This window comes from Sarcophilus harrisii, chromosome 3, assembly GCF_902635505.1.
Source record: "Sarcophilus harrisii chromosome 3, mSarHar1.11, whole genome shotgun sequence".
NCBI lineage: Eukaryota > Metazoa > Chordata > Mammalia > Dasyuromorphia > Dasyuridae > Sarcophilus > Sarcophilus harrisii.
In genome coordinates this window covers 598,117,126-598,239,021 of record NC_045428.1, presented here as the reverse complement: position 1 = coordinate 598,239,021, position 121,896 = coordinate 598,117,126, and the positions used below count along the sequence as shown (strand labels likewise).

Here is a 121,896-nt window from a genome sequence, read left to right as displayed (position 1 = left end):
AAAAAAAGCTAATTGAAGAAAATACTTCATTAAAAATTAGAATTGGATTAGGAAACTGATATAAAAAGATCCAACACTGTGCAGAAGCTGAGATTGTACTCCCAGCTCTTGACTAGATAAGATGTTCACCTATGACAGTTCAGGAATGCATCCCTCTGAGTAACTTGTGGCACTTTTTTCAAAAAAGTCAAACTGACTTAATGATCTATCAGGCAATCATATCTAAATTTAAAACTCAAAAGAATGTCAGTTACAGTCCCAAGAGATTTTATCTCTAATAGCAAATTGTACTAAACATAGCTAAAGGCTAGATTCATTATTTTTACTCTCATAAATTGGAATAAGCAATAAAAGTTTACCGGGATTCATATGGTTTTTAAAGGCTAGATTCATTATTTTTACTCTCATAAATTGCAATAAGCAATAAAAGTTTACCGGGATTCATATGGTTTTTAGGTGATCTGCTTTTTGCTAGCTCTCTACAGCACAAAAGAACTCTTACAGTAGAGGGAAAGAAGTGGGATGAGTATTATTTGAATCTTAATCTTATAAAGATGGCTCAAAGAGAAAACAATATGAACACTTGGGGAGGTATTGAAATTTATCTTAACCTATATGGAAGGAAGAGAGAAAAGGGTAAAGAAAAGGAAAAGAGGAAGCCTTATAGATGGGAGGACAGGAGTATAAGAGGAAAAGAATAAGAAAAGGAGAGACCTCATAGAAGAAGGGCAGATTGAGGGAGGTGAATCTCAGAAGAAAAACACTGGTGAGGAGGCAAAGAGTGAAAGGAGAGAGAAAAGTATAAGCAGGAAAAATAGGATGGAGAGAGATACAGTTAGTAATCATAACTGTGAACTATGAATGGGATTAATATTTCCAATAAAGCAGAAGTAGGTAGCGGAATGAATTAAAAGCCAGAAAACTATAATATATTGTCTATAAGAAACACCTTTGAAGCAGAGAGATTCATACAGAATAAAAGTAAAGTACAGAAGCAGAATATATTATGTTTCAGCTATACTATTAAAAAAAACCAGGGGTAGCTATCCTGATCTCAGACAAAGCAAAAGCAGATCTAATTAAAAGATATAAGGAAGAAAATAACATCTTGCTAAAGGGAATCATTGATAATGAATTAATAGCAGAACTAAACATACACATAACAAGTGATATAGCAGCCAAATTCTTAGAGAAGTGAAGTGAGTTGCCAGAAGAAATAAAGAGAAAAACTATATTACTGAGGTATCTCAAAATATTTTATTTGGAAATGGCCATTGGAAATATTGGTTATCCTTCACTACTCATACTTTTTCTAAGAGTTTTATTTTTGTTTCTTTTCCAATAGAAACTTTTCATTAATTGAAAAAATAAAATTTAAATTAAAAGGAAGATGAAAATGCAAGAAACCATTGCAACTCTATTGAGAATGTATAAAAAACTGAACTTATTTTCTCTCTTGAAAAAGTTACTAAATAGATATGTACTGACTAATCAATCAAATTTATTCTGTATCAGACACTCCAATAAGTATTGAATGTACCAAAATAAAATGAAAAGAGTCATTTCTTTGAAGGACATTATACTGTCATCATATATTGTAATTAATTTGAATATTGCAAAGAGCTTTTTTAAACAAAAGAATCAGAAAATCTTACATAGAAATAGAAATATTACTCTTTATCAGTTATGAAGACATAACTACTCTATTTCATAAATGATGCACAGTTCCAAAGAATTCATCATGAAAAGTATTTTTCACTTCCAGAGAGAGAACGATGTAATTCAAAGAGAAAAGTAAAGCAGATTTGTTTCTTTTTCTTCTTTTTAAAAACATGAGAAATATGGAAATATATTTTTCATTCTTTCATATGTATAACTAATATTGTATTGGTTATTTCCTAAATAGATGGGAAAGGGCTAGAAAAAGGGACAGAATTTAGAACTGAAAATAATTTTTTTAAAATGTCAGTAGTAAAAAATTAACAAGGTGTTGGAAAAATTATATAATGTTATTATTGTGTAAAAGATGTTGATATGTGGGCAATAATATGCTTTAAGGAGACAGAACTGAAAGTGGTTGAAGTGGGATTCAAAAAGAAATCATTTATAATTTGAATCAACTGGAAAAGATTTCCAGTGTATCTGTGTTTTATCCTATATGTTTAATGTATTATTAATAAATTGGAAGACATAGTTAACAATCTTGCCAAATTTGTAAAGAAGCTTAAAGCAAGTAAGATCACTAAAGGTGGTCACACTGATGTCAATCCAAGAAGATAGAATTCAATAAAGATATATGTAAACTTTTATGTAAGTTCAAAAATGTCATTTCACAAATATAAATTGGAGTAGGACAAAGAAGTATTCTTAAATCCCTGGGGGAAATACTGGAATGTATAATTAGAAAATTAATTCTGAATATCTAGAAAAACAAGGGATTCCTCCAAAAGGACTTGTGATGAAACATGCCTTCACGGTTTTCTGACAGAGAGGTGAGGGAACAAGAAGAAATACTCAGACACATTATGTTTGGAAATGGCAAGTGAATAACTTTGTTTTTCTTTACACACAGACTTGATGCAAAAGTTTTGTTTTTCTCTCTTTTCCATTGGAGAGAAACAAACTTCAGCCATCTGAGTGAAAGAGTTAGGTATTCCAATGGTTTGCAGTTCATTATGGGTCAACAGAGTGACATGACAGGCCATATTATTTTCTGAATCATAGTAAAAGGTGCATTATAGAAAAATAAAGTGATAAACTAATGTTTTAATCACTGTGATAATCAGAGAAATTGTGTAGCATTGAATTCATTCTTAATGCCATAGTTGAGATTGAATATAGATGTTAAAAAAAAAAGTCAACAAGAGTCCATGTAGAAAACTGCAGTGTCCTGAGTTTAAGTCAAAGAATGATGCAAAGACATAGATAAATATTTTAATAAGACATGGGTTCTAAGAAAATATTGACCTATGCTCTTTAAAAGCATGAAAATGAAGATATTGATAACTGAAATTCTCCCATTAAGTATTTCCCCCTGTTGATGCATCCAAAATAGTAGAACAACAGCCTATCAATTCAGTTCTCTCAGGATGGAAGTTAAAGTCTATTGGTTTCAGGAATTTTCACTGGGAATGAAATATAACTAAATATTTCAGGAATGATACACAATTTCCCACAGAAGGGTAACTAAAGCAAGTTGTGCTTCTTCAGAGTATTTCAAAGATGGTAATTAAAACTAAGGTATCTGCAATCATATTTATTCTTTGAATTGATTAAATATGAACTCTTTTTAGAATGCTCCAACTAGCTGAGGGACCTGATTGAAAGACAATATGGTATGCTGGCAGAAATAATGAACTTGTCATCTAGACATCAAAATTGATAATCTACCCCTGGGTACAGGGTGTATTCAAGGAAGATTAGTACCCCTGGTATGAAGGCTGCGGAGCCCTTTACAGAGCTGCTTTCCATCTTTTGTCTGATCCACCTGACTTTCACCTTTGAGAGCATACACAGTGGCCACACCCTGGTAAGCCATTTCAGCAGGTGGGCTAATCCAGGTGGAGGGTAACGCAAGGGTCTCAAACCCTACAGTGATTTAGGGGAGTGTCTACCCCAGACATGTAAAGACTTCTCCTGGCAGAATTGGTGGATGAGAACAGTTTGTTCCAGTAGCCATGAAGGCAGGTGAAGCAGGTGTTGTGGAGCACTTCAACTTGCTTAGACATTGAAGACACCAAGGTCATCCACTCTATCCTGAGTCATCATCACCAGTCATTGTGACTTTTTCTGCCAATGAACGATGGTGGCTTAAGAAAAGGGAGAGAGAGAGAGAGGCTGATGACATCATGCAACTCTACCTCACTTAAATCCACTTTATGCACAAATCAAAAGACGTCATCCATGCCCTTTTATCATTTTTACTGCTCATCTCCATACATGAGGAAAGGGCTAGAAAAGGTGCCCTAAAATTATCTGACCTAATTACCCTGGCAGGCAGGAATCCCACTCTGCAGTTGAGACACTAAAGGATGTACAAAAGCTTCTGGAAGCTGACTCCTCTCCCAACTGGTACATGGAATGTGCATACACTTACAGATAACACAAAATCTAAGACCTAAAAGAAGAACACCTCTTGTGAGAGAACTTCACAGATATCACACCCAAATAGCAGCCCTGAGTGAAACAAGACTGGAAAAGAAAGGCTACCTTACTGAAGTAAGAACTGGATGTATGTTTTTCTTTCTTTTTAAAAAAAAATTTTTATTAAAGCTTTTTATTTACAAAGCATATGCATGGGTAATTTTTCCAACATTGACCCTTGCATAATCTTTTGTTGCAAATTTCCCCTCCTTCCCCCCCATTCCCTCCCCTATCTGGCAGGTAGTCCAATACATGTTAAATATGTCAAAATACATGTTAGATACAATATAAGGATGCACGTTTTCCTAGAGTGGCTGCAGTGAAAGGGAGCACCATATAGTTGGTGCAGATTTTGTGACCAAAACTAAGCTAGTAAAAAAGCTTGCGTGCTTGCCAAAAAGAGTGAACTACAAGCTGATGACAATGCAATTGCCACCTGAAAAAAAAAAACAACATACCACCAATAATCTGTGCCTATGTCCCTGCCATGATGAACTCTGATGAGGTCAAAGAAAATTTTTATAAACTTCTGGAGACCTATTTTGTCTCCTGCAGCTCTGCTAAGGTTGTGAATTGTTTTGAGAAGTTTTTTTGACTGGTTCTCTAAGTATACCATCATATCATCTGCAAAGAGTGATAATTTGGTTTCCTTATTACCTACTCTAATCCCTTTAATCTTTTTTTTTTCTCTTATTGCCAAAGCTAACATTTCTAATATAATATTGAATAGCAATGGTGATAGTGGGCAACCTTGTTTCACTCCTGATCTTACTGGGAATGGTTCCAATTTGTCCCCATTACATATGATGCTTACTGATGATTTTAAATAGATGCTTTTGATCATTTTAAGAAAAAGTCCATTTATTCCTATACTCTCTAGTATTTTTAATAGGCATGGGTATTGGATTTTATCAAATACTTTTTTCTGAATCTATTGAGATAATCACATGAATTTTGTTAATTTGGTTGATAATATAGTCAATTATGCTAATAGTTTTCCCAATATTGAACCAGCCCTGGTATAAATCTTACTTAGTCATAGTATATTTTCCTGGGGATAACTTGCTGTAATCTCTTTGCTAATATTTTATTTAAGGTTTTTGCATCAATATTCATTAGGGAAATTGGTCTATAATTTTCTTTCTGGTTCCACCCTATCTGGTTTAGGTATCATAATCATATCTGTTATAAAATCGAATTTGTTAGGAGTCCTTCTTTCCCTATTTTTTCAAATAGTTTATATAAAATTGGAATATATAGAATTGGAACATGTGAATACATCTGACCCTGGAGATTTTTTTCTTAGGGAGTTGATTAATAGCCTGTTCTATTACATCCCAAAGATATCTTAAAGGAGAGAAAGGGACCCATATGTGCCAAAATATCTGTGGCATCCCTTTTTGTAGTGGCAAGACACTGGAAACTGAATGGATTGCTCATCAGTTGGAGAATGACTGAATAAATTATGGAATATGAATGTTATGGAATATTATTGTTCTATAAGAAATGATCAGCAGGATGATTTTAAAGAAGCCCGGAGAAACTTATATGAACTGATGCTAAGTGAAATGAGCAGAACCAGGGGATCATTGTATACGTCAACAACAATATTATACAATGATCAGTTCTGATGGACGTGACTCTTTCCAACAATGAGATGATTGAAGTCAGTTTCAGTGATATTGTGATGAAGAGAGCCATCTACACCCAGAGAGAGGACTGTGGGAACTGAATATGGATCACAATGTAACATTTTCACTCACTTTGTTGTGGTTCACTTGCATTTTGTTTTCTTACTTATTTTCTTTCCTTTTTGATTTGATTTTTCTTATGCAGCAAGATTGTTGTATAAATATATTTACATATATTGGATTTAGCATATATTTTAACATGTATAAAATATATTGGATTGCTTGCCATCTGGAGAGGGGTGGGGAGAAGGAGGGGAAAATTTGGAATATAAGGCTATGCAAGGATCAATGTTAAAAAATTATCTGTCCACATGTTTTGGAAATAAAAAGCTTTAAGAAAAAAAAGAAAAAAGAGAGAAAGCAATCAGTTAAAAATAGCTGGAGATCCTTATCATCAATGTGCCAAAAGAGGACAAGCTTATAATTCTGGGTGATTTTAATGCTAGGGTAAGCTCAGACTATCAGACATGGCAGGGAATCCTTGGGAGGAATGGAGTTGGAAACGGCAACAGCAATGCTCATTTACTATTGAAGATGTGCATCTCATGACCTTTTCATCATGAATACTGTATTCCATTTATCTAAATACAATACAACTTTGTGGATGCACCTTCACAGATATTTAATAGATGATATGATTATAAGAAGAATCAGACAGGATGTGAGAGTGACCAAGGCAATATGTGGTGCAGAGTGCTGGACTGATCATAGACTTATCTTCTCCAAGCTGAATATTCACATTTAACCAAAATGTGGCACCAAGACAAAAAGACAACCAGAAGAATTAATGTCAACATATTAGAGTGCTTCTCTGAGAAGGAACAAGTTGTTGTCAACTTGAAGAGTAAATTGAGCTTTCACACAGTGGGCAACAATGGAGCAGAAAACAAATTGGTAGCTTTCAGAGATTTGATGAACAGCACCGCATTTGTTCATCTGAGTCAGAACACTCGCAAATATCGACTGGTTTGATGAAAATGATGAGGAAATTCAGAAGCTGCTAAATGAAAAACGAGAATTCCATAGGCTATAATAGCAGGATAGTTCATCCATCTCTAAGAAGGTAGTATTCAATTCTATCAAAAATAAAATATACACAAAGCTTAGGGAGAGTCAGGATTCTTGATTCAGAAAAAAAGGAAGATGAAATTCAGCTTTACACTGATAGCAACCATCCAAAGCACTGAAGACTATTTATAGGTCAAAGACTTATGGAGAACACTTTCATAGTGTTTTCAAGAGACCATCATCAGTCAATGCTGAAGTATTGACCATTTACTTCAAGTTGAAGTCAATCACCCCCAGCTGAAGTTCCAACTGAAGAAAAGGCTTTGAATGCCATTAGACTACTTTCTTGTGGTAAAGCACCAGTTACTGATACTGTTCCAGTTGAGATTTACAAGGTGTATGTGTGGGGGCATTGCTCATACAAAAACTGACTGAAAATTTTCAGATTAAATAGCAAAAGGAAGTTGTGCTCCAGGAGTTTAAGGTTGTTTTCATTGTCTATTTTTATAAAGATAAAGGAAATAGATAGTCCTTTGACAAATACAGAGAGGTCTCTCTTAGTCATTGCTATAAGACTCTTAACAAAGTCCTCCTAAACAGGCTGATCCTACACCTAGAAAACTATCCCCTACCTGAGGGCCAATATGGTTTCATAAGGGGCTGAGAAACAGTTGATATGGTGTTTACTGCCTAATAACTCACTCCAAGAGAAATTCCAGTAGCAGAATAGAAGTCTCTATACAATATCTACAGATTTGCAAAGAATTTTCCTACTGTCATTCATGAGGAATTATGGACAATTATGTCAAAATTCGGTTGTTCACAGAAGTTCATCAGTATAGCAGGTCAGTGTCATGATGGCATGATTGCTTGGGTTGTAGACACTGGACAATGCTCTCAACTTTTCCCAGTCACAAGGCCATGTGCTCATTCCTGTGCTTTTTAGCATGATGTTTTCAGCCATGCTGTCAAGTGCCTTCAATGAAGACAAACATGGAATTAAAGTCAGATATTGCCCTGAGGGCAAATTCTTCAACTTGAAAATCTACAAGCCAAAACTAAACTGAAGGGAATGTTGGTGCTTAATTTTGTGTTTGCAGATGATTGGGCACTCAATGCAGTTCCTGAAGCAGAGATGCAACAAAGTATGAATCAATTCTCTTCTTGTGCTAATTTTTGCCTAACAATTAAGACAAAGAAAATGTAGGCCCTCCCTCAGCCAGCACTGCAACATCCATATGTGGAATCATCAGTTACAGTAAATGGGGAAGTTTGAATGCTGTAGATGACTTCTCTTCCCTTGGCAGTATATTTTTCAGGGAAGTCCACATTGATAATGAGATTGAGACATGCATTGCCAATTGCCAAGAGCTAGCTCAGTGTTTGGGAGGCTCCAAAGGAAAGTGTGGGAGAGGAAAGCATTTAGACTGGCTACCAAACGGAAGATCTACAGAGGTGATGTGCTGACTTCATTGTTATATACTTAAGAAACTTGGGGAATTTAAGGAAACTGAGTTCCTTCCATTTGAATTGTCTTAGAAAGATTGTGAAGATCACTGGCAGGATAAGATACCAGATACTGAGGTCCTTTCTCAAACTGAACTTCCCACCATTCCAACTCTACTGCTCAATTCCATTAGGCTGGCCACATTGTTCAAATACCAAATGCACGCTTACCAAAAAGATTATTTTATAGAGAACTCACACAAGGCAAGTGCTCACAAGGTAGTCAGCAAAAAGGTATACAAAGACACTCTCAAGGTTTCTCATAGAATCTATGCTATGACATGGGAGATATTAGTAAAAGACTACCCAGCATGGAGGGCCTTCAGAGAAGGTGCTATGTTCTATGAGCAAAGCAGAACTGAATTATCCCAAAAGAGACATGAGATGCACAAAATTAGAGAAACCACACAGAGTGTTCATGGGGACTCTTTGTGTCTGACCTGTGGCAGAGCTTTCTGAGCTCATATTGGTCTGATCAGCCACAGTCAGACACACTGTAACTTGACTCTAACATAGTGTTGTCATTTTGGTTCTCTTCAAGTGTGAAGGACAACAACCAACTAACTGAAAACATGGACAAGTTCTTTCCTGCTTTTGTGCCTTAGTTATTTTGTCTTTTAAATAAAAATGATGATAGCCAAATTAAGTTACTGGATTCTTATGGAATAAACCCAATACAAAAGAACTGCTGTAGAAATATAAATCATTTCATCTTTACTTTTTCCTTCCTGTTTCTCTTTTTAAGCTCCTCCTTCTCCCCTTTCTTCTATATCTTTATTCTCAACATTAGTGTCATCATCACAATCATTATTCTGTTACTTTCCTACTTTCTTCTATTCCTTCTCATTTTCTTTCTAATTTTCTGTCCTTTCTTCCCTTTTTTGCTCTCCCCTTTTTCCACTTTGCACAGATTTTTCTCCTGTCCATTTGATTTATCATTATATTAGTTATTCCATCTTGCTTTGTAAAAAAAGGTACGTTCGGCTACAAGGAGTACAAGATTCCTCATCAAAACTATGCAGTCACATGACTCCTGAGACTAAATATTGTGAGCACTTCCACAGCTTTAGTGGAAGAGAATTCCCACTCAGTGTAGTTGGAAAATATATGAAACAACTTGGTGTGGCCTTCCTAGCCATTGGCATGAAACTTCAAGCCTGAGCATGGATCCAAGTGGGAAAAGTATCTGCTTTTTTCTTACAGCTTTGTTCACAGTAAAATGAAAACTCCTTTGGGGAAGGAAATATTGGAATTTTCATTTTTGGATTCTCAGGGCTATTCAATTTAGGATTAGACACTATTCCTAATGTAATTTCATTGGTATGAAGTCTTCTCCATAGAAAACAATCCATCTGCCGTTACCGTAATAAGTTGTTAATAAATTATCACAAGTTCAATTGAGTCATTTCATTGTATCACTGATCTTCAAAGAGCTATATTTTTATGGCTCTTATATAACTGGAATGACATCATATGGACTTGTGTTTTAAGGACAGAATTAAGAAATGATGCTTGGTTCAAAAGTAGGCAGGCATTGACTTGAGGGACTGAATATTAAGTGACTACTGGAATAAAAGATGAATTCTTCTGTAGCAGAACTTGTTAGAAATCACCCTCCAAGGCACCAAGTGGAGAGAATTGTGAGACAATAAGTGCCAAAAACAATTTTCTATGTGCTGCTAGAAAAACTAGTGAAAAAATACTTGGTCCAGGACATATGTCAGAACGTTATATAGAGAATAATCCCAGGCTGCATGGCTTCCTGATTTAAAGATATGGGGGAAAGAAGTTGAAATCACCTAAAGCTTGGTCACTCAGTCAGGACCACTTTCTGACCTTGTCACCTGTCATGGACACTACTCTGATGCACCAGAGCAGTTATCCAAGTTCCTACATAGGTTCTGACATGTTATGAAATTCTCTTGCTTCTGGAGATGTTACTGGGGCTACTACTCGCTTGATACCAATTGTCAGTGCTGAGAACAGAGAAGATGGGAAGGAGGACTGAGAAAAACAAATTTTTCGCTCAAACACAGGGACACAGGTGCAGAGTTGCAAGCAGCAATGGTCCCAAGAGTCCATCATAGACTAAGTTTTCTCTCCTGGGTAGAGAGATGCAAACAGAGGATCCTAGCCACATAGATCAGCAAGGACATTTCAATGATCCTTTAGCCAAGACTAATGATCCCTATAAATACTCTCTGGCCTGGTCAGCAATGTCTCTCTCTTAGATATGCGCCAGAGCCATATTACATTCTGTCTCAAAACTATGAGGGTCAGAGCAAAGCTTGAACAGTTGCTCAAGAAAGAAACTGTTCTTCTGCAGGAAAATTTTCTCTTCCCAAGACACCTGAAGCTCCTGCAGCTGCTATTGCCCTGCTTCCAAAATAGCACATCAGAAACTTGTCTAAAAAGCAGGTGCACCTTGGTTAGGAGTTGGAGAACAGTCTCCCTGATGTTCTTCAGGCTTTTCTTCCTGCTTTTGCAGCTGCCATTGTCTGTGGGCACGGAGCAAGGGATTCCATGCCGCCTAGAAAGGTCTTTTAGCCCCACATACTTCAGAGATGGGGATCTTGTTGTTGGAGGATTTTTTCCTTTACTCATAAATAAAATGCACGAACTTAATTATTGGAAAATGTTCTGGTTTCATCCTCAATACAATAATGAAGACTATCAGTAAGTGTTTGTTTGATTTTTAAAAAAATAACTTTTTCAATTATCAAGCATTTTTTCTCTATATCACTTTCTATTGAAAAAAAGAAAATTCCTTGTAATAATTAAGCATAATCAAGAAAAAAAAATTCCCAGAATGGCCAAATCTCAAATGAATGTGTTATTTTGTACATCATGTCCATCAGCTTTCTATAATGATATCAGTACCTTCTACATAATCAGTCTTTTGCAATCATTGTTCTTAAGTGTTCTGGAGATTTTTGTTTTTACATTATTTCTGTTAAAGTATAAAATGTCCTTTTTATTTTTCTATCTCTTACACATTACGTGATGTTTCCATGAAATTATATTGCTTCATTTTCAGCAGAATAATGGTTAAATTAGATCTACATATCATCATATACTTAGCCATTCCATAATGAAAAGGCAGCTCTTTCATGTCCAGATCTTTGCCATTACAGAAAGAAATGCCATTGTTTTCTTTCTCGCTTTATTTTTTAAATTCTTTGAAGAACTACTTATATAAAACTCAAAAATATTTTGACCATAGATAGAAATTGCTTTCCAGAATGATAAAACAATTAATAGTTCCATCAACAGTACAATAATGTGATTTTTTTTCCCTTTTCAGATTTCACTATTTCTCTCTTTTCTGGTAATTATTTGTAATCTGGTAATAATTTGATAGGTGTGAAGTTGAGATTCAGAATTTGTTTTCTTTTTATTACCATAATTATTTGTTATTTGGAACATTTTTTCATAAATTCAAGATACCTTGAATTTCTTACCTTGATAACTATTTAAATTCTTTGACAGTTCTTCAAATGGATAATGGCACTAGTTTTTAAAACATGAAACAATTCCTTTTATATTTTGGTAATTAGAGCTTTTTAAAAAGAAGTATAATAAAAAACAATTTTCCACTTAATTCTTTGGCTTCTAATCCTAATTTCATGGGATTTGTGTGGGGCAAAAAAAGATTTATTTTAAATTTTAAATAAGCTAAAATTTCTATATTAACTTCTTTTCTATATGCCCTCTTTGGTCATAAATTCTTTTCAAAATTCAAAAGTAATTTCTTCCTTAGGCCCTCGATTTTTATAATGGTTTTGATATCTTAATTACATATCTATTTAATTGTATAAATATGTATGCATATATTGGATTTAACATATATTTTAACATATTTAACATGTATTGGACTATCTGCCATTTAGGGGAGATGGTGGGGGGAAGGAGGGGAAAATTTGAAACAGAAGGTTTTGCAAGGGTCAATGTTGAAAAATTATCCATGCATATGTTTTGTAAATAAAAAACTATGATAATAAAAATAAATTAAAAATTATGTATCTATTTTTAGATATCAAAACATTAATATTAATTCTAATAATTAATAAAATCAGGTGAAGGATCTATTTCTATCAAATTGATGTCCAGTTTTCCCAAAATTGCTTGTCTTATTTTTTGATTTTTTTATTGCTCCATTTTTTTTTGAGAATTTATGTAATTTTGTCTCATTTATCTAAAGAATTTGGTAGTTCTTAGAAGAATTGCTTATGATATTTGGAAAAGAACTAGGGGCTGATAGCTTCTGTGGTGGTTTAAATGTGGTGACAATTCTGAATGGAAGTGGAAGGAAATCTCTGGTATAGATCCTGATACCCTCAGGCCCAGATACAACAAAGCTGGTAAAACCTTTGGTAACTGAGATATTGCTAGCAAAAGAATGAAATATTCAGAATATAATAATATGATTACAAAGAAAATAAAAAGATAGTTTGACTTAAAAATAGACCTTCATAAAATGAGGAAATTCTTTTTTTGGAAAATTTCCAAATTCTTTTCAGGGTTGGCAGAACTGTACATATTCCTTGTCCCTGATAATCTCCCTCTTACTGCAGCTGGCTGCTCAAACACTATTATCAAGTCCTGGCTTTTATGTTTGCCATAGAAGAAATCAACAGCAACCCAAATCTCTTGCCCAACATTTCTTTGGGATTTCACATCTACAATGCTTATCACAATGATGAGAGGACCTTGGAGAGTTCCCTCATGTGGCTGTCAGGCCAGGGACAGACCGTTCCAAATTACAGCTGTGAGAGGCAGAGAAAGTCTGTAGTGGTCATTGGAGGAGCCACTTCTGAAACAACTTTCTCCATGGGAACTCTTCTGGAGCTCTATAAGCTCCCACAGGTAGGAAATCAGAGGCTTAATTTAGCTTATGCTTGTTGGAGGGCAGAGGCAGGCCTGGGAGGGTCTGCCACTTGAAATACAAATATCAAATATCCTTGGGGAATTCTGGTATCTATTTTACATTTTTATTGACTCTCAGAGATGAAAAAAAAATACAGATTTTGAGGACATCAGATTTATTAGCTTCATCATGTAGGATGTAGCACAATTTGACCAACAGACTTTAAAAAATCATGAAATTAAATCTTGGAAATATTTATTAAGAATCTAATATTTGCTAGTGCCTAGGTTCAATGGTGGAGATACAAGCAAGTAAAAAGACAGAACAGGCTTCAGCTAGGGCAGGTTTGATGAAGGAGATGATTCTTAAGTGGAGTTCTATATGATCAAAAATACTTTACCAGGAAGAGATGAACAATGAGTCTATTCTAGATAGATGAAGATGAGGAGACAAGATTCACATGGAGTGGGGAGGGAGAATATTTTTTACAGTAAATGCACCAAACTGAAAAATACCCCTGTTTGGTTCCTTTTCAGATCAGCTATGGTCTCTTTGATCCACTCATAAGTGACTCACTTCAGTTTCCTTCTGTTTATCAAATGGCCCCCAGTGACACTTCTCTTCCCCTTGGCATGGTCAAGTTAATGCTGCATTTCAAATGGACCTGGGTGGGCCTTGTTGCCTCGGATGATTCAAGAAGTGAGAAATTCCTCAGGGACCTTCAAGAAGAAATGGCCAGAAATGATGTCTGTGTGGCCTTTATAGAAAAGATCTCTACTAGTCAGTCATTAAAAAAAGAATTGTATGAAGATTTTGTATTCAGGATACTTCTTAATGCAGCAAATGTGCTTGTCATTTATGGAGATACAAATTCATTTCTGAGCCTGATATTTACGATACATCCTTATATCCTTGTAAGAAAAGTGTGGATCACTACCAGTCACTGGGATATTTCCAAAAATCCTGGTTATATCTATTTTAATAATTTCCATGGGGCTCTGATATTTTCAGCTCAGACAAGTAGGATTCTTGGGTTCAAACATTTTCTGAAAACTGTTAACCCTGCCAGATACCCAGAGGATAATTTCCTTAAGAACTTTTGGAACACAGCTTTTGGGTGTCCAAATAAACATGGAAAGGAAGGTGAAAGGGTCTGTTCACCAAATGCTTCTTTAGACACACTGCATTTGAGCTATTTAGACATCACTATGTCTGACCAGAGTTACACTGTCTACACTGCTGTGTATGCTGTGGCCTGGGCCCTTCATGAAATGTTCTTGATGAGATCAGAAATGGAATCCAGTACAGATGGAGACAACAGGATTGTTTCCCCCCAGAAGGTAAGGTTCCCGCCTTCATAACAGTGACACCCAAGTCTCTGATTCTGGACCTGCAATATTTAGAAAAGAGATAAGGGATTAGACCTCTTTTGTCAGTGGGTTAGATCTTCACAACAGACTCAGAATATTTCATCTCATTTCTAGTCATTTCAGAATTAGGATCATCAATTCCGATGGACATAGTTTTTTTCAACAATGAGGTAATACAGGTCACTTCCAATAGACCCCTGATGGAGAGAGCCATTTGCATTCAGAGAGAGAACTATGGGGACTGAGTGTGGATCACAACATAATATTTTTATCCTTTTTTGTTGTTCGTTTGCTTTTGTTTTCCCTCATTTTTTCATTAATTTTTCTTGTATAGCATGATAATGTGGAAATATGTGTAGAATTGATATGTTTAACATATACTGGATTACTTACTGTCTAGAGGAGAGGGACAGGGAGAAGAGAGGGAGAAAAAGTTTTTTTACTACAAGGCTTTGCAAGGGTGAATGTTGAAAGCTAGTTTTGCATGTATTTTTTTAAATAAAAAGATATTATTTAAAAAATTAGGATCAGTTCAGATCCCGTGACAGGATGCAGGAGTGAGAATCCAGATCAACCGGTTCCTGAGGTCTTTGACAAAGAAATGTAAGGGAAGGAGCATCAACAGTACAGGTGATATTCCTCCACCAATGGCTGAGGAAATCAGAACCAGGCTTTTATGTTACCCTGGAAGTTTTAGTTATTTCATGGCAGCCTAGTACAATGGAGAGAACTCTTGTTCTAATCAGACATGCTGAATTCAAATCCTGCCTCTGAAACTTATTCCTCAGTTGCCATTGAACCTCAAGTGAAAATCAAGTGAATTGACTTTCTTAGGAAATAAAATCAAATAACATAGCCTTTGAGGTCTTTTCCAGCTTTAGAGCTAACATGTTTCTTTTTTTTTTCTTTTGCAAGACAACCAGAATTAAGTGACTTGCCCAGGGTGACAGCTAGTAAGTGTCAACTGTCTGAGGCTGATTTAAACTCAGGTTTTCCAGATTCCAGTCCAGTCTCTAGCTACTGCACCATCTGGTTGATCCTTTCAATGTAAATTTTAACATGGAATGTTAAATCTCAAAACAAGGATTTATATATTGACTTTTCTAAAATACAAGCTCCTTCAGAAAAGGGATTGTATTTATTTTGTCTTTAGTTTCCAGCACTATCATGATGTCTAGGCTACTTGGGAGGCACTTAATAGGTGCTTCTTGAATGAAAAGCATCTTAACTGTGCTCTTAGATTTTTGTTTCTTCTATCTCCAACTTATCATTTATTGAGCTGCCAACCAATCTACTAATAGGCATTTAGAATGGTTCTACCAAAAGAAAAGTATTATCATATACGTTAGAGATAGGAACTCAAAGATTAAAAATCTCATTAGTCTAAAAAACTTGACATTAGAAGAGGCAACATAAAAGTATGTGTGTGTATATATATATATATATATATGCATATTTTATACAGACATATATAATTATATATATTTACAGAATAAATGCTTCATATATTATATACATACACATATTTTACCTATATATACAAAATAAATATAAAAATATATAAAACAAAATATAAATACAAGAAAGTTAGGGAAAGAAGCCAAATATCAGCAAAATAATGTCCTAAAGAACAACACATTTTGTCAATATGTTTAAAGAACTGCATATATTTAACTTATAAAAACCTGATTGCCGTTTTGGGGACAAGGGAGATCAGTGAGAGAGAAATTTGAAACACAAGATTTGCAAAGGTAAATAACTATTTTTGCATCTATTTGGAAAAAATAAAATACTTATTAAAAAATTTTAAATGTCCCTCTCCTAATCCAATATGATAATATATTCATAGTGAGGAACCAATAAACAGATTCTTATGTCTTCTAAAAATTATCCTCAGCTTGGAATTAAAAGTCTTGTACTCTATGATTCAGATTTCCAAGCTAATTTCACACTCTATCTCTTTAACAGTTTATGTTTCAACAAAACTGCCCAAATGGATGTACTCTGAATTAAGATCATATCATCCAGCTCCATAATTTTATACAGGCACTTAAGCCCAAACCACATTGCTACCTCACTTATGGCTCACAGAATCTTTAGCTTGCCTGTAGGTTCAGATTCTGTGCTCTCACTTAAACATCCTTTTTCAATACTCTTCTTATATCAGATAATATTGGTAAAAAAAAAAAGTATATATGAAAAATGCATTGATATAGAGAATAGCTACAGTAATACTTATTCTTTCCCTTCTAATTTGTTAGTATTTTTTTCATGGAATCATATTATATTTATTTTTCTGATTCAATGATGTATTGTCCAGAGGATTGTAAGCACCTTGAGGGCAAGGAGTTATTATTTTCATTTTATACCTTGAGCACTCAGTTCAATGCCTTGAATAGAGTGGAGACTTAATGGTTATAAAGGCTTGTAGGATTGTATTGGAAGCAGTCTAATTAATTATATGGGTGAACTCTGTAGTACCCTACCTACTCTAAACAATACTATCTGCTCTCTCTTTGTACCTTTCTTCCTAAACCCACTCTCATCAAACAGAGAAAAAGCTTTTCTGGGGTTTTTTAGCAGGTTGAAAAATTCCTACTTCTAGCTTGAGATTTGGCTCAATCTTCTACCCTGGAGAGAACAGCTGAGTTCTTGGTTCGGTTATCCAATTTATTAGCAATCCGTCCCAATTCTGTGACAATTGAAAAATCTTAGGAGTATACCATCCCTCCTCATTCCAAGACATTGAAGAAAATGTAAGCAGCACAGAACTAGGAAACAACCCTGAGAGAATATATGGCTAACTTTCAACTAATTTTCTTCACTTTCAGTTCCATTCTTTTTTGAAGAACGTCCAGTTTAACACTAGTGCTGGGAAACTGGTGGTCTTGGATAAGAAGAGGAACTCTGTGGCAAACTATGATATTCTCAACTATGTGACCTTTAGAAATGATACTGAAGTCCTAATAAAAGTGGGAGAGTTTAGTCCTCAAGCTCCACTTGGCCAAGATTTCACCATCCAAGAGAAGGCCATAATGTGGCCCTCAAAGAATAAAAATGTAAAGAATGATTAAAATATTGGTTTTATGAAATCTGTAAACATAAGAAAATAGCCCATCAGAAATGTAACTAGCATTTTCAAACCTGAGGCATATGCTACAAAATTTGCTTGAAGGAAACAGCTTGCAAATTGAGGTGTTTTTTTGGGTGATGAATTTATTCAAACTATGGTAAAGAAAAAGGCCCCAGGACACATACACCTTTGGGTGAAGAGTCCATGAAATAGTTAAGTGCATAGGTGGGGAAGCAGGAGAATCATCTGGTTCATATCATCCAAGGGAGAATGAAGCATGAACATTCTGGGACTTCCTTTAGATTAATTGACTAGTTAGTCAATTTTATTAGATTAGATTAAAGCTTCTTGGTCATTTGGTGCTAAACTCAAGTAAGGTTTCTAAGCTATGGCAATGGCCTGATTGACATCTGGGCTCTAAAGACTTTGGAACTCTAGAACAAAATTCTAGCTTTAGACCCCACTAATGGGGAACGATTTTCTTATTTCTATGTTATATCATGTTACACATTCATATATATATATATATATATATATATATATATATACCAACTCCTTCTGCTAGCTGGATTCTTTACCTTGTATAGGCAATGACACAATTAAAAGAAAATACAGAGTCAACAAAGGAAGTTTGAGAAATCTAAAATTTTAGTATCATGAAATAGGCCAAAATACCTGATCAAATTAGTATTAACAGCTTAGTTTTATAGTGATGAGGGTAAACAAGTTAGGGAATGTAAGTTTTATCAAAATTAGAAGTCTAGGGCTGATGGAGATTTATCTTTTTTCTTATAAAATACAATTCCTTTCTCATTCATTTATTCTTGTATACATTCAAAAAAGAATTTGTTAGGTACTTGGTTCAATGTTTGTGGACATAAAAAATAACATCAATATCCTTCTCATATGGCCTCTTTTTCTTGGTTTTAGACAAAAAATTATAAACTAAAATATAATTTCTCTGAATGTGTGGCTAGGAAAAAATTTCAAATTTAGGCTTAGTGGGACCCTCTCCCAACTTTATTTTATATCACTAGTCTCTTTGGGATTGAATTCTTAAAAGGTTCTTGGAAAATATTTGGATAACCAAAAAGTATTTATACTTTCTGTTAATAAGGAGGTAGTGGAATTTGGAGAAGGAGCTGACATTTTCCCAGGACTTCCCTCACACTAGGGTTTTTCCTCCAAAATTGTATAGAACTGATGATCCTCCTGACTTCTCCCTTCTCTGCAACAATGCAGTCTTGACTTTTCTCGTGACAGGCATGTTGGAATATCAAGCTTGCTCCAGCTTCTCCACTACTATTCACTCAAAATTTTTATTTCTGCAATAATTCCTAAATTCCTAAAAACAATGTGGAGAGCCACAGACAGTAGGGGAACTCTTGGTGAGGTATAAGCCCCTTCAGTCTAGAGGAAACCTGGTGACAATGTCTGGTTCAGCTTTCATCTTCTCTTGGGGCATCTCACCCTTCCTGAGAAGTGTGTGTGTGACAACCTTGAAACAGAGATACTTGCAGTAAAAGAGGCATTTACAAATTAATAGCAAGGTGCTTATAGTTAGCACATGAGCTGTGTACTATGATGATGTAATGGTACTATAGTTAGCAATGCTAAGTGTGCTGTAGTGATGCAATTGTACTAAGGTGTTTAAGGCTGAGAGAACTTGAAATAAAGGGACTCCGTGCTTAACCATCCATGTGGGTCCCTGCCTCATCACTCAACCACTAAGATCAAGGACTTGGATTGGTCCCAAGATCCTCCAGAGAGCTAGTCCGGATGGTATATTTTGACACCCCAATGTGGGAGCTATAGAAAGCTCACTACAACAAGGGATGTAAGAGAATCAAGAAAACAGATAAATACTGTCCATACTCAGTCCATACATCGAATCAATGTCATAATGTTTTTATTTAATAAAGGTGATCACTTTTAAGTGGGAGGAATATTAAGTGAAACATAACTTTACACTTTCCATCCACACAACACACATGGAAGGAATTTCAGTATTTGTTGTCCTGAGGAAATCCACTGGAGTGTGTTTCACAAAGTCTCCAGTTTTAAAACTCAAATAAATTCTTTAGTGACTTTGGAAATGGCTCCATCATCTTTTTTTTAATACTTCTCAAATACATTGTACTAAAGGGTCTTAGGTAAAGTCTCTGTTGGTAAAGAATTGTGATCATTAGCATTTTTCCCTCCCCAGAAGATTTTTAAATCTTGTAATGAACAGATCATAACTCCAAACTCTGTGGTTCAATCACTCAGTCTTATCCAAGCATTTGTGAGCCCATGGAATGTAGAACACCAAGCCCTTCTATTCTCCCCTATCTCTCAAGTTGAACCAATTTTAGAATTTTTTCCATGACATTATTCATCCATCTCATCCTCTGCAATCCCTTTCTCCTTTTTGACTTAATATTTCATGATGTCAGGAATGCTTTTAATGAATCTCTCAGTATGTAGCTTCCCTTCATTATTTGAAATTCCAAGTAAATAACTGCAATTAAGTTTTTAAGTATTGACCAATTTGATGTTTTTGTTGTCCCAAGGACTTCCAAAAATCTTCTTTGCATCATGATTAAAAATGTCTTTTTTGTAGTGTTGTTTTCTTTATAGTTCCGTTCTCATGTCATACATTGTTTCTGGGGGAAAAATACAACCGTATGTATACAGACTTTTGCTAAGAAGGTAATATCTCTGCTTGTTAAATACTATCTAGATTTTTCTTTCCAAGCAGGAAGCCTCTTTTAAGGTCATCATAATGGTTATCATCTATAGCAATTTTTGAGCCAAGGCACATGAAATATGTTCCATTTTTATCTCCCTATTTGAAAAGAAATGAACTAGTTATAAAGATCTTGAGTTTTAGTTAGTTGTTTGATAACTTATTGAGCTTCAAGGCAGTTTTCTCACTCTAATGAAGAGGTCTTTTTTTTAAAATCTGTTAAAGTATATGCTAAATATGATATATGTATACATATTTATACAATTATCTTGCTGCATAAGAAAAACCGGATTTAGAAAGAAGGTAAAAATAATCTGAGAAGGCAAACTAGAATGAAAGCAGACAATAATAGAAAGAGTGGAAGTGCTATGTTGTGGTCCACACTCATTTCTCATAGTTCTTTTGCTGGGTATAGCTGACCCTCTTCATTACTGCACAATTGGAACTGATTTGGATCATCTCATTGTTGAAGAGAGCCACGCGCATCAGAATTGATCATCGTATAGTCTTGTTGTTGCCATGTATAATGATCTCCTGGTTCTGTTCATTTCACATAGCATCAGTTCATGTAAGTCTCTCCAGGATTTTCTGAAATCATCCTACTGGTTGTTTCTTACATAACAATAATATTCCATAGCATTCCTATACTACAACTTATTCAGCCATTCTCCAATTGATGGGCATCCATTCAGTTTCCAGTTTCTGGCCACTACAAAGAGGGTTGCCATAAACATTTTTGCACATACAGGTTCCTTTCCCTTCTTTAAGATCTCTTTGGGATATAAGCCCAGTGGAACCACTGCTGGATCAAAGGGTATACACAGTTTGATAACTTTTTGAGCATAGTTCCAAAGTCCCCACAATGGTTGGATTTGTTCACAATTCCACCAACTATGAATCAGTGTTCCAGTTTTCCCACATCCCCTCCAACATTCATCATTATCTTTTCCTGTCATCTTAGCCAATCTGAGAGGTGTGTAGTAGTATCTCAGAGTTGTCTTAATTTGCATTTCTCTGATCAATAATGGTTTGGAGCAGTTTTTCATATGATTAGAAATAGTTTCAATTTTTTCATTTGAAAATTGTCTGTTCCTATCCTTTGACTGTTTATCAATTGGAGAGTGACTTGATTTCTTATAGAGTCAATTCTCTATATAGTTTGGAAATGAGGCTTTCATCAGAACCCCTGAATGTAAAAATGTTTCCCAGCTTATTGCTTCATTTCTAATCTTGTCTGCATTAGTTTTGTTTGCACAAAAACTTTTTAAACTTAATATAATCAACATTTTCTATTTTGTGATCAATAATGATCTCTAGTTCTTCTTTGGTCTCAAATTCCTTCCTTCTCCACAAGTCTGAGAGGTAAACTATGCTATGTTCCTCTACTTTGTTTATAATCTCGTTCTTTATGCCTCAATCATGAACCCATTTTGATCTTATCTTGGTGTACGTCATTAAGTGTGAGTCAATGCCTAGTTTCTGCCATATAAATTTCTAATTTTCCCAGCAGTTTTTGTCAAATAATGAATTCTTATCCCAAAAGCTGGGGTCTTTGGGTTTGTCAAACACTAGATTGCTATAGTTATTGACTATTTTGTCCTGTGAGCCTAACCTATTCTACTGATCAACTAGTCTATTTCTTAGCCAAAACCAAATGGTTTTGGTGACTGCTGCTGTATAATATAGTTTTAGATTTGGTACATCTAGGCCACCTTCATTTGATCTTTTTCATTAGTTCCTTTGAAATTCTTGATCTTTTGTTCTTCCAGATGAATTTAGTTGTTATTTTTTCTAGGTCATTAAAATAGTTTCTTGGGAGTTTGATATAGCGCTAAATAAATAGATTAGTTTAGGGAGTATTGTCATCTTTATTATATTCACTCAACCTATCCAAGAGCACTTAATATTTTTCCAGTTGTTTAGATCTGACTTTATTTGGGTGGAAAGTGTTTTGTAGTTTTACTTATATAGTTCCTTGGCAGATAAATCCCCAAATATTTTATACTATTGGCAGTTATTTTAAATGGACTTTCTCTTTTTATCGCTTGCTGTTGGATTTTGTTAGTGAGGTATAAAATGCTGATAATTTATGTGGATTTATTTTGTATCCTGCAAATTTGCTAAAGTTGTGGTCTATTTCTAGCAGCCTTTTAGTAGAATATCTGGAGTTTTCTAAGTACACCATCATATCATCTGCAAAGAGTGATAATTTGGTTTCCTCATTACCTACTCTAATTCTTTTAATCTCTTTTTCATCTCTTATTGCCTAAATAGTAATGGTGGCAGTGGACAACCTTGCTTCACTCCTGATCTTACTGGGAAAGTTTCCAGTTTTTCCTCATTATATATGATGCTTACTGATGGTTTTAAACATATGCTCCTGACTATTTTAAGGAAAAGTCATTTATTCCTACCTTCTCAAGTGTTTTTTATTAGGAATGGATGCTGGATTTTATCAAATGCTTTTTCTGCATCTATTGAGATGATCATATGGTTTTTGTTAATTTGGTTATTGATATAGTCAATTACGCTAATAGTTTTCCTAATACTGAACCAGCCCTGCATTCCTGGTATAAATCCTACTTGGTCATGGTGTATTATCCTGGGGATGATTTTCTGTAATCTTTTTGCTAATATTCTATTTAAGATTTTTGCATCAATATTCATTAGAGAGATTGGTCTATAATTTTCTTTCTCTGTTTTTGTCCTACTTGGTTTAGGTATCAGTACCATGGCTGTGTCATAAAAGGAATTTGGTAGGACTCTTTCATTCCCTATTTTTCAAATAGCTTGTATAGCATTGGAGTTAATTGTTCTTTAAATGTTTGGTAGAATTCACATGTAAATACATTTGGTCCTGGGGTTTTTCCTTAGGGAATTGATTAATAGCTTGTTCTATTTTTTTTTCTAAAATGGGACTATGTAAGCAATTTACTTCCTCCTCTGTTAACCTGGGCAACCTTTATTTTTGAAGTTATTCATCCATTTCACTTAGGCTATCACATTTATTGGTATAAAGTTGGGCAAAGTAACTCCTAATTATTTCTCTAATTTCCTCTTCATTGGTGGAAAGTTCTCCCTTTTCATTTTTAAGACTAATAATTTGATTTTCCTTGAAGAAGTTTCTTAATTCTTTTTCCCTTTCTTTCATCAGAAAGGCATTGTCTGCATAACTGAGACCTTTGAAATTTCTCCTGAAAAACTTGATTCCAGCTTTTCTTTTGTCCAGTCAGGCTATTTTCATAACTTATTCTACATATAAATTAAATAAAGAGGAAGTATACAATCTGATCATAATCTTTTTTCCAATCTGAAACCAATCAGCTGTTGCATGTTTAATTGTATCTTTCTTGGTCCACATTCATGTTCCTGGGTTGCAGTAGGATGATCTGGTACTTCCATCTCTTTGAGGACTTGCCACACATGTTATGAGTAACATGGTCAATGTAAATGAAGCAGTGCGCATTTAGTTGGTTTTTTGAAACCTTCTTCTATTATCCATAGCCTATGAATGTTGGCAATTTGATCTCTAATTCCTCGATTTCTTTTGAAAACCAGGTTGCTGTTGCAACCTTACTTGAAAGGTCTTAATTATAACCTTGCCAACATGTGAAATGAATGCAGTTGCTCAGTGACTTGAATTGTCTGGGAATTGTCCATCTTTAGAACTGACATGTAAACTGATCTTTTCAATCCTATGTCCATTATTGTGATTTTCAAATTGATTGTCCTACAGTGTCCAGAATTGTAAGAGTCGCATCTTTCAGAGTTTTAAATAGCTTGGCTAGAATTCTATTATTTCTACTAGACTTATTATTATCAATGCTTACTAAGGAACATATTATTTCATTCTCCAGGTTATCTGACTCTTTAGAGCAGCCACAACATTATGGTTATTGTTTATGATAGTACCTTATATAGTTCCATTGTGTTCTGCTTCTATGAAATATGTAACATTTTGTTTTTTTTATAATGTCCATATTGGCATGAAACTATTCCTTTGTAGCTCCAATTTTCTTAGTGAAATCTTTTATCTTTCCTATTCTATTGGGTTTTTTTGTCTATTTCTTTGCATTGGTTTTAATAAAGAACCTCACCCAGGTTGCTTTGACCCTAATAGCATCCTGTCTTCTATAGTTGAGAAGAAATCCAACTCCTCAGGCCTTTAGTTATGTGGGTCCCTTTTGCAAAGAAATTGATCCAAACTTTGTCAGGATGACTATCTCAAAAGCTTTTGGCTATTTCCCTGTGCAGCCTCCTCAGTCCAGATGTGGTAAAGTCTGTGGTCCTGGATTCCAGAAGAAAGCCCAGGAGGGAAGGCCTGTCTGCTGTTTTAACTGTGATCCCTGCCCAGAGAGGCACATTTCCAACCAGACAGGTAAGCCTGTGAGGACATGTTCACCTTCAGCAAACATGGACTTAGGGCAACCAACTGAAGCTGAATGGGTGTCCTACTTACAGTCAGGCACAGGAAATTTATTATCTTTGGAATATGATACCCAGAGGCCAAGAGAAGTCTAGAAGAAAGGTCAGAATGATCAAGAATATTGGAGGTCCAAAGTGATCAACATTAGAGAGATATGAGGGTTTGAGATCCACAAAGTAGGAATTTCTTGCCAAGTTCCTCTATACTCAATTGCTCAGGGAGAGATTTCTGAAAAGTGTGCCTATGTACACAGATTTCTTACACCTATATAGGAATAAAGTGTTTCAAATGAGTCTTTTCCATCAAGACAGCAGTGATGTAATATAAATGCTTCCCTACTAATTTAAGAGAAGAGAAAAATGAAGTGACCAACACATGGTTATTGATAAGGGCTGGGACTCCAGCCAGGGTATTGAGTTGCAATTCCGTGAATTTTTCAATTTAGCTCAGCTGTTTCTGCTGGATGTTTATCTCATATGGTATGCAATGGTTGCCAAGGAAGCATCAATCTACCTATCCCAAACCCTTCTGTTACTCAGAAAACTTCCTGCCTTTCTAGTAGACATTTGTTTCACATAACAATGATCTGTTTCAAGCCCAGATCTAAACTTATTCAACACAAAATGGAAGTACGCAAGTAAAATTTTAAAATCTTTAACCTGTCAAACCTGGACATGTAGGCAAAAATTTGGGGAATTACTTCTGACAAAGAGAAAAGGATAACAATGGATAAAATTAAAATAGAACTAGAGCAATGTCTACAAGAACAATATCTCTGTGAAGAAAGATCTTGCAGTCATCTTTAATCTGTAGAGTTTTCTCAATTCTCAGCTTGTTTTGGGGTTTGCCCTCTGGTATCAAACAGAGAAATTTTGGTCCCTCTTCCAGATACCATAGATTTCTATAGATCACACCAGCTGTCAGGTCCCTTCAGAAGATTCTCTTCTCCAGGTTAAACATGTTCAGTTTCTTTGATTCCTGTCATTACACCATTTATAACTGATGCCTAAAAAAAACTCAAGGGTCATCTAAGGAAAACCCAGAAAACTTTATGTCACAAATAGATCATCAATATGCTAAGCATCAACAGGAAAGACACTCAACTAAAATGTTTAAAAATTGTGGGGGGGGCATATCTCCACACATTGCAGAAGAAGGCTAGAAGAACTAATGCATTCAGGACAACAGAATCATTTTATTGTAAGAAGGAACCACACAGCCCTCTTTGTAGTGGCTAGAAACTGGAAACTGAATGGATGCCCATCAGTTGGAGAATGGCTGAATAAATTGTGGTATATGAATATTATGGAATATTATTGTTCTGTAAGAAATGACCAACAGGATGATTTCAGAAAGGCCTGGAGAGACTTACACGAACTGATGCTGAGTGAAATGAGCAGGCCCAGGAGATCATTATATACTTCAACTTCAACAATACTATATGATGACCAGTTCTGATGGACCTGGCCATCCTCAGCAAGGAGATCAACCAAATCATTTCCAATGGAGCAGTAATGAACTGAACCAGCTACGCCCAGAGAAAGAACTCTGGGTGATGACTAAAAACCATTACATTGAACTCCCAATCCCTATATTTATGCCCACCTGCATTTTTGATTTCCTTCACAAGCTAATTGTACAATATTTCAGAGTCTGATTCTTTTTGTACAGCAAAATAACGGTTTGGTCATGTATACTTATTGTGTATCTAATTTATATTTTAATATATTTAACATCTACTGGTCATCCTGCCATCTGGGGGAGGGGGTGGGGGGTAAAAGGTGAAAAATTGGAACAAGAGGTTTGGCAATTGTTAATGCTGTAAAGTTACCCATGCATATAACCTGTAAATAAAAGGCTATTAAATAAATAAATTTAAAAAAAAAAAGAAGGAACCACAAAACAGAGAGCTACAAGTTCTCTAACGGAGATCCTTTAAAAAGATTATTGTCCAAGTCCAAGAAATGAATTCAGCAATAAATTGATTACCTTACTTTGTGACATGGAGCCATCACATTTATAATTCTTGTTGTTGTTGATACTAAGAATAATATGTCGTGTTTAAAAGGCACTCTGTGAATATTATATATATATATATACATGCTAGCATGTATCTAGTGGCTATCTAGTAGATGAAGTAGAGGATGAAGCACCAAGCTTGCAATAGGGAAGGCATCTTCTTGAGTCCAATTTTGGCTTCAACACCTACTAGCTTTGTGACTAAGGGCAAGTCAAATAACCTTGTTTACTTCAGCTTCCTCATCAGGAAAAAAATAGGTTGGAAGAAGAAATACCAAATAAAACCATTATCTTTGCCAAGAAAACCTCAAATGTGATCACAAAGAGTCAGTCACAACTCACAATTACTCAAATTTACTTACTATTTTAAGATTTGCCAAACTCTTTCCATTTATGTGAAGTAGGTGCAATTATTATCCCTATTTTCAGATTATGATCTTAAAGTATAAAGAAGGTAATTTACTAATCCTTAATCAAAAGCCACAAAGCTATGTGAGCCAGAATTCAAACTCAGGTCTTCCAAGTCTTTTGTTCTATCCACTGATATGAGATTCTAATCTCCATGGAACCAGATGGAGCCATTTGTATTTTCCTACAAATATTATTGGCCCACTGAAAGGGAAGTTTTGCTGTAGCTGAAATATTGAGACTTGGTTTGTTCTCTTCAGATGCAGATCAGTGTGTGAAATGCCCTGAAGATCAATATCCCAATCAGGAGAGGAATCAGTGCCTCCCCAAAGTAGTGACCTTCCTGGCCTATGAAGATCCCATGGGAATCACCTTGGCTTCTCTAGCTGCTTGTTTCTCTTTCCTCACAACTCTGGTTCTCTGGGTCTTTGTGAGGCACAAAAACACCCCCATAGTCAGAGCCAATAACCGGGATCTCAGCTACATCCTCCTCATCTCCCTTTTCTTCTGCTTCCTCTGCTCTCTGCTCTTCATTGGCCGCCCAACTGCAATGAATTGTCTCCTTCAACAAACAACCTTTGGAATCATGTTCACGGTGGCGATCTCGTCTATTTTGGCCAAAACCATCATTGTGGTTCTGGCCTTCAGAGCCACCAGACCAGGCAGCAGGAGCAGGAAATGGGTGGGAACCAGAGCACCCATTTATTTTGTTCTCTTTTGCACCTTGATACAAGGTATGCTCTGTGCAATCTGGCTGCTGCTCTCTCCCCCATTCCCAGAGGCAGATACACACTCTGACCATGAGTACATCATCCTGGGGTGCAATGAGGGCTCCCTCATTGCCTTCTATTTTGTCCTGAGTTACATGGGAGTCTTGGCCCTGGCAAGCTTCGCCGTGGCCTTTTTTGCCAGAAATCTCCCTGACACTTTCAACGAAGCCAAGTTCATCACCTTCAGCATGCTCGTGTTCTGCAGTGTCTGGGTCTCCTTCCTCCCCACGTACCAGAGCACCAAGGGGAAGATGATGGTGGCCGTGGAGATCTTCTGCATCTTAAGCTCCAGTACTGGCTTGCTAGCCTGCATCTTTATTCCCAAATGCTTTGTGATCCTTGTGCAGCCCCACAGGAACACCAAGAAAACTTTAAAGAGGAAGTTTTAATACAAAGTATTATGCTTTGTATTAAATACCTCTAATACAAGCTATTTAAATTTTCATTTTATAAGATTACTCTTACTCATCAGCTTCTAGAACAAATATTTCTACTCATATTATAGACTATTCTGAATGGAAAGAAGAACCCTTTATCACTCTACTTTTCACGATTCTTATATTTCATTTTCTCAGAACAACTATCATTTGACTTATGCAGCTGTTGGCATCCGACTTAACAATTCAGATGATGGTTTTTGGAATTCACAAAAACTTCTTGGGCACGATTCACTGTGGTAGTTTTTTCAAAATTGCAAAACAATGCTGGGGAAGATTAGGGGAAGATGGTGCAATAGGTTGGTACCTTTCAAGCTTTCCTATTTCCCCATTTTCCCCACAAAAAGAACAAATTTGCACCTCCTGAACAATTGGGAAGAGTTGGGGCAGAACAGGAATCCTCATGACACAATTAGAGAAGATCTGAAGAAAGACCTGAGGCCAGGATTAACCTGTGTGATGTGCAAACACTTCCAGGCTGGCTTGGCAGAAATGCCAAATGGGGACCCCTCTGGCTAGTTAGATATGGCTGAGCCTCAGCAGGAACCACAGAAACTTTCATCTCCTGGACTGCTTGAGGTGTCAGGGTTTGAGTCCAGGAAGACTGAGCAAAACTTGGCTGATTAGGAATGCCAGACCCAGCTCTACTGCAGAGCCTATAACCCTGGGCATGAAGGTACCAGCACATTTGAAGTGCAGTGGCAGAGAGGCCTGGGATACTGTTGGCTACAAACACTTACAGAAGGGAGGAGCTCTTGGTTTGGGGTTCCAGGTCAGAGGGAGGAGCTGAAATGAACCTTGAGGCACCATCCCATGATTAGAGGTACTTATACTAATACCGCTTATTAAAAAAAAAAAAAAAAGAACCAGCAAAGATGAAAGAACCATAGAAACTTACTATGGGAACAGAGAAGACCATAAAAAGGGTTCTATCCCCAAATAGTTAAATGAAATGGTTTTCTGAGCAGAAAGAAATGAAAAAATAAATTATGGAAATGAAAAAAGGAATCTAAAAATCAAATGAGAGATATTGGGGAAAAACTTTTTTTAAAAAAACCATCCAAGAAAAACAAGAAGATTATGGGGGAAAGTTATCCAACTAAAAAGAAGATACAGAGTCTCAAAGATGAAAATAACTCTTCAAAAATTAAAATTGGGCAAGGGGAAGCTAGTGAAGCTAGGAGAGACTAAGACATAACAAAACAGATCATAAAGAATGAAAACATAGAACAGAATATGAAACATTTTAAGCAAAAATAACAGATCAAGAAGAGAAAATATAAGAATAATTGGACTCCCTGAAAGTTGTTACCAAAAAAAAGAATCTCAGTACAATAATGGAAGAAATAATTCAAGAAAATTGTCTTGGAGTGATAGAATCTAAGAGGAAAGTAGAAATAGGAAAAATTCATTGATCACCACTTCAACAAGATCCTTTGTGGAAAGCACATAGGAATATTATTGATAAATTTTGAAACATACAGATCATAGAGAATATTTTGCAAGAAACAAAAAAAAAAGACAATTCAAATACACTGGAGCTACAATTAGACTTTGTAACAGGAGCAACCTGCTAGTGGCTGCTGGGGATCTAATTCTGACCAGCAGAATAGATCTCTTCATGTGAGAAGATAACAATGCAAGGAGACAGAGAGGCAGTTGCATTCTCTGATCTCTCTCCTCTTCCCTCTTGCCTCTGATTTATTTCATTCCCAATTCATAAGCAATATATTCACCAGTAAATGCTGATTTGCAATTCCTTCAAGTTTGTTATGATTCATAGTTGTGGGGGCTTTCAGAGAGTTGACCTGCCCCTTCACGCTTAGGCACGGTCCTTAACAACTCCCCATTTTTTGCTTTATGTGAACACAATTATTCCTCCCTCCCCTGCCCCCAACCTCATGGTCAGTAAATTTGTGCAGTGGTTGTAAATCTGAGTCTGCATGCTAAGGAATGAGAACAGAACTGTGAAAGTCTTTTCAGTACTATTCCTCGATGGTTTCAGAGTGAGATGCTGTAGCAAGTGTTAAATCTTGTGAGATGTCATGGAGGCAAGCTTTCTGACAAGCAGAGAAGTAGAATTGTAGTCAGAGTAGGTGTTTTTCATTTATTCCATCATCAGTCTCCTAGCTTGACCCTTTGATGTGCTGGCCCATTTTAATTACCCTGACTGAAAAAATCTTATTGGGTCTCTTCTCCCTTTCCTTCCCCATGAGTTACTGGAAAAACTGTCCAGGGAAGATCCTACAGCTATCCAGCACTGCTGCTTCTTTGTTTATTGTTCCCCACATTGGGCGCCATTTGTTATGGCATTTCCTTTATGAAATCTGCATATGTAAAGTCCCATTTGGCACCAAGGTAGGAAAAGACAGGACTCAATGGATATAATATTTGGAGGCATTGATAGAGAGTAGGAATTACTATTTCAATATTAATACTGTTACTTACAAGTTCAGTGCCTTAGAGCTGCTTCAAAACCATATTATACTTCAAAAAATTGAAATCATAATATAGCTGGGAAATCATGAGAGAATTCTGGTAAAATACTTTGAAACTGAGTAAGAGTAAGAACATTTCCCAGCAAGCTACGAAGACAATATTATGCTGGCCTGCACAACACTACAAGAAATAGCCATTAGACATTTGCAGGATCTCAGGTCAGCTCAGAGCTTTCTGATTATATTTGTTTAAAATCAGTTTCAGGCCTTAGTTCTTGTGGGTTTACTCCAAGACAGGTCCAGTGACTCCTGGATCAAGATGAAGGTTGCTGTTAAGAAAACTAAAATGACTAGCTTTATGCAGAGTATTAAATTTTCCCCTATTCCTATCTATATAGAAAGTTTTTGAGAGATCCTGGTCTGGCCTTGTCAATGTGTTAATTTATACCCAGAGGTATGAAAATTGGTGGAAAGGATAGATTTGTTCTAAGGACTTCATTCAATTAGAATCCTTTGCTTTGTCTGTAGGTCATGTTGCCTCTCCTTACAAATGATCACTTTCCATCAGAGCATTCCCAATGGAAATAAAGTGTCTCATTGAGTTCAATGGGACATGCTTTTTTCTAGAAGAGGGTGATCAATAAACATTAGGACATTTGTGCTGAAGGCTGAGTTCAGAAAAGCCCAGACATACTTACATGAACAGATGGTAAGTGAACTGCGCAGAACCAAGAGAACACTGTATACAGTAACAACAAGATTATGTGATGATCAACTGGGATGGACTTGGCTCTTTTCAACAATGAAGCGATTCAGGACAATTCTAATGAACTTGTATTGGAAAGTGAAATCAGGATCCAGCATTATATACTTCAACAACAATACTAGATGATGACCAGTTCTGATGGATCAGGCCATCCTCAGCAACGAGATCAACCAAATCATTTCTAATGGAGCAGTAATGAACTGAACTAGCTATACCCAGAAAAAGAACTCTGGGAGATGACTAAAAACCATTACATTGAATTCCCAATCCCTATATTTATGCACACCTGCATTTTTGATTTCCTTCACAAGCTAATTGTACAATAATTCAGAGTCTGATTCTTTTTGTACAGCAAAATAATGTTTTGGTCATGTATACTTATTGTGTATCTAAGTTATATTTTAATATATTTAACATCTACTGGTCATCCCGCCATCTAGGGGAGGGGGTGGGGGGGTAAGAGGTGAAAAAGGAACAAGAGGTTTGGCAATTGTTAATGCTGTAAAGTTACCCATGTATATATCCTGTAAATAAAAGGCTATTAAAAAAAAAAAAAAAAAAAAAAAAGAAATCAGGATCCAGAGGAAAAACTGTGGAGAATGAGTATGTATCAAGCCATAGTGTTTTCACTGTTGTTTTTTTCTGTTGCTTTTTATTTGCTTGTTTTTTCTTTCTCATACTTTTCCCCCTTTTATCTGATATTTCTTGCATAGCATGATAAATATGAAAATATTTTAGAAGAATTGCACATGTTTAACCTGAATTGCATTTCTTGCTGTCTTGAAGAGGGAGGCAATGTGTGGGAAAAAGAAAAAAAAATTGAAACACGATATTTTGCAAAGGTGAATGTTGAAAACTATCACGAAAGGTGGTAAAACTGATGTCACTCTAAGAAGATGGAATTCAATAGAGATATATCTAAACTCTTCTACAAGTTCAAAGATGCAATTTACAAATACAACATTAGGGCAGTATATAGGAATGATTGAAATTTACTCGGATTTCTGGAGGAAAATCTGGAATGAATAAGTAGAAAACTTGTTCTGGACATATAGAAAAGCAAGAGATTATCCAAAAGGACTTGTGATGAAACATGTAGCACATTTTTCTGACTGAGAGGTAATAGAACAAGAATGAAAATTTGTAAACACTTTGTTTAGAAAGGGCATATGGAAAACTTTGTTTTTCTTAAATATACAGATTTGATACAAAAGTTTCTCTCTCTTTTCCTTTGGGGAGAAACAAATTTCAGCCATCTGAAAGAAAGATTTAGGTATTCCAATGGATTGTGGTTCAACATTAGCCAGCATTTTCTGGGACATAGTTAAGAAGTGCATTTCTAAGGGGAAAAGTGATAATCTTATAATATGCTGTGCTCATCAGACAAATTTTGTAGCATTGTGTTCATTCTTAATTCTGCAATGGAGACTGGATATTGATAAGCTGGAGAAAGTCAATAAGATATTATATGGGGTATTAAAGCTTTCTATATCCAGACCAAAGAAAGGGACAAAGACATAGATAAATATTTCAAAAAAGGCATTAGTTATAAGAAAAGATTGATCCTATGCTCTTCAAAAGCAGGAATATGAATATGTTGGGAACTGAAATTCTCCTATTAAGAATGAGCATTCTGGATGCCCAACAGTTGGAGAATGGCTGAATAAGTTGTGGTATATGAATGTTATGGAATGTTATTGTTCTGTAAGAAAGGACCAGCAGGATGATTTCAGAGAGTCCTGGAGAGACTTACATGAACTGATGCAAAGTGAAGTGAGTAGAACCAGGAGTTCATTGTACACAGCCACAAAAAGATTAAATGATGATCAATTCTGATGAACGTGGTTCCTTTCAACAATGAGATGTTTGTGATGGAGAGAGCCATCTGCACCCAGAGAGAGGACTGTGAGGACTGAGTATGGATCACAACATAACATTTTCACTCTTTTTGTTGTTTGCTTGAATTGTTTTCTTCCTCATTTTTTCCCTTTTTTATCTGATTTTTCTTAAGCAGCATGATAAATGTGGAAATAAGTTTAGAAAAATTTCACATGTTTAACATATATTAAATTACTTGCCATCTAGGGTAGTGTGAAGTGAAAGGGAAGGAGAACAATTTAGAACAAAGGTTTTGCAATGGTAAATGCTGAAAACTATGCATATATTTTGAAAATAAAAAATTAAAAAACCTATCAATTAAAGTGTTTTCTATGATCTTGGGATCTTGGCGGGGGCGGGATGTGTGTGTGTGAGAAATATTTCTCCATGTTCCAATTATAGCCTACAAGTTTTTTCTTGCTGGCTGCATTTCAAATCTTTCCAGGTAAAAAAATCTAGCTCACAGAACAAATATGACACAGATATTTTGCACTGAGACAGACACAAACAAAATGATTGGTTGTATCATTATCTTAATTAGAGGACTGTCCCATTTTGTCAAAACTCATAAAATTTCTATTGTTATAGGGCTTCACCATTTCCAGTGTTGCAGGGAGGGTGAAAAAGGTGGCAAAAAAAAAGGTTCTTTGTCAAAAGCCACGATGTACCTTTTGCTTCCTCCAGCATTCTAGGGAGAATGAAAAAATGGCAGATGCCCTCTAGGAGGCATCTATGTAGTAGTAGGAGGAGGGAACTATGTTGAGAATCGCAAGAACTTCCAAGTTTGGGTGTTCCCAGTCAAGGAAAATTTGCTGAGTGTGGAGCTCCACATGACCCAGACAAGCCTTTCCTAGTGCTTGGGGTGTTCCAACTACAGGATGAAATGAGAAAAGAATGGGGTTTTTACCTTGACAAGGAGAGGGTGAAGATAGGAAAGACCAGATTCTCCCTGTAGGGGCCACCAAATTTTGCAGTTTAAAGGAGACCCCAAAGATTTGGGATTTCAGACCAGTGTCACTAGGTGTCTCAAAAGAAAGTGCAGGCTCAAATTCATCTCCAAGTCCAGGGGTAAATTTTATTATAATTGTAACACCATTTAAAGTGGGCTTAGTTCCAAAAGAATTTAGCAAAGAACAGGAGTAAGAAGATAAATTTACAGGAAAGAGAGATCAGGAGCTTTATGTCACTGACATGCTAATTTTATGGCTTAGAGGTGGAACTGAGGAGTGGTCTTAGAGGTGTTGTTGAGAAGTGGTCTGCTTATTATTGTCTCAGAAACTTAATCTTTTCTGACCAACAGATTGTTATCAGACAGCCATCATTGTTCGTGGAACTACAATACTCCAAAGGCCAAGTGGCTTTAGGGTTACTGCCACTTTTTCCCTAGAAGCTGCACCCCATCAAGAAGGCTTCATATCACCTTTTTAATTGTTGTTATTGTTGAAAAGGGTTCTAAGAATAAAATATTTAGAAACTATTGCTCAAGAGCCATGGTTGTTCATTTCATTGATCAATGTTGTGAAAATAGAAACTATTCTACAAGTTTTTCCCATTTCTGTTTCAGTTCAGACAAAATAATAATGTTCCATTATATTTTTAGACCACGATTTATTCGGTCATTCCCCCAATTTATGGGTGCCACCATTATTTCCAAATCTTTTCAGCTCTAAAAAGCAGCAACTATAATTTTATATTGCATGAATAAGTTTTTTCCCCCCTCTTTAATCTCTCTAGTTTATTGTGAGAATATGCAGTTGAGTCTCTTTAGGCATACAGTTTGAATTGTAACACAAAATGATACCTCTTCATTTTAATGCTGTACAAATCCTCATTTTACAGAATAGATTGCCAATTTCTGTTTTCTAATATATTGTTACCCTATTATTTTGATAAGTAAAGCCATACAATTAATATTTATTTTTGACAATTTATTATTTTTATCATACCTTCTAATACTTCTTTGTGCCTCCTGTATCATTAAAAATAAGGCAAAGGTGAGGGAAGGGAATGAAATGAATACTAGCAATCTATAGTTGAAATGGCAAGATCTCTACTCCTTATGCCCCCTCATCTTCTATCCATTTTAGTCCCAGATGACTGGTTGTATCATTATCTTAAGTGTCTCTTATATTTTAAACCTCTCATTTAAACTGATCAAATGAGGAAAAAACTCACAGAGATCTGGATAAATAAATATATTTCACAACACAAGGAAACAGAAGGGGAAGATAAAAATGCAGAAGTTGGAAGAAAAGTAAATATGAAAGGGATTAGTTCTAATCAATGCAAAATAAAGGATGCAAAAAGATATTTATTTTTTTTTTTACAGAAGTGAAGAATTAGAAAATGAGTGTATGCTTATCAAATGGGGAGGCGAAACAAGTGATAATATATCAAATTTGCTGAAATACAATTGTGTTGTAAGAAAATATGAAGGGGATGGTTTCAGATAAATCTGGGAAGATTCTATGAACAGAAGCAAAGTGAACAGAATGAGTTAAAAAATTTATACTTGACAAAAATATTGTAAAGAAAAAGAACTCTGATGAATGAAATGACCTATCACTATACCAGAGTACAAATGACAAAATGTTATGCATCTCCTGATACAGATGAAAAAGTCATAATGTAGAATGACTTTTTTTCATATAAATAATCCACTAACCTTAGAATTTTTCTGTTTGTGATTTATATTAATTTTTATAGATGGGAAATTTAAGTATCATGAATGATCAGTTTGTATTTCTTGCTCTGAAAATTGAATATTTGTGGTTTTTTAAACATTATTCCATAGGACCCATTTTTCATAAACATGAATATAATTTATATCTGTTCTTCATATACTTTGTATGTGAAGCCTTTATCGCAAACTGCAAAGGTTTTTTCCCCAGTTAATTGCTTCATTTACATTTTAGCATTTGAGTATTTTTTGATGTAATGTACCTTCTGTAATCCTTCTATCTTCCATTTAATGATGGACATACCCTGTTATTGGCCAGAATTCTGAAACAAGCATTCTTACAAGATGTTAAATCAGTGGAATTGATGAGACAATGGTTATCTAGTTTAGCATGGTGATTAATGTTCTCTAAGTTCAGTATGATTGATTTAATCTTACAACAAATAATGGTTTCCTAGTGATATAATGATTGATTTATACTCAGGGTAGAGCATATAAGCTGGGAGCCTCAGCCAGAGTGAGGGCAGAGAAGACAGAGGACTGAGAGGCGGGAGCTCAAGCTCTTGGGGGAAGGAGAGAGAGTTTCAATTCCATCTTGGGTCAGGCTCCTCGTGGCCTGGCCTCCTACACTTTTCCACTGAAACCAATTCTCCTGAAGGATCTCAAGAAAGCTAGCTGGGTCCTAGGCAAGGAGACAGGATTTTGAAGGAGACAATAATGAATTTGGACTTTAACACCTGAGTACTCTTGTGGTGATTATTAAGCTGAAACGAAGGCTGGTCCAGAGACCTCCAGAAAACCGAACTAAGAACATTACAATGGCCCATATCCAAAACTGAAAAATACATCTTTGCTGGCCTATGAATATATTTCAAGGGATTTTTACATCTAAGACATGTATCCTTAAAAGCTAATATTGATATAGGGTAAGGTATTGGTCTATACCTATTTTCTGCCAGGCTGCTTTTCAATTTTTGTATTATGTTGCTGTGACTAGGAAATCCTTGCCCTATAATTGGGGCCTTTGGATTGTTTCAATCTGCATTTACTGTACCCACTTTTTAAAAATATATTATGCACATGATCTATTCAATTTCTCAAACTTCAAGATGTTGTTCCTCTCTTAGAAATACAGAGTTAGTGAGCATTTGAGGCAGAATTTGAATCTGTCTTCCTGATCTTAAAACTAGTTTCCTGTCACATTTAGTGCCTTCCTCTAGCCTATTCCAAATATAAATTTGAATGAAAAATGACTAAACTGGGGCAGTTAGTTGGTGCAGTAGATAGAGCCCCAGCCCTGAAGTCAGGAGGACCTGAGTTCAAATCTGGCCTTAGACACTTAATACTTCCTAGCTGTGTGATCCGGCAAGTCACTTAACCCCAACTGCCTCAGCGAAAGAAAGAAAGAAAGAAAGAAAGAAAGAAAGAAAGAAAGAAAGAAAGAAAGAAATGAAGGAGGGAAGGAAGGAAGGAAGGAAGGAAGGAAGGAAGGAAGGAAGGAAGGAAGGAAGAAAGAAGGAAGAAAGAAAGGAGGGAAGGAGGGAAAGGAAGGAAAGGAAGGAAAGGAAGGAAGGAAGAAAGGAAGGAAGGAAAGGAAGGAAAGAGAAAAAAAAGAAAAGTGACAAAATTGTGCACATATTTTAGTTTACTAACTCTACTATGACTTTTAGAATCCATGAAATATATACCATCTAGATTTTCCATTGCAATTTAATACTTGCAAAGCTTTTACAAATATTTTCTCATTTGTTCTTCCTGTTAACTTTAAGAGATAGTTATCACTATCCTCATTCTATAGATGTGGAAAATTAGGCAGGATTAGGTTAAGGAACTTGCCCAGGGTCACACAGCTAGGTAGTATTAAAAACTGAACTGGAACTCTGGACTTGTGGTTCCAGGGACAGCAAACTATCCACTGTGTCACTTTGATGATGAAAGATCATTGCAGAAACAGTGATGTAGAAATTATTGACATTTTGTGTCATCAAAAGACCAGAGAGAAAAAAGGAAGTACCAATCAATTAGTAAAAGGCCAAAGAAATTGTGGCATATAAATGCGATGGAATAGCATCAAAGAGGAATGCCAAACAGAATTACCAAGAAAAATTTATTGTATTTATAGCACTTTTTGAACAGTATGAAATCTGAGATGTCTACCAAAGACTATATTGCCACAAGCGGCTATTACTCATTATTTAGATCCATAAGTTTTATCTCCAGCATGATTTCTCTCCAGTTTATGAACTTTACATAAAGACTTTGACATTGAAAAAAGGCATTTCTTTTATCGGCCTTCTTTTTTCTACCTTGATATCTAGTAATCTCCATCTACCAGAGAAATATATATCCCCATTGAGCAAATTTATAAGGCTTTCCAATAGGAATCCTTTGATGGAAAGTAAGAGATGGCTTCCCCTATTGAATCCATATAACCCATCTCTGTAGAATGAATGATCTGCTATTAAATGAGCTCTGTACTCCATTTGAATCTCCTTCCTCATTCATTACAGTGATATAATTTCTATCTACTAGCAATTTTCTGATGGGAAAATAAGGGATGTTTGCTCCTTGAAGACTTTACCCACCTGATTAAACTCCTAAGCTTTCTTGCCAATATGACATCTCTGACATACAAAAAGACTGAATTTCTTTTTGGAAAGTCTATTCATTGATTACATTCAAAAAGTTTTTTTTCCTAGTGTGGATTCTCTGATGTCTAGGAAGAGTAGACTTTTTTGTGAAAAACTTTTCACATTGATCACAATCATATTTTTTCATTCAGTGTGGATTCTCTGGTGTAAATAAGGAGTGGACTTCTGTCTGAAAGTCTTTCCACATTGACTGCATTCATAAAGTTTTATCTAGTGTGAATTCTTAAATGGCTAGCAAGAGTGGACCTTTTTGTGAAAGTCTTTCCACACTGATTACATTTATAAGGTTTCTCTCCAGTATGAATCCTGTGATGTTCATGGAGACTATATTTCACACTGAAAGTCTTTCCACATTGATTACACTTATAAGGTTTCTCTCCATTGTGGATTTTCTTATGTGTTAAAAGATTGGCATTCTGGGTGAAAACTTTACCACACAGATTACATTCATAAGGCTTCTCGCCAGTGTGGATTCTCTGATGTATCAAAAGATTGGAATTTTGGGTGAAAGCCTTTCCACATTGATTACATACATAAGGTTTCTCTCCAGTGTGGATTCTCTGATGTACAGCAAGACCAGAGTTCTGTCGGAAAGCCTTTCCACACTGATTACATTTATAAGGTTTCTCTCTAGTATGGATCCTCAGATGGTTAATAAGATGGGCCCTATAAGCTAAAGCCTTTCCACACTGATTACATTCAAAAGGTTTCTCTCCAGTGTGGATTTTCTGATGTAAAGCAAGAGTGGACTTTTTTGTGAACGTCTTTCCACATTGATTACAAGCATAAGTTTTCTCTCCAGTGTGTATTCTCTGATGATAATAAAGAGTAGACCTTGTTGTGAAAGTCTTTCCACATTGATTACAATCATAAGTTTTCTCACCCATATGTGTTCTCTGATGGAGATAAAGAGTGGATTTCTGTCTAAAAGTCTTTCCACATTGGTTACATAGATAGGGTTTCTCTCCAGTGTGGATCCTTTGATGAATACGGTATTTTGTTCTGAAATCTTTCCAATTGATTAATTTAAAGGTTTTCCCACTGGAATTTTCTAGTTGTCAAAAGATTGTTATTTTGGAAAGTCCCATTGATTAATTCAAGGTTTCTCTACTGGGATTTTCTGATGTGTCAAAAGATTGTGGTGTGAAAGCCTTTTCCAATTGATCCCTTTAAAAGGTTTCTCTCCACGGATTCTCGATGTATACAAGGGCGGACTTTTTGTGAAAGTCTGTCCCGAGATTACATTCATAAGGTTTTCTGCATGTGAATTTTCTGATTCAAAAGTTTTGAGTTCTGGCTGAACTTTCCTATTTCATTTTCATAAAAATTTCTCCAGTATAACTTTTCTGATGTCTAATGATGTCTGAACTCAAGCTGAAGGCCATTTCCCATTGATGATCTTGATACATTTGTATTTCATGAGGCTTCTCAGAACACTGCATATGCTCATCTGTTTTAGTAAAGCATTCCCTATCTTTATTATCAAACAAAATTTTCCAGGTCATTTCTTACATTGAATTAACCTGGATGTTGGAAACCTTTTATATCTTTTCAAATTGAAGGTATTTTTAGATTTTTTTTCTCTCTTGATATCCTTTCATAATTTTCTAAACTGAAGTCACAGGGACCATCGGTCATCCATCTTTGCTGATGAGATTTTTTCACAAAAATGCTCAGCTTTAAAGTAGTCTCATTCACTTCAAATTTGGTCTCTGCATCTGAAGAAAATAAAGAAGCATAATATACAGACACCTCCCCTCACTCCATATATATATATATATATATATATATATATATATATATATATATATATATATATATATATATATATTATAAAAACTTCTTCCTTCCATGGAAAGAAAGTAAGCTGGCATATTCTATCTCTCTGGGCAAAAAAAGGAGTTTTCAAACAATGGACAGAATCAATCCATTGAAAATGCCATGAATTCACATCTGAAAAGTGATTTAATTTACGAAGAGCTTCAATAAGGACATTGGATGCTCACAATAAACCTGTGGCACAGATAGGATTCTCATACACTTTACAACTGAAGTCATGAGCTCATAAGAACCAAGTGACATGACCAACATCCCTGCAGGAGACACTAGACCTCAAATCCTAGGACTCTCTGTGCTCCATCCTCAGCTTTCCATGGCCTTTCTCCATTAATTCTAATCCTTTATTCAAATGATTTTGCTAATTATTCTGAGGCTCAGAGATTCAGTGATTTTTCTTGCATCATCTTGCTAATAAAAAGCATATGAAAAAGAATTCCAAGGCAGATGTTTCTGCTCCAAGCCCAGCATTCCCTTCACCACCACATAGATGTTTCTGAGAGAACATCTCTCATATATCTCACTCACCCAGACATGAATTTCTTGGGCCTTTTGGATCCAAGATCCACGATGAATCCTTGTCCTCAGAACGGGAGAGCAAATCTTCTTTGAGAACTGGGATTCCTGGCCAGGGAGAATATGGAAGGCATGAGGATAGAAACTTACATTTTGCTCCTCCTTAGGGAAAGGGGAAATGGAAGCAAGGAGCACAGGATGGTCCTAGGGATCCTCAAGGATGGTTTATAGGGTATTTATGAGTAGAAGCTTGAGGATAAAAAGGAGATCCTGCAGCCAGTTTAGAGCTAGAAAAGTCTGTCTTTACCTCTTTCATAGAAACATGGACACATTCTACAGCTTCCATTAGCTAGAAATTAGAGTCAGCTGGGAAGTTTAGTGGTGAAAACCCTGGACCTGGATTTAGAAACACCTGAGTGCAAATCCCGGCTCAGACATAGCATCTCTGTGCTTCTGTTTGTTTAAGTTTGCTCGGCTGTAAATTGGAGTGATAACTCCAACTCACAGGGTACTTTGAGGACCTGATAAGATCACATTTCTAAGGCACTGAGCACAATACCTGGGGCACAGGAGGTCATATCAATGCTTGTTCCTTTCTCTTCCTCTGTTCCTCTCTGTGCTGGTATTTGGGGGGAGAATTAAGAAAAAAAATAAACTTACCAAACAAAACAAGACTTGAGCATAAATTTATGCTTGCTAACAAGAAAGTTTTTTTTAAAGATTTTGGTGTTCAGTCATTTTTTCAGTCACTTCAGACTCTTCCTGATCCCATTGAGGGTTTTCTTAGCAAAGATGCTAGAATGGTTTGCCATTTGCTATGCCAGCTCATTTTACAGAAAAGAAAATTGAGGCAATGTAGACTTAAGTGACTTGTCAAGGAGTCACACAGGTCATGTCCAAGATCAGATGTGAATTCAGTAAAAATAATTTACTCCAGGCTCACTGTGCAGCAAAACTGCTGTTTTAAAGACTAGACCCATCCCAAAGAGGAAGTGGTGACTTTGTTAGAAAGGGTGGTTCACTGCTCATCTTCAAGGAAAAGCCCATGAGCAATTTTCAGAGATTCTGCAGATAAATTCTTGCCCAGAAAGAGACTAGGATAGATAATCTCTGAGATTAGTTTCAAGTTCAATAGTCTCTAACCCTTGTTTGTTTGGTAACCTTAGCTTCCTAAAATAGGAAAGAAACAAAGCAAAGTCCCTTCTTCCTATCACGAGATGCAAAGACCTTTGGTAGGGAAAACCAAGTGGCAGAATGACCCTGTGGGTACACTATCACATTGGCATTTCTAATAACTGATAAATGTTCAAAACCCTCTGAATATTAGGGAAGTGAGAGAGACACTTCCTGTGATAGCTAATTCAGAGTTCCTCTGGGGAGTTGTGCTTACCAAGGAAGAGCAGATTCTGGGAGTTTTCCAGCATGACTTGCTTGTAGAGCTCTTTCTGAGAATGGTCCAAGAGGCTCCACTCCTCCTGGGTGAAGTCCACTGCCACATCCTTGAATGTCAGGGACTCCTAACCATCAAAATTCAAAGCTTTACAGCTGAAAGAGACTTCAGAATTTATCAAGTCCAACCTGCATCAACGTTCTAGAGGAAATGGTAGGATAGAGAAGGGGATCCGATGAAGGTCATATGACTTAGGAATCTTGGAGCCAACACTTAAAACCAGTCATTAAAAAACTATTGACATTAAAAAGGGGGGGAGGGCTGATGAGAAAAGCAACTTATATTTGCATTTGAAATAAAGTCGACAAATAAGTATAATCCTGAATGAAAAAAAATAGACATACTTCATTTTTTCCTCCTAAAGCTTCCCCATCTCCCCTGGCAGTCCCAGATGCTCACAACCTAGGTATCATCCTCGACTCCTATTCTTTATTACTCTTTTCTAATGAATTGCCAAACTTCTTCATTTCACTTCTGCAAATTCTCTCAAGTAAAGCCCCTTCCCTGCTCTGAGGATGCAAACAAATAGGTGGAGACCTTCATCGCTTCATCCTTGGACTATAGCAATAGTTTGTTGTTATTGGTAGTTGGCTCCCCACTCCTTGGCACCTTCGACTGGGCTGACAAAATGATTTTCCAAATCAGAGGTTCAAATGTAATTCTCCTGATCAACTAACTTCAGTGACTCCCTATCTCCAGGGTTATATGCAAAATCTTGCATGCAAAACCTTCTGTGTTCTGTGCAAGCAAAATCACCTGTTTTTAGAGCCTTCTTATCCCTTATTTCCCTTCTCTATGATCCAAGTAATATTGGCTTCCTTGGCAATCTGGAAAGACGCTCTATCTCTAGACTATGCATTTTCTTTGGCTAGCCTTTATAGATTGTTATATGGCTTGCTTGTGATCTCACTGTAAGCTGTAAGCTCTTAGACTGTAAGCTCTTAGAGGAGAGCATCCTTGTTTGACTCCTTTTGTATACACAGCCCTAAGCTCAGCCTGGTACACAGCAGGCATTTAATAAACATTTATTGGCTAAATGCTTGCATTCTCTTAGTCTCAAAACCTCTTTGTGTAATCTTCCAGTGCCTTCTTTCCTAGGCTCCAACATTTTTCCTCTAATTTCAACAGCTGGGCAGATGTCAAGGCTGGGCACTCCAGACCAGAGGACTGTGGGAAGTACTTTTTCCTTGACCTTCAGTTGGTATAAGGGAGAGTTTGTAAAAAAAAAAAAAAGCTAGAGAAAGGGGAAGGGGTGTGTGTGTGTGTGTGTGTGTGTGTGTGTGTGTGCGCATGCGCTCCCAAAATAGAGAGCAAAGATTATTGCTGGAGATGAAAGAGTTCATGAAACAATTCACAATAGAACGGGGCGGGACAGTGTTGTTACTGATGTACTCTATTTCACCGCAGACATATTTATTTAAAGAAACAATAATTAGATAAAATAGATAGACAGCTTCATAAGACAATGCTCTGTTATCTACGGAGATGTCCATGGTGAGGGGAAGGGGAGTCTTGGACCAGCCAGTGATCACCCTGCACTCACCTGCCAGGGGGCTCTGCAGGCTCCCGGGGCCATACCGTCAGGCCCCCTTCTGGGGCCGGCTCCAGATCTTCTTCAGGCTGAGCCCAGCAGGGACAAGAATCCAGGACACCCGTCTGTCCCGTTGCTGCCTGGGCAGGGGGCTGGCCTAAGAGGATTCAGAAGGTGATAACTTGAAGGAGTCCCCCAGCTGTGGAATGCCCTAGCACTGCCCTCTGGGAGAAGGTGACCCCGGGTCTGCCTCCCTCCCATTCTCTCTTCTGTCCCTCTCCAAACTCCCATGCTCCCAGGGAGATTCAAGGGGCAGGAAGGCATTTCCAATCCCTGTGTCAGATCTCCCACCTTGCACTTCGGTTTATGCATCAGAACTTCCCCCACCCTCTCAAGGAGGTTTGGGGCCAGAGCTAATGGTCTGGCAGAGTGACCCCGTTCCAAGGCAGCAAATGGCACCTATTAGGAGATTAACTCTCCTTTTGATCTGAATGCTGAAAATTTTGGATTAAGTTGTTAGAGACTGTGGGTCCTATGCTGAAAACTGTTAAGTATTTCATTGGGTTTATTTTTCTTTGAAATGAATAATAAGAATAGCTTACGGTGTGGAAACAGTATAAAAAACCTTGTAAAAGTCTCCTTTTCTGTAAAGTTCCCAGATGCCTGGGGAACCTTCTTTTGGGGCAGGGCCTTCAAATTTAACAGCCCTGAGAAAGAAGTCATTGAGACAAGGTTGTATAGTTCCAAAGTAAGGAAATAAGATCACTGAGCAATTGAGACCTCTTAAAGGTGTGAATATTATTGTGGGGGGGGAGGGGAGTTGTAGCACACATAAGTCTGTTTTTACTATAGAAGTGCTTTTTATAGCAATTTATCTGCCCATTGATTGTGAAAACTATAAAACTGCACCTGGAAGAGTGTATATTAAAGTCATACCTTTGAGCCAACTTAGTCTCAGTAGACTCAGACTTGATTCAAAGTGGGGGCCAGAAATGGGACAATAGAGCATCCAGTATGGACCAGGCAACCAACTGGGTCTAAGGATATCAAGGATAGATAGGAAAACAGGGTAAGATTGCCAAAGAATTATATGTATTCACCGCCATTGGGTGGTATAATGGATAGAGAGCTGGACCCCAAGTGGGGAAAACTTGGACTGAAAACCAGCCCCACACACTTCCTAGCTGTGTAACTCTAGACAAGCCACTTTAGCTTGTTTGCCTCAGTTTCCTCATCTATAAAATGAGCAGCAGAATGAAAAAGCAAATTACTCCAGCATGAAGGAAAACACAAAAAGAGGGTCATGAAGAATCAGATATAACTAAAACCAATTAAATAAAAATGGAAGTTGTAGAATGGAAAATATACTAAATGTTACCTGAAAAATAATCAATAAAAGTCATTTGTATACAAGGTATTCAATGTGAACCAGGAGCCACACCGCCAATAGTTAGATGCTAAAATGATAAAAGCATTCAAAACTATATAACTATAAAAGATTCATGAAAAAATGTTCCAAAACACTGGTAGTTGGAGAAAGTCATATTCAAGTTACTTTTTCATTTCCTGTCCTCCCTTCAAATTAATGAGAATGATGGAAAGAAAATCATCCATATATAAATTTTAAAATTTTGAAATTCTCAAGTATGACATAAAAAGAGTATTTCCTGTATCACCAAAGGAAAAAGAGGTTGCACATGAAACAAACTCTAACATACTCTTTTTGAGTAATTAAAAAATTCACTTTCAGAAGTGTCTCATTTCCCTTCTGTCCTTCAGTTCTGTTCTCTTATATGTATTCTTAAAAAAGCCATCTCTGAGGACTAATTGTGATGAAAATCCTCTTCTTAGTCCCCATACACTGCTATGAAATTTCCTACCCACAATTTTTGGGAAAAAACAACAACAACAAAAATAAAATATTTGTAATAAAATCATCCGGTCAAGCAAAATGCATTATGTAGAATCGTTTTTCATGTAAATTATCTTTCACTCAAAAGACAGATGGCACAGAACTTGTAAGTGCTCTGGTATACTGACTGATCTTACAACAACAAAGTTGTGATGTCTTTCAAAGTTTCAAAATTTTCATTCCTTTCTGACTCTTTGTGACCCTTTTTGGCAAAGGTCCTAGACTTTTCCTTCTTCAGCTCATTTTACTGATGAGGAAACCAAGGCAAACAGAATGAAGTGATTGGCTCACAGTCATACAGCTAGCAAGCCTCTGACTTCACATTTGAAGTCACAGTGATGTGTCTCCCTGATTCTAGCCCTGCACTCTAACCACTGGGCCAAGCTACAATGTTGGGATTGTTATTGATTATAAATTCCTTGATTGTACTCAATTCCTGACAGCTATTCCTAAATCTCAGGGAAATGGCCTTTTTTGAAAGGCATATTTGCATTAAGTTAAATTCACATGCCTAAGTTTGTTCACTTATTGTCCCAGTGATATTTCTTGATCTTTTCACCCCAAATGATTCATCTCATGTTGTGACAGAATCATCCATGTTCCAAGTAACCTAGGGAACCAGGCGCTCTAGCCCCTGGGTTTCTCTGCTTCCATTCTTTTTCCACTTTAGAATCTCTGCAGCTGTCACAAGTCTATAAATCCTCAGGGTACCTCACCCTCACTTCCCTAGGCTTGCAGAAGGATCTTCAGTTTCTTGTTTTCTGGCTGTTTCCTTGACCACCTAATTTGGCCTCTCCAGGGCCTTAGAAAAGGATCGTCTTGGTCAGTGGAGGCCTAATAGTTTCTCGGGGAGCCTGAATAGCCTCCAGGACGGGGACAATGAGTTGCCAGTGCACCTCTGGAGGCTCATGGAAAGTCCTCAATCCTCTGCTTTTCCTCTGCTTTTGTCCAATTTCATAAAACATAACAAAAACCTACTTGGATCCAGCATTAATAAGAACTCTCTGACTTCTTTCTGCTGCCCTAAGGAAGGCCGGAAGTTTGGCTGGCTGAGCTGATTTTTTACACTCGAGGGGCAGCTTGTACTGTTTCCAAATCTGTAACAAGTGCACATGGAGCTTTAGGGTCTGGCCTGACCCATCCACAGAGAGGTTCCTCTCGGAAACTTCAGGAGGTGCAGGGGAAGCTCAGGCCCAGGGCCACAGTCAGGGACCAAGCTTTGCATCCCCACAAGCTCCAGCCCATTTGCATGGGGATCAGAGAGGCAGCACGGAGGGTAGGGAACCTTTCAATGACTGATTGTGGATTAGAGAACAAAGCCTGTTTACAAGTGGTTTAGAGCCTCAGAAAACAATTCTGGCTTTTGTGGACTTGCAAAGCCACTTGGCTGCCTGGGGAACGCTCCCCTGGGGGAAATGCCCCACGGTGAAGGCCGGTACCTCAGCCTCCCCTGGGCAGAGCATCTGCTTCCAGGCAGCCCAGGAGCAGCAGCAGGACCCGACCGTGCTGAGCACGCAAAAGGTTTCCTGTGCCCCTTTCAGGACAAAACTAATCTTTGGGGCTTTTTAAGGCAGGGGGGGCGAGGTGCTGCTAACCGCGGTCCCCTGCCTCCCTGCTCCGCTGCGGGGGCTCTGGCAGGCCAGCCTGGAGCAGCCCGCTGCGGGCCTGCTCCCTTCCGCGAGGCCGGGCACCCGCGGGCCGCGGGGTCCCAGGGAGCGCCCACCTGGCTCGGCTCCCGCTGGCTAGCAGCTTGCTTCGCGTTCGCCCGGCCCGGCCTTGGGCCGATAGCTCGGCCGGCCCTGCTGAGATGCGGGACCCGGCGCTGGCAAAACCGCGACTTTCCTAGGGCCGCCCGAAGTGCAGCGTCTGCCAAAAAGATGGAAGGGCTCAGGCGCCGGGTCCCCGCCGGCTCGCGGGGTCTCCGACCCGATCAAACTGTCTCCCACGTCCCAGCCGCGAGGCAGATCCTCCAAGGCTGTGCGGGCGTCTGAGCCCGGCTCCCAAAGTTGGCGGAAGATGCTGCAAAGTCGGGAATCCCGGGGGATCCTTTGCCCGAACGGGCTCCCGGCTCCGAGCGCCTGCAAACCAAGCCCGGGCTGCTCAGCCACAGGGACCCAAAAGGCAGCGGACCCGAGATCCAGCCGGGACAGGCGGGCAGAGAGCTTGGACACAGCCTCACGTGCTCGACTTCCGGTGCCCGGGCGCCGGGGGAGCCGCGATCTCCCCGGAGCCTCCCAAACTCCCCCCAAAGAGCCCCCCACATGCCTTAGATTGGCTGGAGGAGCGCGAAAGCGACTTACCAGCTCAGCGGGAGGGGCTGCGCCGCTGGGCGGGGAGAGCGGGGAGGTGAACCAGCCGCAGCCGCACCGCGGGGGGGACCGGCGGCACCGCGGGGGGCCTGCAGCCAGGCTCGAGCCCCGGCCATACCCCGGCGGACCGCCCCAGCCCAGCCAGCCCGCGGCCCCGCCCCCCATGCAGGCCACAGAGAGGCTCCGCCCCCAGCGCTGACAGGCAACAGCAAGACCACACCCCCTGGTTGCATAGTCAGGGTGGCCACGCCCCCCAGGCCAGCCCGCAGCCAGACAGCAAAGATAGGAGAAATCGGGGACTGAGAGCAAGGGAGGGCAAAATCCCAGGATCAGAGTGAACGGGCTAAAGATGGACAGGAAAGGGGCTCAGACAACGGGCAGCCCTAATTCCGTGTCAGAAAAGGACTGGGGGGATGACTTTGATCAAGGCGGGGGACGGCGAAGTGTTTGCTTGACAGGAGAACTTTGTCCTTGACAAAGCTCCTGAAGTGCACCGGCATCAGGGAAATCAGTGGGAAATGGCCTTCAGCTGCAGTTCAGAGGGCACTGGACGACAGCAGAGTTAGAGTACACAGGTGCCTTCTCTGGGCAATGAAAGTGGGAAGACATTCAGGCGGCCCCCATGGCCTTCAGACACTATTCAGAGGACACTAGACAACTCTGGGTAATGAAAGTGGGAAGGCAACCAAGCAGCCCCCCACTATGGCCTTCAGCCTGAGTTCAGAGGTTGCTGGACAAAAGCAAAGTTCTACTGCAGAAAAGCTTTCTATAAGTAGTGAAGGTGGGAAGGCATTTAGGTAGAACTCCCAGGTTCATACTGGGAAGAACATTTGAATGTGATCAGTGTGGAATGGCTTCTCATGACTCATTTATTTTTTTATTTTTTTAATTTTGCTGCACAAAATGAATCAGACTCTGAAATATTGTACAATTATCCTGCGAAGGAAATCAAAAATGCAGGTGGGCAAAAATATAGGGATTGGGAATTCAATGTAATGGTTTTTAGTCATCTCCCAGAGTTCTTTCTCTGGGCGTAGCTGGTTCAGTTCATTACTGCTCCATTGGAAATGATTTGGTTGATCTCGTTGCTGAGGATGGCCAGGTCCATCAGAACTGGTCGTCATATAGTATTGTTGTTGAAGTATATAATGATCTCTTGACCCTGCTTGTTTCACTCAGCATCAGTTCGTGTAAATCTCTCCAGGCCTTTCTGAAGTCATCTTGTTGGTCATTTCTTACAGAACAATAATATTCCATAATATTCATATACCACAATTTATTCAGCCATTCTCCAACTGATGGACATCCACTCAGTTTCCAGTTTCTGGCCACTACAAAGAGGGCTGCCACAAACATTCGTGCACATACAGGTCCCTTTCCCTTCTTTATGGCCTTTTTGGGATATAAGCCCAGTAGTAACACTGCTGGATCAAAGGGTATGCACAGTTTGATAGTCCTTTGGGCATTGTTCCAAATTGCTCTCCAGAATGGTTGGATGTATTCACAGTTCCACTAACAATGTATTAGTGTCCCTGTTTTCCCACATCCCTTCCAACATTCTGCATTATCTTTCCCTGTCATTCTAGCCAATCTGACAGGTATGTAATGGTATCTCAGAGTTATCATGGCTCATTTTTAATCCACCAACCTACATTTCAAACGGGAATGAAATACGTGCATTCGTCAGTTTGGGAAGGCTGCTGTCTGGATTTCAGATCTCATTATACATGACAAGATTTATCCCAGAGAGAAGCCTTATTAATGCAATTAATGTGGGAAAGCCTTCTGCTACAGATCATTCCTTATTGGCCTCCAGAGAATTCACACTGGAGAGAAACGTCCTGAATATAATCAATGGATAAAGGCTTAGAGAATCGCAGTCTTGCTGGACAGAAGGTTCACAGTATATTTATTGTGGAAAGACTTTCAGGTAGATATTGTCTATTTCCACCACAAGATTCAGAGTGGAGAGAAGCCTTATGAAGGTGTTCAGTGGGGAAAAGTCTTTCTCTGGAAGAGGGATATCATTAAACATGATAATATCTGTACTGGAAAGAAGGCTCTTAAAAGCAATGATTGGGGGAAGGAGCTCATAGGTACATTGGAGCCATTGGGCTGGAGGTAAAACTTAGGGATCTCATTAATGCAGCCTCTTGCTATAGACTAGATCTCCTTCAACATCCAAATTGCAAACTGTATATATAATGTATAATGAATTATTCTTTGAAATCCTAATGTTTGTCCTTACTCTCCAATAATATTCTAAAGCAATCAAATATTATTGAAGTTCTTCAGTCAGTCTCTACTTGATTGGTACTTCACTATATTTTCTGTTCTTTGCTGACACAGAGTTCTGGGGGGAAAAGCTGGATTTCTTTTGGACATGTATTTCTGTCATGATTTCTTTGGAAGATATGAGACAGAGTATATAGAATGCTGTGCTTGAAGACACTAAATCTGAAGATCTGGATTCAAATTCAGTTTCAAATTCACTTTCTATGAGATTCCATGCAAATCACTTAACCTATTCCTGCCAGAATGTTCTCCATCTGTAAAGTAGACATAATAATAGCACTAACCTCCATGCACTGAAGGATTAATCAAATAAGTCAACATTTGTAACAAGCTCTGAATACATAGTTACTACGCAAATGCTAGCTGTTATTATTTTCATTACTGTTATTATTATTCCTTGGATTATAAGTCTTATAGAGAAAGCAACTAAATCATATGGACAGTTTAGTCACTTTTAATTCAAATTAATGAATATGCAGAGTGTGTGGAGAAAGAAGGCACTACTGGTGATTGATAGGGTCCTGGTGTTAAAATCAGAATAATCTGGGTTGGAATCCTGCCTCATCTGCTCTCTACCTCTGTCACTCTGAGCAAGGAGCAACTTCTCTGTGACTCAGTTTCTTACTTTGGTGAGATACAATAGAAACTTATGTTTTCATAGAGGAAAACTAGATGGCAGAAACAGGAAATAATCTAGAGGAGGGGAATTCCTGAAACCAACTAACCCTCAGTAAACCTGATTGTGTGGTTAACAAAGCCAAGAGCCAAAGCCCATATTTAATATTAACTTCCCCACCTCTGGGTGGAGGTGAGCAGCTATTTCTGGACATGCAATGGATGTACACATTAAAAGGTACTTTTAATACCTTTAAAGTATTATAGGAAAGTGTGTTAACTTCATTATCCCTACACTTCTGAGTACTGAAGTAACACAAGGAACCCCACTCCTAACGGGAATAATTCTTCTCACATGACAAAAAATTGCCCCAACATCCATCCTCTACCAAATCGCCCCACTGGGATGATGATGGAGGGCCTCTGACTACTGGGAGAAGAGCTGTAAGGCTCGCTCTTGCCTCTGTAGGGTGTGTGTGCTCACCTGAGCTCTAACTTGCTTCCTGCAGAATTGTATTAAAGGTTTAAACTGCTTTACTCATCCTGAGTCTGTTCATTAACTGAGCCCTTTTAAAGTGCAGAATTTTGTTTCCAATAATCTCTAAAATGAGAAGGTTGAACTCTGGCTCCATGGTCCCATTCAGGGCTTTAGCTGTGCTCCCGTCCAAAATGTGTTTGAAGGGATATTCAATTATATTATTCAATGTATTATGAATTTGTGATCTATCCCTGTTCCTATTTTTGTCAAGACCCCACTGCTGAAAGGCCAGGTAAGGCTTTGAAGGGCTTTACCCAGTAATGTGATCACTCCTAGCCCTCTAAGTCTTATCTAGTTTGGGCTGGAGCCCCCCAAATGGGAGTTTTTGACTTTTATTTACTCTCTGAACAGCACCCAGTTTGTACAAGAGTCATTTTCAGGGAGTATGAGCTTTGTCTTTGCTCCCCTCATTAAAGTTTAGGGTGGGTTTACAGTGTCAAGATGTCAAGGAGGGAAACAGCTTACCAGCCTGGCAGGAAAAGTCTGTCTCCCTGGGGTGGGAGGGGAGTGAGGTCCAAAAGCTGCAGCCAGATTCACAGCAGGGGGGCCTGCAGCAAGGCTCCAACTCTGGGGCAATGCACCAGCAAGGCCCCTCCTTCTTGTAGATCCACAAACCAGAGGCATGTATAGCACTAGCGCAGCCCTAGCTCAGCAACTCCAGCAATAGCGAGGCTTTGACCTCATTGCTGACCAGTAGTGAAGCCAGCCCTAGGGCTAGCCAACAGGGAAGCCCCTCCCCCGGGGCCTGTCAGTGGGGAGACTCGGTTTCCATAGCAACCCAGCTGCAGGTCTCTAATCCTGGGGCAGGCCAACAAAAAGATGCCTCTTCTAAAACCTGCTGGCGGAGAGATGCGGTGTTTCCAGAGCAACCCAGCAGCAGGGCCTGATCTTTGGGTCAGACTTGCAATAAGATCCCTCTTCCAGACCCAGCCAGCGGAAAGCCTCTGTTATCATAGCAAGGCCCCAATCCTGGATCAGGCCAACAGCTAATTCCCCCAAACAGGGGAAGCCAACAGGGAGATGCCTTCCCATAGTACAAGCCAGAAGGGAAGCCTCCCTTCCAGGGAAAGCAAACAACTAAGTCCTGAGCAGAAAGACCCTGAGCCCCAGCACAAAATGCTTGGGACATAGCAGGATCAGAATCCAACCCTAACATAAAAACACCAAATCACAAGAAAAAAAAGGGCAGAAAAAAATGAGCAAAAAATAAAAAAAGAACTTCACTCTAGAAAATTACTATGGTAATAGGGAGGATGGAGACATAAACTTAGAAGAGGATAATAGTAGCAAAATGGCTACATGGAAAGTCTCAAAGAAAAATGTAATTTGGTTCAAAATAAATGCTGGAAGAGCTTTAAAAGGATTTTTAAAATCAAATTAGAGAAGTAAAAGAAAAACTGGAAAAATAAATGAGAGTAATACAAGAGAATCATGAAAGAGTCAACAGTATGGGAAAAGATATAAAATATTAAACGAGGAACATAACTCCCTTAAAATAGAATTGACAAAATGGAAAGGGACGTACAAAAACTTACTGAAAAAAATAATTCCTTAAAAATTAGAATTGAGGGACAGCTAGATGGCACAGTGGATAGAGCACCAGCCCTGAAGTCAGGAGTTCAAATCTGACCTCAGACATTTAACACCTTCTAGCTGTGTGACCTTGGGCAAGTCACTTAACCTCAATTGCCTCAGCCAAAAAAAAGAGAATTGAGCAACTGCAAGCTAAGACTCTATGAGACATCAAGATATGTAAGATAAAATAAAAAAAAAAGTAAAAGAAAATAAAATAACATAAAATTTCTCTTTGGAAAATACCTGCTTTAGAAAATAGATCAGGAGAAATACTATAAGAATTACTGGACTACTTGAAAGCCATGACCCAAAATAATAAATAAATAAATCTGAACAGTTTGCCCTGATATATTTGAACAAATATTTTTGGACAAAATAGAAATTGAAAGAATCCATCCATCTCCACCTGAAAGAGATCTCAAAATGTAAACTTCCCAAACAGACAAATTCCAGAGCTCACATGTCAAGGAAAAAGTACTCCAAGCAGCCAAAAACTAACTATTCAAGTATCATGGAATTATAATCAGGAATATGCAGGATTTGGTACATTAAAGAATGGGAAGTCCTTATTTGAGTTGCACCTTGAATGCCTCAGATTTCAACTGACAAATATTGGGGTGAAAAACTTTAACACTTATCCATGTTCTATTTTGATGGATGTACTTTCTTGATATCTCTTTCCTACAAGTATTTCATTAATCCAAAGATGATTGATTCTTCTTGAAAGCCCAAATATCAAAGACTTGGAGAACTTTAGAATACAGTAGAACTTTATAGCCATTTGGTCCAACTCATACCTTAAATTATCTTTCTAATCAGATCACAAAATATTCATGAACTGACCTCTATTTGAGGACTTGAAATGCTCGGGAGCCAATTTCTTCTCAAGGTAAGCCATGACACTTCTGAAGTCTTTTGAAGTATGTTGTGGTTTTTTCCCTACATATCAAGCTGAAATATGATATAGTGTAATAAATCTCACCATTTGAAAGTCTGATTTCTTAGATTCCACCAGAAAAAAGACTTTGTTTTCAGAATTCTCAGAAGTAGTACCATTAATGGATTTTGTTGTTCATGTTTGACTCTTCATGACCTCATTTGGGGTTTTCTAGGCAAAGGTGCTGGAATGATTTGCTTTTTTCTTCTCTGGTTCATTTTATAGATGAGAAACCTAAACAAACAGGATTAAGTGACTTGCTCAGGATCACACAGCTAGGGAGTATCTGAGACCAGATTTCAGCTCAGGAAGCTGTGTTCTTTTGCCTTCAGGCCCATTGCTCTATCCATTGTGTAGCCTAGTCACCCCACTTCATAATGGATAGATATTACAGTATCAATAATGCTGAAGATTATTCTCTTGATTAAGTAATGAAGAAACTTTTATTTATCTTTTTCTTTAATGGGTCAGACTTTGGGAATATAAATAAAAGGTATAAAACAATATCAATTCTTAATGAGATAATCCTCCAATAAAATAGGGTTTATAAGTCATATAGAGGGTATATTGAACAGAATGCACAGGAAAAGGAAAGAATCATGAAACTCAAAAACCTTGGGTGTTAACATAGACTATGCTAATAGGGACATAAGATTGTTAACTCTTCTTTCTTGAAGAGGACCATGATTTATTGAAGGTGATATCATGACATGCAAGTGAATTGCATTGAAGTGAGGGAGGGTAGGGGCAAATTACCAGCCTCATACTCTCCTCCAGAGCCATCTGGCTCCAGATAGAGATCAAGCAGACTAGAGATGCCCCTGGATGCAGAGGAAGAACTTGGCCTTTTTAAGCTAAAATCTTTAACAGGTCTCAATTTAGCTGAGGCAACACCCATTAAATGATTAAGGGTAGGGAAGAAATGAAGCAAAGAGTATCCTCTTTTACCTGTCCAAAAAAAAATCAATTTGGGAGGGGAAAACCTTCAGGATTTCTGGCCAAAAGAGAAACAATTATACTCACTCTAAACCATTATAGACCAAAACCATGACCAAATACATCTTGGCCTGTGACCTAATGCTGGCCAATCAATGAGAACCAGGAGCTGAGCTTTAAAAGGCTGCTCAGATCGCCCAGCAGGGAAAGATACAGACTCTGAGGTCCTCTCTAGAACTAAACTCCTCCAGCATTTCAACTCTAGTACAAAGAGCGCAACTGAAGCTGGGTTGGTGTTCTCTGTCAAAAGTTATGGGTTCACTTCCAATAGACTTGTGATGGAGAGAGCCATCTATAGCCAGAAAAAACACTATAGGGACTGAATATGTTACAACATAGTATTTTTATCTTTTTGTTGTTGTTGGCTTGTTTTTTTCTCATTTTTTCCTTTTTTATCTGATTTTTTTTGTGCAGCATGATAAATGTGGAAATATGTTTATATAAGAATCGCATAAAAAAGTTATGGGTTCATGTTCAACAAACATTTATTAAGTATTCAGAAATGCAAAAACAAAAGACATAAATAAATGCTTTAAAATGTAAAAAATGACAGAAACGAGGAGGTATTCTGCATGTTGAAGAGAAATGTCATACAATGGCAACAGTTAAAAACTGAATGAGCAAATAGTGAAATGAATCCCAAGGCCAGAAATAAAGCTAGGGATAAGGTCTGTGACTCGAGGATGGATAGGGTGTAATATAAAATATATTTCTCTACAAATATGAGACTTCTGGCATTCAGGGTAGGTTCATAAAATTCCCTTTCCACTATAATCTGTCCAAAGGGCTTAAGTGAAAGTATATTCAAATACTATTTCTTTCCAGATGACTGATCTCACTCATCCCAGTCTTAGCAACTACACCTAGAACTGATTCCCCTCTATTCCCAAGTCTACCTCTTGAAACCCTATCTTTAACATGTTTTTTAGATCCATCAGGACCTAGCTCTTGTCCATGGTCCTGATAGCCACTATCTTGGAAGCAATTTTGTTCCATTGGTCAGTTAAATGTATTTAATCTATTTTGTATTTTTGTTTTCTCGTCCCTCATATAATGTTAGCTCTTTGAGTTTAGGGAATATGTCTTATTTAATCTTCTTTCCCCCTCAGAATATGGCACTTGTGTGTAGTAAACACTGAACAATTTTTTCAGAAATCAAAAATTTCAAGTAATTTTAAGCTTCACATTTGAAAATGACAAAATTGTCCTAGAATTGGGTATATAATTAGAGGAAGTGAAAGTGTCACAATATACAGGTCCCCAAAGTCTTAGGGTGCTTTTAATTTGTTAAAGCTTAAGCAAAAGATTGAAACAGAGTTGGAACCATTGGTTGGTGAAGGGCTGAAAAGCTATATTACTTTAGAGCAATGGAATATTATTGTACAAAAAGAAGTTATGAATCAAGGGAGTCAGAGAAAAATGGGAAAATCTGTAAAAACTAATACAGAGCAAAATAAGCTCCATGAATACAGTAATGTTTTATGAACTTGAGTTAATGAATAGATTACTATGGGATTCAAATTCTGAATAATGAGGCAGGGTGGAAATGGGAAGGTGCTAGAGAACAGAAAATGAAACATTCCTCTTCACAGAAAAGAGGTGGAAGACTACTAGGAATATGTTGTGAACATTGTGTTATATTTTAAGGAGGGCATTGAAAAACTCAAAAGCTTCTGGAGAAAAGCAACTGGTATGGTGAGAAAATGGTAACCATATTGTGCATATAACTGAGAGTTTTTCTAAGAAACGATCTTTAATTTCCAGTATTCAAAGCATTGTTACATAGAAGAAGGGTTAGATGTATTCTACCAGAATCAGTACAAAAGAATATAACGTGTCAGTGTTTTCAAATGGTCCTCTGGGCAGGCTTCTCTTGTTGAATCTTGTTTTCTTTAACTGAGCTGACAGTGTCATATTGTCCCAGTGTAGGTGCTACTATCAATTGGTTGAATCCTAATTTACTCTGATCTCGAGTCAAGTTCGGGATGTAATCTCCATCATCAATTGACTTGTGCCTGTGACCTCATAGTCCCTATATAAGCTCAGAGGAGGAAGGACTTGATCTCTTTCTCTCTTTTCCATGCTTTTTTTCTACCTGGAGCTTGGCTTGGGGAGAGATACTCAGAGTGCAGGATGTCATAGAGTGAGATGTAGACCACGTGAATAAAGTCTAAGCTTGTTTGCCAAAATTCTTGAGTGCTCTGTTGTGCTCAAACTGTGTCCATATGAGATAGTGACCGGAGGATTCTGGAAACCTGAAAAACAGAGGTAAGATTTGTAATATTTGCCAGAGTTTCTCTGAACAGACTTAGGAATTAGGATCAATTAGCATTAGTTGAGTATGAGAATGGCATTTAATAATTTCTGATGAGGACAACATCTTCCTTCTAGTCAGCAAAGTCTGCAACATCACTGTGAGCCTAGTGGGCATTTATTTCAATGTTTCTTAGTGTCTCAAATTCAATTTTTCAAAACAGAACTAATTATGGTTTCTCTGAAAATCAAATCTCTTCTTAACTTGACTATTTCTGTTGAGGTTGCCACTATGCTTTCAGTCAACAATGCTTGAAAGCATGAAACATACTCCGTTCTTTCTTCTTCGTCATTCTTCATGTTGTTGTGGAATTGGAATATTCAATATGGATCCAATTGGTTACAAAGTATAGTTCATTTTATTTTTTCAATATTTCTCCCATATGTCTCCTTTCCACTCAAACAGACACCAATCTAGTCCAAGCCACAGTTCCTTTCACTTGTATTCTTATAATAATCTACCAAATGATTTCCTTGCCTCCAACCTCTCCCATGTACCCTTTCTAAAGTCTCCCAGTTTTTCACAAACTACCCTTACTAAATTGATATAATTATCATATATCATATATAACTATGATATAACATAAATCTGATCATGTCACTTCCCTGGTTCGAGAAACTAGTTTCCTATAATTTCTGGGGAAAAATGCAATCTTTTCTCCTTGGCATTTAATACTTTTCATAATTAGACTCCAGTCCATAAGCTTTATATCCCTCATACACTACTTGTTCTAACTACACTGACTTGGTTTCCCATAGAATCAATATGCTGTATATCATCTCTTTGCCTTCCTTGTACAAACTGTGTCTCTCGTGCCTAGAAGTTACTTCTGCTCACTTATTTCTGCCTCCTAGAATCTCTAGCATTCCCTCCCTCAACTTGATTGTATTGTTCATAACCAAGCTGAAAAGTAAATCATAATAGAAAAACAACTAAAGAGGCCAAATTTAGATTAACTATTACAGATGTAATAAAGTACCAGCCCTGAAGTCAGGAGGACCTGAGTTCAAATCTGGCCTCAGACACTTAACACTTCCTAGCTGTGTGACCTGGAGCAAGTCATTTAACCCTAATTGCCTCAGAAACAAAACAAAACAAAAAACAACTATTACAAATGTATTATGTTAGACAATGTTTTCCATTTGGATCCCCGGGAATCATTGCAAACACAATTCACCCTTCATATTATGGATGTCAAAAGAGCATGTGTGTGAATTTCCTTACACTTGTGCTCTTTTGTTATCCATAATGAAGGGTGGCTTGTGAAAGTTTTTATATTAGTGGAAGTCAGGGTTATTTTCATAAACAATATTGGGAGTCATAGCTCCCTCAAAAGAACAGAAATACAAAATGGGGAAAGGATCCTTGCAAATTTGATTATTTGTTTTCTATGACAGGATAAAATAAAAATGAATCTTACAAATAAAATTTTTCAAAGAGTATACAACTTGAAAATGTGACACAAAGACAATGAAGAGGTGAGCCCATAGGTAATAAGAAAGTTAACTTAGAAATGGAAATGGTTCTTTACAAGGTGTGGGTTTGGATGCCATGGAGATGAATATTGACAATTATTCATTTGTTCACCTTTACCTTCCTTTTGCATATGATGATGACTCAAATGATGCTATTATCACATAAAAAGAAAGAAATTAAGGACTTGAAAATTAGACTAGTTTTTGAAAGCCTAAATAAATAGCAATGGTAAAAGTATCATCAAATGATATAGGAAATATTGAGAGAGTGAAGAGTTATAGAAAATTGCAAACTAGTAGACCTGAAAGATTGGAAAATTGGAAGAAAATCATTTGAAATAAGAAAATTCAGAAGAGGACTGGTTTTCAGAGCGGAGAAGAGTGTTTTGAACTTGTTTAACATGTGATATCTATAGGGGGCCAAGATGGAAATGTTTAAAAGGTAATTTGTCTAAAAGGCAGATATGGGACCAGAACTCAAAAAAGACTAGCCTCCCCCACAATACATACATATGTGTGTATGTATACACACACATTCATGCATATACACTGCCCAGGGATTGTATGGCAGATATTGGCTACCTTTGCCTGAGTTTAAAAAAATTGTAGCTATTTCTTCTGTTGCCAGCAGCCTGGACAAAGCAAAAATCTTGGGAAAAGTTTTAATGAAAGAAAACTAAGGGTGAAAAACCAAACCAAATTTTAAAAAAATACTAGGATATGTTCAAGTCAGGCTTTACCCTGGAATGTCCCGGCTAGCTTTCTGGAGGATCTTGGGACCAACCTTAGTCTCAGCAGAATAATCACCACAAAAATAGTCAGGAATAAAGTCCAAAGTCTTTATTGTCTCCTTCAGTCTTCCAGTCTGAACCAGTCTGCTCCACAGTCTCAGACAGTCTGGCTCACAGTCTGACTGACTGTTCCCAGTTTCCCCCAGCAGCTGGACAGTCTGTCAGTCTCAACCAGTCTCCCCCATAGTGCAGGAGGCAGGAGAGCCACCAGGAGGATGGTCAAAGGTAGAATTTCTATCTTCTAGTCCTTCTTGGCTCTTATATACCTTATTGTAATTACATCATTACAGCATACTGATTATGTGTGAACTTAAAGAACCATGATATCACCATGCTAAGTACTAAGTATATATGGGAACTGGAGAACCATGACATCACCATGCTAAGTACTAAGTATATATGGGAACTGGAGAACCATGACATCACCATGCTAAATATTAAGTATATATGGAAACTAGAGAACCATTACTTCACTATGCTAAGTACTACATATATATGTGAACTAGAGAACCATCATATCATCAATTCCACTGAGTTAACACCTAGTTTCAAGTATCCTTCTCCAGAGTTCCAGCGTTCTACATAACCCCACTTAAGAAACAAGATAGGACTCCAAATAGCAGTTAAAATATTCAAACTTTACAAGGACGTTTTAGGCAAATAAAACCTAATGTTAAGCAAGTCTCCAAAATCCATATTGCTGTTGCTTACATATTGATAACTCAATCATGAATATAAACCTTAACTTTGGATATATTTTAAGCCAAGAGCAAATAAAGGGATATTAAGCCATGGCTCAATTACATAAAACATTGTACAGAGGTCATTTTGAAGAATATGGTAAGGATTCTGTAGTGAACACAGTATACTCAATACATATATACTATGATGCAGTGAATTTGGTTGGAGTACACACAAATCAAGGTGGGTACATCTCAGAAACTAATTCTGGAAACTATCTCCATGCCACACATCAACACTTTCCTGGCAGAAGGAAATAATTTCTTAATTCCTTTGTTGTGGATTATGTGTTCATAAGATTCATTCTCTTCATATTAATGTGAATTTAATGAGCAATTCCTGAATAATTACCACATAATCACAGTTTTTTTTAAAAAAAAAACTATGAAACAATTAATTCTTCATATTGCTTGGAAACCTTAGTGCTGTTATGACAACCCTGCATGATAAATTGGATCACTACTTTTTTTCATTACATGGAGAAACTGTATATTTTCAGGATTATCTACTTTTCTGTCTACTAGTCTAGAGGGACATATATAGAAAAGAATGAAGAAAGGAGAAAAGAGAGGCACACAGGGAAGAATCAAACATAAAATGTGTTAATATCACAGACTTTTACATATATTTATACACATAGTTTGCATATGTTAATGTTTCCCGTAAGAAAATTGTCAAATAGGCTACAATCTGAAAGGACCTAATTTATTAGAACTCTCATGTGAAACAGAATGGAATAGGAAAGTCTCCTGTACTGTGATTAGATTTCAATGATCTTGGTAATACCATGCTTTTGTTTTGCTATAGTGATATTTCATATTCAAGGTAATCCTGCATGATTTTTCTCATCATCATAGTTTGATAATTTGCATTAATAAAGCTTCACAGCAGAAAACACATTGAACAATAAAACAAACTTTCTTGTCTTTTGGTTATATCAAATCAATCATAAATGCAATCTTCCTTTCATTTTAATTCATCATAAAATCTGTCTTCCTAATTTACAGAGGGGACTCTAAAGGCAAATGAGCTTTGCTCCCCAAAGTATTTTTTTAAATTTAACCTCAAAGATGAGCATGGAAATAACTCAGTTATATTTGTAAGATGGTAGGATGTAGATTTTTAAAAAGAAAAAACCCTTTAAAGAGGTTGTTATTAATACAATAATTAATAATCAACATTGTTATTTATCAATGACCTAATAATATTATAACATCTATAACAGATAACAGATATTAAGTAATTTTCATTTGAAACTCAAAATTAAAGAAAAAAATGAAAATAAATAATAAATTTAAAACAATTTTTAAAAAAAGGAATAAAATTGGAATGGTTGTTGATGAAACCATGTTAGGCAACTAGGTGGCACAGTGCATAGGGTGCTGAACATCAGGAAGAACTGATTCAAAGCTAGCTTCAGATACTTAGTATCCAGGTGACCTTCAACAAGCCATATAACCTCTTTCAGTTTCCTTGTCTGCAAAACAGATATAATAACAGCCCTTACCTCATTGGATTATTGTAGGAATCTAGTGAGCTAGCATATTCAAAATGCTTTACAAACCTTAAAGCATCTTATAAATATTATTATTAATTTTCACTTGCTTTTCAGAATCTTATAAATATTATTATTAATTTTCACTTGTTTTTCTAAGCTGTGTACCAACTAACCATCTCTTAAATGATCCATTCAGTAATTTTCCAAGTATCAAGGACAAGCTTATTCATCTATAGTTTTGCAGACTCTTTTTTCTTAAAGTGAAGTCATTTGTTCATTTCTAGCACTCCTTTCTTTTCCCTCATGATTGTTCAAAAAATCTCTGATGGTGGCTCAGCAATGACATCTGCTGGCTTCTTAAGTATCCAAAGATGCACCAAATTCCTGTCGAGTGACCTGAATTCCTCAAGAGCAATGAAGTTCTCTTTGATTGTCTCCTTTTGTTTTCTTGGGTACCAAGTGCCTCTTGGACATTTGTAATCTCTCATTTTCAAAGCAAAGGGAGGAAGGTGAGAAAGGAAAGAAGATGAGAATTGGGTAGTCTCTGTCTTTCTCTGTCTGTCTTGTTCTTGCTTCTTTCCTTCTCTTCCTTCCTCCTTCCTTTCCTCCTTCTCTATCTCTCTCCTGCTCTTCTTCTTCTTCTTCTTCTTCTTCTTCTTCTTCTTCTTCTTCTTCTTCTTCTTCTTCTTCTTCTTCTTCTCCTCCTCCTCCTCTCTCTCTCTCCATTTCTTTCTTTCCTTCTCTTCCTCTCTCACTTTTCTTTTTCTTCCTTCCTCCTCTCTCTGTTTCTCTTTCTCCCTCCTTCATTCCCTCCTTTCCTCCCTCTCTCCCCATTTTTCTCTCTCTTTCCCCCTTTCTCCCCCCTTTCTCCCTCCCTTTCTCTGCTCTGTCTCTTGTCTGTTATCAGATATCATTCTATTCAACCCTAACACCAATCCTATTCTTTGATCTTCCTCTTTCTTGAATATAGAATAATAATAATAATAAAACCACAGCCATCTTTACTTCACTTGATATCCTCAGTTGATTCTGAGATTCACTGATTCTAACACTTTTAATAGGACTGTATCTTCCTTTTTTATATATCCTTTCTTTCTTACCCTTGCACAATTTTCATGTACTCTAAGATGACCAATGAGTTTCCTAGCTGTTCATATTGTTCTCTTAAGAGAACTCATGCTTTCCCTTTACATTAGAATTTTTTCCTTTGTATTTTATTAATGTCAATATTTTAAAATAATACAATATATGTTTTAATAAACAGTACAAATAAAAAAATTAAAAAATGACCATTTAGGTAAGATCATTTGCACATTTCACAAAACAGTCTTTTACAATAATTGACACAACTAAATTATTCCAGAAACTCAGTATTCTTAAGTGAAAAAAAATATGATAGGTCACAAAAATGTTTACTATCAAAATAGACAGAATGCCCTTTATTGGACTTCATGGTGTCCCAGAATTGTATGAGGTTGAAATCAGAAACTGTGAGAAAAAATAAATTCAAAGATAAAGGCCCAAGAAAGTAGGTTGGGGAAAGCATATCTGTTTGCCTAGTGGTCAAAAGTTCATAAGATAATTTTATTTGCCTCTCTCTAATTAAAGGAATGGATTTTTTTTGGCTTATGCTTTGAGGGGAGGGGGAAGAAAGTATATATTTTGATAAAAAAGAAAAGAGGTTTTCGTTTCTCCGGGGCTGCCTTCTTCTATGCAAATGTTAGTGCTTGTGATCCTTCCTACCTTTTGTCTAAACTTTTAGAAATTCACTGTCCCCAAATTTAGAATTTACATCAATCTATATGCAAATTTATTTTCCTCTCTCATAAACTTTAGGACAGAGTCACAATTTATTGCCAAGATTCCCATTCATTTATCTTCCCATTCATCTTCCCAGCAACCAGTCCTTTAGAGTTAGGGAGAATCAGAATTAGAAATGATTTTTTTCTTATTAGTTCCTAACCTCTTTCAAAAGATAAAAGGATCATTAAGGCAAGTCATCAAATGAGTAAGACTATTTTTCAATTATGGATTGGAATAGATGGCCATTATTGAGTTCCTTTCTAAATAAGAAATTCTGAGATTTGATGATATTGAGTAATATTCTCCTACTGATATTTTTTACTATACTCCTAATTCTTATTTATTCTCCTGTCTTACCATTCATTAATTTAAATTCAATTTTTTCAGCTCTGAATTTTCTCTTTCTCACTTCCCTCTTCCCTCACTGAGAAGACATGAAAATCAAAACCTATTACAAAGTGAAACAAATTCCTGCATTGGCTTTATCCAAAATAAAAATCACTCATTTTGAATTCTCACTTCATCACTTTTCTATCTGGAAGTACATAGTATGTTTCAACGTCCTCTGGAATTGCAGTGGGGTTTTTGGGTTGATCAGAGTTCCTAAATAATTCTGTTATTTGTCTTTACAATATCTTTGTTGTTGTTAGCCATTTTTCAGTTGTATCCAACTCTTTGTAACCCCATTTGGGATTTTCTTGGTACGGATGCTGGAGCGTTTTGCCATTTCCTTCTCCAGGTCATTTTACAAGTGAAGAAACTGAGGCAAACAGTGTTACATGATTTGCCCAGGGTCACACAGCTAGGGTCTGAGGCCATATTTGAACTTAAAAAAAATGAGCCTGGAAATCCCTTTCCATATAATATCTCACTTGAAAGATAATAACCCTTGGAGAGAAATACTGTACATAACATTAGCCCCATTATTTACAGATGAGGAAACTGAGGGTAAGAACAATTAAATGCCTTTGCATAATAGTTCTAGAGCTTTAAGGAAAATCAGAGGCCACAGAGACCAGCTTCTTTATCTTGCTGACAAGGAACTGAGATCTATAGGTGGTAAGTGACTTGTTTAGGTCCTTAAGTTAGTAAATGTCTGGGTCAAGATTCAAGAACCAAAATCTTCCTATTTCTAAGGCCAGCAACTTTTCTAGTATGCCAGGTGGAATTTTGGTTCCAGTTAGAATAATTATGGCTATGGGATCAAGTTTGCTTTATCCCAGGATCGAATGGACAACATCATAAATTCAACCACATTCTTTTTCCTGGTAGTTATAATGTATCCTACTAGTCCTGATGGTTTTAGTGGTTCTAGTGATTCTAGGTAGGTGATCCTAGTCAGATTCTAGTTCTAAATGTTGAATTTTGGTGCTAGAATCTATACCATCGTGATTAGAAAGTATCTGACATGATCCACCATATTCAGCCAATGTCAGTCATACTTTGTCTAACTCCTTCAATATATTCCCATCTGCTCTCTCACTGCATCTTTTGAATTTTGCCATCAGCATTGTTACTGCATCATCCTGTTTGTTTAGGTTCCTCATCTAAAAAATGAGCTGAAGGAGGAATTGGCAAACCATTCCTTTGCCTAGAAAACCCCAAATGGGATCATGAAGAGTCAAACATGACTGAAGCATTGAACAAATCATGGATTAAACCACTAAAACCATGCTTTAATTTATTGTGAAAATATATGAAAAACTTGTGGACTTTGACTCCCTCTTTCTTCATCAAATAAATGATCTTCAGCCTCTTCCCCATAGCCTTCAGTTACAGTGTCCATAGCTAATGAGCCTAGTCATAGTTTAAGAATTCTAGGATTAATTGATTGTTGCAACCTCTTGATCCCTAGCAAATGCCCTAGCTTGATCCCTAGCTTGATCTAGCAAAAAACCACAAACCATATCAATCACATTTTCACTGGCTTGCGCTTCTATTTGTATATTAGTCCAGCCAAACCCTTTCATTTAAAATCCTATTCCTGCCTTCTTCACCCCCTTCTCCCCTTCCTGAGATGGTAAGCAATCACATATAAGTTAGACATGTACAATTAGGTAAAACATTTTCATATTAGTCATTTTGTACAAGAAAATTCCAAGAAAAGAAAAGGGAAAGATAGCATATTTCAGTTTGTATTCAATCAATATCAGTCTTTCTTTGGAGTTTGGATAGTATGCTTTATCATTAGCACTTCGAGATTGTTTTAGATCTTTGTATTGATGAGAATAGCTGTCATTCATGATTCTTCATCAAATAATATTACTGTTACTATACAACATTCTCCTGGTTCTGTTCACTTCCCTATGCATCAGTTCATGTAAGTCTTTCCAGCTTTTTCTTAAATCATTCTGCTTCTTATTTTTTACAGCACAATAAAATCCCATCATTACCATATATCACAGCTCTTTTAGCCATCCCCCAATTGATGGGCATCCCTCTGATTTTCAATTCTTAACAATCACCAAAAGAACTACTATAAATTTTTTGTACAAATAAATCCTTTTCTCCTACTTTTTTTTGGGGGGGGGGGGGGGGGGTCTTTTTGATGTAGACCTAGCAGCGGTATTGTTCGATGAAAGGATTTTAAAGCTCTTTGGACATAATTCCAAATTGCTCTCCCGAATGATGGGATCAGTTCATAACTCTACCAACAATGCACTTGTATCCCAATTTTGCAACATTCTATCTAACACATGACATTTTCCTTTTTTTTTTTTGGGTCATATTAACCAATCTGGAAGGTGGGAGGTGGTACCTCAGAGTTGTTTTAATTTGTATTTCTTTAATCAGTAGTGATTTAGAATATATTTTCATATTACTATAGGTAGTTTTGGGTTTTTTGTTCATATCCTTTGATCACTTGTCCAGTTGGAGATTGATTTTTTTTTATAAATTTGATTCATTTCTCCATATATTTGAGAAATGAGGCCTTTATCAGAGAGTTTCAAATCCCTGCCTAGTTTTTTTCTTTATTTTGGTTGCATTGGAGTTTTTTGGTACAAAAACTTTTAAATTTTATATAATCAAAAATATCCGTTATATTTTGTGATACTCTCTATATTTTCTGTAAATATAGAGAAAATTCTTCCCTTCTCTATAAATCTTACAAACAAGTTATTTCATGTTCTCCTAATTTGCTTATGGTATCATCTTTTATGTGTAAATCATATACCCATTTTTACCTTTCAAGATATATCATATTCTAAACCCTCCTGTTTTTTAATGTGGAAACTGCCAAATCCTGTGTAATTCTGACTGTAGCTCCATGATATTTGAATAGTTTTTTTTTTTTTTGACTATTTGAAGTACTTTTTATGTGAGCTTTGGATTTTGGTTATGATTTCCTGGAAATCTTCACTTTGGAATCTCTTGCTGGTGGTAACCAGTGACTTCTTTTAATTTCTATTTTCCCTTCTGGATCTAATAGATCCAGAAATTTTTCTTGGATTATATATATATTATTATTAGCTTACACTTGCTCAATTCTAATTTTCAAGAAGTTATTTTCTTCAGTGAGCTTTTGTGCTTTCTTTCCCATTTGGCCAATTCTATTTTTCAGTGAGCTAATTTGCTCATTAAATTGTTATCTTGTCCCATGCTATTGACTTCCTTTCTCCATCCCCCTCCCTATGATTCTCTTTTATTATTCTCATTCATTGTCCTATTTTTTTCTTCTACTTCTCTAACTTGCTTTTTAAAATCCTTTTAAAGCTCCTCCTAGAATTCTTTTTGGGCCTGAGACAATTGACATTTTCCTTGGTGGGGGGGAAGGAGAAGTAGAGTTTCACATGTAGCCATTTTAACAGTATTGTCCTAAGTTTATGTCTTGATCCTATCACCACAGTAGCTTTCTATAGTCAAGTGCTTTTTCTGTTTATTGTTCAATTTTTTTCCTGGCTTTTTTTGGTGACTTGGTATTTTAATGTTATTCCTGCCCTGTCCGGAGCTTTTTGTGCTGGGGTCAGGATCTTACTGCTCAAGACTGAGCTGCTTACTTTCACTGGAGGAGGGCTTCCCTTCTGGCTTGAAGGGAAAAGGGATTCCCAGTTGGCTTCTCCTAAATGTGGGGTATAGCTGCTGCCCAGTTAGTTACAGGACTAGAGGCTGGCTGCTGGGTTGCTATGGTAATAGAATCTTTCTGATGGCTGGCCCTGGAGGAGGGATCGTGTTACTGGCCTGCCCCAGGGGCAGAGGTTGCTATGGAAACTGGGTCTTTCTGCTGGCAGGCCCCTGAGCAGAGTCTGGCTGTTTGTTGGCCAGGCCTCCTGGCCGGGCTTCACTGCTGGTTACAGGGAGGTGAAGGCCAAGACTGTGGCTTGTGCTATGGATGGGTTTGCTGGGCTGGGGCTCTCACTGCTGGGTTGCAAGAGGGTTCCAGGTGGATTGCCTCCTTGCTGCAGCTGTGAGACTGACTGCTCCTGTTGCTGCTGCTGCTCTTGGATCTCCCTCCCCTCCCACCCCAGACAGACAGACCTTTTCTCCCAGGCTGGTAAGCTGCTTCCCTCCCTGCCAACTTGGCATTGGAAATCCACCCTAAACTTTAATGAAGGGAGCAAAAGCAAATTTCATACTCCTTGGGATGAATGAGTCTTCCACAAACTGGGTGCTGCTTAGAGAATAAACAAAAGCCAGGGTCCAATTTTGGGGGGGCCCACCCCAAACTAATTAAGGCATCGATGAATTGAAAGGCTGAGTACTGGGTGAAGCCCTTCAGAGACTTGCCTGGTCTTTCAGCAGTGGGGGCTTGACAAAATAGGAACAGGGATGGATCCCAAATTCATCACATGATAGTTTCACATTAATTATCATTCAGACATAGTTTGGATGGGAATACAGCTTAAGCATTGAATGGAACCATGGAGTAGAATCCAACCTTCTCATTTTCGACATGAGAAAACTGAGTCCCAGAGAAGTTGCTCCTTGTCCTGAGAGACAGAGCTAGAGAACAAATGAGGCAGGATTCCAACACAAATTATGCTGATTGTAACACCAGGACCCTATCAATCATCACTAGTGCCTTCCTCCTCCACATACTCTGCATATTCATCAATTTGAATTAAAAGTGACTAAACTGCCCTTATGTTTTAGCTACTTTCTCTATACGACTTATGACCCAAGGAATAATAATAACGGTAATGAAAATAATAACAGCTAGCATTTGCATAGTAACTATGTATTCAGAGCCTGTTATAAATATCGACTTATTTGATTAACCCTTCAGTGCATGGAGATTAGTGCTATTATTATGTCTACTGTACAGATGGAGAACATTCTGGCAGGAATAGGTTAAGTGACTTGCATAGAGTCACATAGAAAGGGAATTTGAAACTGAATTTGATTTCAGATCTTCAGATCTAGTGTCTTCACGCACAGGATTCTATCCACTCTGTCTCATAGCTTCCAAAGAAATCATGACAGAAATACATGTCCAAAAGAAATCCAGCTTTCCCCCCCAGAACTCTGTGTCAGCAAAGAACAGAAAATAAAGTGAAGTACCAGTCAAGTAAGGAATGGCTGAAGAACTTCAATAATATGTGATTGCTTTGGAATATTATTGGAGAGTAAGGACAAACATTAGGATTTCAAAGAAGAATTCATTATACATTATATATACAGTTTGCAATTTGGATGTTGAAGGTGATCTAGTCTATAGCAAGAGGCTGCATTAATGAGATTTCTCAGTTTTACCTCCAGCCTAATGGCTCCAATGTACCCATGAGCTCTGGGTAAAGTCCTTCCCCTAATCACTGCTTTTATGAGCCTTCTTTCCACTACATATATTATCATGGCTAATGAAGTCCCTTTTCCAGAGAAAGGCTTGTCACCACTGAACACCTTCACGCTGAATCTTGTGGTGGAAATGGATAATATCTACCTGAAAGTCTTTCCACAATAAATATACTGTGAACCCTCTGTCCAGCAAGACTGCAATTCTCTTTGAAAGCCTTTACCCATTGATTATATTCAGGATGTTTCTCTCCAGTGTGAATTCTCTGGAGGCCAATAAGGAATAATCTGTAGCAGAAGGCTTCCCCACATTAATTGCATTAATAAGGCTTCTCTCCAGGATAAATCTTGTCATGTATAATGAGATCCGAAATCCAGACAGCAGCCTTCCCAAACTGATGAATGCACGCATTTCATTCCCCTTTGAAATGTAGGTTGCTGGATTAAAAATGAGTCATGAGAAGCCATTCCACACTGATCACATTCAAATGTTCTTCCCAGTATGAACCTGGGAGTTCTACCTAAATGCCTTCCCACCTTCACTACTTATAGAAAGCTTTTCTGCAGTAGAACTTTGCTGTTGTCCAGCAACCTCTGAACTCAGGCTGAAGGCCATAGTGGGGGGCTGCTTGGTTGCCTTCCCACTTTCATTACCCAGAGTTGTCTAGTGTCCTCTGAATAGTGTCTGAAGGCCATGGGGGCCGCCTGAATGTCTTCCCACTTTCATTGCCCAGAGAAGGCACCTGTGTACTCTAACTCTGCTGTCGTCCAGTGCCCTCTGAACTGCAGCTGAAGGCCATTTCCCACTGATTTCCCTGATGCCGGTGCACTTCAGGAGCTTTGTCAAGGACAAAGTTCTCCTGTCAAAGCAAACAACTTCGCCGTCCCCCGCCTTGATCAAAGTCATCCCCCCAGTCCTTTTCTGACACGGAATTAGGGCTGCCCGTTGTCTGAGCCCCTTTCCTGTCCATCTTTAGCCCGTTCACTCTGATCCTGGGATTTTGCCCTCCCTTGCTCTCAGTCCCCGATTTCTCGAATCTTTGCTGTCTGGCTGCGGGCTGGCCTGGGGGGCGTGGCCACCCTGACTATGCAACCCGGGGGTGTGGTCTTGCTGTTGCCGGTCAGCGCTGGGGGCGGAGCCTCTCTGTGGCCTGCCGGGGGGGCGGGGCCGCGGGCTGGCGGGGCTGGGGCGGTCCGCCGGGGTACGGCCGGGGCTCGAGCCTGGCTGCAGGCCCCCCGCGGTGCCGCCGGTCCCCCCCGCGGTGCGGCTGCGGCTGGTTCACCTCCCCGCTCTCCCCGCCCAGCGGCGCAGCCCCTCCCGCTGAGCCGGTAAGTCGCTTTCGCGCTCCTCCAGCCAATCTAAGGCATGTGGGGGGCTCTTTGGGGGGAGTTTGGGAGGCTCCGGGGAGATCGCGGCTCCCCCGGCGCCCGGGCACCGGAAGTCGAGCACGTGAGGCTGTGTCCAAGCTCTCTGCCCGCCTGTCCCGGCTGGATCTCGGGTCCGCTGCCTTTTGGGTCCCCGTGGCTGAGCAGCCCGGGCTTGGTTTGCAGGCGCTCGGAGCCGGGAGCCCGTTCGGGCAAAGGATCCCCCGGGATTCCCGACTTTGCAGCATCTTCCGCCAACTTTGGGAGCCGGGCTCAGACGCCCGCACAGCCTTGGAGGATCTGCCTCGCGGCTGGGACGTGGGAGACAGTTTGATCGGGTCGGAGACCCCGCGAGCCGGCGGGGACCCGGCGCCCGAGCCCTTCCATCTTTTTGGCAGACGCTGCACTTCGGGCGGCCCTAGGAAAGTCGCGGTTTTGCCAGCGCCGGGTCCCGCATCTCAGCAGGGCCGGCCGAGCTATCGGCCCAAGGCCGGGCCGGGCGAACGCGAAGCAAGCTGCTAGCCAGCGGGAGCCGAGCCAGGTGGGCGCTCCCTGGGACCCCGCGGCCCGCGGGTGCCCGGCCTCGCGGAAGGGAGCAGGCCCGCAGCGGGCTGCTCCAGGCTGGCCTGCCAGAGCCCCCGCAGCGGAGCAGGGAGGTAGGGGACCGCGGTTAGCAGCACCTCGCCCCCCCTGCCTTAAAAAGCCCCAAAGATTAGTTTTGTCCTGAAAGGGGCACAAGAAACCTTTTGCGTGCTCAGCACGGTCGGGTCCTGCTGCTCCTGGGCTGCCTGGCTGCAGATGCTCTGCCCGGTGGAGGCTGCGGTACCGGCCTTCACCGTGGGGCATTTCCTCCAGGGGAGCGTTCCCCAGGCAGCCAAGTGGCTTTGCAAGTCCACAAAAGCCAGAATTGTTTTCTGAGGCTCTAAACCACTTGTAAACAGGCTTTGTTCTCTAATCCACAATCAGTCATTGAAAGGTTCCCTACCCTCCGTGCTGCCTCTCTGATCCCCATGCAAATGGGCTGGAGCTTGTGGGGATGCAAAGCTTGGATGCCGACTGTGGCCCTGGGCCTGAGCTTCCCCTGCACCTCCTGAAGTTTCCGAGAGGAACCTCTCTGTGGATGGGTCAGGCCAGACCCTAAAGCTCCATGTGCACTTGTTACAGATTTGGAAACAGTACAAGCTGCCCCTCGAGTGTAAAAAATCAGCTCAGCCAGCCAAACTTCCGGCCTTCCTTAGGGCAGCAGAAAGAAGTCAGAGAGTTCTTATTAATGCTGGATCCAAGTAGGTTTTTGTTATGTCTCATGTAATTGGACAAAACCTGAGGAAAAGCAGAGGATTGAGGACTTCCCATGAGCCTCCAGAGGTGCACTGGCAACTCATTGTCCCCGTCCTGGAGGCTATTCAGGCTCCCCGAGAAACTATTAGGCCTCCACTGACCAAGACGATCCTGTTTCTAAGGCCCTGGAGAGGCCAAATTAGGTGGTCAAGGAAACAGCCAGAAAACAAGAAACTGAAGATCCTTCTGCAAGCCTAGGGAAGTGAGGGTGAGGTACCTGGAGGATTTATAGACTTGTGACAGCTGCAGAGATTCTAAAGTGGAAAAAGAATGGAAGCAGAGAAACCCAGGGGCTAGAGCACCTGGTTCCCTAGGTTACTTGGAACATGGGTGATTCTGTCACAACATGAGATGAATCATTTGGGGTGAAAAGATCAAGAAATATCACTGGGACAATAAGTGAACAAACTTAGGCATGTGAATTTAACTTAATGCAAATATGCCTTTCAAAAAAAGGCCATTTCACTGAGACTTAGGAAAAGCTTTCAGGAATTAATGAGTACAATCAAGGAAGTTATAATCGATAAAAATCCCAACACTGAAGGTAGCCCAGTTATTAGAGTGCATGGCTGGAATCAGGGAGACACATCACTGTGACTTCAAATGTGATATGAGAGGCTTGCTAGTTGTGTGACTGTGGACCAGTCACTTCACTGTTTGCCTTGGTTTCCTCATTGATAAAATGAGCTGGAGAAAGAAACGTCTAGGACCTTTGCCAAGAAAACGTCAAAAAGAGTCACAAAGAGTCAGAAAGGAATGACACTGAACAACAAAAAAGCCAGAAACTTTGAAAGACATCACAACTTTGTTGTTGTAAGATCAATCAGTATACCAGAGCACTTACAGAGTGTGTGCCATCTGTCTTTTGAGTGAAAGGTAACGTATAGGAAAAGCGATTCTACATGATGTAGAATGAAAAACACATTTGGGAGATGGACAGTGAGAATTTATTTTGCTTGATCAGATGATTTTACTTATAATTTTATTTTTATTTCTTTTTTGTTTTTCCTTTCTCCCAATTTTGGGTAGGAAAGCATAGTAATTTAAGGGGAATGGGAAGAGGATTTCCATTCCATAGCCCTCTAAGAAATTGATGGATTTTTCAGGAATCTATACAATGCAGATCAGAAGGCAATGAGGACAGCTTTGAAAATACCACTCTGAATTTTAAAATTACTTGTAAACATGTTAGAACTTGGTGCAGTCTGTTTTCTTTGGTATATAGAAAATGCTCATTTTATGTCATGTATGAGAATTTCAAAATTCATATATGGAAGATTTTTTTTCCTGTCATTCTCATCAATTTTGAAGGCAGGGAATGGAAAAAAAAGTTTTGTATATTGTTTTCTCCCATAGTGTTTTGGATCGTGTTTTCATGTGTCATTTTGTGATTGTCATTTCTTTCAGATCCTGATATCCTTGTAGCACTTAACTATTGGCAATGACTCCAGGTCCACATTGGAAAGTTTGGTTATAAATAACTTTTATTGGTCATTTTCCAGGTATTATTTGGTATATTTTCCACTCTACAATTTCCATTCTTATTTGGTCATTTATTTTGTTCAGATGCTTAAATTTTAATGTAATTATAATTATCTATTTAAAAATACCTATAGCTTAGATTATAAATTCTTCTAGCCATAATTCTTAAGAAGTACCTGAGATTATTTTCTTTTTATATCTTTACCTAATTTTTTCCAGTCAGCAAAAATTCCACTAGCTCTTCCAACCCACTTGAAATTAAATCTGAAAAGAAAACAAAACCTCTGTTTCCAATATAAATAGTGAAGGACAGTATTCCTGCGTTGGATGGATACCAAAATACATATACACACACAAGTTTTTTTTTGTGTGTATATGTGTGTGTGTGACTAATTCTGCCCTCTGCACCCATCTGTACAGAGATCAAAAGCATATTTTATTATTTGTTCCCTAGCCTTGTGGTTGGTCATTGTGTCTATCAGAGTTCCTATCAGCTACATTTCTTTAAAAGAATTTGGTTATTATGCAGATTGTCTTGTGGGTTCTGCTCACTGCTTTTTGCATCAGTTCATACAAGTTTTCCTGATTTCTCTGAAACCCTCTCCTTCATATTGTTTTGTCACAGTTCTATCCCATCAAATTTCTATGCTATATTGGTTCGAGGATTTTCCAGCTGAGGGGCATCCTCTCAGTTCCTACTTAGTCATCACTGAAAAAAGATATGAATCCTTTTACATCCATATGGTACTGTTGTTGAGTTCTTTTTTAGTTTTGTCTGATTCATGACCTTATTTTTGTGGTTTTCTTGGCAAAGATGCTGGAGTGATTTGCTTTTTCCTTCTGCAGCTTATTTTACAGCTGAGGAAACCGAGGTAAACAAGTTTCAGTGACTTGTCTAGAGTTACACAGCTAGGAAGTGTGTGAGGTTGGTTTTGAGTCCAGATTTTCTTGAGTCCAGATTTTCCCGACTCCAGGGCCAGCTCTCTTATCTACTATACTACCCAGTGGCTGTGAATATATATAATTCTTTGGTATTCTTACCCTATATTCTTATCTGTTCTTGGTATCCTCAGACTCAGCTGGTTGCCTGGTCCATACTGGATGCTCCATTGACCCCTTTCTGGTCCCCATTTTAAATCAAGGCTGAGTCTGCTGAAACTTAAGTTGACTCAAAGGTATGACTTTAATATATACTTTTCCAGGTGCAATTTTATAGTTTTCACAATCAGTGGGCAGATAAATTGCTATAAAAAGGACTTCTATAGTAAAAACAGGCTTATGTGTGCTGTAACTCCCCTCCCTCTCACAAAAGTATTCCCACCTTCAAGAATCCTCAATTGCTCAGTGATTCTACTTCATTACTTTGGAATTATACAACCTTCTCTCAATGACTTCTTTCCCAGGGCTGTTAAATTTGAAGGCCCTGCCCCAAAAGAAAGTCCCCCAGGCATCTGGGAATGAACTTTACAGGAAAGGAGACTTTTACAAGCTCTTTTTATATTGTTCCCTCCCCGGTCCCCAGTAAGCTATTCCTTTCAAAGAAAAATAAACTCAATGAAATAAGTTTTTCAAAATAGTCTTCAATAGTTTTCAACATAGTACTCACATTCTCCAATAACATAATTCCTAATCGCAAAGCATTCAGACCAAAAGCAGAGTTAATCTTCAAATATTACTCTTTGATTCTCCTCTATGACTCATGTTTCAAATTGATAGCATTTCTTATATAGTCATTTCCCCCTAATCACAATAAAAGCTAACCGGGAAGGAGAATAATTTCATGAACGATATTCCACATTTAATACATGAAATAATTTATTATCTGTTAATTCTGTGGAATGCTTTTCTGGATTATCTTGCATTGAAAAATCACTTTTCATCCTTCTATCAATATCTGATTGCATTCAGAGACCTATAAAGTCCCTTTCATCCACTGATATTTTTAATTTTATTCTTCGGTAGTTTCTAAATGTATTATTTCTCCAACGGCTAATTTTAAGGGTATTTGGAATTCAGGGCCGATCTGCGTCCTGCCTGAGGTAAAATGGCACCGTTAGTGTAGGAAAGTAACCGATCTGATTTGAGCTAAAACTATATTGTTGTTTAGTTAGGACAAACTCAAACCAATCCAAAGTTACGCTTTCAGATTCTGTCGTACTGGATGTCAGTTTCCCCAAGGATCATTTACTGCTAAAACAAAACAGAGCTACTTAAACCACGTGCCCGGACGCCTCCTCTGGGCAGCCTCTCTGGCCGGGGAAGGAGCAGTCCTTGGAGTCCAGATGGCAGCGCGCTTGCCGTGCCAGACTCCCGAGGACTCGGGGGCGGGGCGGGGCGGGGCTCCAGGGCTCGGGAGGCGCCACCCCCAGCAGCCTAGCCCGGAGCCTGGCTTGTGGAGCCGACATCCCCCTCCCTACTCCCGGAGGTCCGAGCCCTGGAGGCCTCCTCCCGGACCTCGCGGTGAGTCCTCCCGGAGCCCGGGAGCGTGCTCCCCTTCGGCCTGGCTTCTCGTTCAGGCTCCCCAGCGGCCGCGGCCGCCAAGCCCTGACTTCGGCCCGGGTCACTCATCCCGACCTTCCGCCCTGGTCCGGAGCTTCCGTGCTGGGGGAGCGCTGAGGCACGAGCCGGGGAGGGGGAGGGACGGACTGGTTTCCTCCGGCCGGGGTCGGAAACGCCTTCCTGCCCCTTGGGTCTCCCTGGGAGCTTCGGAGAAGGGAGAGGGCCCCCGGGCGGCTGCTTCTCCCGCAGGGCAGTGCCAGGCATGCCGGGGGCTGGAGCACTCCTTGGGGACCTCACCCTCTGAATCCTCGTAGGCCAGCCCCCCGCCCGGACAGCGACGGGACGGACGTGGCCCCCCCGGATCCTTATTCCTGCCGGGCTCAGCCTGAAGAGGACCCGGAGCCGGCCCCGGAGGGGAGCTTGAGGGCATGGCTCCCGGAGCCCGCAGAACCCCCTGGCAGGTGAGTGGGGGGATAGCGGGCGAGGGCCGCCCGTGGGCAGCTCCCGAGATACATACAGAGCATTGTCTATGAAACTGCCCATCTCTCGGGTATCATTTGTTTTAAAAAACATTCATACACATTGTGTGTATGTATATAATACACACATTATATACATACACACGCATATATATATATATATATATATATATATATATATAGCCAGTAGTTAAAACACTGGCTTATCCTCTTCTGTGTCCTGAACTGTTTCATGAACTCTTTCATCTCTAACTATAATTATCTCCCCTCCCCCCACAACTTCCTTCCCTCAGGCTTTTGAGTTTTAAGTTCTTCATTATTCCTAATTGTTCAGGAAACCCGCTTAATTCCTTAACCTCTGTGTTTTATAGAGATCTGTATGGCTATAAAACTTCTTTGCTCTTTTCTTGCATATCTAACACACACAAACCCACTTAATTCATTAACCTGTTTATATATATATATACACATGTCTGTACATATATATACACACATGTGTATATATATATATACACATATGTGTGTGTGTATATATATATATATATATATATATATATACACATACATATATAAAACTTTGTTTTCTTTCTGCATCACATGTGCGCACACACACAGACACCCCTTCTCCCTTCTGAGGTTTTTTCTCCCCTTGTAGCAATTGAAGGGCAAGGAAAAGCTCTTCCCAGGAACTTTTTGCCTCGCTTACACAGAAACCCAGCTGTTTTCCTTTGCTGTATTCTGAGGAAAAAGAGTCCCTGTCCTTTTACAAGTGTCCCCAAGTTTCTCTGAATCCCTCCCACTTGTCATTTCTTATGTCAAGCCGCTAAGCCTTTAGAAAGTGTGTGTTCAAACCTATATGGATACAAAGAAAGCAAAAATCCTGCCTTCATGGAGCTTAGTCTAATGTGGGGGATTACATTTAAGCAGCTTCGTCCAATAATGCTACAGACTGTGTAGGTAAAATTGGAGATTTGAACTAAGACTTGAAAGCCCTGGGGAGGGTGGGGAAGGGTTGTGAGAAGGGAGAATTCCCAGCCCAAGGAATTGTCAGCAGAAAGGCCCAGACCCCTGTATTAAGGTGGATGAAGATAGATGGGGACTGAGGTTTAAGGAGATTGGGAGATGGTTGGATCTTGCCCTCTCTATTCCAAGTGCCATATATATTTATATATGAAAATATAAATATAAATAGAATATAGGACACAGCTCCCTACCCTCCTCATGGCATGGGTCCCAGCTGGAGTGGCTACAAAAACTGCAGAGCCACTGAAATTTAGTGAATAGGGGAATCTTTCCCAACTCTGAGTTTGTGGGAGGCAATGCTTATTCAGTAGTTACCTGAAGGAAAGCAGGAGGCAGAAATGAAGAGGTGGAGAGTTCCTGTCATTTAGGAAAGCCAGAGAGCCACGGGAGTTTATAGAGCAGGAAAATGACATGGTGGGACTTGCAATATAGCAAAATCACTTTTATTGGCCAATTAAAGGAGGGGAGATTTGCTACAGACCCCAGCAAGCCATTGTGGTACTCCAAGGAGAAAGTGGTGAAGGTCTACACCAGGATTGCTGCAACATCAAAAGAGAGAAACTGGTTTATTAGGGGAATGTTGTAAAAGCGAAATGAATAGGTATTAGCATCAGACTGGATAGAGGCAAGGAAAGATAGGAGTCAAATTTGACACCCAAATTAGGAGCTCCAAGGATTGGGAGGCTGCTGTGCCCTTAACAGTAATAGGAAAGTTGGGGGAGAGAGCCTTAAGGGAACAAGATAATAAATTCCATTTTGGATATATTAAATTTTAAACTATCTACTGAGATATCTGAAAAGAAGTTGTGATCAGAGAAAACTCAATTTTTAAATTAAAATAAGAGATAACATTTTCAGATGAGAGTGGTCAGTAGTTAATACATATTAAATGTTTATGATACATCAGGCATATCATAAGTGCTGAGAATTCAGATCCCCCAAAACAAAGACAGTCCTGACTTCACAGAGCTTACAGTCCCATAGGAGAATTGAACACACAAAAAAGAAGCCTACAGGGATTGGGCCCAACCGAGCAGACACTAGGGCACTATGGAGAAGTCAGAAGCCTCAAAGTGGAACAACCAGGTGAGAGGTGAAATGTCTGAGCTCGACGCTCTCCTTCAGTGGAAATCTGGAGTTTGTGGCCCCATTCTCCACCAGAGAAGCAGCACATAGTGATGAGGTCAAGTGCTAAAGCTGCTGGGATGTCCCTACAAGGAGCTTCCTCGGGAATAGTGGAGATGGCCTTTAGGGAAGTCCAGAGTTAGTATGGTGTGATCCTCAATTCTGAGTTAGTATGGTGTGATCCTCATTAAGTGAGAATTGAGGAGATGTGTGAGCTGAACTTTCGCCTGAGAAGGGAGTTTGGAGTTTATGACCTTACCCTATGGTGAGTGAAGGATGTATGTGGGAGGTTTGAGAAGGAAGCCCTTTGCCATGGCTGCTTTTGTAAATTAGAGACTCAATTGGACAAGAATTACCTATCAATAAAGGTACCGCCTTCCTCTAGTGAGACAATACTTTTATTGATTGATAATTCATTAATCCTCTAGTGAGAGCTCATACTACTAATAGATACCATGCAATGAAGAATTGTGACTCAAGTCGCTAGTGAAAAGGAAAGATTTGTAAGTTCTTGCGAATCTCAAAAATTGGTAAAAGACCCATAAATTAAGTTAAATAACTTAGAAATAAATAGAAGTAGAGAAAAAAATATAAATTTAAAAAAAGCATTAATGAAGAAATCAAAATGATCAAAGTGAGAAGACAGCATTATCTACATGATTGAGAATTATTTCTAAGTAACAGTACCTCCAAAAGAGAAATTCAGAACATGTAAGTTATAACATGAAAATGGCAGATAATGAAATGAAACAGTATTAGATAAAAATGCTTTGGCCAAATGTTCAATATGTAAGAAACTGGAAAAAAACACTCTCAAGTATCAAGGTATTTTCACGTCCTGCCAGTCTCTCGCATTTTATCCATTACTCTACCTCTTAACTCATTCTCCTGTGTCTCTCTCCAGTGTCCTAGAGTTTTGGTGGTATGTTATTTAATTTTTTCTCATAAACTAGAAATTTCTTTCTCATGAAGTAGCTCAATCTGTAATAATAGGTTATGAAAAATTCCCATTTTTGATAAATGAAGCAACCCTTTTTTTCTGATCAGTTATTATATTTCTATATAATGGAAAATGGAAAATGAAAACAAAAAACATTTGTCATTGACAAGTTAAAACATCCACATGCCCTCTCTTTCTCCTCTGCAGATTCTTATAACTCACTGGATTAGAACAAATATGTTCTCCCTGATTTAATGCGAAATATTGCATAGGAAGTTATTTGTCAACTTTATTCTAAATGCAAATATAAGTTGCTTTTCTCATTAGCTCTCCCCCTCTTTAATGACTATGGTTTTAGGTGTTGGCTCCAAGATTCATAAATCATATAACCTTCAGCAGATCCCTTCTCTATCCTACCATTTCCTCTAGAACGTTGATGCGGGTTGGACTTGATAAATTCTGAAGTCTCTTTCAGCTGTAAAGTTTGAATTTTGATGGTTAGGAGTCCCTGACATTCAAGGATGTGGCGGTGGACTTCACCCAGGAGGAATGGAGCCTCTTGGACCATTCTCAGAAAGAGCTCTACAAGCAAGTCATGCTGGAAAACTCCCAGAACCTGCTCTTCCTTGGTAAGCACAACTCCCCAGAAGAACTCTGAATTTGCTGTCACAGGAGTGTTTTTCTCACTTCCCTAATATTCAGGGGGTTCTGAGCATTTATCAGTTACAGGAAATGTCAATGTGACAGTGTGTCCACAGGGTCATTCTGCCACTTGGCTTTCCATACCAAAGGTCTTTGCATCTTGTGATAGGAAAAAGGGACTTTGCTTTGTTTCTTTCCTATTTTAGGAAGCTACAGGTTACCAAACAATCAAGGGTTAGAAACTACTGGACTTGGAACTAATCATAGAGATTATCTATCCTAGTCCCTGTCTGGACAAGAATTTTGTCTGTAGAATCTCTGAAAATTGCTCATAGAGCTTTTCCTTGAAGATGAGCAGTGAACCCCCTGTCCAGCAAGGTTATCGCTTCCCCTTTGGGATGGGTCTAGTCTTTAAAACAGCAGTTTAGCTTCACAGTGGGCCCAGAGAGCTGGGCTTGGAAGATTATTCTTACTTAATTTAAATCTGGTCTTGAACATGATCTGTCTGCGTGACACCTTGACAAGTCATTTAAACCTAAATGGTCTCAGTTTCCTCTTCTGTAAAATGAGCTGGAATAGCAAATGGCAAACCATTTCAGCATCTTTGGCAAGGAAACCCTCAAAGGGATCAGGAAGAACCTGAAGTGACTGAAAAATGACTGAACACCAAAATCTTTAAAAAGCTTTCTTGTTAGCAAGCATAAATTTATGCCTCAAGTTTTGCCTTATTTGGCAAGTTTATCTTTTTTCTTAATTCTCCCCCCAAATACTAGTACAGAGAGGAAGAGAAAGGAATAAGCATTGATATGACCTCCTGTGCCCCAGGTATTGTGCTCAGTGCCTTAGAAATACAATCTCATTAGATCCTCAAAGTACCCTCTGAGTTTGGAGTTATCACCCCAGTTTACAACTGAGAAAACTTAGACAGGTTAAGTGCCTTGCCCAGGAGCACAGAGATGCTAAGTGTCTGAGGCTGGATTTACACTCAGGTGTTTCTGAATCCAGGTCCAGGGTTCTCACCACTAAATTTCCCAGATGGCTCTAATTTCTAGCTAATGGAAGCTGTAGAATGTGTCCATGTTTCTATAAAGGAGGTAAAGACAGACTTTTCTAGCTCCAAACTGGCTGCGGGATCTCCTCATCCTCAAGCTTCTACCCATAAATACCCTGTAAACCACCCTTGAGGATCCCTAGGAACCATCCTGTGCTCCTTGCTTCCATTTCCCCTTTCCCTAAGGAGGAGCAAAGTGTAAGTTTTTATCCTCATCCCTTCTATATTCTCCCTGGCCAGGAATCCCAGTTTTCAGAGAAGATTTGCTCTCCCGTTCTGAGGACAAGGATACATCGTGGAACCTGGATTCAAAAGGCCCAAGAAATTCATGTCTGGGTGAGTGAGATGGAAGTGACTATATGAGAGATGTTCTCTCAGAAACATCTGTGTGGTGGTGAAGGGAATGCTGGGCTTGGAGCAGAAACATCTGCCTTAGAATTCTTTTTCATGTGCTTTTTATTTGCATGATGATGCAAGAAAAGTTACTGAATCTCTGAGCCTCAATTTCCCCATCTATGAAAGATTGGATCTCATGGCATTTCTCTTCCCTTCTAGTGATAAATCTATTATTTTATAAGAAATCATTGTTTAGAACTTTGGGGCATGGAAGTCTCCTGAAAACATTCAAAAAGAGCTAATGCTCTTTCTTAGACATTTTTTTGAGTCAACAGGCATTTATTAAGCACCTATTTTGGTGGCATAGTGGATAGATTGCTGGGCCCGGAGTCAGGAAGCCTCAATTTCCTGAAAGCCACTTGCAAGCTTTGTTTCCTTTGGAAAGTTGCTTAACCATTAACATCTGTGTTCCTTATGTGTAAAAATGAGATAAGAAGTGTCTGAATTTGTATTTGAACTCATGTCTTCTTGGCTTTCGGTTCAGCGCTTTATCAACTGTGCCATTTGGCAACCTCGAGGATGTTTCAAATAGAGATTAAAGACATGGGGAACTTTAAAAATAGCGTACCATCAATGAGATAGCACTAGAATGGTTAAGTGACAAAGTTGGGTGAGGATTATTTTCATTCTAAATGTCTCCTGTTGTTTCTGCTCCTTTCCCCGATTATTCTTTCCCCCTAAAGATTGAGGAGGGGACAAGGAGGCTATGATCGAGAAAGCATAACTAATTATTGTTACTAAATGTGCTTGGTTACTAAATGTATCCATAGTAATGGAAACAAGTAGCAGAGTGCTTAAGGAAGCAGAACCCTACTCCATGTTGTATATAAGAAATACTCTTGAAACAATGATTCACAAAGCATCAAAACAAACGTATCAGATACTGTTTCATTCTGTAACAGAGTTTGGAACTCTACTCCCAGACTCAACTCACCTTTGATCTACTGATCATCACTAAGAGATCAGTGAATTAAAGGGATTAAAGAAAGAGGGGAAATAACTGATAGACTAGCCCCAAATTATGGCTCCTTTTTTTATTGTCACAAAAAACTGGAAACAGATGTGAAATGACTAGAAAAAATGATGGTTTAAAAATATAATAGAAGATAATTTGATCTTCAGAAATGATAAAAGGTACAGTTTCAGAGAAATCTAAGATTTATTTTAACAGATACATAAATAAGTGAACAGAACCAGTAGAATAGTTTATCTAGTAGCAACATTGGTCAATGTTTAACAATAACCTTGACTCCTGAGTGGTGGTTCCCCAAATCTTCTATTCTTAGAACATTTTTGACCAAATAATAGATGTATTGTTTAACTCTCTAGTAATTTAAACTACGAGTCATTTAATTTATATTATTTTTATGTTCTGTCACTTTTTCATCCTAGCACATTTCATATGATAAGCTGAGAATTTTATGTCTCTGGTGAATACAAAATAAATAGGATTGGCTGGCAGTTATGATGTGATCTTAAACATGGAAATGGAAAAAAATAAGATTAAAAAAGATCAACAGGAAAATTATATTATGGTCAAAATATGGCAGATAATGAAGTCATATCAGTTTTTAGCATATGGGCAATAAATGGCATAATATTGATGGATCTGAATAATATGTAAAAAAAAAACCCTTGAATATCACTGAAATCTAATTCATGACAGGTGAAAATTCTGTCTCTTTCCTTCCTTAGTATATGAAATTTACAGTGCATGACTAAGTGATAGTCCATGAAACCTGGCCAGTATAGAGAAGCTGAAGACTTTCTTGAGGACATCAGATTAAAAGGAATAATCAGCAGAATCCTTTGCATGAAAGATTAGAAGTTAAATGGAGAAAGGCCATGGAGTGCTGGGGATGGAGCACAGGCAGTTCTGGGATTTAACATCTAGTGTTTCCTACAGGGATATTGGTCATGTCACTTGGCTTTTGTGAGCTCATGGTTTCATGAGCTCACATTACATTAATTACATTATATAAAATTTAATAAGAATCCTACCTATGCCACAGGTTTATTGTGAGCATCGAGTGTCATTGCTGTTGAAGATTTTCATTAATCATTTTTCAGTTGTGAATCCATGGTATTTTCAATTGATTCTGCCCATTGCTTGAAAACTTTTTTTTTTTTAAACTGAAGAGAGAGACTATGTCAGCTTACTTTTTTTCCATGGAAGGAAGAGAATTTTTTATATGTGTGTATGTCTACATATTATATTTTTTGTTTCCTTTAGATGCAGAGACCAAATTTGAAGTGAATGAGACTGCTTTAAAGCTGAGCATTTTTGTGAAAAAGTCTCACCAGCGAAGATTCCTGAGTGACAGTCCCTGTGACTTTAGTTTGAGAGAAATCTGTGATTTAGGTATCAAGAGAAAAAAAAATCTAAATAATCACTGTGAATTTGATAAAGACATAAAAGGTTTCTGGCAACATTCAGGCTTAATTCAGTGTAAGAAAATGACCTCAGGAAATGATTGTTTTCAGAGTAGTGAAGATAGAGAATGCTTTAGTAAAAAGGATGAGCTTGTGCAGTGTTCTGAGAAGCCTCATGGAATGAAAATGTATCAAGGTAATCAATGGGAAATGGCCTTCAGCTTGAGTTCAGACATCATTAAACATCAGAAAAGTTATATTGGAGAAATGCTTTATATAGGAAATGAAAATAGGAAAGCCTTCAGCCAGAACTCAAAGCTTATTGACCATCAAAAAATTCACACTGCAGGGAAATCTTATGAATGTAATCTCTGTGGACAGATTTTCACAAATAGATCTTGTCTTGGAATACATCAGAGAATCCACAGTGGAGAGAAACCACATAAATGTGATCAATGTGGAAAGGCGTTTACACAGAACAGCAATCTTTTGACACATCAGAAAATCCACAGTGGAGAGAAACCTTACGAATGTAATCAATGTGGAAAGACTTTTGTACAGAAAAACAATCTTTTGACACATCAGAAAATCCACACTGGAGAGAAACTTTATGAATGTATTCAATGTGGAAAGACTTTTAGAACAAAATCCACTCTGGCTATTCATCAAAGGATCCACACTGGAGAGAAACCGTATCTATGTAACCAATGTGGAAAGACTTTCAGACAGACATCCACTCTTTACCTTCATCAGAGAACCCACAGTGGAGAGAAAACTTATGATTGTAATCAATGTGGAAAGACTTTCACAACAAGATCCACTCTTTATTATCATCAGAGAATCCACCCTGGAGAAAAAACTTATGCTTGTAATCAATGTGGAAAGACGTTCACAAAAAAGTGCACTCTTGCTGTACATCAGAAAATCCACACTGGAGAGAAACCTTTTGAGTGTAATCAGTGTGGAAAGACTTTAGCATATAGGGCCCATTTTGTTAACCATCTGAGAATTCACACTAGAGAGAAACCTTATAAATGTAATCAGTGTGGAAAGACTTTCCGACAGAATTCTGGTCTTGCTGTACATCAGAGGATCCACACTGGAGAGAAACCTTATATATGTAATCAGTGTGGAAAGGCTTTCACCCAAAATTCCAATCTTTTCATGCATCAGCGTATCCACACTGGAGTGAAACCTTATGAATGTAATGTGTGTGGTAAGGTTTTCACCCAGAATGCCAATCTTATAAAACATGAGAGAACCCATAATGGAGAGAAACCTTACGAATGTAATCAGTGTGGAAAGGCTTTCAGTGTGAAATACAGTCTTCACGAACATCAGAGAATTCATACTGGAGAGAAACCTTATAAATGTAATCAGTGTGGAAAGACTTTCACAAAAAGGTCCACTCTTGCTAGCCATTTAAGAATCCACACTAGATAAAACTTTGTGAATGCAGTCAATGTGGAAAGACTTTCAGACCAACGTCCACTCCTTGTATACATCAGAGAATCCACATTGATTGGAAAAATTTATGATTATGATCAGTGTGGAAAGTCTTTTATCAAAAAAGTCTACTCTTCCTAGACATCAGAGAACCCACACTAGGAAAAAAAACTTTTTGAATGTAATCAATGGATAAGTTTCCAAAAAGAACTTCAGTCTTGTTGTATGTCAGAGATGTCACTTTGGAGCGAAATCTTAGAAATTTAATCAGTTGGCTAAAGCCTTCAAGGAGCAAACATCCCTTATTTTCCCATCAGAGGATTCTTAATAGAAATATTGCTGTAATGAAGTAGGAAGGGCATTCACATGGAGTACAGAACTTGTTCAACAGCAGCTCGTTCTGGGTAAATGGGTTATATGGACTCACTATAGGAAGGCCTTTAATTAGAGATATCTCTTTACATCAACAAGATTCCTAGTGGAGTGAAGCCTTAAGAATTAGCTCAAGGGGGATATGTATTTCTCCAATAAATGGAGATTACTAGACATCAGGATGTCCATGTGGGGAAAAAAAAGGCTTTTAAAATAAATGCCTTTTGTCATTGTCAAGGTCTTTATGTGAAGCTCATATGTTTGAGAAATCATGCTGGAAATAAAACTTAAGGGGTCTACGTAATGTGGAATGGCCCCTTGCTGCAATATAGTCTTTGGTAAACATCCCAGATTTCATACTGTTCAAAAAGTGCTTATAAATACAATAAATGTTTCTTTGTAATCCTGTTTGGTATTCCTTTTTCATACTATTCCATGACATTTATATACTATAATTTCATTGGCCTTTATTAGTTGATTGGTCCTCAGTTTTCCTCCCCGTTCTTTTGGTGACACTGACTGCCATGATTTCTATATCATTGTTTCTACAGTGATTTTTTTAAATTTAAAATTAAAAGTTTTTCATCTTTCAAAATTCATGCAGAAATAGTTTTTCTCCCTTGCAAAACTTTATGTTCCACAATTTTCTGCCTCTTTCCCTCCCTCTTCTTCACAGCAAGTAATCCAATATAGATTCAAAAGTAATCCAATATAGATTTCTACATTTATCATACTGTGCAAGAAAAATCAGATCAACAGGGGAAAAATAAGGAAAAAAACAAGCAAACAACAACATAAAAAGATGAAAATACCATGTTGTGATCCACATTCAATCTCCATAGTTCTCTCTTTGGATGCAGATGGCTTTTCCATCACAAAAATTGGAAATGCCTTGAAGTCCAAGTGATTTCTTTAATCAGTAAAGAGATAGTGAATAGTTTGCTGTGCCTGGAACTAAAAGTCCAGAATTTTAATTTGGTCTTTAATATTACCTAACTGTATGATCCCAAGCAAGTACCTTCACCTAATCTGCTTGATTTTCCATATAGAATAGGGATAATAATAACAACTACTCTATTCCTTAGAGTTAATATGAGAAACAAATGAGACAATATTTGTAAAAAAAAAAATAGAGTGAAAAAGCTGGCAAGTATTCATTTCATGAATTGACAATTGCAAAACCTTTATTCCAATTTTTTCCCTCCTTTCCCCACCCCCTCTCCCAGATGGCAGATAGTCCAATACATGTTAAATATGTTAAAGTATATGTTAAGTACAATATATGTGTACATATCCATACAATTATTTTGCTGCACAAGAAGAATCGGACTTTAAAATAATGTACACTTAACCTGTGAAGAAAATAAAAAATGCAGGCAGACAAAAATAGAAGGATTGGGAATTCTATGAAGTGGTTTACACTCATTTCCCAGAGTTCTTTCATTGGGTGTAGTTGGTTCTCTTCATTACTGAACAAATCTTCATTGCTGAAGAGGCCCACGTCCATCAGAATTGATCATCATAATAGTATTGTTGAAGTATATAATGATCTCCTGGTCCTGCTCATTTCACTCAGCATCAGTTCCTGTAAGTCTCTCCAGGCCTTTCTGAAATCATCCTGCTGGTCATTTCTTATAGAACAATAATATTCCATAACATTCATATACCACAATTTATTCAGCCATTCTCCAATGGATGGGCATCCATTCAGTTCTCAGTTTCTGGCCACTACAAAGAGGGCTGCACACACATTCTTGCACATACAGGTCCCTTTCCCTTCTTTATGGCCTTTTTGGGATATAAGCCCAGTAGTAACACTGCTGGGTCAAAGGGTATGCACAGTTGGATAACTTTTTGAGCATAGATCCAAATCGCTTTCCAGAATGCCTGGATGTATTCACAATTCCACCCACAATGTATCAGTAGGACAATTTTTCTTGATAATTTCTTTAAGGATGAGATCCAAGATCTTTTTTTGATCATGGCTTTTAGGTAGTTCAACAATTCTCAAATAATACTTCTAGATCAATTTTCCAAGTCAGTTGTTCTTCCAATGAGATATTTCACATTTTCTTCTATTGTTTCATTCTTTTCTTGATTGTTTCTTGTTATCTTATGGCATTATTAGCTTCTCCTCATTCAATTTTTTTTTTGGCTGAGTCAATTGGGGTTGTCACTTGCCCAGGGTCACCCAGGAAGTGTTAAATGTCTGAGACCAGATTTGAACTCATGTCCTCCTGACTTCAGAGCTGGTGCTCTATCCACTGTGTCCCCTAGCTGCTCCCCTAAATTCTAATTTTTAAGGAACTATTTTCTTCTGTGAATTTTTATACCTCTTTTCCATTTGGCCACTTTTACTTTTTTAAGAAGTTGTTTTCTTCAGTGAATTTTTATACAACCTTTTCCATTTTTTATGATTCCTTTAACAAACTATTGATTTTTTTTTCATGATTTTCTTGCATCAATCTCAATTTTATCACTTTTTCTTCTACCTCTCATTTATTTTAAAAATTCTCTCTGAGAACTTTCAGTTCTTTTTTGGGTCTGAGATAAATTCACATTTTTTATTTTGAGGTTTTTCATGTAATTTTTTTAAAATGTTGTTTTCTAAGTTTGTGTTTTGGTTTTCCCTGACAGCATAATAAAATGACATTGTCAGGTACTTTTTGTTTGTATTTATTTTTCCAACCTATTTCATGAAATTTAATTTTATGTTAAAATTGGGCTTATCTTCTGGGATGGAGGAAAAACTTTCTCAAGCTTTTAACACCAAGTTAATGAGGCCTTCCTGCTGGTCTGTTGCACTGGGAAGCAGGATCATAGAGCCTCATCATTAACCTGTACCAGGGCTTGCTTGCCTGGGTGTCATCTACACTGGATTGTTCTCCCTTTTTACCCAAGTGAGTTAGATTTTTTTCCTGCTGATCATTTTTTTTTGGGGAAGCAAGAAAATTCATTCCTTTCTTTTGTAGGTCCTGCTATTCTGGAATTCATTTTGGGGCATTATTTTACAGTTGTCTGGAGAGTTCAGGCAAATTCCTGCCTTACTTACTCTGCCATTTTGGATCTGTGAATATCTACAGCATTAAAAAAAATTCAACTCAGAATATTTTATTGATTGATTTGTACAAAATAGAAAATTTTTATTATAATTTATTTGAGACCATTGTACAAAATTATGTACAGTCTTTTCATAAATGCTCTTTAATTCTGATATACACATTATTTTTTAAAAATACATCTTTTAAATATCTATAAGAGGCACTGTCAAGTAATTCCTGGCTTCAGAAACAGCTCATATCAATCAGATAAAAAAAAAAAAAGAAAATCAAAAGGCGTGGTACTTACAAAAGTCAGTGCTATGGATGCTTTACTGTGGAGAGTGGTAGAGATCTGAATCCTAAATCCCAAGACATTTACACTGAAAAGCAAAACTATGATGACTTCCATGGGCTGCTACCAGGGACCTGCTTTCCTTTATATTTATCAGGAAGGGGTCCTTATCTATCTGGGTTTTGACTATATTCACTCTGGACTACTAGCTTACTTGGTACCTTGGTTCTATATTTAGATAGCTTCAGAGGCTGGGGTAAAAAAAAGAAAAACCCAAATCCCAAGTATAATTTCATAAACTCTTCTGAATAAGTTGGGACTCCTCTTCTGGGAACCTAGAACCTTGGATCTAGAGTTTCTCTGCTCACTCTCCCCAATTTCTGAATAGAATGGCACACATTCCTAGATAGGATTAGACTTATACCGGCCAGCTGGAGTTTCAATCTCAAGCAGTTCACACGTGGAATTTTTGCCCACTATGGGATCTCTCTCCCCATCATAGAGCAAGCTGTACTGTGTGGCCCACGTTTCTAGCTCCTTTTCAGGTACCTGGATTGCAGGTTTAAGCCTAGGGCTTATGAAGGAATCCACGCTTTTTGAGTCTTTGGTGTTATATTAGCAGACTAGTATCCTCTAAGACAGATAAAACATGTTATAACTGACTGGGGTCGTAAAAAGCTTGGGCATTAGCTGCGTGGTACCTGGAGGAAAGGTGCTGGGGGTCCCACACAGAGCAGGTGGAGCCTGTAGGTGGGTCACCAATGGTAAAGGCAGGGCAAGAGAACGTAAAAGGGGTTTGGCTGCTAACTTCAGTTTCTCTACCTCAGTTTCCTGCAGTCTCTTGGCTTTGGCTCTTCGATTCTGAAACCAAACCTTGACCCGTCTCTCCGTGAGGCTCAGAGAGGTGCAGAACTCTGCTCGCTCAGCAGCTGACAGGTACTGTTTCTGTTGGAATTTCTTTTCCAAGGCCAGCCTTTGTGATGTTGTAAAGGGCGTCCAAGGTTTTCCAATGTTCTTGTGTTTTCTGAGGGTGCGCCGTTGGGGACTGGGGGGCCCTGTGGGAGAGAGAGACAAACACAAACTATTTGGAATTCAATGACTTGGCCTTTAGGCCTTGCAGATTCTGGGTGATGTGATCCAATAACAATGTTATTTTCGTGTTTCACTGTTACTTAACTGATGTACCTGTTGCTGGAAGAGTTGATGCAGGTACAATACAATTAGTGTAAAAAGAGCTGGCAAGATAGCAGAGCTGCCAAGGGGGAGGGATGAGAGAGAGAGAGAGAGAGAGAGAGAGAGAGAGAGAGAGAGGGGAGGGAGAAAGGGATAGAGACAGAGGCAGAGAGATAGGCAGAGACAGAATGAGAGAGAGACAGAGACGAAGACAGATAGATATACACACAGAGAAAGATTCAGAGAGGCAGAGAGAAAAGGAGGGAGGGATGGAGAAAGGGACAGAGACAGAGAGACACCAAGAGATAGGAAGAGACAGAATGAGAGAGAGAGAAAGAAAGAAAGAAACAGAAGCAGAGAGAAACAGACATAGAGACACATACATACATACACAGAGTGAAAGAGGAGGGAGAAAGAAAAAAGAGAGAGAATGAGAAAAAGAGGGAAAGGAGAGAGAGAAATCTAGTCACAACTTAGATGTTGAATATAACATAATATGATTCCTTTTGCAATTAGCTTTTTTTCTTGAACAAAAGTTTGCAATATTTGATTCAACAGCTGACAAACCTAATCTTTCCTTTGGTTCCACATCAAATTAATAACAACAACAAATAACTGTACAAATGCCTTACAGATTTTATCTCAAAACACTGTGGTAGTTGCTGTTATTTTTCTTCTTTTACCATTGAGGAAACAGAGGCCAGCAGAGATTAAATGATTTACCAAGAATCACAGTGCTTGTCAGTGTCTGAGGTGGAATTTGAACTCAGGCTTGCTGACTGCTTGCCCACTATTCTTTCTACTGCACCACCAGCTATATTTTAATTTATATAAGAATACAGTAAAAATACTCATTCATATATAGGTAAAATGGAAAAATTGTAGGAGAATTTAATAAGTTCTCTTGTTGAGAGATGAAAATTTATTTTGTTTTTATTCCTGAAACCAATCAATGAAACGAATTGTCAGTTACTATATAAAAGTATATATATATATATATATATATACGCTTATACTTAAAGGTATATACATACATACATATATATATATATATATATATATATATATATATATGATTTATTTTTCCATTGTCTAATGACGATAGTGTAAATCCACTTGTATATATTGCTTAGCTTTTCTGGCATGGTGCTGATAGACTGTCCAGGTTTCATAGCCACACAACAATGAAATCAGCTCAATGGCTCTGTGGACCTTCAGTTTGATAGGCAGCCCAATACCTCTTCTCCCACACTTTCTTTCAAAGCTTCTCAAACTCTAAGCTGGCTCTGGCAATGCAGGCATTAAGCTTTCTGTCTATGTGTGCATCCTTAGAAAACACACCGCCAAGTATTTAAACTTAAACACAGCATTTCTTCATTTTCTTTAATTGATGGTCCACATTAGGATGATGTGGTGCTGGCTGGTGGAGGACTTCTGTTTTCTTGGTGGTTTTTAGACCAAAATTATATAACAAGCAGCAGAGACTTGATCCACATTTTATTGCATCTCGGTCTCAGAGGCTGGACTGAGTGGACTGAGTGCACAATCATCTGTGAACAAAAAGTCACCTGCCAATTCTTCCTCTGCTTTAGTCTTAGCTTGTAGCCTATCAGTGTGATAGATCTTGAAGATAAAAATACTAGAATGGTTTTGCCATTTTCTTGTCTAGTTCACTTTTTAGATGAAGAAACTGAGGCAAACAACATTAAATGATTTTTCCAGGGTTACTTAGCTAGTATATGTTTGAAAACCAGAACCTTACAATATGTAGTTTATTAAAAACACATTAAAAATGAGAGACAGGGAATAAGGGGAAAAAGTCAAATAAAAAGTGCTAACAAAATAAAACATACTTGGAAGCAAGAAATGGAAATTTATTGTTACATATTTTGAGTTCCCCCTGATGTTTTGTTGGGCATGTGACAATTTTTTTTCTTTTTCTGTCTTTTTTTCTATTTAGTTTTTTCTCATTTTTTGTTTTAAATTAAAAAATAAAAAAGAGTTTTCTGAAAAAAGAATTTACACATAATATACTTTTAAGTATAATCTACATTATTAACATTTTTCGCCATCATTTTTTAAAGTCTAGGTGATTAAAAAACCAAACAATGAAATCCTGGTTTGTTAAAAAAAAAAGGGGGGGGGGAGGTCCTTAGACAACATTGCTATAGATTTGGTCTTCGATGGTCAGATCAGGAGGTGATAGCCCCACTTTCATTCTGGACTTCAAAGAATATACGAGAGAGGTGTTTGCCTGCCTCCTGATATCAGGCCACCTGAGGGGGAAGTGTGGATGGGAAAAGGTCCTGATAAAAAAATCTTTTTTTCCCCCTCACCTAACTTTGCTATTCTGGCCCCCTGGGGGCTTCATTCATGGCCTAGATGTTAAGATCAAATAGAAAGGATCTAGCTCTTCTGACCCATCTGGGCTTCATCAAGAGAGAGGGCACTGAGCCTAACAGGAAAAAAGGAAAGGGATTTTTCTCTCCAACTAAGACACTCACTCATTTCTCTCCCCACAGAGAAATTGATATTAAATCCAGTCCACAAATTGCAGAATGAAATAACCTGTAATATCTGTAGGAACTACTTCTCCCAACCAGTCACCAAGACTGTGGCAAAACTTTTGCCAAGATATTTCTCCAGGAACTCAGAAGTGGGAGATATACCTTTCTCTTGTCCTGAATACAGCCAAGTCTCCCAAATGGGAGAATTCTCAGGACTCAATTTATGCCTCAAAAAACTGACTGACATTGGCAATCAGCTCAGCTCCTAAGTGCACAGTCACGAAGCTAGGTCTCTGTTTCATTCACCAGATTATCTAGCTCTTCTGTGAGGAGGACTGAAATACTCTGTGTGCCATTCCCAAGCAGCATGAGTCTTACTTCCTCCTATACAAGTGGTTGCTCATAATCAATTATAGTAATTATAGATTATAATCTATATTATCTAATAATATAAATTAATTATAGTAATATGGATATAATAGAGTAATATGGATCAATGGAAAGAATCAAGACACCACGAGTCTTTTACTAATCCAGACAACCTTTCCTACAAAACACTGATCCATCACTTTTCCCTGTCCTTGAACATTTGGTCCCTTCCCTTGAAGCACCCTTGGTGACATAGCAGTCTCCCTTCAAAATTATCTATTGTGAATGCTCTAAGAGTTTTGATCTGTAGCCTGATTTAGATAATTCTGATTAAGAATATATGAAAACCTCATAGATTTGGCTTAGAGATAAGTGATTCATGAAGAAGGGGGCTGGATCCTCCCCTAAGAATCAAATTGGAGGAAATTGGGATTGAGGGAGTTACAGTGACACTATCTTGTGATTCAATTCTAGATCTAGGTTCATTTCCTTTAAATTCACTTGTGGATCCAATCCAATTTCTGTTTTTTGAGAAAATCGTATTCAGGTATGGGAACTGGGAAAAAAACTTTATTGTGTTGTTTGAATCTAGCTCTGCATGGCTAGGAAGCTGGATCACCCCTAACTGTTGCTTAGACCTAGGTTTTGCTGTCCAAAAACCCAGTCAGATTCAAAGACTGATGCAAGAAGTTTTCTCATAATTATTCAATTGAAGCAATCTGTCTCTTATCAAAAAAGTAGCCCCCACACTGGTCAATGAGTTATTGTTTCCCTGTTTGATTGAATATAAACACTTGGAGGTGTAACAGGAAAGATCAGTAATCAATGTCTTAGATGATTAATAAAGCAAAATTAAGTACCTATTAGCTACAAGAATAAGATTTATTGTCCTGTGTAACTGAAGCTAAGTGTAGTCTCAGGTGAATACCTTTGTTAACATTAGAAGTATGATTAAATCATTATAAGTTTTGTATTGTGTGTAGAACCATTTTTATATTAAAATGAGCTTTATGATATATGATATAAAATGAAAAAAAAGAGGTGCTCTGAGCTTATGATGGAAAATGGCTCTGATTGAGCCAAAAGTCTATGTCAATAAAAAGGTCCTGACTATTTATGACATAATTTACCTATTTATACCATAAATGAATCAAGCAAACTATCAATACCTGTTGGTCTAGTAGGTTGGGGGTCTCAGACTGTATGATGCAAAACACCTTAGTTTTTCTTAATAAAAGTTGTGGTTTCTTTACTCAGAAAGGGATCCCACTTTCTTTTTTTTAGGAGGAATGGGACAATTCTTTTTGTGATTTCAGGGAATTGTATGTGTTCTCTCTCCTGGCTTCTTTTTTCCAGCTCTTAAAACTCACTCATCCCTTTCCCAACTTATTTTTCCTCCAATTAAAAATTAGATTTCCCTAATTTTTTGTCCGGTTTTGTAACCTGCTATTTGTTTTCTTTCAATTAATTGGTCTTGTTTTTGTTTTTAATGCACCAAAAAAAAAAATCAGTCTCCTCCCATATTTGGGATTCAATGCCAAGCTGAGGAGGTCTGGTCCCTATTTGTTATATAATTGGCATACATTGTTCAATAAATAAATATGCTCAGAAGTTCAAACGTTTCCCCTATCTCATTTCAGATTCTACGTATCACAGTTACAACAAAAATCCCATCCTCTACCTAATTCCTCTTAATTCTAGAGCCTTTCCACTTTTAGTGAATTTCAGTTTCTCCTGTGTATTACTTGGCTGTATGTAGTTGTATCCTTATTTTCTCTCCTATTAGGTGATGAGCTAGGGAATGGATTTGCCTCTTTTTGGTATCCCAGGGCTTCAGATAATACCAGGCACATAATGAGTCATCAATGTATTTTCTGCTAATTGGCTATTTCATTTCAAGTACATCATCACTCAATTTTCTGAATTCAAATCTAGCCTCAAATACTTAGTAGCTGTGTGATCCTGGGCAAGTCACTTAACCATATTTGTCTTGATTCATCTGTAAAATGATCTGGAGACGGAAATGGCAAGCCACTACAGAAAGCAGAAATAAAAAACTTGGCACAAACATCATGAAATAAAAGATTGATGCAATTCAAGGACGACCATCACTATTAAGTAACATCATCTCCTTGTATCCTACTCACTCTCAATGTCCATTTAATTATTAAATTCCATTAATTATTAAATTATATTATATGTATTAAATTCTACCATTAATTATTAAAACCCCTTTCTATGCTCTCCCAACTCTATTTCATATTTACCATTCCCACTATCTATTTTTTGCCATTATTTTGTCTGTAATAAACCTGCCTTTTGCCAAAGACAATGGCCATTGTGAAGTCTTCATATGACCAGATCCCAACATTTGGTGTCCACCTCAGCCACATCAATTTTCTTTGTAGAATTCCTAACTCAATTTTGAGAATTTATTAAGAAAACATTCTTAAAGTCTGAATTTCTATACTAGAAACATTTCTAAGCCCATTATATATTTATGTACACCCCTTGGGGTTTACCACCTAGATTTCTTTCTTAAGAACAAAGCCTTAAATAAAACCACTCTGATTTTCATTGATTGGCCACCAGTAGGTCCTAGGCCAAGCCCCATTTGGTCACTGTTTGAGTCCTGATCGACTTAGATGGAATGTAAATAGCAATTATTTATGCTTTGATTAGAAACCCAGGATCTTCCCCTCCCTGATTTATTTATTTAAAATTTTTTTCTTTTTGTTTTTGGACTAAGTAAAAGAGGAGATTTTTGGTCTCAGTTGCTACCTAGCCTTAGTTATTGAATGGGTTTAACCTCAATAAGACTGGGACCTGTTGAAGATCTTATTTTAAAAAGGCCAAGGTCTCTCATTGTATCCAGTGCCATCTCCAGTTCTTCTGATTTATATCTAGCCAATGGACCCAGATGGCTCTGGAGGGGAAAATGAAGCAGGTGAACTCACACAGGCTTCTAAAATTTATCTCCAATTCACTTGCATGTCAAGACATCACCTCTCTGATTTCATGGCCCTCTTCAAGAATGAAGGACAAATAACAACAACCAATTTCTTAGAGAAAACAGTCTAATCCTGTTGTTTTCTTAAAGTTATAATTTTAATTAGAAAACTTTTACATCTATGTTTCAATACTTTTTCTAATTCTCCCTTTAGGAGGATACTGTCCTTATATTTTAATTTAACAACAAATATAGAAAAAAATTATAAGATTTTTCATTGTTTGTTGTAGTTGGTTGGTCATGTCTGACTTTTTCCAAACCAGTGGGGTTTTCTTGAAAAAGATCCTGGAGTAGTTTGCCATTTCTTTATCCAAAACAGGATTAAGTTTCTTTGTGTCCAGGGTCACACATGTGTCTAAGATCAGATTTGAACTCAGGAAAATGAGGGTTCCTAGTTCCATGCTGACCATTACATTCATGTAATCATCTAGCTATCCCCTAAGATTTTTTATATTTGCAAGAGTATCAATACATTAACCAATAGATTTAGTATTGTACTTATAAAACTTCTATTGCTCATTTTGCTTGATTACAGTAACTTGCTATGAAAGGAAAAGAAGGGGCATAGTTATAAAAATGTCGCGACTCATCCCCTCCAGGGCACAGACTGACCTGACATATACACAGTAGAGGGACAAACTCCCTCATCACTGTTTGATTCCAGACAAGAGTCTTATCAGACAGCCAGTCATGTAGTCAACAGCTTATCAAAAGTCAGATTCAGGATTAACCAGGTGGGGAAATTTCCTGTTCAGAAAGGAAAAGCACAATGTGGAAAGTGAGTCAAGAGGCTCTTTACTTCCAGGGGTCCTCAAACTATGGCCCATGGGCCAGATGTGGCAGCTGAAGACAATTATCCCCCTCACCCAGGCTATGAAGTTTCTTTATTTAAAGGCCCACAAAACAAAATTTTGTTTTTACTATAGTCTGGCCCTCCAACAGTCTGAGGGACAATGAACTGGCCCCCTATTTAAAAAGTTTGAGGACCCCATCCCCATAACTTTTCCCAGGGAAAGACATCTTTCTATAGAAGTTCTCATCAAGTTTGATGTTCTGTGCAAAAGTCTTTCCACATTGATTACAATAAAAAAAATTCTCTCCGATGTGAATTCTGATATTGAGGAAGACTAGATTTCTTTTTGAAAATCTTCCCACATTGATTACTTTAATAAGGTTTTCTTGCAGATTTGAATTATGACTGAAGGGCTTCTTACCTTTATTTGCTTTGTAAACCATTTCTCCAATACAAGTTTACTGATGTCTAATGATGTCTGAAGTCAAACTAATGGCCATTTCCTGTTGAATACCTTGATATAATTATACTTGGGGAGACTAAGCCTGAATAATACCAATCTTCTCATTAACACATTCACTATCTTCACTGGCCTGAAAAGAGTCATTCTCTGAGGTCATTTTTTTAAACTGGAATGGGACAGAATATTGTCTGAAACCCTTTACATCTTTATCAAACACAGTAATTATTTTGATTTTTCTCTGACTTGATATTTGAGTCACAGATTTTTCTTATATTGAAGTTATATTGAAGTCACTTTGGTTTCTTTCATAACATTCTTCCATAGTAATTTCATACATTGCACACTTAGTCTTTGCATTGTAAGGGAACAAACATAAAATAAGACCCATAAACATAGAAATAGATTTCCTCCATTGAAAAAACCTAAACTGACTTATACTCTATCTCAAGTCAAAAAGAAGAATTTTAGAACTTAATGGGCAGAATTGATCAATTGAAATTACCATGAACTCACATCTATTGGTTGATGTAATTTTTGAAGAATTTCACAACATGTAAATATTCACAACACGTCCATGATAATGATAGGATTCCCACTACATTTAGCAAATAAAGCCATTATAATATCTTTGTAGAGACACTATACCTCAAACCTGAGACCAAACAGTTCTTTCTCCAGCACTAAATGGCCTTATTCTTATTTCACTTACAATCTTTCATTATTGATTATTCTTTTAATGTGTTGTGCTCAAGTAAGATTTCTGCTTTTCTATATGGACCAGTTCTGATGCATTACCAGTTGGTCATCTTTTGTAAATTTCCTATGCTTTGATGAAAAATAGGTTTAAACTTTTATTTGTCATGTATTAGTTTTTGCTCTTATGTTCAACTTTTCTTATATTTTATTCACATTCATTGGTGCACACATATTAAAAACTGATATTATTCCATTGTCTACCATATTTTTGACCATAATGCATTTTTCTTGTTGAACCATTTTCAACAAACTTAGTTTTTATGATTAAGATAATAACATATCTGCCAACTTTATTTTTTTTTATATTCACCAGAAGCTTAAGATTCTATTATGGCCCATTCTTGGATCATCTTGCTCAAAAGCATTTAAAAATACAGATCTTTCTACCACTTTACCTATAACCCAGATGTTTTCTGTGATAACAGCCCTCATATACTTGCTTTCTCACTCACCTGGACAGGAAGTTCTTGGGGCTTTTTGATCCAAGATCGGTGATGTTTTGTTATCTTCAAAATGGGAAAGCAAATCTTCTCTGAGAACTGGGATTCCTTGGCATGAGGAAAAAGGAACAGATGAGCATAGAGAGAAAAGTAAGACTTTATTTCTCTTCAGGGAAAGGGGATGTGCAAGCAAGGAACACAGGATGGTTCCCTGGAACCACAAGAATGTTGACATGGTGTTTATTATTGGAAGTTGGGAAGTTAGTAGGAAATCATGCAGCCAATTTGGAGCTAGAAAATTCTGTCTTGGTCTCCTTCATAGAAAGATGGTCATATATCTTTCCTTTTTTGTTTTTAAAATCCTCTGCAGTTCCCTTTTTCAATTAAAATAGTCCTCAGAAAAGTTACAAATCATCTCCAAATGTCTAAGTCAATGGTCTTTTCATCCTTCTTGACCTATCTGCCATCTTTAATACTGTCAGTCACATCTTTTTTTCCCCTACATGTTGTCTTCTCTCACCCACTGTCTCCTGATTCTTTTCCTCCCATGTCCAATATTTCAATCAGCCCTCCTATCTTTTTCCTTGATTATTGCTATCAGGTGGCCATCTTCCCAAGCCTTACAATCCAGGAATCACCTCTCATTATCTGTCACACACTCACAACTCCTCTTTCAATCGTTTGTAAAGTCCTATTGATTCTACTTTTCCTAATAATTAATAATAATAATGGCTTTTTATTTTCAAAATGTACACAAAGATAGTTTTCAACACTCACTATTGCAAAACCTTGTGTTCCAAATTTTTCTCCCTCCCTTCCTTTTATCCCCATCCCCTAGATAGCAGGTAAATTCATTACAAGTTAAAGATGCAATTCTTCTAAACAGATATCCACATTTATCATGCTGCAGAAGAAAAATCAGAATTGATTCTGCTTTTCTACTCTCATTACTTTCTTGGTTCACACTCATATAGCCTCAAACCTGTGGTAACCTCAAAATTGAGGTATTGCCTCAAACCAACAATCAAGACATTGCTGGTTGCTCTCACTACCTCAGTTCTCTCTTTAGTTTGCTCAATCCTCCATGCAACACCAAATTCACTTTCCTAAATAAAGTCCACTTTTGACCAGGTCATCCCTCACTCAACAAGATCCAGTGGTTTTCTACCACCAGGATTGAGCACAAAATGCTCTGGTTGGTAAAACCCTTCATCTTCTTTCCCTCCCTTTCTTTGGTTGCTCCTCATGCCTAAAAAACTAACCATGACTTCCTTGAAGTGACACCTAAAGACTCATCCTTTTTAATAATCCTTTCCCAGTTTTTTCTCTTCATTCCTTTCCCTTCTTTATGAGCTCTAATTTATCCTGGATACAGCAGATCTCTACACAATTGTTTTCCAGCTTTCTTACCCATTAGATTGTGGACTCCCTGAATATAGGGATTGTCCCTCACTTTTCTTTGTAACTACAGCATTTAATATCGTATCTGGCACACAGTAGGTATTTAATAAATATTTGTTGGCTTGAAAAAATATGGGACAACTGAGGCTCATCTTGTTCAAAAGTGTTTAAAAAAGAACTCCTCCCTCCCCCCTCTTTTTTGCTTGCATGCAGATCTTCTTAGCACCTTTCGCTACAACCCTGGTGTTTTCTGTGATAACAGCCCTCATACCTGCTCTCTTCTCACTCACCTGGACAGGAATTTCTTTGGACTTTTTGATCCAAGATTGGTGATGTTTTCTTATCTTCAAAATGAGAAAGCAAATCTTCTCTGAGAACTGGGATCCCTTGGTGAGGAAAAAGGAAGAGATGAGGACAGAAAGAAAAGTAAGACTTTATTAAGGGGATGTGTAAGCAACAATGACAGGTTGTTGTCTGTCCTTTGTTTTTGAACAGGACCAAGATATCAGGAGGGTGACACCATGACATACAAGTGAATTGGAGTTGAGGGAGGGTTGTGCAAGGTCACCTGCCTCACCTTCCCTTCCAGGGCCATTTAGATCCAGTGGCAAGGGTTCTTGTACCCCCTTAAGGATGGTTGACATGGTATTTATTGTTGGAAGTTTGGGGATTAGTAGGAAATCATGCAGCCAATTTGGAGCTAGAAAATTCTGTCTTGGTCTCCTTCATAGGAAGATGGTCCTATTCCACAGCTTCCATTATCTAGAAAACAGAGTCAGCTGGTAGTTCAAGGATGAAAACCCCAAGTCTGGATTCAGGAAGATCTGAGTTCAATTCCAGCTTCAGACACTTAATAATTGTACTTAACTTAATCTCTATTTGCCTTGGTTTCCTCAACTGTAACATGGTAATAATAATAATAGCACCAAACTTGAAGGGAATTGTGAAGCCCAGTAGGATAATCTTTATAAAGTGCTTAGCACAGTGCCTGGCACATAGTGGGTGTACGTAAATGTATTTTTTTCTTTTTAAATAATATTTTATTTTTTCCAATTAAATGCAAAGATAGTTTTCAACATTTTTATAAGATTTTGAGTTCCAATTTTTTTCTCTTTCTTCCTATTTGTTTCTCTCCCCAAAACCACAAGCAATCTGATATAGGTTATACATGGGTGTACATAAATTTATATTTCCCATCAACTGCCTTGGAATTTAGGAGAAGAGTAAAACAAAGGTAAACTTCCTGGACAGGGCAGGATTGAGTAAAGAGCCACAAATTTATACTTGTTAACAAAATGAAATTTTTAAAGACTAGATTTGTCCTAAAGAGGGAGCTGTTACCTTGTTGGGTAGGCAGTTCCCTTCATTGCCCTTCTTCAAGGAAAAGTTGCATGCTCACTTTTTGGAGATTTTGCAGGCAAAATTCACCTCTAAGAAGGGGCTAGACTAGATAACCTCTGAGAATCAGTTCCAAGTCTAAAATTTTATAATACTTATTTTTTTGGACCAAGAAGCCACAAAAATTAGGAAAGATAGAGTTTCAGGAGCAACTAAGGAAAGTCCCAACTTCCTATCACAAAATGCAAAGACCTTTCCCATATTGGGAAAACCAGGGAGCGGGGGGGAACTTTGGAGAGACTAGTGTTTTTGTTTTTCTAATAATTGATAAATGCTCAAACTCTATACACTAGGGAAGTAAGGCACTCCTTTGATGACAGACTGAGTTCTCAGGAAAAGTTCTTACCCACAGAGAGCAGGTTCTGGGAGTTTTCCAGCATGACTTCCTTGTAGAGCTTTTTCTGAGAATTGTCCAAGAGGCTCCATTCCTCCTGGGTGAAGTCCACAGCCACATCCTTGAATGTCAGTGACTCCTAACCATGAAAATTTAAAACACATACAACTGAAATCCTTTTTAATCCAACAATTCTGGAGAGCAATTTGGAACTATGCCCAAAGGGCTATCAAACTGTGCATACCCTTTGATTCAGCAGTGTTTCAACTAGGCTTATATCCCAAAGAGATCCTAAAGAAGGGAAAGGGACTGGTATGTGCAAAAATGTTTGTGGCAGCCCTTTTTGTACTGCAAACTGAGTGGATGCCCAGCAGTTGGAGAATGGCTGAATAATTTATGTTATATGAAGGTAATGGAATAGTATTGTTCTATAAGAAATAATCAGGAGGATGATTTCAGAGCGGCTTGGAGAAACTTACATGAACTGATGCTGAGTGAAGTAAGCAGAGCCAGAAGATCCTTATACACAGCAACAACAAGATTATATGATGATCAATTCTAATGGACTTGGCTCTCTTCAACAATGAGATGATTCAAACCAATTCTAATGATCTTGTGATGGAGAGAGCCAGAGAGAGGACTGTGGATCAAAGCATAGTATTTTCATCTTTTTTTTTGTTGCTGTTTGATTGTTTTTTTTTTCCTTTCTATTTCTTCCTCCCTTTTTGATCTGATTTTTCTTGTGCAATCTGATAAATGTGGAAATATGTTTAGAAGAATTGCACGTAGGGAGTAGGGGAAAGGAGGGAGAGAAATTTGAAATACAAGGTTTTCCAAAGGTGACTACTGAAGACTATCTTTGCATGTATTTTGAAAATAAAAAGCTATTATTTAAAAAAAAGAAGCAGCAAGATTAACCAGCTGTGAAAATGCCTTGATACTTCTCATCTCTTTTTCCAACTCGCTACATATAGAACATGTTTGGATAATGTGTTCTTATTTGATACACTCATTTCATTATCTGCCATTTCCATTAGTGTTATAATTTGCTTTTGCAGAGGCTCTATTATTTAGGTTGTTGGTTATGTGTTATGTTGGTTAATGTGTATGAGGTTCATTAAGCATGGGTGCATTTGGGATCCCAACTGGTTTTAGCCAGCTTTAGTCCTGGGGCCCCCTTATCAGGAACTTTGTTGTTTAGCTAATTCTCTGACTCACAAAGATATCTTAACAGGATATTTCACCCTTCCCTTCAACCTGACTTTGTGTTTGAATAAATAATTTTGTGATTACAAGCACTACTGCAGACCAAGATAGTACAGATCACCAATTTGACTTCCCTACCAATTCCTTATCTTTATAAACAATGTAGGGTCAACATCTGTGGAAACAGAACATGGTTCTCCCACTATTTATCTTTTTTTTTTTTTTTAATAATAGCTTTTTATTTTCAAAATACAGGCAAAGACAGTTTTTACCATTCACCTTGCAAAAGCTGTATTTCAAATTTTTTACCCTCCCTTTTCCCATTCCCCTCCTCCAGATGGCAAGTAATCCAATATAGATTAAACATGTGCAATTCTTCTAAACATATTTCCACATTTACCATGGGGCACAAGAAAAATCAGATCAAAAAGTGAGGGAAGGAAAGGAAGAAGAAAAAAAGCAATTAAACAACAACAACAAATTCTACCATTTTTTTATGGAAAAGAATTTGGGAGAATCCATTAAAGAAATATGCCATTGACTGGCAGGTTAGAGAGTTTAGCAGATTAATCTATTAGCTATAGTAAGGAGAAAAACACCATTAAAGGGAAGGCATTATGAGGAAGAGATGTGGAATACCTCCTAATGGGTTTAATCCTGAAAAGGGCTTATCCGTCTTATCAGCTTTATTCCTCTACCTTATCACTTTTTGCAAGTAGGAACCCTTAATGAACCTCATATACATTAACCAACATGCCCTAAGTAATAGAATCTCTGCAAAAACAAATTATAGCACACTAAACTTCCCTTGGAGGAGAGGGCTGAGCTCCAAGACCTGGTGCACTACTTGCTCAAAATTTCTCACTCATCTTAGCCGGTTTTTGCCAGCTTGGGCCCCTTTATCAGGACTTTTAATAGTTAGTTAAACTGTTTTTTTTTTTTTTTTTTAACTTAAGGCCCTGATTGGTTGATGGTGAGTTTCTTATCTTATGATTTCTTTTGCAAGCCTAAGCCCCATCTGTGGAAGCAGAATTTGTTAATCTTTTCTCACAGGTTTTAAAAGCAAATGACAAGAGAGGTTGGTTGGAAAAGCAATTGATAAGATAGAGGATTTTGAAAGGAAAAAAAAAAAAAGGTTTTTCTCTCTAAGTCCTACCTCCTCATTCCTTACCGCAAGAATGGGTGAATGAGATAGAGAAAGAAAATATATTCAGTGTAAATCAACACATGCTATGTTCATTTCTTTTTTCTATCTTTTTCTCTCTCATGGTTTTTTCTTTCAACTGATTTTTCTCTTCCAACAAGATTCAGAAAGTAATGTGAATTAAAATTAGATAAATTTTAAAAAAGAAAAAATAAGTTAAAAAAAGAAAATATATTCAGTGAAGATGCTAAAAGGAAGTAGAAATGTCATATCAGAGTGGGAGGGAAACGGGACAGGCAGTTTTAGATGGGCTTTGCTCAGGGTCCATAGGGAGATTTGTGTTTGGAAGGATAAGTGAGAAAGTTTGGGCATGTAGGGATGAAAAGAACATCGCCTGAAAGGGATTAAGAGATTGGAACCTCTTGGGAAAACAGATAAGCAGCATGCTGTCCCTTTCAAAACTCTAGCTAGGGAGCAGCTTGTAACTGCATTATCAGACTTGATAAGTGAAATCATGCAGACCTCGGAAATCATGCCAGGAAAACAAATTCAAGATGAAGGCCCGCATCTTGAAGCAAAAACTGGCACTTAACCCTTTCTTAGGGCATAAAAGAGAAAAAGTTTGTGTGAATTGGGAAAACACCAAAAGGTGACTAAGTTTGACTGAAACATCTAGTTAGAATTTAGGGAATCTCAAACTAAAAGTGAAATATCATCAATTTTAAGATAACTTTTTAAAGTGATGTAGATATTTTGTGTTCTATCTGAATTTTAAGAATTGTCTTGTTTCTTTCCTAATTCAAGAGGGAAACTCATTTGAGGTTTGGAAACCCAAGCTCTCCTCTAAGAACTTTCAGAGCTGCAAAAGTTTTGGGAAAAAAATCTTACTAGTTGTGTCTATGAAAGTCAATAAATACAAAATGATAAGTCATGGGTTCTTTCTGAAATTATAGAACTGAGATTTGGCTTGAACCCAGAAGTTTGTGGAAAATGTTTAAAACAAGCTAAAACTGTAATTACTGGGTATGGAAATGTGGGGATGAGGTGAAAAACTTCTTCTGGATTAGTTTTGCATTTTGAAACAGCTCTTCTAGAGATATGGGGGAAAAAACTCCCTTTTTCTTTTCACAGAATGTGTGTGTATGTGGGGATATCAAAGAACAAAGAAAGGGAATGTCAAAGGTTAGCAAAAGGGAGCAGGCAAGAGTAGCAAACTCAGCCCCCTCTCTGGAACCCCTTTAGATTCCTTTTAATTTACAAACTTGTTAAGTTTCTTAAAAGCATCAGCCTTAGGATCAATATAAATTGTGAATTTTCTGTGATGAATCTCTTCCTATTACAATTATTTGAGATAATCATTATTAACTGGGACATGCTAAAATTGTAAACCTGTTTAACAGTGAAGTATCTATTGGAAATTTAAATCTATATTTAAGCAAAATCTTCCTTAGGTAACTTATTCAATCATTCCTTTGAGCAAGACCAGCCCTGTAAATCAGACTCAACTCTATGCCCCTCTCCACCTTGAAGTAGCCATGAGGGTTTTTTTTTCCTGAGGCAATTTTTCCAGGGTCATATACCTAGGAAGTGTTAAGTGTTGGATTTAGGTCCTCCTAAGTTTAGGGCTGGTATTCTATCCACAGTACCACCTAGCTATCCCTAGTAGCCATGATTTCTGTGGAAGACAGACATCAGTACTTGCTCCCAGAATTCCATCTCCTCAAGACAGAAAGGTGGGGAAGAGGGGATGATAGGTCAGAGCTGAGTATTTACTCAGAACGATACTTAGCTAAGGAATGTGAAACATAATAACTGTTTTTATTTCCCTTCTGTTTGGATCCACTTTATTGAATCTCTTTGTTAAAGTTTTTCCTTCCAGATTACAAGTTTTTAGTTGAAAGAGAAATGTTAAATGAGAATAGTTACTTTTGGGGAAGATCAAAATATAGATGAGCAATGTGAGATGATGTTAAAAGTATGAAGGAAAAAGTAAGGAAGTAGAATCCCTATTAAAACAAAAAGGGGGGAGAAAAGATCAGCAAATTCTGTTTCCTCAGATGCTTATGATTGCAAAAGAAATCACAATATAAGGTCATCAACCTTGATCAGTCAGGGTCTTAAGGAACAGTCTAATTACAAAGTTCCTGATAAAGGGGTCCAGGCCTAAAGTTGGCTAAAACTGGCTAAGATCAATGACAGAACGCAAGCTTCTAGCCACCACACATGCTGAATGAAACTGGGTTAGTCATTATCTTTGAACATGAGATGGATGGCCAAGGAAGGGAAACATATCTAGTGGGAACACAAAAAGGGGGGATATATTAAGATTGTAACCCCCAGGAGTTTGGGCCAATCCAAACCTTTAAAGGAAGTCTAAGAACTAAACTAATAGTATAGGAGCTTGTTCTCCTTTCTGTATCAATATGTGAACTTAGATGGAATTTTCACACCTGCTTCTGCAGGAATATATTAAAAAGTTTAAACTGCTTCACTCGTGCTGCATCTGTTAATTCACCATGCTCTTTTTGGGGTTCAGAAAATTGTTTCTTACAGAGAACTATTGAGTCTGAATGCTGATTGAAGCATGCTATTTTCACTTAAATTTTTTTTCTCCTTTTTTCTATTTTGTTCTGATTCTTTTTTTATAACATGACCAATGAGGAAATATTATTATATATTATATTAGATTGCTGTCGTGGGAGGAAGGAAGGAGAGAGGAAAATTTGGAACTCAAAATTTTATAAAATTGAATATTGAAAACTCTCTATATATTTGGAATAGAATAAAATACTATTAAGTGAAAATACTTTCTCCACTCCAATGTATCTTAAATTTGACTAAAAAATGATTTCCCTATATTACTGATTCAAACATGTGTTTCCCTTACTCAATAAATGCTGTAGCTCCCAAATACCTTCAGGATTAAATATAAAATCTTGCATGTAAAATCCTTTAAGACCTAGAAATCACCTGCTTTTACAGCCTTTTTACATTGTACTTCTCTCTCCTTACCTAACTCTTACAAGTTATCTTTGAGTCCTGATTCAAATCTCAATCCTCTAAAAGAAGCTTTTCTGGGCCCTGAAACTCTCCCTTCCACCTTCCAATCTACAGCCTTTAGTATTTAGTATTCTACTAAATTAGACTGTAAGCTCCTTGAAGGCAAGATTTTTGCTTCCTTTGTATCCATACGAGGTTTGAACGGTGCCTGGCACAGAACAGCCTCTTTCTAAATGCTTACTGACAATCTAAGAAATGGCAAATGTGAGGGATTCAGAAAGACCTGGGAACACGTTTGGACTGAGGCAGAGTAAAGGAATCGGGTGCACCCTTTATGCTCTGACCACAACATTGCAAAGGAAAACAGCTGGGGTAGATATCAAGGCTGGGAGCTGTCCAGACAGGAAGCATGTGGGAAGTGCTTTTCCTTGACCCTCAGTTGTTACAAGGGAGTTTTGAAGAAGGAAACAGAAGGGAGAAGGGGATGTGTGTTAGGACTGCAAAAAGAGAGCAAAGAAATGCCATCTATAATAGAGAGATTAATAAATGAAGGTGTGTTTCTTGGACAATCCATGATAAAGAAGGAAAAACTTAAAATCAAAACTACGAGAGCACTAAGTTGTTTGTTTTTTTTTTTGGGGGGGGTGTTATTGCTAGAGATGGAAAAGAGTTTATGAAAGTTTAAAACAAGAGAGCAGGACAGTGTTGTTACTAGCATATACTATCTCTCTTTTTTTTTGTGTGTGTGCCTTTTTTTTTAATTTAAAGAAATGATAATTAGGGGTAGCTAGGTGATGTAATGGATAGAGCATTAGCCCTAAAGTCAGAAGGACCTGAGTTCAAATTTGACCTTCAACACTTAACACTTCCTAGTTGTGTGATCTTGGGCAAGTCACTTGACCCCAAATGCCTCAGCCAAAAAAAAAATTAAAAAAAAAGATAATTAGGTAAGAGAGGCAGCTCCATGAGCAATCCTCCGTATTTGTGTAAATGTCTACCGTCCTCATTGCCCCCACTCACCTGCCAGGGGGGCCGGTGGGCTCCGGGGGCCATGCCCTCAGGCTGCCTGCCCGGGCCAGGTCTTGGTCCTCTTCAGGCTGAGCAGAGGGAGAAGGATCCCAGAGGGGGAGACATCTTTCCCTTCACTGTCTGAGCAGGGAACTGGCCTATGAGGATTCAGAGGGTGAGGTGAGGTTCCCCAAGGAGTCACCCAACCCCTGGCACTGCCCTCAGGGGAGAAGCAGCACCCAGAAGAAGCACCAACAGGTGAAGTAAAGCTTGGAAACAAAGACAACTGAACTTGAAGATTGCTTTCCACCTTTTCTCCCTTCCGGCCCTCTCCCAGAGTTCTAGGGAAGGCAGGGGGCAGTTCGGGGGTGTTGGATCTCGGGAGGAGGAAATCGATTGATGGCCCTCACCCCGTCCCCACCCTGATTCGTGCGCACGGAGAAAGTCCTAGCTGAACTATGGGTAATGCAGGGCTTGGCGCCCCAGATATTGGGGACGTGCTCGGGAGCCTGAACAAGAAGCGCGGGCAGGTTTGGGAGGGAAGTGTGCTCCGGGGCTCCTGGCGGACACTCACCAGAGGCCCGTCGGGAAGGATAAGGCCCAGGGGAAAAGGCATCCAAAGAAAGCAGGGGAGCTGCCCAGGATCCCGCTCAGACCTCGGGGGGGGGGGGTCCTTCCAGTACACAGCCGTTTGGCTTCCTGGGAAAAAAGGTGACCTCCTCAGACTCTCTGCAAGTCAGTTCTGGGTAACTCCTCCTAGGCCCCAGAGCCCCGCCCCACCCCGCCCCCCGAGGCTCCAGGAACTAGCCTCCAATGGTACCCCACCTCCTCGCAGGCCAAAAGCCCTGCCCCCCATCCCAGGGCAGCTCACCAGCCACCAAACTCCACCCAGAGCTCAAATTCCACCCCTACCAACTGTTCACCCCAGGGAGCTCCACTGCCTGCCTCCTAATCTGGGCTCTGGGGTCAATCATCTGGGCTCTTTCCCCAGTTTTTGGTGCCCTGTCATTTCCTTTGTCTTCATGAGGGTATCAAGCCCCCCTATCTCCCCTGATTCTCCCAGCTATCACCTTTAGACAGAAAGTAGAGCTATATTTTCTACTTTCTTTTTATTTAATGTTTTATTCCTCCCCCCAATTACATACAAAAACAATTGGAACATGCCCTTTCTCAAATTTCGAGTTCCAAATTCTCTCCCTTCCTTGTACCCCACTGCGAAGACAAGCAATTTGACATACATTATACATGTGTAATCCTGCAAAACATATTTCCATGAAACAAAACGCAGACAATTCCCTTTATCCCCAATAATGAAAATAAAGAAAGAGTGTTCTTCCTCTACAAATCTACATTCAGGATCTGTCAATTCTTTCTCTGGAGATGTGTTGTGACCAGCACAGCATAAATGGGCCAGTGGTGGTTGAAAATAAGGAGATGGGGTTGCGGATAATTCAACAGAGCCGTTTATTAAGAGAAATCCTGCTGCTTATAGATCTTAAAATCATGTTATTATGAAATAATCTGTTTATGAAATCTGTTTATTATGAAATAATCTGTGACCAATCCTGATTTCTGTTTACTATGATCTAACTCTCTGAAGTATGTTGTTAGTGTCTAAGGACTCAGTCTTTTGTAAAGTTCACAATGTGCCAGGACCTTATGTTTTCTCATGTTTCCCAGGCTTAAATGCACTTGATTAATCTTAGCAGGAGGGGAACATCCCCGAAGTTTCCAGCTTCCTGGGAGTTCTCTGCATAGATGGATCCCTTTTTTCATCATAAGTCCTTCAAAATTGTCTTGTTGAGAATAGCTAAATTATTCATAGCAGATGATCACACAATATTGCTCTTACACTGAACTATATTCTCCTAATTCATCTCACTTCACTTTGCATGATTTCACGTCCTTGTTTTTCTGAGAGCTTCCTGCTTATCATGACTTCTAGCACAATAGCATTCTATCACAATCATAAACAACAAATTATTCAGCCATTCCCCTATCGATGGAGAGTCCTTTCAATTTTTAATTCTTTGCCATCATTAAAAGAGCCGCTATGAATATTTTTGTGCATATTTTTGTTTTTTATCTCTCTGGGATACAGCATAGTAGTGGTATGGCTGGGTCAAAGGGTATGTGCCATATATCCTTAGGACACAGTTCCAAATTTCTAGAATGGTCGAATCAATATACAACTTCGCCATTAGGGTTTTAATTTTCCAGATCATTTCCAATGTTTGTCATTTTCCTTTTCTATCCTATTAGCCAGTCTGAAAGGTATGTGGTAGTAGCTCAGTTGTTCTAATGTACATTTATCTAATCAATAGTGATTTAGAGCATTTTTTTTGATGACTATAGATAGCTTTGATTACTTTGTCTGAAAACTTCCAGTTCATTTCCTTTGAACATCAGTTGAGGAATGTCTCTTATCTTTTTTTTTTTTAATTATCTCAGTTTTATATATATTTGAGAAATGAGATCATCATCAGAGAAATTTGCTGTAAATTTTTTTCACAATAATGTACTATGTATTTCCCTCTATTTTATATTCTCCTTCTCTTTTTTAAACTTTCACCCTGTCCATTCTCTAGTGTTTTGCTTTTGACTTTTACTTACCTCAATCTATTTTCCCTTCTATTATCCCCTCTTTCTCTTATTCTCATCCCATCCTACTTATGGGTAGGATAAGATAGATTTCTATTCTCACCTGAGTGTGTATATTATTCCCTTTGAGCCAATTCTGATGAGAATAAGGTTGAGGGGGCAATTAGGTGGTGCAGTGGATAGAGCACCAGCCCTGAAGTCAGGAGAGCCTGAGTTCAAATCCATCCTTAGACACTTAAAACTTCCTAGCTGTGTGATCCTGGGCAAGTCACTTAACCCCCATTGCCTTGGGGGGGGGTGGGGAGAGAGAGAGAGAGAGAAAGAGAGAAAGAAAGAGAATGAGAGAGAGAATGAGAGAGAAAGAGAGAGAGAGTGAGAGAATAAGGTTCCTCTCCTTCTATTCCTTCCATTATAAAATTTCTCTTGGGCCTCTTTTATTTCAGAAAATTTACCCCATTCTCTCCTTTTCCTCTTCTCCAAGGGCATTCTTCCTTCCCTTCATTTTATTTTTTAGATAATCATTCCATCATGTTCAGCTCACACCTTGTGACCTTGGTCTATGTATACTCCTAATTGTCCTACAATTGAGAAAGTTTTTATGAGTTTCAAGTATCATTTTCCTATGTCTGAATATAAACCACTGAGAAAGCAGAAGAGGTGGCAGGGGATTTGATGGAACCAGTCCTTTCTGGAAGTTCTCCCAATTCCAAGAGATCTTTCTTGCTTCTTTCTTTTTCTCCAAATATCCTCAGGGCAAGGACCTCAGATGTCAGCCTTACTTTTTTGCTGTTGGACCTGACTTTCTTTTCCTGGAATTTCATGACCTTAGGATTGACCCTCCTTCTGACCCTAACCTCCTTTTAGGCTGTGAATCCTCATTGTTGTATACTTGAGAAACATGGCTTTGCCAGGAAACTGAATTGCTTTCATTTGAATTATTTTGGAAAGATTGTGTGAAGATCACTGGCATGGAAAAGATACCAGACACTGAGATCCTTTCTTGAGCTAAACTTCCCAGCATTTCAACTCTGCGGCAGAGAGTTCAACTCTATTAGGCTGGCCACATTGTCTGAGTACCAAATGTATGCTTACTAAAAAGATTATTTTGTGGAGGACTCACACAAGGCAAGTGCTCACAAGGTGGTCAGAAAAAAGTTATACAAGGACATGCTCAAGGTCTCTCTTAAGAACTTTAGAATAAATTTGTGATGTGGGCAACTTTAGCACAGGACCACCCAACATGGAGGGTCTTTATCAGAGAAGGTGCTGTACTCTATGAGCAAAACAGGACTGAATTAGCCCCAAAGAGATGTGAGATGTGCAAAATTAGAGAAGCCACACCGAGTGTTCATGGGGACTATGTGTCTGACTTGGGGCAGAGCCTTCTGAGCCATATTGGTCTGATCAGCCACAGTCAGACAAATCATAATTTCACTCTTGCTATGAAGGACAACAACCAACCTACTATGGAAACATGAACATCTTTCTTGCTTCTGTGTTTTAATTTCTTTGTCTTTCAAATGAAAATGATCCTACCCAAATCAAGTTACTAGACTGTTATAGAATAATCCCAATATGCAAAAGAAGTGTTGTAGAAATGTAAATAATTTCATCTTTACTTTTTTCTTCCTGTTTCTCTCTCTGTTTCATATGAGGACACTTGGCTTTGACGTTTGTCTCCATATGTTGATCTGAGTGGGAAAACTGATTGCCTGTGAATTTTTCTTATATTTTCCCCATTAGGTTTTCTATGGTATCTTTTCTAAATCATATTAGAGGTTTTTTTTGGGGGGGAAGGTGAGCAAATGTAATGGGCTGAGGTTTGAGTTGATGCACTGAGGTCCCAAGTACATGAGGCTAAATAGTAATTGGGCTATACTCTATTAATATACATGATTGGATAAAGAATGGTCCCTGCCCACTCTCCGTGCAAGTCCTGATGTGTTGTATAGGAAATGACGATTTTGGTGGGTGGAGGCAGAGAAAGAGACAGGAAGAGAAGCTGGGGGAGATTGGGCCTAGGTTCGAGACTCCGAGCTGCTGGTTGTGTGGCTGCTGGTCGAGCTAGCTTCTTGACTCAGCTGCATACATTGCTATCGCCAATTCTCTTACACCTCCGATCCTTCTTCACTGAGAATAAAGACTGACGGTTTTCCCCTAACCTGAATTCCTGACTCATGCTGATTTAAAAATACACGATCTTCGCAAGCAAAGGGACATTACTGTACAGCTTCTTGTTACTCTGATTCCATTTTTCACACCTTTGCAGCTGGCTTTTCCTAATTCATAATGTAGCAAACATTATAGAGCTCCCTAGGATACTGAAAGAAGAATACTCTTAGATAAGGTCACATGGCCAACATGCATCAGAAGGTAAAATTTGTAATCAGACCTTCAGGCCCTGTGCACTCCATGTCAAATTGCTTCCTAGAGAAATACAAAAGGAAATGGAAAATAGGTATAAGAGGCAGAATTAGAAGGTCTTCAATGTTCTCACTGTTCTCTCCTTTTCCTACTAGAGAGGAAACCTGGCCTTGTTCTTATTTTTTGCATCCTAGATAAACTTGCCCCAGAGATGGTTGCTCTTGAAAATCTTATAAGAGAAGAAGCATTGTCAGAAGTAACAGCTTCTAATATTCTGCCCTTCTAGATTTATTACACACTTTCTGGATAAGATGTTATTTGGAAGTATTACCATTGGAAAAAAGTGGAGCAACACAAGGGTACTCTCAAGGTGTCTCAAGAACTTTAGAAATGATTGCAAGACATGGGAGACATTGACATAGAACCACCCACTTTGGCATTCTGGCATCAGAGAAAAAGCATTTGATAAAATCCAGCATCCATTCCTAATAAAAACACTTGAGAAGATAGGAATAAATGGACTTTTCCTTAAAATAGTCAGGAGCATATGTTTAAAACCATCAGTAAGCATCATATATAATGGGGAAAAACTGGAAACTTTCCCAGTAAGATCAGGAGTGAAACAAGGTTGCCCACTATCACCATTATTATTCAATAACGTATTAGAAACACTAGCCTCAGCAATAAGAGTCGAGAAAGAGATTAAAGGAATCAGAGTAGGTAATGAGGAAACCAAACTATCACTCTTTGCAGATGATATGATGGTATACTTAGAGAACCCCAGAGATTCTACTAAAAAGCTATTAGAAATAATTAATAACTTTAGCAAAGTTGCAGGATACAAAATAAATCCCCATAAATCCTGAGCATTTTTATACATCACCAACAAAATCCAACAGCAAGAGATATAAAGAGAAATTCCATTCACAATAACTATCGACAGCATAAAATACCAAAGGAAAGTCAGGAATTATATGAGCAAAATTATAAAAAATTACAGAAAAACTTTCCACACAAATAAAGTCAGACTTAAATAATTGGAAAAACATTAAGTGCTCTTGGATAGGCCAAGTGAATATAACAAAGATGACAATACTTCCTAAATTAATCTATTTATTTAGTGCTATACCAATCAGACTTCCAAGAAAATATTTTAATGATCTGGAAAAAATAACAACAAAATTCATATGGAATAATAAAAGGTCGAGAATCTCAAGGGAATTAATGAAAAAAAATCAAATGAAGGTGGCCTAGCTGTACCTGATCTAAAACTATATCATAAAGCAGCAGTCAACAAAACCATTTGATATTGGCTAAGAAATAGATTAGTTGATCAGTGGAATAGGTTAGGTTCACAAGACAGAATAGTCAACTATAGCAATCTAGTGTTTGACAAACCCAAAGATCCTAACTTTTGGGATAAGAATTCATTATTTGACAAAAACTGCTGGGATAATTGGAAATTAGTATGGCAGAAATTAGGCATGGATCCACCCTTAACACCAAGGGTGTTACCAAGATACCAAGATAAGATCAAAAGGGGTCCATGATTTAGGAATAAAGAACAAGATTATAAATAAATTAGAGGGACATAGGATAGTTTATCTCTCAGACTTGTGGAGGAGGAAGAAATTTGTGACCAAAGATGAACTAGAGACCATTACTGATCACAAAATAGAAAATTTTGATTACATCAAATTAAAAAGCCTTTGTACAAACAAAACTAATGCAAAAATTGGTAAGCAATATGTTTTGTGTTCTAATTTTCTTGTAAAATGTCTCTTTACATCTAGGTCATGTGTTCATTCAGCTCTTATATTCCTAAATGGTGTAAGATTGGTCCATGCCCAGTTTTTGCCAAATGGCTTTCCCATTTTCTCAACATTGGTTTTTTTCCAAATAAAGAATTCTTATCCCCAAATCTAGTCTTTTCACATGTCAAATAGAAAGCAATAATGTTTATTTGATGCTGGAAATTTTATATTGTTCCATTGATCTATCTTTATATTTCTTGGGCAACACCAAAATGTACTTTTTATTTTGTCATATATCTGTTATCTTTCATTCAGGATTCAGGTAGCATAGACCTTTAAAAGTCCTCTGGTATAGTGGTTGATGAATGCAATGCAAAGAAATATAAATAAAAGGAAACATTAGAATGGAAAAGATAAAAGATTCCTTCCAGAAAGTTAGAGCTGTCAAGGGAAATTTTTATGCAAATATGGACATGATAAAAGAGAAAATGTTAGGGACTTAATAGAAGCAGAACACAATCTGAAGAGTTGGGAAAGAAACAACAGAACTATAGCAGTAAGGAATAACATCATCAATAACCACAATGCCATGGTTACTCTCAAGAGTGTGAATGGAAAAAAGAAAAAAAGTATGTCTTAGGAATCAAGGCAAATAAGGCTAGTGAAAGTAATGGATTTCTAGCTGAGCTATTTAAAATGCTGAAATATGTTGTTATTAAAATATTTCACACAATATGCCAGCCAATTTGAAAAACATAATAGTGGCTACAGGACTGGAAAGATCTGTTTACATAGTAGCTTTAAAGATGCACAATCCCAAGGAATGTTCAAATCACTGAGCAACTGCCCTCATTTCACATCAGCCAGCTTATATTTAAGATTTGTCAAGCAAGATTTCAGTAGTAAGTGCACCAAGAAATGTCAGAACAGGCTGGTTTTCAAAGAGGCAGAGGAACTGCCAACATTTGTTTGATTGTGGAGAATGGAAGGGGATTCCAGAAAAACCATCTGTGTCTGCTTCTTTCACCACACAATGACTGTGGGATTCACAGCAAATGTTTCATGTCCTTAAAGAGCTGGGAGAACCAGATCATTCTATTTGCCTTCCAAGAAACATGGATGTTGGACAAGGAATAAGATAGAACTGAATATGCAACAACTGCTTGGTTTCGGATCAGAAAGGAATTATGTCCTGATTGTATTCTATCCTTTCATTTATTTAAATTATATTCAGAATAAGTCATGAGAAATGCCTGATTGAAGGAAACAAAAGCTGGAATTAAGTTTTCTTGAGGAAAAATCAACATTCACAGATATGGAGACATTTCCTTTCTGATGAGAGAAAGGGAAGAAAAATTAAGAAGCCTCTTGATTAGAGTGAGAAAGCTACCTTGAATTAAAAAAATAATTAAAAAACTGAGATCTTGGTGACTAGACCCATCAGTTCCTTGTAAATAGGGGGATAAAACGTGGAATCAGTGAGATGTTTTATATTTTTTGGCTCAAACATCACTATAGATGTTGACTGTAATTAAGACATTAAAAGATGCTTGTTCTTCGGAAGGGAAAATATTGCAAATTTAGACAGCATACTAAAAGGCAGAGACATTGTCTTGACAGCAAAAGTCTCTCTAGGTAAAACTGTGTATTCCCAGTTGCAATATATGATTGTCAGAGTTGGACCCCTTGGTGCTCTGATATGTGGAAAGGAAGGAGACCCAGATGCAGCAGAACACCAGCATGCTGAAGGTGATGAACTTGGCTTCATTGAAAGTGTCAGGAATATTTCTGACAAAAAAGGCCACGGTGAAGCTCGCCAGGGCCAAGACTCCCATGTAACTCAGAACAAAATAGAAGGCAATGAGGGAGCCCTCATTGCACCCCAAGATGATGTGCTCACAGTCAGAGTGTGTGTCTGCCTCTGAGAATGGGGGAAAGAGCAGCAGCCAGATTGCACAGAGCAGAACCTGAATCAAGGTGCAGAAGAAAACAAGAGAAATAGGCAATTTGGATCTCATCCATTTCCTGCTCCTGCTGCCTGGTCTGGTGGCTCTGAAGGTCAGAACCATAATGATCGTTTTTTGGCCAAAATAGAGGAGATGATTACTGTGAATATGACTCTAAAGGTTATTTGTTAGAGGAGGCAATTGGTTGCAGATGATGGGCCAATGAAGAGCAGAGAGCAGATGAAGCAGAGGATAAAGGAGATGAGGAGGATGTAGCTGAAATCCCGGTTATTGGCTCTGACTATGGGGGTGTTTTTGTGCCTCACAAAGACCCAGAAAACCAGAGCTGTGAGGAGAGAGAAACAAGCAGCTATGGAAGTCAAAGCCATCCCCCAGGGCTCTTCATAGGCTAGGAAGGTCACCACTTTGGAGAGGCACTGATTCCTTTCCTTTTTGGGATATTGATCTTCAGGGCATTTCACACATTGATTTGTGTCTGAAGAGAACAGACACAGTCTTAATATTTCATCCTCAGAAAACATAGCCTATTGAAAGGTCAATAATATTTGTGAAATAATACAAATTGCTCCATCTGATTTCATTGGAAACAGAATTTAATGCCTATGGCTAGAACATAGGACTTGGAAGGTCTGAGTTTTAATTCTGCTTCAGACAACTCTGTGGCTGGGGCAATTAGTTACTTTCTATTTACTTCAATTTCATAATCTGTAAAATGTGAATCACAATTGTGTCTATATTATATAAATGGAAAGGGTTTGGCAAATCTTAAAATACTATAAAAATTGCAATAATTTTGAGTTGTGTCTGACTTAGTGACTACATTCAAGGTTTTCTTGTTACAAGTCTTGGTGTTGTTTAGGATTTCTTCTAGCTCCTTTTTCCATGAGAATAATCTTGCCCTGAATCACAAAGCTAGTAAGTGTTAAGGTGACGTTTGAACTAAAAAACATCAGTCTTCATGTCTGCAGGCTCTGTGTTTCAGGGGGTGAAATCCTCTCTTTTATCTACTAGGTAGCTACCCAAAATGCTAATTCTTATATGAATAATATTCAATGGGTACTTGTTAAATATGAGGTACTATTCTTAGTAACAACAATAGCAGCAAGAAATTTAACAGCTGTATATAACAAAGTAAAGAAATCAATTTATTGCTAACTTCATTTCCTGGACTTGGACCATAATTTTTTTAAGGATTTCTGGTTAGAGCGACCTTGGAGCGCTCTATTTTTTGTGGTTTCCTTTTCTTCTTTTTTTCTTCTGAGGCAATTGGGCTTAAGTGACTTGTCCAGGATCACATAGCTAGGAAGTGTTCAGTGTCTGGATTTGAACTCAGGTCCTCCTGACTTCAGAGCTGGTGTTCTATCCACTGCACCACTTAGCTGCCTCCTTTGTGGTTTATTCTTACAAGAAAATAATTTTGTCATTCTGATTACACTGGTCCTTCTAGATTTTTTTCTTGAATGTTTGTGGAAATCCTTCCCATATAACTTTTTAAGATCTTTGTTGTCTTTCCTGCTGATGATTAGCCTTCCTTGACTTCCATCTGGAACCCAGGACCCCAGACTGTACTGCATCAGATTGAGGTGGCTACATAGGGAAGTATCCAAAGGCACTTGAAGCAGCATTAATGATAGCTTGGTATAGGTCACAAACTACATACATACATACACACACACACACACACATATATATATATATATGTAACCCCTGCTTATTTTGTTTGTAGCAATATACATAATATCTGACTATTCTGCAGAGCATACTAATGCTATTTTCACATGAGTATAACAATTATTCTGACAAAGTTTGGATCAATTTCCTTTCAAAAGGAGCCCCAGATTCTAAAAGCCCTAGGAGATGTATTTCTTCCCAGTTACTGAAGAGAGGATGCAATTAGAATCAGAACAAACTGGATGAGGTTTTCATAAAGAAGCAATGCAAAAAAATAGAAGGAAACAGTAAAATGAAAAAGACAAAAGATTTCCTCAAGAAAATTAGAGCTATCAAGGGCAACTTTCATACAAATATGAATATAAGAAAAGACAAAATGTTAGGGATTTAATAGAAGCAGAACACAATCTGAAGAGTGGGGAAGAAGACATAAGAGAACTATATAAGTAAGGTCTTAGGGCCACCAATAACCATAATGCTGTGGTTACTCTTAAGAACCAGATGTCCTAAAGAATGAAATCAAGTGTGCTCAGGAAGCATTGAAAATAATAAAGCTAATAAAAGTGATGGAATTGTAGCTGAGCTATCAACAACTGAAAGATGCTGTAATTAAATTGCTGTACATAATATGATTCAGTTTGAAAAACACAACAGTGGCCACAAGATTGGAAAGATCAGTTTATATATCGTTCCTATAGAAAAGAAATCCCAAGGGATGTTCAAATCATTGGTAAACTGTCATCATTTCACAGGTCAGCAAAGTTTTCTTTATGATTTTTTGAGCAAGGTTTCAATAGTAATCATACCAAAAATTACCAGAGGAGCAGACCGGTTTTAAAAGAAGCAGAGGAATAAGAGGTCAAATTTCCAACATTTGTTGGATTGTAGAGTTTGAAAAAGCCATCTATATCTGCTTCATTTACTTCTCATTGATCATTTGATTAACAAAAAATCCTCAAAGAGATGGAAGTACCAGATCATCTTACTTGTCTCCCAAGAAACACGGATGTGGGGCAAGTAGAAAAAGAAAAAAAATAAACCAGAAGCAATTGATTGGTTTAAGATTGGAAAAGAAGTATGGCCAGGAGGTCTCATTATTTACATTTAAATTAAATGCAGAGTAAATAAAAACTAAGATTTATATGGCCAGAAATGGAAGCAGTAAGATATTTTATATTTTTTGACGCTAAGATCACTGTATGTGGTGACTTCAATCATTACATTAAAAAATTCTTGCTCCTTGGAAAAAATATAGCAAATTTAGACAGCATTCTAAAAACCTGAAATATCACCTTAGCGAAAGTTTGTTTACATAAAATTCTGCTTCTTTTTCCAGGTGCAATGTATAATTGTAATAGTTTTATTATAAAACAAGCCGAGCACTGCAGAAACAAAATTTTAATTGTCCTGCTGCAGAAGATTTTTGAGTTTATGGAACAGAAAAATCACATTGGTTAACACTTACAAAAATTAATTGAGATCATCTTTATTATAATCACTCAACCTATCCAAGAGCACTTAATATTTTTCCAATTGTTTAGATCTGACTTTATTTGTGTGGAAAGTGTTTTATAGTTTTGCTTATATAGTTCCTGAATTTCCCTTGGTGGATAGCTTCCCAAATATTTTATACCATTGGCAGTTATTTTAAATGAAATTTCTCTTTGTATGTCTTGCTGTTGGATTTTGTTAGTGATGAGTTGTGGATTATTTCTAATAGCTTTCTAGTTGATTCTCTGGAGTTCTCTAAGTATGCCATCATATCATCTGTAAAGAGTGCTAATTTGGTTTCCTCATTACCCACTCTAATTTCTTTAATCTCTTTTTTTTCTCTTATTGCCAAAGCTAACATATCTAATACAATAGTGAATAGTAATGGTGAAATGGTTGAATAGTAATAGTGAAACCTTGTTTCACCCCTGATCTTGTTGGGAATAGTTCCAGTTTATCCCCATTACATATGATGCTTGCTGATGGTTTTAAATAGATACTACTGACTGTTTTTAGGAAAAGTCCATTTATTCTTATATTCCCTAATGTTTTTAATAGGAATGGATGTTGGATTTTATCAAATACTTTTTCTGCATCTATTGAGACAATCATATGGTTTTTGTTAGTTTGATTATTTATATAGTCAATTATGCTAATAGTTTCCCTAATATTGAACCAGCCCTGCATTCCTGGTATAAATTCTACTTGATCATGGTGTACTATCCTGGGGATGATTTTCTGTAATCTCTTTACTAATATTTTATTTAAGATTTTTGCATCAATATTCATTAGGGAGATTAGTCTATAATTTTCTTTCTCTGTTTTTGTCCTACTTGGTTTAAATATCAGTACCATGTCTGTGTCATAAAAAAAAAATTGGTGGGAGTCCTTCATTCCCTATTTATTCAAATAGTTTATATAGTATTGGAGTTAATTGATCTTTAAATGTTTGATAGAATTCACATGTAAATCCATCTGGTCCTGGAGATTTTTTCTTAGGGAGTTGATTAATAGCTTGTTTTATTTCTTTTTCTAAAATGGGACAATTTAAGTAATGTATTTCCTCTTCTGTTAATCTGGAAATCCATATTTTTGTAGAAATTCCTCCATTTCACTTAGGTTATCAAATTTATTGGCATAAAGATGGGCAAAATAACTCCTAATTATTGTTCTAATTTCCTCTTCATTGGTGGAAAGTTCTCCCTTTTATTTTTGAGACTAACAATTTTATTTTTCTCTTTCCTTTTTCTAATCAAATTAGCTAAAGGTTTATCTATTTTGTGGTTCCCCCCCCCACAAAACCAACTCATAGTTTTATTTATTAATTCAATAGTTTTTTTACTTTCAATTTTATTGATCTCTCCTTTTATTTTTAGAATTTCAAGTTTGGTATTTGGGTTTTTTAAAATTTTGTTCTTTTTCTAGCTATTTTAGTTGTCAGCCCAATTCGTTGATTTTCTT

At 37.9% G+C, this 121,896-nt stretch overlaps 5 protein-coding genes and 1 pseudogene across 11 annotated transcripts; 2 read left to right on the top strand and 4 right to left on the bottom strand.

The window, feature by feature from the left end:
- Positions 1-12,959: 12,959 nt before the first annotated feature.
- On the top strand, positions 12,960-28,398 carry LOC100919762 (vomeronasal type-2 receptor 26-like). The gene is made up of 5 exons (XM_031961715.1): positions 12,960-13,214; positions 13,752-14,555; positions 17,417-17,644; positions 24,641-24,782; positions 27,506-28,398. Exons 1-5 carry the CDS (start codon positions 12,960-12,962, stop codon positions 28,396-28,398), a joined length of 2,322 nt encoding a protein of 773 aa, XP_031817575.1.
- Positions 28,399-37,783: 9,385 nt separating this feature from the next.
- Positions 37,784-39,843, bottom strand: LOC116422909 (zinc finger protein 2 homolog). The gene has a single exon (XM_031963332.1). It carries the CDS (start codon positions 39,744-39,746, stop codon positions 39,066-39,068), a length of 681 nt encoding a protein of 226 aa, XP_031819192.1. The 5' UTR covers positions 39,747-39,843; the 3' UTR covers positions 37,784-39,065.
- Positions 39,844-40,455: 612 nt separating this feature from the next.
- Positions 40,456-48,397, bottom strand: LOC111720269 (zinc finger protein 69-like; the record flags this gene model as incomplete). Its single annotated transcript, XM_031961714.1, has 7 exons — positions 47,828-48,397; positions 45,129-45,229; positions 44,205-44,349; positions 42,602-42,728; positions 41,771-41,830; positions 41,224-41,319; positions 40,456-40,577 (listed from the first exon to the last, which is right to left on the bottom strand). Coding segments are annotated over exons 3-7 (438 nt in total), but the record flags the coding sequence as incomplete, so codon positions are not given.
- A 22,469-nt stretch (positions 48,398-70,866) lies between these two features.
- On the top strand, positions 70,867-86,655 carry LOC100931402 (zinc finger protein 883). 6 transcript variants are annotated; one of them, XM_031963327.1, is made up of 7 exons: positions 73,135-73,300; positions 73,832-73,926; positions 74,980-75,081; positions 76,720-76,866; positions 80,475-80,601; positions 81,906-82,001; positions 84,295-86,655. In XM_031963327.1, the coding sequence occupies exons 4-7, from the start codon at positions 76,834-76,836 to the stop codon at positions 85,875-85,877; spliced, it is 1,839 nt and encodes a 612-aa protein (XP_031819187.1). In that variant the 5' UTR covers positions 73,135-73,300; positions 73,832-73,926; positions 74,980-75,081; positions 76,720-76,833; the 3' UTR covers positions 85,878-86,655. The 6 variants fall into 6 exon arrangements, with proteins under 6 accessions (XP_031819185.1, XP_031819187.1, XP_031819186.1 ...); XM_031963325.1 differs by lacking the exons at positions 73,135-73,300; positions 73,832-73,926 and adding an exon at positions 70,867-71,050; XM_031963326.1 differs by lacking the exon at positions 73,832-73,926.
- Positions 86,656-89,366: 2,711 nt separating this feature from the next.
- Positions 89,367-109,341, bottom strand: LOC100931139 (homeobox protein MSX-2-like). Of its 2 annotated transcripts, XM_023501125.2 has the most exons (6): positions 109,162-109,341; positions 108,600-108,745; positions 102,242-102,368; positions 100,788-100,883; positions 99,109-99,204; positions 89,367-90,640 (listed from the first exon to the last, which is right to left on the bottom strand). In XM_023501125.2, exons 2-6 carry the CDS (start codon positions 108,630-108,632, stop codon positions 90,219-90,221), a joined length of 774 nt encoding a protein of 257 aa, XP_023356893.1. In that variant the 5' UTR covers positions 108,633-108,745; positions 109,162-109,341; the 3' UTR covers positions 89,367-90,218. The 2 variants fall into 2 exon arrangements, with proteins under 2 accessions (XP_023356893.1, XP_031819191.1); XM_031963331.1 differs by lacking the exons at positions 108,600-108,745; positions 109,162-109,341 and adding an exon at positions 101,075-101,259 and having other exon boundaries at positions 102,242-102,327.
- Positions 109,342-116,937: 7,596 nt separating this feature from the next.
- LOC116422681 lies at positions 116,938-117,877 on the bottom strand (annotated as a pseudogene).
- Positions 117,878-121,896: the final 4,019 nt, after the last annotated feature.

Excerpts from the sequence above, each read along its gene's own strand:
- LOC100919762 (XM_031961715.1), top strand. The coding sequence starts at position 12,960 with ATGTTTGCCATAGAAGAAATCAACAGCAACCCAAATCTCTTGCCCAAC. Across the intron at positions 17,645-24,640 it reads GGCCCTCAAAGAATAAAAAT|CCTCCTCAGTCCAGATGTGG; the intron begins GTAAAGAATGAT and ends TTCCCTGTGCAG. Across the intron at positions 24,783-27,505 it reads AGGTAAGCCTGTGAGGACAT|ATCAGTGTGTGAAATGCCCT; the intron begins GTTCACCTTCAG and ends CTTCAGATGCAG.
- LOC116422909 (XM_031963332.1), bottom strand. The coding sequence starts at position 39,746 with ATGGGTGAGAAAACTTATGATTGTAATCAATGTGGAAAGACTTTCACA.
- LOC100931402 (XM_031963325.1), top strand. The coding sequence starts at position 76,834 with ATGGCTCCCGGAGCCCGCAGAACCCCCTGGCAG. Across the intron at positions 76,867-80,474 it reads CCCGCAGAACCCCCTGGCAG|GAGTCCCTGACATTCAAGGA; the intron begins GTGAGTGGGGGG and ends TTTGATGGTTAG. Across the intron at positions 82,002-84,294 it reads CCCAAGAAATTCATGTCTGG|ATGCAGAGACCAAATTTGAA; the intron begins GTGAGTGAGATG and ends TGTTTCCTTTAG.
- LOC100931139 (XM_023501125.2), bottom strand. The coding sequence starts at position 108,632 with ATGGCCCCCGGAGCCCACCGGCCCCCCTGGCAG. Across the intron at positions 102,369-108,599 it reads CCCACCGGCCCCCCTGGCAG|GAGTCACTGACATTCAAGGA; the intron begins GTGAGTGGGGGC and ends TTTCATGGTTAG. Across the intron at positions 99,205-100,787 it reads CCAAAGAAATTCCTGTCCAG|GAATCCCAGTTCTCAGAGAA; the intron begins GTGAGTGAGAAG and ends CCTCATGCCAAG.